Source organism: Eublepharis macularius, chromosome 1 (assembly GCF_028583425.1).
Source record: "Eublepharis macularius isolate TG4126 chromosome 1, MPM_Emac_v1.0, whole genome shotgun sequence".
Taxonomy (NCBI): Eukaryota; Metazoa; Chordata; class Lepidosauria; order Squamata; family Eublepharidae; genus Eublepharis; species Eublepharis macularius.
The window spans coordinates 226,533,593-226,639,664 of NC_072790.1; the positions used below are offsets into that span (position 1 = coordinate 226,533,593).

The 106,072-nt window shown below is 45.7% G+C and overlaps 5 protein-coding genes and 1 non-coding gene across 11 annotated transcripts; 5 read left to right on the top strand and 1 right to left on the bottom strand.

Annotated features, from left to right (window-relative positions):
• The first annotated feature begins 10,527 nt into the window (after window positions 1–10,527).
• Window positions 10,528–15,539, top strand: NPAS4 (neuronal PAS domain protein 4). The gene is made up of 8 exons (XM_055000165.1): window positions 10,528–10,702; window positions 11,089–11,240; window positions 11,550–11,652; window positions 12,176–12,425; window positions 12,604–12,713; window positions 12,840–12,978; window positions 13,909–15,224; window positions 15,511–15,539. Exons 1-8 carry the CDS (start codon window positions 10,528–10,530, stop codon window positions 15,537–15,539), a joined length of 2,274 nt encoding a protein of 757 aa, XP_054856140.1.
• A 14,600-nt stretch (window positions 15,540–30,139) lies between these two features.
• SLC29A2 (solute carrier family 29 member 2) lies at window positions 30,140–59,538 on the top strand. 2 transcript variants are annotated; one of them, XM_054990192.1, is made up of 13 exons: window positions 30,140–30,219; window positions 36,264–36,367; window positions 40,294–40,375; window positions 42,056–42,240; window positions 44,710–44,849; window positions 45,626–45,760; window positions 46,510–46,607; window positions 47,795–47,879; window positions 48,645–48,847; window positions 51,585–51,690; window positions 52,874–52,959; window positions 53,806–54,005; window positions 57,170–59,538. In XM_054990192.1, exons 2-13 carry the CDS (start codon window positions 36,339–36,341, stop codon window positions 57,279–57,281), a joined length of 1,461 nt encoding a protein of 486 aa, XP_054846167.1. In that variant the 5' UTR covers window positions 30,140–30,219; window positions 36,264–36,338; the 3' UTR covers window positions 57,282–59,538. The 2 variants fall into 2 exon arrangements, with proteins under 2 accessions (XP_054846167.1, XP_054846174.1); XM_054990199.1 differs by lacking the exon at window positions 30,140–30,219 and adding an exon at window positions 35,799–35,836.
• A 2,978-nt stretch (window positions 59,539–62,516) lies between these two features.
• TRNAS-GCU (transfer RNA serine (anticodon GCU)) lies at window positions 62,517–62,598 on the bottom strand. Its single transcript has one exon. It is a non-coding gene; the product is annotated as a tRNA-Ser (tRNA).
• A 413-nt stretch (window positions 62,599–63,011) lies between these two features.
• B4GAT1 (beta-1,4-glucuronyltransferase 1) lies at window positions 63,012–65,817 on the top strand. Its single transcript, XM_054986188.1, has 2 exons — window positions 63,012–64,274; window positions 64,502–65,817. Exons 1-2 carry the CDS (start codon window positions 63,216–63,218, stop codon window positions 64,691–64,693), a joined length of 1,251 nt encoding a protein of 416 aa, XP_054842163.1. The 5' UTR covers window positions 63,012–63,215; the 3' UTR covers window positions 64,694–65,817.
• Window positions 65,818–67,003: 1,186 nt separating this feature from the next.
• Window positions 67,004–86,254, top strand: BRMS1 (BRMS1 transcriptional repressor and anoikis regulator). Of its 2 annotated transcripts, none has more exons than XM_054998962.1 (11): window positions 67,004–67,074; window positions 70,320–70,505; window positions 71,876–71,966; window positions 73,392–73,519; window positions 73,817–73,896; window positions 76,764–76,860; window positions 78,090–78,182; window positions 78,392–78,456; window positions 79,955–79,994; window positions 82,705–82,843; window positions 84,102–86,254. In XM_054998962.1, the coding sequence occupies exons 2-11, from the start codon at window positions 70,379–70,381 to the stop codon at window positions 84,217–84,219; spliced, it is 978 nt and encodes a 325-aa protein (XP_054854937.1). In that variant the 5' UTR covers window positions 67,004–67,074; window positions 70,320–70,378; the 3' UTR covers window positions 84,220–86,254. The 2 variants fall into 2 exon arrangements, with proteins under 2 accessions (XP_054854937.1, XP_054854943.1); XM_054998968.1 differs by lacking the exon at window positions 67,004–67,074 and adding an exon at window positions 67,132–67,214.
• Window positions 86,255–88,617: 2,363 nt separating this feature from the next.
• Window positions 88,618–98,401, top strand: RIN1 (Ras and Rab interactor 1). Of its 4 annotated transcripts, none has more exons than XM_054989559.1 (8): window positions 88,618–88,654; window positions 88,821–88,938; window positions 89,433–89,567; window positions 90,528–90,708; window positions 92,406–92,520; window positions 96,310–96,382; window positions 96,900–96,991; window positions 97,217–98,401. In XM_054989559.1, exons 4-8 carry the CDS (start codon window positions 90,529–90,531, stop codon window positions 97,870–97,872), a joined length of 1,116 nt encoding a protein of 371 aa, XP_054845534.1. In that variant the 5' UTR covers window positions 88,618–88,654; window positions 88,821–88,938; window positions 89,433–89,567; window position 90,528; the 3' UTR covers window positions 97,873–98,401. The 4 variants fall into 4 exon arrangements, with proteins under 4 accessions (XP_054845534.1, XP_054845525.1, XP_054845515.1 ...); XM_054989550.1 differs by having other exon boundaries at window positions 88,626–88,654; window positions 88,770–88,938; XM_054989540.1 differs by lacking the exon at window positions 88,618–88,654 and having other exon boundaries at window positions 88,698–88,872.
• The last annotated feature ends 7,671 nt before the right edge of the window (window positions 98,402–106,072 follow it).

Sequence of the window (106,072 nt, forward strand, 5' to 3'; positions counted from 1 at the left end):
AAGTCCTGCTTCTTTATTCTAAGTGCACAAGAAGAGTCCGCAGTCAATAACTGGTGAAGGGAAGGCACTCTGTACGTGATAAGAGGCACTTTCTTGTACTGTATAAGGTTTCTTTCTTAAAACGTAGTGGTTAAAGGAGAGATGGTGTTCCAAGCACAGTAGAACCTGCAAGAGAATGTTTTGGCCCATTGCCCTTCTTCTGTGCAGTCCCACATGGGATCTGTGCATGCGCAGGCCAGCCACAGATGTTCCCAAGCTCTTAAAGGTGCAAGGCACTCACCTCGCCTTTTTGCACACTTTTCCTCCAGACAAAGCTATAAAAGGCAGGTGAGTAGCTCCCTCCCTCAGTTCTTCTTTCGCTGCCAAAGTAGAAGGATGTTTCCTTTCTCTGTTCCTTGGATCCATTGAGCTGTATGCGAGCCAGTGCCTTTGGATCCATGGCACTAAAGGTCCTCTTCAAGAAGTGTTCCTGTTGTGGGACAAAGATGGACCAATCAGATGGGCACGAAAGATGCTTCTTCTGTCTGGGCGAAGGCCATGACACCTTGCAGTGTGTGGTCTGCAACAATTTATGCCCAAAGTGTGCCATGAAAGGACGTTGCAGCTTAAAGCAGCTCTCTGGAAGTCAGCCCTGAAGGGCTCCATCAACTCTGATCATAATTCCACAGATAAAGAACCACAGTGGCCAGAATGGGCCTCCTCGATTCCACCACGCTGTTTGGTACTTGACACGGCTCAGAAGGACTAGTTGGTTCCAGCCAAGTACTCGTCAATTCCGCCTTGGTGCCAGTCAGAGCTGCCTGCTAAAAAGGCAAAGCTCAGGTTGCAGCATATTAATAAACCCTTGACATAGAAGGCACATAAGAGGAAGAACTTCTCTTCTACGGGTCAGAGTACCTCAGTTCCATCAAGTCCATCCAGAGTTCCGAGAACTCCATCACCAACTCCCAGATCTTGCTCTGCTTCAGTTCCATCTCTCTTAGAGGGTGAAATTCCTGGTCACTGAGAGCCAAGCTACAAGTGACGCCTTACACAGGTTGGACACTTGTCAGCTTCCCTCAAGTTTTGATGGGAAATGTAGGCGTCCTGGTCTTGCAGCTGTAATGGAGGGCCAAGCTGTAAAACCAGGACGCCTACATTTCCCATCAAAACTTGAGGGAAGCTGACAAGTGTCCAACCTGTGTAAGGCGTCACTTGTAGCTTGGCTCTGAGCTATCGACAGCTCTTTCCCCTCTGCCGCTGTCTCTGATATGGCCTGCTGAAAGGCATAGAGATTCCTCAGTTCCGTCTGACAATAACAGTCAACTAGAACTGGCTCATTATCAGTGATGCCATCAGTTCCATCACTCTCCATATGATTCCCCTTATCATTATTATGCATACGGATATGAAGGCTCACCGGGTATGTACCTGCCTCCTTGTTACTTCTTCCATGACAAAAACCAACAAATGTGCCAGTTCACTCAGAACCAAAGGCATAAAGCAAAATCTTCATCAGTTCCTATTATGGTTCCAGAAGGCAATACAGCTCTGGAACCAACGTTGAACCCTGCTGCATATTCTGATGACGACTCCAATGTCAATTCAGATTTTGCATCGGAGGACTCTGCCCTTTCTCCAAATGAGGATCTCCACTTGTACACTGAACAGTTAGTTCGAATGGTGAGATCTTTGGAAACTGAGCTGAACTGTTCTGCTCTGACCTCTTCGGATCCAGTCTTTAAGGTCCTTTCCTTGGAAGCAGTGGGGCCTGTAGCGTTTCCAATCATGCTGGGGCCGCTTGATGGGACCAAAGATGCATGGTCCAGACCAGCTTCAACTCCAGGGACGTCTAAAAAGCTGGATAATATGTATAAGACCAAACAAGAAGGGTCAGGCTTTCTTTTTACTCACCCCCGGGAAACTCCATTGTCATTGAGTCCCTCCAAGGGGAAGTCCTCCAAAAAAGTATGAGCCATTTGGTACCGATTGATAAGGAAGCTGGACATACTTGGTAGAAAGGTATATGCTCTGCAGCTTTGACCTTTAGAATCGGTAATTATGAGGCCATCATGGCCCACTACCAGCTTTTCTTATGGGAAAGGACAGGCCCATACCTGTAAATTCCTGATGACAAGCAAAGGCTTGTTAAGATCTTGCAAGGTGAAGCTTTAAGAATTAATATGGCTAGACATATTGGGGATTGCTCTTCCAGAGCTCTAGCCTCTGCTATAGTGATATGTAGATATGCATGGCTCAGAACCATGGCACTAGCCCCTCACCATAGCATGAAGGTGGAAGACCTTCCCTTTGAAGCCCTACAGATGAAGCCCTAAAAAAGATGATAAGGTGACAGCCAGATCCTTGGGTATCACATCCCTCTACCCAAATCCGTTCAGGCAGAGATACCCCCTTTGGCCATATCCACCTTATAATAGATACAATTGGTTCCATTCTCAGCCTATGCACCCTACGTCCAGAGGCTCTCAGCAGCCTTCCTTTTCCACCTCCATTCAACTGCATACTTCAGAACCAAGTCAAAAGATAGTTCCGTTCTCCAAAAGATCATCTGGTCAGAATAAGCAGAGCTTTTGACGCCAAACCCTATCTTGCCCTGCCAAATAGCTTGTCACTTCCTTTGCAGGCCTGGGAATCTATCACCCAGGAAGCTTGGGTGTTGTCCATTGTAAACCAAGGCTATCACCTGGAGTTCAAGACAGCTCCTCTGAATATCCCACCTCTGTCCAACCCTCCACCTCCACCCACCTTGCTCACAGAGGAAGTGTAGAGATAGCTGGAAAAGGGGATCATAGAACTGGATCCATCCATTTCCATAGATGGAGTGTTTCCCTGATATTTCATTGTGGACAAAAAGTCAGGGGGCTCCTGTCTTTTTAGACCTTTGTTCCCTAAACAGGTGCATAGTTTTCAAGAGGTTTCAAATGTTGTTAAAGGAAAGTTTAAATCAACAGCAAACTCCTGTTCGGTTTGCTGTTGATTTAAAAGATGCATATTTTCATGTTCCAATAAATGTCAGAACGTGCCTTCGCTTCCAGTGTGGCTTCAAAAAATACAAATACAAGGTTCTTCCTTTCGGTCTCTCCTCTGCCCCTTGTATCTTTATGAAAGTCATGACAATAGTGGTAAGCCACCTCAAAGAAAAAGGGTGTACCATCTTCCCCTATCTTAACAATTGGCTTCTAGTGGCCCAAACCAGAAAATCACTGCCCCAACATATATCACCGGTTCTAACTGTCCTGGACCAACTGGGCCTCAGGGTCAATCTAGAGAAGTCATCTCTGGTTCCCCAACAGAAGGTGGTTTTTGGGAGTGCAGTCCTAGACTCCTCCCAAGCCCTTGCCTTCCCTACTCCAACAAAACTTCTCCTCACCCTGTACAAAGTCCTTTCATGTAGGCATCAAAGTGCAAAACAAATTCAAAGACTGTTTGATTTTGTGGACTCCCTGACTCTGATAGTTCTATTTGCCGGACTGAGGCTCTGTCCCCTCCAAAACTGGTTTGTCAGAGTGTTCCACTCATACAGCGAGAACCCCTACAAGTGATTCTCCATTCAAAGACTCATTCACAGATCTCTGAAGTGGTGGAGTGACAAATGGAACCTGCCAGTGGGCACCCCATTTGGTTCCTTCCCAGTACAAATCTCGGTCAATACAAATGCCTCTCTGTCGGGTTGTGGGGCTTGTTCTGGAACTGACCAGGTAAAGGGATCATGGTCCCCTGTGGCACTGACAATACTGTGGTGAGCCTACATCTATGATCATTGTCACTGCAGCCTGGGTCCAAACTTTGTCAGTCCACTGATCTTATCTGCCCTGGCTGCTCATGAACCCCTGCTTACTGGCCTACAGCCTACCACAGTGACCAAAAGCTTTGTCCAAAGCTATCCAATAGACTCAAAGTAGACTCAATAATGCTGTTATCCGCCCTGAGCCTGCTTGCGGGGAGGGTGGAATATAAATATGATAAAATAAAATAAATAAATAATAATAAAGTTGCATACTGTGCACAATTGCATTGCAGAAGCTACTGAAGGCCCAAGCAGCTATCAGAATCACATCAGTTGTAAGGTCTTTCTCCCAAAATTATCTGAGTAACTAGGCCTGAAGGCTGGGAAAACAGGAGGAAGGCTTCCAAGGGCCTGAAGCTCAGAGTCCAAACAACATCAGCACCTGAGAAGGAGCAACAGCAACAGGCATGCAAATAGGGTGGGGCTTCAGTATTTGGTATAGTTTGTACCAGTTCAAGAGTTGTGAAGCTCTGTATCAGATTCTTATGGTGAAGAAAGCCAGTCTCTGTCACCTGTACACATCACGGACACCACTACTGGTACAACCAATTTGGTGTCATTATACTGCATTAAATAATTTCCAACATGATTCACAATATCTCCATCAGAGTAAATCGCTCAAGAGTTAAACAGAGGCCAAGGTTGCATCTTCTTCTGTTTGTAGAGAAGAAACTGAGCTTGTCTCTAAGTATGAGCTGAAAAACATTGGGCACATGTCTGGCTTTGCCACCAACAATAATATTTCAGCAATGAGCACAGTTATGCTTGCACTAGCACCTGAGCTGGTGAAATAGTAACAGGCATGCAGGCAAGGTGAGGCTTCAGTATTCTCCCCTAAACTAGCAGATTCAGTTCTTAATAATTTTGCATACATTTGCTTAGGTGGTCAGATTCAAAGAAAAAGAAAAAGATGTTAAACTGATAGTAGGAAAAAATGTAACAGGCAAAGCCAGATAGGTGCCATACAAATGCAATCAGTAATTCCCAATGCTTTTCAGTTCATACTTGGAGACAGACACAGCTTCTTCTCTACAAACAGTAGGAGATGTAACATTAGCACCTATTTAACTCTTGAGCAATTTACCCTGATGGAGATATTGTGAATCACGTTGTAAATTATTTAATATGGTACAATGACACCAAATTGGTTGTGCTGGTAGTGGTATCCATATGGCTCTCTTTGCTATAATACTCTGATCTCTGTTTCTCTCTCTCTCTCAAGCACAAAGTTTGTGTTCTGGGTATTACCAATGAGTTTTCCAGCTCTTGAACTGGTACAAACCATACAAAATATTGAAGCCTCACTCTGCCTGATTGCCTGTTGCTGCTTCATCTTCTCAGGTGCTGATGCTGTTTGGATTCTGTGGTCTATTTCGATTCTGTTCTGCTGGCTGAAGCTCCAAACACAGAGCTACCAATTGACATGTGAAGCCTGAAGTTCTCCATGAGGGGCCTGGAATTACAATGGATCTCCAGACTACAGAGATTAGTTCTCTTGTAGGAAAAGGCAACTTCAGAAGGTGCATCATGTCCCTGCTGAGTTCCCTCTCTCCCCCTAACTCTATCATCCCCAAGCACTACCCCAAATCTCCAGGAATTTCCCAAGCCACAGCTGGCAACCCTATTTTGAAGCTTTGCTCAATTCTCCCATATTAGAAAGGATGCTCAATTTCAGCCCTGTCTACAGCACCCAATATCCAGCGATTCAGGTCGATTCAGAAAGCTTTGGGGGCCCGGGGTAAAGTTTAAAGGGCCCTTTCGCAAGCAGCAGGGCCCTTTAAACTTCAGCTGGTAGGCGGGGGGAATTCCCCCGCCCCTCCCAGCTGAAGTTTCAAGGGCCCTGCTGCTTGCAAGCTGCAGGAAAGGGCCCTTTAAACTGTCCCATTCCCTACCTTACACCCCCACCCCCACTTACCTGGCACTGTGGATGAGACGGCCCCCCTGCCTCCCCACTGGTCTCTGGCGGTGGCCCTTTCTGCTGGCCAGCTAGCCTCGCCAGCCGTGGCTATGCGGTGGTGGTGGTGGGGAAGGCCTTCCGCCCACGTGGCCACTGGCTGCACCAGCAGGCCACAGCAGCGAGGAAGGCCTTATCCGCCGGCCAGCTGGCCAGCGCGGCAGCAGCACCTGCGTTCCACCCGGCAGGTAAGTGGGGTGGGGGATGGGGTTTAAGAGTGGGGTAGGCCTCCCCCTTCCCCTTCCTCATCACTTCAGAATGCTCCAAATATTTCCGGAGTATTCTGAAGCGACTCAGAAACCCAAATCCAGGGTTTTCCATATCTTTCCCCCACTTTCCCACCATAATACATCCCACATGCCAGTGTCATGGAGGGAGGGCAGGCAGGTCAGCAGAATGTAAAACAAGCGGAACAAAAGGCTGCAGCAGAGAGGCCAACTGGGCAGTTCACCCATGCCTCAACCAATATCGTAAGCCTGGCGGAAGATCTCCATCTTACAGGCCCGGCAGAACTGTAATGAGTCCCACAGGGACCTAGTCTCAATGGAGAGAGTTCCACCAGACTGGGGCAAAAGGCCCTGGTCCTGGTTGAGGCTAGGCAAATGTCCTTGGGGCCAAGGACAGGGTTGCCAGTTTCCCCTGTACTCCTAGCGGGAGGTGGGGGCCCCGGCACCTACCTTCTTGGTGGGTTGTTCGCGTGCATGTGCGTGCACCCTAGGCCTGCACAATGATGTCATTTTTGGAAAGTAATGTCATCACACAGGCTGTGGCAGCCTCCGGGAGCACTCACACGCTCTACAGGGGGCCCAATCCTGGCTGTTTTGGGCCCAAATTGGGCCGAAACAGGCCTGAAACAGCGAGGATTGAGCCTGAATTGTCCAGGATCAGGCCCAAATTGGCTTGGAATGGGCCGCTGCCCTGCGGGGGAACACTCCCTTGCCTGGCAGTGCCCCGATCCTGGCTATTTGCGGCCGAAATGGCAAGGATCAGGCCCAAATCAGCCTGGAATGAGCTGCTGTGACACTCAGGAGCACTCTCCCACCCTGCAACAGCCCGATCCTGGCCATTTGGGGCCTGAATTGGGCCAAAATGGGCCCAAAATGGCCAGGATCGGGCCCAGATTGGCCTGGAACGGGGTGTTGCTGCTGTGTGAGGGAACACTCCTCAACGCCGCAGCGCTCCAATCCAAAGTGATTTGGGCACGATCCTGGCTGTTTCAGGCCAGTTTCAGCCCGCGGGAGTGTGCTGCGCCACCTGGGAGCGTGCCAGTAAGGCCTGAGAGTACACCAGTGAGGCCCGTGTCTCCCCCGCCAGTCAGGTAAGTGGCGTGCCGGTCAGGTGGGAGTGGGGGATCCCCTGCCCTCAGTGGGGGACTGGCAACCCTAACCAGGGATCACCAGAAGGTGTTTGTCAGCAGAAGAAAGTGCCCTCTGGGGCACATATGGTGAGAGGAGGAGGGGTGAATTGTGTAGGCCGCCTGGTATTCTTTGGAGGAAGTGAGTGATAAAATAGATAGCTCCTTGGTGTTTTGAGAAGGGATGATTTGTGATGCTTATGCCAGTTCAAAGCTGCTCCCATCCTGTCTGTTTTTCTTTCAGAGCAGACCAGCCCCTCAGACACAAGGGCTCAGAAAGGATGGGAATGCAGAAGACACAAAACATTGATTTAAACGTATATTCTGTCCCCCCTGCCCCATAAATCAATCTTCACTCAATGACTGTGCCTTTTAAAATCTGTGCTCCTTGGGGTGTGTGGATGGAGACTCACTGCTTTTCACAAGAACAGATGGCCTCTCTTGACAAATGGCCAGAGTTTTCCCTTATCCAGCAGTCTATATTTCTACCCACTTGCTTTATCCACAGACAGTTTTTGCTACTCCTGGTCCTGCCCACTCAAGTTGCAGAGCTCAGGGCCATGTAGGGAGGGCACCTGGCAGTGATGATGAGGAGCAGAGTATGTTTCTTGAGGAAACAGGATAGGGCTTCCTACTGGCAGGAAAACCCCAAATCCCAAATAAGGGGTGGGGGAGTCCTGCTGCCTATTTATAGCATCACATTACTAAAAGAAAAACAATGAAACATGGTGGGTTCAGTTCCTTTCTTCCTCCTCTTTTCCCCATTAAAATGCAAGAGTTGCCTTCTGATCCAACATCCCACTTTTGACATCGGTCAGCCAGATGCCTCTAGAAGCTCACAAGCAGGAAATGAAGGCTCCCACCCCTCCAAAATAGTTCATCCTGGCACCTGATATTCTAGGGTTCAATCAACAGCAACACCCATACCTTTAAAAAGCATTCCACTTCTTAGTCGCAAGCACGTTATGGTCAAGCTAGGCAGGCATGCCAAAAACAGCCTGGAAATTCAGACTCTTGTCCCATTTTCAGCCAAGCTGGCTTCTTCAAGAGTTTACCCCAGAACTGCCATTGCAAGAGTTTTTGGGGAAATACCTGTGACGTATTTGTCTGCTTGCCTAAGACAGCTAAACATCTCGAGCCAGCGCAAAAGCCCATGTTTTCAGTTATCAATATTAGTAGCACTAACAAGTCTTTCCTCCACAGACAGTGCTTTCTCCTAATAAGAACAGAAATGACTGGTGCCCTCACATAAATGCAGGTCCTACTTTTTGGTCTTGAGGCCTAAGAGCTTTGGTGCAGGTCACAACAGTTAATGACATCTAGATTCCTACCAGAATTCAGTACTATTTACTTGAGCCAACAGCCATCCCCTCTTTCATGACAGTCAAGGAATATAGGGTCAGACTTGTGGGTTTCCCTGGGTTATTCACAGGTCACTCTGTCTAAGAAATTCTACCCTCCAGCTCTACAAACTAGAGGAGATATACTGCTAGTATGCTCTCTTAGATAAGAACGGAAGAGAGCTTTGCCCAAAATAACTGAATCTCCTTCCCCCATAAGTTCATCTTCTGACTAAACACACATTTTCATACATACACATACATCATCCCTTGAGCATATAAATAAAACCAGAGTTCGAAGGAACTTTTCAGGGGTTTGTTATCACAGTATAACTTGATTGCATAAACAGCAGCTTCTGCATTGCAGAAAGCTATCATTGCATAACAGTGTTGAAAATTCTCCACCTTGGAGCTAGGGCTCCCCGCCCCATTACTGGAGTTGTTTAGCTTTCCTTTTTTAAAAAAAGAAATACAATGCATTAAATAAAAAAAGATTGAAAGAAAAACAAATACAGTATCATCTTAGACATGGGCAAATTTGTTTTCTCTCTGCAGCCTAAAATCCTTCTCTGAAGAAGCACATTTTGCCAGATGCATCTCCCGGCAGAGCATCCCTAGGCAGGTACAGAAGCATCCAGACTACAAAGGGTTATTCTCCTCCCACCATCTCGACTTCCTTTCCTTATATGGAGTGAGAGATTATGCAAAAGCAAACTACCTAATTTAGGTTACCCCTGTGGAGGAAAAAAAAAAAAAAAGAACAGCCCAAAAACAGGAGACAGAGACCTGTCACTTTTCATTCAGTTGCTCTGCCAACAACGGAGCCAAAAAAGGCATATTTTTTTCTTTTCTTTTTTCCCCAATATCTATTTTTGGCTCCATATAGAAAAAGTGTTATTTAAGATCTTACTTATTTATTTATTTATTGAAGAAAAGGAGGGGGGACAAAAAAGGAACTCACTCACCGACTACAGATTGCTGTGTGTCAGAAGTCAGAATTCCTGGAGAGAAATCCTATATAAAGATGTGCTTAGCATAAGGTTTCTGTACCAAAAAGAAGGGGGGGGGGAACAGTAAGAATATGTAAGGCAAACATAAAAGGCGGGGGGGGGGGAGGCAAGGCAAAAGAAAACAGCTTTGGATGTTTTTCACAGATCAAAGATTTGTATTTTTAAGAAGCCATGTACGTACATTTTCTTAAGACGTTACAAAGAGACTATAGTTAGAGAAACAAACACCATATACGAAAAAGAAATAGGAGAGAGCCAGTCAAGATTACAAGATAAACACACCTTTTGAAACTGCAGTTCGTTCGGAGCTATTTTTAGGGGTACAGTTTTGGCATTTCTCCTCTCCTCCCCCCATCCCCATAACCCGGCCCTGGTTTTCTGTTTTGGAGAAGTGTTGAAGAGGCTTGAGAAATAAATATTTTTGTGAAAAAGAAGGGGAGAGCGGCAGGAGGAAGTGAAGGAAAGAAACAAAGAAAAACAGTTGTGTGAGGGAGAATTCAGTACAATAGGTAAACAGTTTTGTGCAAGGAAAACAAAAAAAGGAAAGAGAATGGAGATAAGGAAGGGAAGACTGAAAAGCTAGAATTGATGAATGCACATGAAGGAATTCAGAAAGCAAGCATTTGGAGGGGAGGAAGAAAGGAGAGAGAGACATCAATGAGCAAGAGTTGATGTCTTGGTCTGGAAGGAAATGGAAGAGAGAAAAAGAGGTAGGCTCGGAGCTGTGATTCCAACAGTCTCCTCTGTCTGGTTTATCTCCTAATTCGGTGCAGTGTTTCTTTGGCTGCCTCCTCCGCTCCCCCCACCATTCTCACCACGTCATTCAGGAGCCAGTGACGTTGGGTTCCCCCAAGCCCAAAGAAGGGAGGGGGAGCGGCTCTGCAGCCATGTCCCTCCATTGATCTGAACAAATCTTCCCGCCCCACTTTCCTTAACATGCCAGTGCCCACACTCCCGACAGCCTATAAAAGATGGGAGGCAGGCTGTGGTTCTCAACCAGATCCACAGGCAGACATCTGGGAGACAGAGAGACAGAGACTAAGGAAGACGGAGTGCTAGCCACCAGATCTTCGCGAGCCGAGATGTATCGGTCGACGAAGGGAGCCTCGAAGGCACGGCGAGACCAAATCAATGCGGAAATCAGGAATCTTAAGGACCTGTTGCCCATCGCTGAAGGGGATAAACTCCGGCTGTCGTACCTGCACATTATGTCTTTGGCATGTATCTACACTCGGAAATCCATCTTCTTCTCCAAAGGTAACTAACTGGCTGATAGATTTGAAAAGCGCTTAAGATTTCAGGGGAGAAGTGTTGCTGGAGGAGGGGGAACGACCAGCTAAAGCCTAAAGTTGGGAGGCAGAGTTGACGTCCAAAGGAACAAAGTGTCTTTGGGATGGAGCGAGCCAACAGGTCTCTCTCAGTGGTGCTGAGATGTCAATTGATGAAATCAGCAAGGGTGGAAGAATCTGCTGTCGCTGGTGCTGAAACGGACAGCTAGAGGAGCTCAGGCAGTTGCTGTCCCTGGTGCTGAACTGCAATTTGCTGCAGACTCTTGGCTATTGTATTCTATCGTGCCAGGCATGATACTAAGAGAGGTTTTTGTAAAAACTGCTGCTGATTTCTCTCCTTTTCCTCCTCAACAGGTGCAACTCCAGAAGGCTTGGAGGGATTGCTTTCTTCCCAGGACTTGGAAGATTTCATGCAGTCAGTTCCGGGCTTCCTTCTGGCATTCACTGGAGAGGGCAAACTCATCTATGTATCCGAAAATGTTGCTGAGCACCTGGGGCACTCTGTGGTAAGTATTTGACCAGCTTGTGGGTTTGTAAGAGACTCTGTTAAGTCTCTCCTATAAAGTGGAGAGTTGAAGTAACTGTTTGGATTTGCACCTTGTTACGCAACTACCTGAAAGTGCTTCAGGCATTGGTAGCTATTACATTAGACACATGAACTTTATAGCATGTGTACTTGATATAGAGCTTTTGATAACTTTTTGTTATCAAAAGGGTTGATCCTTTTTGTTACTAGTAACTCTGACACCGCAGTGCTTGTTGTGAGAGTGCTTATTTCTCAGCCTCACCTGATGTCCTTCTCCTTTAACCCACAGGTGGACTTGGTTGCCCAAGGGGACAGCATCTATGACATTATTGATCCAGTGGATCACTTTGTGATGAGGAACCAGCTAGCCCTGCCCTCTCCAATGGATACCAGTAAGTTCCTTTCGTAACTTGGGCTTGTACTATGAAATGTAAGGGAACAAGAAATTGTGGCTGAGGAAGGAATCCACACCAGAGGGAGGGTTGATGTAAAAGTTGACCAGCATGCACTAGAATAGAAACATACCCAGCTGAGCTTAATTCAAGCAATGATTTGCTGAGGCAGATACAGCACTTTTTTTTCAGCGCTTAGGCTCAGTCCTGGCACATGAGTAGTTATAGAACCAAGAGACTCTTTCCTTCCCCACTGAGCTGCGAAAGTCAGCTTCTACACAATAGTTTGGGAAGAACGGCCTTTTAGGTCAGAAGGTTAGAGCCTCAGCACTTCTCTTTTAAAATAATGAAAAACTTCGGAGCACAGAAATGATTTCCAATGGCTTGCCAAGAGTCAGATCCCAGCAGAATAGAACCCTCTCGTGCTTTCTGTTGGAAAAAGTGTTCACAGTGTGAATGTACTAGGCAGCTGTTATTTCTGTGGCTATCTTTCTTGACCTTTCCAAAATGTATTTTATTCCAGATCGACTCTTCCGTTGCCATTTTAACACTTCCAAGACTATCCGACGCCAAAGTGCTGGAAACAAGCTGGTTCTTATCCGGGGGAGGTTTCACCAACCACCAGCCGGTTCCTACTGGTCCACTAATCCTGTCTTCACTGCCTTTTGCACTCCTCTGGACCCCAAGCCCAGAATCAGTCAGAATTCTTTCTTCCTGTCCTCGTTTGAGAGTTGCCACACAAAAGATTTGGCCATTGTGGACATATCTGAAAGGTGAGACGTGCTCCATGAATGTGGACGGATGGGAACCTGGCAGGGGGAGTGCGGAAGTGGGTGAGCCCCAGGGTGCAGGTGTTTCTTCAGCAGCCTGGGAGCAGCAAGACTTGGCATATGGGGAACTGTTGAATGGCCAGCACTGACTGTTCTTTTTTTGATTTTGCTGGTTTCCTAGTGTGATTTTCCACTTGGGCTTCGAGAAAAGTGAGCTTTTATGCAAGTCATGGTACAGCCTGATTCACCCGGAAGATCTCACTCATGCTTCAGCCCAGCATTACCGGCTGTGTGAGTAACCTTGCTGTTCTATCCCCTTCCCCGTCCAATTTGCTATGTCTAAGAAACAGCAACTCGGCTGTAAACTTCCACTGAGCCTGATGGTCTAAATGTTTCCTGGTGTTCTTCTTTCTCCAGTGGGTGACACAAGTGAAACCCAAGTTGAAATGGTTCTCCGTCTCCAAACAAAAGATGGCATGAACTGGATATGGATCTACTCACTGCTCCGCTTGGAGAATACAGAAGTCCCCATCACTTGCCACAGCTATATCATAAGGTAGAGATCGAGAACCTCTCCCTGATTGGGGTGGGTGGGTATAAAGACAAATTATGGTTCTTAGTAAGCTTATCAGCTGGTAGAATTGTCAAGACTTTCCCTTCCTCCTCATGATTAGAGTCCTCCCTCCTTTTGGTCAGGCAACAGGTCAATGGCGGCTCTTGCTGGGGGAAGAGAAGCTTAGGAAAGTTAAGGGATCTGGCAGAAATTGCCAATTCAAGAACCATGAAGGTAACATGTCAGAAGATGCATTCAGCACTAGCCGACTGTGCTGTGCCCCATGACCAAAACTGTCCCTCTTTTGCTCTTCCCACACAATGGTCACCTCCACCTGCCTTTTATAGGGCCACTGCTGCATGGGAAGAACAAAATTTACAAGAAAGCTAACATGTCAGATACATGGCTGCTTATATGTCCGCTATGCAGTTGCTCTGGCAACATGGAGAAACAGGCATTTGCAGCCTCCAGACTTACCAATACGTCAGCCACACTCCCCAAAGACTGGGAAGTCTGGAAAAGCAGGAGACAGTAATGGGACCAAACAACTTCCTCTGGAATCTGAAAAGAGAGATTGTGGGTTGTCTCTTCATGCAGCCAAAGGAATACTTGAGTCCCCACTTTGTTTCATTTAAACCTGGAGGGGTTGCTCCTGAATTCATAATCAAAATTTTAAAAAAATTAAAAAGAACGCAGGCAGCAAAAGTGAACTAGAAAACAAGGCAAGAAGGAACAAATGGAAGGAACAAATGGAAGGAATCCCTGCCTGCAAGGTGTTAACAACCCAAACTCTGGCATTAGGGAAAGAATGGAGGAAGGGAAGGTTCAAGGATAACTAGGGACAGCTGTGAGCAAGCGCAATTGTCTGTGTTTTGCTGAAGCCACAGTGCCCTAGAATGCTGAGCTAACTTTCCCATTCTTTACTCTTTGCAGTGATTCCGAAGCCTGGTGCCTCAAGCAGCAGCTGACCACTGAAGAAACCCAAGTGGCTTATATCCTTGGAAGCACCCCGCCTTTCCTGGAAGGTCTTCTTTCTCCAGGGCAACTCTCCAGCCCTGACCAAGTCTTCACACCCATGGCCAGTACCCCAACCAGCAGCATTGCTGCACCGTCATTTGATTTTAGTGCTGTTGGTGGCACGGATTGCCCTTCAGGATTCACAGAGACAACCTCTGCTGGTCTGCCCCAGGAGATGATGGAGCCCAGAAATATCTCCTCCATGGAGGAGACCCCTGGCTCCACGCTCAGCCTTCTCAGCAAAGGCCCGACGTTCAGCTACGTGATCATTCCAACTGGCTATGAGCAGACTTTAAGGAGGGACAACCCTGTTGGCTCTTCCTCCAAAGACTTTGTCTGCACTCCTCCCTATACGCCCCACCAAGGCTCTGCCTTCCTGTTTACAACCCAGGAGCCTTACACCCCAAGCTCCGCCCCAGCGGCTTTGCCTCCGGCAACTGCTCCTGCTCCCACTGCTGCTGCCACTACTACCACCATTACCACCACCTCCTCTGAGCTGTTCTACACCCAGGAACAATGCAGTGCTCTCTATGAGAAGTTACCGCCTACCCCGGACAGCCCTGGTAATGGGGACTGTACCGTCATGACCTTGCCTGAGATCAGAGGTCCTCTCTATATCGACGTGCCCATGGTGCCTGAGGGGATCCTGACTCCAGAGGCCTCACCCATCAAACAGACTTTCTTCAGATATTCTGAAAAAGAGAAGAACGAGATCAAATTACTGGCCCAGCAGATCAGCAGCCTGGCCGAAGCCTTTAGCTCGGTTCCTTCCAGAGAGCTAGCCAAGAACAGCCAGGCTGCTGTCGACTTTTCTGAGCCAGCCACCACCCCTGAAGCATGCCTGGACTTCCAGCTTCCAAAGAATTGGAGGAGTGTTGACTTCTCCTTGTTGACTTGCCCTGAGGAAGATCTCCTGGAAGAGGATGCTCTTGAGACCCTTCTCCAAGACCTGTCCGCCTCTCTGTTCGAGAAAGGTGGTGCAGGTATGAGGTGCCCTCACCACCAGTTCTGCGGTGGGAATGTCAGTAGTCCAATGAGCTTGGACAATGAAGATAGTAGCCAAGGAGCCTTGGCTCCCTCGCCTAGCATGGACCTGCCTCCAGAAGAGCGATGCTTTTTGGAAGAACTGGCCTATGAAACAGCCTTTGAGACACGTGCCTCAAACTCTCCCTGTGATGGGTTAGATGAGTTGTATCAACTCCAGAGCCATATGCAAGAAGGCTTCCATGAAGGTAAGCATCAGAACTGGGCTTAGCAGGAGGGAAGGGTAGACAGTGCAGTTTTAAAATATTAGATGTGTTCGAGACAGTAAAGAGAGGATGGGGAGAAACAGTCAATGTTACATGTATTTTGGTCCTTCTGCAACCAACCAGATGACGATACAGAATTCCACACCATGAGAATTTCAGCTTAAACAACAGGAAAATAAATGTCTATCCTTTATAAGTATTAATGTGAATTTGAAAACATGTGGTCAGATTATTAACCAACTACTTCCTTGCTTTGTGTCTCCTACAGATGGAAGCAAAAGTGACCCTTCGTTTTGAAATAAGTCCGTGACTTACTTCTCCGAGTATGGCATATTGTCATAACCCAAGGATTTTCTTCTTCCTAACCCCCTGGAAAGCACTCGAACGGCGAACTGAGAGGATGTTTGCCCAGCGTCCTGGGACAGGGGGTTTTGCAGGAAGGACTTTTTTGTTGTTGTTTTTTTTTAAATAACAAAAACAAAAAAAATTATCTTGATTCTGAGACATCGAAGCTGATCAGAGCAGGAAAGGACCATTGTAAGGGGACTTACACATGTTATTGTATTCACTCGTAGTGAGTAACATTGTATGTAATTTACTAAGAAATCTGAGGCGGGGCCCTGCGCCTGGGCTGCTACCAAAGGGCATTCAACGCACAGTTGGAGCAAAGTACCTTTGTAGCCCTTTTGGGTATGACATGGGAATTAGTCATTCTCTTCCACCTGTCCCCCCGCTCAGACAACAGAATGTGTAGGTGGTACTAGAACCTACGACAGTAAGGGCCAATGGCTGGTGATGTGCTGCTGTTTTTTTTTTCCTTCACTGCATTTCTGTTCCCAAAGAAATCTGAAAAATTCAAGCTTTAACTCACCCAGTTCTGATGGGGTTGTTGTTATTATTATTATTTCTTTTGACGACCTTCCCCTTCTTGTTTCTCAGAATTGTTCTGGGAGACAAACCCATTTCTAGTTCCATGACCATCTGTGTTCACCCATTGTATCTATTTTTTTCTGGGCTGGGATGAGTGTCAGACCTGGCAGAGAGATGACCTGTGATGATTGCTTCAAAAGGAAAGAGTAGCATTTGCTAAGGATCAAGGGAGTAAGACACAGAATTGCAAATCAGCAAGATGAATTGGTATGTTCCTGAATTCCACTCTGTTGGGCAATCATAATAGATTCTAACCTGAGCCACAACATTGAGACCAATGGAATTTTGCTGCTGTACAGGCCAGACTAGATGATCCACAGGAATCCTTGTGGGTTGTGTATAGTGAATGGCACCACTTTAACTAGAAAATTTAGGCTTCAATCAGTGCAATGCTTAGTAGAGTTACTCCAATCTAAGCCCATTGATTTGAATATCTCTCTGCCATCTCCAACCTCCCCAGATATTTCTCACTGGCTTTCAGCAGGACATATATATATTGTTCATAACATGATTTCATCTGCTCTGGTCAAAACAAAGTATTTCCTGTTTCTACAGGATCACAGTAAGAGCTAGTTGGAATGATTTTTTAGAACCCCAAATGTCCCTACCCCCCAGCCATGCTGCAATGAACAGCAGCCAGGAGTAAGGGGAGATATACTGGTCCAGATGATGGTACGGAACAGAAATGTTTATATATAAATATAAAAATACTGACAGCTATCTATATACTTTTTTTTTAAAGAAATGGTTCTGTAAGAGAGCATGTGGAACTCTCCAGAATTCTGTCCCAGCCTTTGTTCTGAACACAGATTTATGGGTCAGATAAGGGAGATCTGCGCTTCTCTTTTTTTCATCCTTGTTCAAAAACCAAATGTTTGAAACCCGTGTGCCACTTCCCTGTGCCCGGAGTGGTGCTATCACTCTCTGTAGAATTATCTACGATCAAGTATCAGGATTGAATCCTCTGAATTTTTTATGAATTCTCACATTGTCAGAATGTGGGATATTGTAAAAAAAATTATGTACAATTGTAAAAAAAAAGAAAAGACTGTTTGCTTTTTTTTTTTTTTAAAGGAAAAGACAAATGTAAACACATTTGTAGTTGTACATTACTGGAGCTCTGTGTGCTATGTATGGGTCTTTGTGCTGCAAATTCTTGACCTATGTTGGGTCTGAATGTGAATACTTTGAAATAAAAGTGAAATTAAAAAAAAACAAGGGGGAAAAAGTAGATTTTTTAAAAAAGCAATGATGGAGGTACTGCAGAAGGCATGTTATCAATATCTCAATACGTTGGGGGACTTAAAAGAAAAACAAACTGATATTTCATACAGAATATTAACACGAGGCTCTGCACAACAGCGTTTCCTATGCTTAACAACAGCAACAGTAACAAACGAGCAAAAGTCAATGCATTTGTGGGTCCAGCAGAAATTTCTTCTCATTATATTTTTATTATATGGAGGTAATATGTACGGGAGGAAATTTCAGCTTATGGTCACCATCATGCATGCAAAATACACAACTGTACATTGTGCTGTGACTACAGCACAAAAATGGATTAAGATGTATAGCCGGATTGGCACATCAGCTATATTAGGAGAGCAAGGTGATGTAGTGATAAGTGTCAGATTGGGAGTGAGAATACTGGGGTTCAAAACCCCATGCTGTTCCAACCCTCATTTGTTGGTCCTGGGGCAGTCATTCTCTCTCAGCTTACACTACACTGCAGGATTGCTGTGAGACAGAAAGAGCAAGGAGACCAATTCCTTTTAAAAAGCCAATGACAAAAATGAAGTATGTATAAATTAAGGACAGATAATGTTTATGGCATCTGGTTCTCCTTTATAGTGTTCTAAACTGCTCCAAAGAGAGCCAGTTTGGTATAGTGGTTAAGAGCACGGGACTCTAATCTGGAGAGCCGGATTAGATTCCCCACTCCTCCACTTGAAGCCAGCTGGGTGACCTTGGGTGAGTCACAGCTTCTAGGAGCTCTCTCAGCCCCACTCACCCCACAGGGTGTTTTGTTGTGGGGATAATAATAATATACTTTGTAAACAGCTCTGAGTGGGTTTTAAGTCATCCTGAAGGGCGGTATATAAATCGAATGTTGTCGTCGTCGTCGTTGTTGTCGTTGTCGTCATCATCATCATCAAAGTGCAAACTTTACTTGAGGTAGGAGAGGTCGTCCACCGTATCAAGTTGACAAGCAACACGGACAGAAGAAATTGCTTTTCTGGATTCTTTCCTTGTCATTGATCCATGGGAGGCTTACATGGCAACATAGAAGTTCCTGCCCCATAGAGGTTACAATCCAAAAATCAGACTGGGGGAAACGAGCTTGTAGTAAATGATGAGAGAAACCATAGTGGGGGAAAAGGAATTATGGACAAAGGCAGATACATAGATGCTGATGATCTGATCAAACTAACCCAACCCAATCTTTATAAAAACCATGATGACTGTTATTATTCCCATGTTGCAGATGCCACCTCAGAGTACCATGGCTAACCTAAGGCCACCCAGGCCTGGCTGGGGTGAAATCTGAACCTGGGATTTCCAAGTCCAGCAATGTGTGCTGGAATGCAGGCGGGGAGTCTGCCACGATCCTCTCTAAACGTCCAGAGTTCAACCAAGCCGACCGGGGAGCAAGCAGGGAGCGTAGTCCAAAGAGCTGAATGCAAGAGTCAGAGCCAAAAGAGCAGTCAGAGCAGAACTGAGTAGCAATAGAGCCAGGCGGGTCTGTGCACGGGTGCTTCTGCGACGAGGGAAAGGGCGTCCTGGCTTAAGAGCTCTCACCTCCAGGGCAGTGCTGCATCCTGTTAAGACTCAAGGTCACTACGCCACTGTTTGAGTGCCTGAAGCCTTGCACTTCACCTCCTTTCCTGTGCATCAAGACACTGCCTCCCTCTGCGCTGCCTATCAGGCTCAGGGGAGCTGGGTGGAGATGCTGCCCTGGTCTCAGGAGCTGGTGCAGGTAAGGGAGCAGCCTCTGTCCCTGAGTCTGCCCTGGATTCCTCAGCCTGCTCCAGCAAGGGTTCCTGCTGCTCCATTCCCTGCTGGTATTCCAAGCGGCTGACTCTGGAGGGGCTTGGTATACTCCCACTCCTGTCGTCCTCCCTGAGGTCTTCATCCTCTGAGGACTCAGAGGCCACGACACAATGTAAGAACACATCAAAAGTTCAGCATTCATTCTCTGTGGGTTGGGTATTTTTGCCAGTCAGCAACTTGCCCCTGCCCCACTACACCACATGACAGGCTACTACTGAAACAGGGAAGTTTCAAAATAGCCCTGCGGTGTAGTGATAATAGCAAAGATTCTTTCTTTCTTTCTTTCTTTCTTTCTTTCTTTCTTTCTTTCTTTCTTTCTTTCTTTCTTTCTTTCTTTCTTTCTTTCTTTCTTTCTGTACTTTTTTAGTTTTTATTTGTTTTTTAAAATCTTTCCATAAAATTCATTTTAAAAGAGAGACTATGACACAGGTGGCATTTTCTCCCCTTCTACTCAGCACTGCTTCGATCACAGCACCCAGCTTGAGTTCTGATTCATTACTTAAAACACACACAGAGGAAGCAACTGGAAAGAAGCTGAAGAAGAAGAAGAGAAAAGTAATTCAACAGGTCTAGAGAGCATGACGTATGAAGAAAGCCCAAAGGATTTGGAGGTAGGGTAGGGAGCAAGGCGAGACAGGGAGCAAGGCCGTCTCCTTATCTACTGGGTGTAAGAAAAGAAATAATGGGCCAAACTGCCATGTTAAATATAAGGATCCAGATGACAACATTACATTTTGTAATCCACCCTGAGCCTCCTGGAAATGTGGCGAGGGCGGAATAAAAATAGAAAATAAATAAATAAATAAAATACATATCTAGTTCCACATGCACAATGAGAATCGGATTAATAAATGAAGCTGCCAGCGTGGTGTAGTGGTCAGGGGGTTGAACTAGGAACTGGGAGTCCAAAATCTGAAAGAAAAAAAAAATCCACGCTGGTATGGTGCACAGGGATTTTTCTGACCTTTTACCTATATGAGCTCTTATTGAAACTGCCCTCTTACACAGGAGGCAATTTCTGCCTCAATGGGCAAATTCCTTCTCTCAGATAAAGCTGTGGGTCGTGATGAACCTACACTAAAGAGGGAATGTCAACATTTCTTTTGTTTTCATTTTCTTTTTCGCCTTGGATAAGCAGTCTCTTAGGATCTATACCCATAACAAAAGTATGGCTCCAGATATTTAAATATATTTATACTACATGATCTGATATGTCCTGTCTCTTAGACTTGCTGGGTGCCATGTTTCCTGGAGGAATGTACTTCTGAAGAATTATTTGTATTAACCATTGATCTTTTATTCTGTAAACAAATAACAATTATTCTGTAAACAGTCAGTGCTGAGGGTATTTAAAACCATGCTATGTTACTGGTCTTTACACATTTTTACCAGTGTGCCATGGGTTTATCAATATAAAGAAATAAACCCATAAAAAGAGGGGTTTGTGGCTAACTTAGAATAAGTGGGACTCTAGAAATGATATATACTTGTGGCGGAGAAAATCGGAATTCAACTTGTAGCATAATTTAGGGGGGGGTTGTTTTCTTTTTTCTTTTCCTCTTAATTTTATAGATATATGTATTGTTAATGTGTCATGTTTAGAATTGTGTGTTTTTTCTTAGTCTCGATGTTTATTGTTTATTATGTTATGGTGTATAGTTTATAGTTTAAATAAAGAAAATTCAAACTGAATGTGATAGCCAAAATCTTAGACTGGGCCTGGTAACTGAAGGGCAGCCAATTGAGTGACTGCAGAACGGGAGTAATATTCCTGCTCTTCCTAACTCCTGATAATAGCCAAGCCACAGCGTTCTGCACCAACTGCAGTCCCTGTGCTGATTTTGAGGGGAGACCAACGTAAAGTGCATTGCAATAGTCTAGTTTTGATGTGACTGTGGTGTTGATCTAGGCAGCCCGACCAGGTGTATCAAGAAGATAGGGGGCCATCTTCCAGGCTAGACTGAGTTGGAAGAAAGTGGTTTTTGCAGCTGCACTAACTTGCTTCTCCAGCAGTAATGTTCCAGTATAACCTGAAGGCTTTTAACGGAGTCAGCAAAGATAATCTGAACTCCATAAAAAGTCAGGAACGCAATGTCCTTCCGGATTTCTGCTTTCCCCAATCAGCATTACCTCTGTCTTTTTCAGGGTCTAGTTTCCGTTTGTTCACTCTTAACCGATTAACCACAGCAGCCAGGCAGCAATTCAGGGTCTCTACTGCATAACCAGGAGATTTGGATGAGGATATATAGAGCTTGGAATCAGCAGCATATTGCTGACAACCAGCTCCAAAGCTATGAATGATTTGCGCTAAGGGCTTTACATAGAGAATTAAAAGAACGGGGGATAGGACTGCACCCTGTGGAACTCCACAGAATAGGTCCTATACTGAAGATAACTGGTCTCCGGCAGCAACCCTTTGAGTTTTATCCATGAGGAATGATTCGAACCAGTTTGACACACATCCCCTAACACCCTTACCTCCATGCACCACAACAAGATGGCATGGCCCACTGTATGAAAGGCTGCAGATAAATCCAATAGGAGTAACAAAGAGGCAGGGCCTTTGTCTACACTTAGATGGAGGTCATCTGCTAAAGCCACCACGGCCATCTCTGTCCCATAGCCTGGTCTGAAGCTGGATAGAAAAGGGTCCAAAGCCCCAGAGTTATCCAAGACAATCTGGAGTTGGCCTGCTACTGCTCTCTCAATCGCTTTGCCTGGAAAATGCAGGTTAGAGACGGAGCAATAATCGGCCATATCACGTTTCTGTAGGGATAGGGTTTTTAGTAGTGAATGGATGACTGCCTCTTTGAATGGCCAAGGGAAGGTGCTCTGAGTTAGTGACTGATTTATGATAGATATTAAGGGCTCATACATGTAGTTCTTACATGATTTTGGCAGCCAGGGCACAAGCTGTGATCTTCCCAGATCCCAGGATCTTAGCAATATCCGTCAAAGAAACTGGGTTTCAGTCCTTGGCAATTAGATCCCCAAGTCCCTCACAGCAAGCACTCAGGTGCATTGGTTGAAGTAACGTTATTAGAGATCCATATAGTTCAAGGTGTTCACACAAAGGTAGCAAATTGGCAGAAGTGACTATTCAAAATGGGTACTTCTAATTATAGGGAAACTTCCCGCCCTTTGGGTCCGTTGACATTCTGGAGCGAAAACCCCAAAGAGTTAAATGGGAACTGATTAGTTTAGACTAGACATGGTACAGAATGAAATCATCACAGTCTCTGAGAAACAATACACTTTGTGCTGCCCGCAGCATGCATTCAAGGACACTCAGTGAGAAATGAAAGTAAATACCTTCAGCAGATAACAGACATCCCCCACTGACAGAATACGGTTAGCAGTTTGTTAGCAGTTTACACACTCTCAGATGAACAATACAGAATACAACTTTAGCAAGCAGGCATGATCAACAAAACCCCAAAACACATTAATGACAGGTATGCAGGCATACGTGACACTGGGTCAAAATGGTCCATAAACAGATCAAGCAGCGTATTAAGCATTTCTTCTGGCAGAACTATGTTACAACCAACATCCAGATCAGAGCATCTTCTTGATATTTATCAGCAAAAAACTTTACAAACGCATTCCAGCTAATTGCTGGTTTCTGACACAATAAAGGCTCAGATTTAGGAGTCAACAGATTGGGATAGTTATGAACTAGCAGACACAATAGTAGCAGAAAAGTAATATTTCTTGGCTACGGTCACCATCATTTCATCGGCCTTCTGAGGGGCTTTATAGCATAATCAAGGCTAGTGCTATTACTATCTGCAGCTGCTCCCTAGACTTCAGGTAGAGCTCTTTTCCAGTCCTGACATCCTTTTAACTGGAGATGCCAGTCCATCCAAACACTGACCCAGCTTAGCTTCTGAAATCTGATGAGTTCGGGCCATACCATGCCACCTTCCCTCAAGTCCCTCAAGGCTACCATTAAAGAATACTATATAGGCATGTGACACATATCGATCACATTTTTTTCTGCCCTTCTTCCAAGAATCTTGAGATGACATACATGGTTTTCTCTCCCATGGTTCTTCCTGTATCCATTTCGATCCTCATAACAATATTGTGGGGTAGGTTAAGCTGACAGAGAATAGCTGACCCATAGTCATTCAGTGAATTTTATGGCTGAGTGGAAGATTTCAGTCTAAGTCTCCTCAGGCCTAATCTAACATTTTAACCATTATGTAGTACTGGAACCTGCAAGTGTTTGTATAGGTCACCTAATTTTCCCCTGTATCCCTTTCCCCCATACTATTTCCCCTTTCCCTCTTCCTGGCAACCCCGATAACCTCACTGTCCCCTGCTTCCTTCTCTCCTTTCCACCAACCCACCAACCTATCTTTTATTTATTTACTCCATTTATACTCTGCCTTTCTCCACAATGGGGATCCAAAGCAGACTACATATTTCTCATCTACATTTTATCTTCACAACCACCACGAGGTAGATTGGGCTTGCTGAGTGTGACTGGTCCAAAGACACCCGGTGAACTTCCACGGTAGGTGGGGATTTGAACCGGTCTTCTAGATCCTATTCTGAACCTCTAACCACTCTACTACACTGGCTCTTGTGGAGTAGCTAATGTTGAAGAGTAGCAAGCAGTCCTGCTTTGACGATTCATGCATGTCAGGATGTAACAAGTTGCCCAGTGGTTGCAGTTGATGAAAACCAATACAGCAGTAGAAGGGGCCCTGCTCCTTCCCCAAACCAAGGCATAAGAGCTGGCAACACTGTTGTGGATGCCTATCAAAAGCCAATGCGGGTATTCATTTCTTAAAGCTACAGGGGCTGCTTCTATCATTTTAGAGGTTTTAAAAAAACATGTATTTTTATTTTCAAATTCCCACTCTGCCATGGAAGCTCTCTGTGTGACCTTAGACCAGTTACTCTCTCGGATCATAAACTACCTCACAGGGTAGGTGCTGTGAGGATAAAATGGAGGAAGGGACAACAATGCTATAAACTGCTTAGGGTCTTCATTTGGGAGGAAGGGATATATATATATAAACGTAGATAATGGAGTTAATGTATTTATGCATGTAAAAAGCTGTGTTGTAAAATAGTGCATTAATATCTTACCTGACTTTCATGCTGCCTTCATTCACATTGGAGTACTACATCATTTCATAATTTTGTCTCTTCTCCACGTAACCTGTAATTCAGTCAGATTTTAAAAAAAACGCTTTTCTTAACCAAATAAAAAATCTAAAATAAATTAATTCCCTATTCAAGCCAGACTGCACAGACATCACAGTTCTGAGAGTGCAAAGGAAACTGAAGGGCTGTTTGTAAGGCCTAAAAAACTGGAAGAGGACTCCAATCTGTTTTTGCAAAAAAGCTCCGCTTCTAAAATGTTACTTAAAGCTTTTAGTGCCCTCTGCTGGTGCTGAGAGACATTTTTTTCCTCAGCCTTCTGACGTATCCGCTTGGCGGGAAAATAAAACGGAAACCTGATGAGCGACAGAAAAACTCCCCTTTCTCTATTGCAGATCAAAGCACGTAGAGGTCCATTAGCAACTTAGCAAGAAAAGCGGTGGAGGCGGGTGAGTGTTGCATGCTTCGCCCTGGCTAAAATGGTGGGGGAGGGGAGGAAGGGAGAGAGGAAGGAACTTTGTCACAATCTCTGCTAAATGCTATCAGTTAAAGCGTTTGTCAGATTTGTGGATGTATGAAACATTTCACTACCTTGATTTCTGAAGTGAGAGAAGCCTGTTTCATGAAGTGCTGTTTCTGAAATATATTAGTCAGTGATCCAACAGATCACCATGCCAAGGAAAACGTCACTTGCTGATTTCTGCAGCTTAAGCTGCATTTAAAGGCCAGGGTGTCCCCCCATCCGCTGGCAACCCTCCCCTCCCAGAGACCAGCTGCAAAGCAGGACAGCAAAACTCATATTCCTTGAAAAGTGTCAAAGGATAAGGAACGTGCAACTTCCTCCACTCCCATATGATAAACTACACCTCTTTTGCACACCAGTTCATGGCAGAAGAGCAGACGTCACGTGAACACATGAACCAGATCCCTGGTTCAGTAACGTCAATATAGCCTACTCAGACTGCCAGCGGCTTTTCAGGGTTTCAGGCAAAGGTCTTTCATATCACCTGTTGCCGGATCCTTTAATTGGAGGTGCTGGGGATTGAACTTGGGGCCTTCTGCATGCCAAGCAGATGCTCTACCATTGAGCCATGGCCCCTTTCCAAACTTTGCAGCTGGTCCCTGGTTCCCAACCTGGTAGGTAAAAAAAAAAGGTAGTCCCCCGTGCAAGCACCGAGTCATTACTGACCCATGGGGGGATGTCGCATCATGACATTTTCTTGGCAGACTTTTTACGGGGTGGTTTGCCATTGCCTTCCCCAGTCATCTACACTTTACCTCCAGGAAACTGGGTACTCATTTTACCAACCTTGGAAGGATGGAAGACTGAGTCCACCTTGAGCTGGCTAGTTGAACCTGGCTTCCGCCAGGATCGAACTCAGGTCGTGATCAGAGCTTGGGCTGCAGTACTGCAGCTTACCACTCTGCTCCATGGAGCCCATCCCGGTATTCCATCAATATTCCACTACAGAAGGAGTCAGAAGAAGGAACTGAAGCTTCACACCTCTGTTCCTCCAAGTCAAGTTTTAGACTGCCCCCAAATTACACCCCAAGACCAGGAGACTGTTCCCTCTGAGATACCAGAGCATCGGTTCTGGCTGAAGCTTTGGTTGCCCTTTCTTGGGTGGGGGCGGAACATACAGTGCCATCCTAAGCAGGTCAGGAGAACAAGATTCAAGCCCAGAAGCACCTTAAAGGCCAACAAGATTCCCAGGCTATAAGTTGTCACAAGTCAAAGCTCCCTTCATCAGATACAAGTTGGAATGGCGATCCCTGAGCCCTTATATCCCAGTCAGAAGGTGGGAGGGATGTTGCAAAGAAGGGAGTCAGGATGCAAAGGTATGATGCAAAATGTAATCAGCTTGATTAGAGCAAGGGAGTAAATGCAGAAAACTAGCATCAATAGTGAGATAAGAATTGGTTTAGAATCCTCCTCAGATTTCTTTCCGGTGTAGCTTACTCCCAGTAAAGTGTTCTTAGGATGGTTCTGCTACTATTTAGTTCGGCCCCTTGGCCCATATAACTGAGCCAGGCCCTATGGGCATAGCTCCAACCTCTGACCCGGCATCCTTTTTCTTAGGACTGGTTCACAAATGCAGCAGAATGAAATGGAAGAATCCTGGAGGGTGGGTAGATCAGACTGTACCACTTCAAGTTGAAGGATATGATTTTGAAATGTTCCACCATGTACTGACTTTCCTGCAAGGGAAAAAGGGGGGAAATGAACACAATAGTCCAGCTACTCCTTACTGTGCTAGTTTTCTTTTTGCAGGGCATTTTATGCATGGAAACACACAGACTGTGAGTTTCCACCCCCAGTCTAGAATAGCTATCATCTTGGGCAATCCAGCATTTCGTTCTGCTGCATGGGCAGACCAGACTACATCACATCAGAGAAGTGTGTCAGGCTGAAACCTCTTACTTACTTTTATTTATTCTTTATATCACACTGTCAACATTCATGGTTCCTTATAGGATAATACAAACAAGACACATCCCTGCCTGAGGGAGCTTACAGTCTGAAATTTGGCATTAGGAAAGCAGGATGGATGTTTCAGGAAGGAATGGGGGACGAAGAGATTGCCCTGGTAAAGGAGGGAGGGAGGGGAAGGCCTCAGAGTGCAAGCCTGGCATGACAAACTGGCAGAGCCAGCTTGGTGTAGTGGATAAGAGTGTGGTGGGACTCTAATCCAGAGAGCCGGGTTTGATTCCCCACTCCTCCACTTGAAGCCAGCTGGGTGACTTTGGGCTAGTCACAGTTCTCTGGAGCTCTCTCAGCCCCACCCACCTCACAGGGTGATTATTGTTATTGTTATTATTTATTACATTTCTAACTCGCCCTTCCTGCAAGCGGACTCAGTGCAAGGTACAACAGATTATAAAAATATAATACAAATATTAAAACCATAAAACAACAGTTCATCATAAAATCAACAGATAATAACTGTCCCAAGATGGGGTCAATTCCAGATTGTGGGGATAATGACATACTTTGTAAACCATTCTGGGTGGGTGTTGTCCTGAAAGGCGATATATAAATCAAATGGTGGTGGTGGTGGTGGTGGTCCAAGCCCGGCCTCCTGTCCCTGTGTATCCAGCATCTGAAAGCATGGTGCTGACCAAAAGAGAACATGAAATACTTTATGCAGTTAAAATAGTAGGATGGGCAAAAAAGGTCTTTGGCAGGACATTGGGCCAACCAGCCCTGCTGATACTGGTTAAGCCATGGGCCTGAGAAAAGCTTGTGCATACGCAAAAGGTTTGATCTCAGTTCAGGGCCATGCAAACTTGTTTGACTGAGAAAGCAGGAGAAGAGGAAGGCATGAAGCAGCCGGGAGCTCAAAGTTCAGCAAGCAGATTTCAAGCAATGTTTGTTCTTTTCCTCTGAAAATACCCCAGACTACGTTTACAGCCTGCACTCCACCCCCACCCCAGTTCTGGATTTGTCCAATGATGAACCTCCATGTAAAGAGACAGTATACCTTTGAATACCAAATGTTATAGACAAAGGGAGGCTATTGTCCTCTTTCTTTGCTTATGCATTCAACAGAGCCATCTGGCTGGCTGCTGCTGAAAAGTTGGGCCTTGGTCTTGTCCAGCAAAGCACCACAGATGTTCTGTTAAACAGCTTGTTTTGTTTCAGCTCTGTATTGGATTTCTGCTTGTTTTTTCAAATTTCTGCAGTCCACACACCCGACTGTATTTTTTATTGAGTGTCCCAGTGTTGATCATATTGGCTGTCTTACACCGTGTAATCTGCCTTGAGTCTTAGTGAGAAAGGAAGACTATAAATAACATAAATTAAAATAAATTTTAAAATATGGCCACCGGCTTAAAAAACTCTAGAACAGTTAAGATACATCCATGGAAGAGTGGTCTAGCAATAGCCCATGATGACTAACTAGGAACTCCATGTTTAGAGGCAGTCTACCTCTGAATGCACATATTGGGGAAGGTTTCATGATCCCCTTGTAATCTTCCAGAGGCATCACGGGTGGAAAAGGTGCAGAGCTCAACAGACCTTGGTGCAAATCTCCACTTTGCCATGAGGCTCACTCGACCAATCGCCACATCTCAACCTAACCTACCTTACAAGATTATTGTGAGAATAAATGGGGGAAAGCCTATGACACCCAGAGCTCTTCGGGGGGAATGTGATCAGGAAATGCATTGCTCTCCAAAGCAATTAAAACCTTTGCTTTTAAAAGGGAGTCAGATTTTGAACATGTCCATCTACATAATGCAATCTCGACCAATAGTCATCTCATCTCTTCCTATTTCTGCTGGGCGTATACTGGTTAGTCCAGTTTTTGCATAACCTCTGTTATTTTGCTGTCCCCTGGAAACATCTCAAAAGTACTCCTTCTAAGTGTTCTCATAAAATGACTGGCATGTACAGGGGAGGCCGTTCAGCTGTCAGTCATTTACATAAAGAGTTCTAGATGGAAACATTCTTAAAGACACAACAGAACATGAAAACCAGCCAAGGACAACATTTCAAGGGCAGCAGTACACACGGTCCATTTTAAGCTCCTTGAAACTGCCTTGTTTCTGATGATTTTATCCCACCTTAACAAAGAAAAAAAATAATGGTACTTTGGGAGGTTGCTGAGAATTTGGTAGTAAAGATCTTCAGCCACTTCCACAAAACTACAATTCTCCAAAATCCTCTCCCCCCTCCCCAATTATACATGATTTAACCAGTGCCAGGGCTTGGCCCTGGAACATTGGGAGATTGTGCAGTGTGTCCCCCCCACTCTGGGCTGCCGGGGCCTGCTCAGAAAGGCACACCTTTCCCCCCCAAGTAATTATTGACCCTCTTTCTTTTATTCTGGCAGGCCATATTCTGTACAACTGCGTACAGGTGTGTGGAAGGCAGCTGGCTGAGCAGTGGGGCCTTGTGTGACACTAGAAAGCATGTGATTTGGATATGCTAGCACATACACTTTCCATGCTTTCGAGACAAAGGAAGAATATTCAGACGAGGGAGGCACATGTGTGAGGACTGGGAAACATGCATCTTCTTGTATGACAGTTGTCCTACAAGACAGTTGTCCTACAGTTGTATGACAGTTGTCCTACAAGACACGTCGGAAGAAGATGTTTAGGCAACTTGTGCGTCCTCCAGCACAGCTTGAGAACTGGGTGGGAAGAAATTCTGCTGCTAGATGGTTTCAGGTGGGTTGCCTTGTTGGTCTGTAGCAGATGAGCAAATTCAGGTCCATTAGAACTTTAGAGCCCAGCTAGATTTCCAGGGTACACATTTTCTAGAATCAAAGCTCCCTTCATCAGATTCCACCCCATGTATCTGATGGAGCTTTGACTCTCTAAAGCTCATACCCTAGAAATCTAGTTGGTCTTTAAGGTGCTGCTGGACCTGAATCTTGCTCTCCTCCTGGGTGGAGTCGCGCATGTCTGCTCCCTCCTGGGATGGTCAGCACCAGCAGCACCTGGATGAATGCGCAGATAACATAGCATCATAGGTAGGCTTCACAGGGACCCAGTGAACACGGCCAGCGTCCTCTAGAAACTAAGTGCACGTATGAACCCGGCACTGGTGAGGGCGCGGGCCAGGTACTCCGCGTATACCTGCATTCCAAGCCGGTTCCAGGTCTGCGCTAGGAAAGGGAACGAGAGCGGCTTCTGCCCCACTGACAAGAGGAGAGAGGCCTGCCGGAGAACGCAGCCTCCTTCCCGTTCCCAGCAGTTCTCGGGCGCGCAGACTCCAAAGAGCGGCCCCTCCCCGGCCGCGGCGCTGCCTCGCCAAGGACGCGCGGACCGCATCGGGTCGGCGTTCGTGCTTCGCGAGCATCCAGCCTCATGGAGCTGGTGGGGCCGAGAAGGGGCCGCGGCCGGGAGAAGCGGCCTTCCCTGGGCGGTGAGTCTGCCCCTCGGGGCGAGATCCGAAAGCGTCTCCCGGCACGCAGGGTAGGAAGGGGCGCGGTAAGGAGGAAGGATGCGCTGGGCGCCGAGGGGGCGCTTGAGTGGTTTTCAAATGCGTTTTCCGCCTTAGGTTCCAAACAGTGTAACCCGAAGCAGAGTTGCTCCAGTCGAAGCCCGTTGAAATCAGAGGATATAGACTGGAGTAACTCTGCTTCGGATTGCACTGGGAGCTAATCCGGAGCAGGAGGGGCTGCAGTTTTCCTGGCCTCTCATCCGACTCTCGTCCCATTTAAGATTCTCGGGGAAAGGGAGAATAGAATGTTCAGGTCGCTTAGTTCTCGTCTATCTAAAATGCAGCCCTGCGAACGCAAAAGAGCTCGGGTGACAAAGTGTCTCGATAAGATAAGAGGGACAGGTGAGTTAGGCCACAGTGCAAATTGAGCAACAGGGCCAGCAGGCCATTCGCGTTCCTTTCTTGAAGTGTGCACAATTGGAGAGGAAAAACTTTCTGAGGAAAACACCCCTGCTTTCAATAGAAGTGCTGTAAAGGTGTAACCAGCGATGCAAGTCAGCAGCCAGGAGGAGGTGGAGACCAGGCCGTGCATTGCACAGGTCATATGTATTAAGTGTCAACCTGTAGGCAGCAGTGGTGGGTGTGTGCAAAGTGCAAGGAGCACCTGCCTCTCTCAGCACAAGGTTGTTCCCTTCAGGCGGAGGTTGCTAACCTGGAGAACCTGAGAGAGACGGACAGGTATGTGAATGAGGCTCCCAGGGATTTGCTAGAAGCAGCCAGCACCTGTGCTGACCGCTCCTCCACTGTCATGGGGAATGAGGGGCTTGGCGTAGAAGGGCATCCAGTTGAAGGGGAGGGAATCAATTCTCGCATGCGCAGTGTGTGATTAGGTTCAGGACCATGATACACAGCCTTCCTTCTCACACCATCTCCCCAGCCTGAAGCAGCCCCCTGCAGTGCTTTTTAGAGGAAGGTGTTCCCAGAGATTCTCATGGATTTCCTCAACAGGCCAAGTAGTGCCTCCTGGCACTGTTATGGCCAACAGAAATAGCACAAGGAGAAGGCTGAAGCCGCCTCTTCATGTGCACCATGGTCCCGATCCTAAAAGGAGGGGAATCCACAGTTCCTGCCTGATTGTGGAAATGCTGCCATAGGATGGGGACCTGGTCCTAACCTGGAGACACTGTAATGTACTCACTGACAATTTCCTTTGTGGGAGTTGTTGGCAGGGAAGCAGCTTGTTCGTAATTGGGGAGATAGATTACTAGTGGATGTTTGGACCTCATAGTGACTTATCTGTCTGGTGCAAAGGTTGTAGGCTTCCTATGTAGTAGTTTAGATGGGCAGGGCAGGGCAGGGGAGGAATTGGCAGTTTTGGTGCATGGTGGTACCAGAAGTATTAGGAAATGTCGTTGTGCAGTCCTGGAAGAGACGGCCCTGCTTAGCAATGAATGTTTAACATCCAAGGTAGCATTTTCAAAAATGCTCCGTGCTGGGCACGTAGGATCCTTTATGGACAAGCTGACCCTGTACATAGCAGATATGCTTCATTTGAGCTGAAATGGCACCCGGCTGCTGGCATTTAAGTCTCCAAAAGGTTGCAGAACCACTTTTTAACTAACTGCTGTGGAAAAACCAACAGCAGCTGGGAAGCCCTGGTTTGGAATGATTCATCCTTAAAAGATGATGAGGCAAATGTTCCAGGTCATCTAAATGGGGACAGGCTAGAATTTGACAATGAGTATTTGCCAGGAAATAGCAGCTGCTTAAAAAAACCTAAAGGGTTGTGGGAGGGAAAATATGCCTGCCAAGAAAGCTTGGCAAAGGTAACAAGGTACAGGTGTATCTATGCAAATGCTAGAAGCCTCTGAGCTAACATGGGGGAACTGGCATGCTTGTATTAAAGGAGAGCATAGATATAGTTTGCGTTTCAGAAACCTGGAGGAAATGTAGGAGAATCGGTGAGATATGGTCATCCTTGCATATAAACTCTATAGCAGGGTCTCTTTTTGAGCCTATGGGCACCTTTGGAATTTTGGTGCAGATTGGTGGGCACTTTGGTAGAACGGCTGCTGCAGGAGACAGAGCCAAACACAAAACGTCAAGGGGCAAAGGTTATGCCCAGCTGTCATAGTAACAACATTTGAGGCAGAAGTGCTGTTTAGCAGGATGCCTTTTAATCTGCACAGTGGCCAATAAGCCCTGCTGGATACAAGTCCCATCTGGCTCCATCCACATGGTAGGTGCCAGGAAAGATGTTGGCAGGTGCCATGGTGCCCACGGGCACTATGTTGAAGACCCTGCTTTACAGAAAGGCCTCAGAAGGATATATTGAGACCAATGTAACTCAGTATGCCAATAAACAAGAATACATATCATAAAAACAAGAAGAGCTTTCTTGAAAAAAGTGTTGCCCAAGCAAGGTAAATAAGAAGGAGCAGCAGCTCTGGAGAAATAAATGTGAGTTGATGGTAAGGTAAGTGAAAAGAAAATCTGAAGGAACATATTACTAAAATAATTAAGACAATACAAATTCCTTGAAATATATCAAAAGCAAGAAATCATCCAGAAAGGCTGTTAGACAACAGAAGATTGAAGAGTGCTAAAGGGAAATAGGGAGATTGCAATGAAGGTGTATGAATTGTTTGCATCTGTCTTCACCATGGAAGATGTAGAGTTGTGTGACCCACACTGGAGGAACTGCCCCCCCTTTTTTTGAAGGATATCTGAGTTATCACAGGTGATAAGAAGGTATTCTAAGTGCTAACTTAAAAGTTAAAAATTAGGTCCTAGTGGCATACACACCCAGGGGGTTCTTAACTCAAATGTTAAATTGTAGGTCTAGCAGTAATATGCAACTTTTCACTAAAATTGTCCTCTATACCTCTTATTGGAAAGTAGCAGATGTATTTAATGCTGATTTTTAAAAGGGATTGCAGAGAAGGGGCAGTATCTAGGAAGTTCAGGCTAGCTAGCTCAGAATCTAGATACTGCCATTAAAGATTAAGATTATTTAGCTAGTAGAAGAGCACACACTACTGAGGAAGAATCAGCATGCCATCTGCAAGGAAGTTCTCTACCTTATCAGCATTTTCAGTTCTTTGACTATTTAACAAGTGTGTGGACAAGAGTAAGGCAGTTGATGATGGATTACTTTTGACAAAGTCCATCACCAATGGCTCCTGAGTAAGCTTAACAATCCTGGGATCAAGAGGACAGGTTCTGACATGGATTAGTTGTAGGCCAGATGTCAGAAAACAGAGAGTAGGAATAAACAGACAAGTTCTTGCAACAGAGGGAAGTAAACAGTGGGGTCCCCCAGGGAGATGTATTAGGACCACCGCTATTTCGTTTATTCGTCAGTGATGTAGAATTGGGAGTAAGCCATGAAGCAGGCACATTTGCAGAAGGCACCAAATTATTCAGATCGGGAGAACCCAAAAGTGATTTTGAAGAGTTCCAAGATTGTTTATGGAAATGTCCTTAAAAATGACTGCACTGGTCTCACACTGGGTAATCTGCCTTGAGTCTCAGTGAGAAAGGGGGAATATAAATGACAGAAATAATGACTGCTGTTTTGTGTATCAATCTTTATAGTGTACTGTCATGCTGTTGGTTTGATTTTAAACTGTTTTTATGATGTAAGTTATTATAAAGATGTTTTTATCAGTTGTAATCTGGCCTGGGCCTGCTTTGTGGGGAGGGCAGAATAAAAGTCAAAAATAATAAATAAAATAATAATATAATAGTAATAATAAGAGGATCCCTCTATAGACAACAAAGTGGAAGATGAGATTCAGTGTGAAGAGGTACACACTGCAGACAAAAATCCTGTCAGACATACATACTGATTAAAGTGTGAACAAGCGATGACTGACCAGGGAAAAGATCGTGGAGTAATCGGGCTCAATAAAATATTAACCTTATTGCCACAGGCTGTAGTACCGGCAACCCACATCACTTCTGAAAGGGGCTAAACAAATTCCCCAAGAGCAGGTCCATCAACAGCTCTCCATCATGATGGTTAAGTGGAACCTCCACCAACAAGACCGCTAGTTGTTGGGGGTCAGACAAGCTTTACTTCAGGAACCCCCTGTCACGGAAATCCAATCAGCAGGGACCCAAATGAGGACTTGCTTGGTGGCTGCCCCTGCCCTCTGGAATTCCCTGTCCCCTCACTGCCGATGGCTGTTCCTCAGACTTCATTTATTCAAGAAGGCCTTTTTCAGTTAAGCTTTCTCTGTAATTTTCAATGTTTTAGCCGCTGCTGATTGTTTCTTTTGGGGTCGATTTTGTGTGGCTTTTAAAATGTGTTGTAGCCACCCTGAATATTTTGTCTTAAATAGAAAGATGGAATGGAGAAATTCTTAATAAATACGTTAATATAGCAAAAAAAAAGTACCTCAGTTGTTTACCCTCTCAGCTTCAACAGTGTTTTGAGGGGTGGGAGTAAGACAAGAAAAGGGGGCATAGTGGAAGCGTGACAGACAAAATATTATAGATCCAGAGGAGTTAGCTGTGTTAGTCTGTAGTGGCCAAATAGTAAAGAGTCCAGTAGCACCTTTAAGACTAACCTTTACTGTAGCATAAACTTTTGAGAACCACAGTTCTCTTCGTCAGATGCATCTGACGAAGAGAACTGTGATTCTTGAAAGCTTATGCTACAGTAAAGTTGGTTAGTCTTAAAGGTGCTACTGGACTCTACTATTTAGACAAAATATTGTGTGGCAAAATACTTAAGACCCCCAACCCTGGGTCCACTTGATTCAGAGTAAGCCCTGTTGAACTCTGTGGGACATACTTCCTCCACAGGATCAGCAGGTGAGCAAGAAGTTCCTTGTGTCAGCCACAAAAAAGGGTGTACTAGTGAGCTACCTTGCAGGGTTGTTATGAGGATTACTGAAATAATGTGCAGATTACAGTGGGAAAGGCACGAGCTGTGGCTGATGCCAGGTGGGCTACCATAAATACATATTTTGTCATCTGTGGAATATCTCCTGATGTCTTTCTTCAGTGGTAAAAGCAGATTGAGTACACTTTACCTGTGTGTGTGTGAGTGTGTGAGTGAGTGAGTGAGTGAGTGAGTGTACACATGGATATACTAAAGATTACTTTTGCCAGTGTAAACCATTGTCTAAAACATCTGGATTCCCCTCTTGTTCTATTTTAAGGGGCTGCCCATATTGTTCTTTACTCCTGTTCTTGTTATTACAAACCCACCATATTTTGCAAAGCATTTTTTGCAAGTCCTTTCTGCCAGGATTTGTGCTTGAGTATTTAGAAGCAGGCTAAAGTGTTATTATAGATCAATAATTCCAGAGGATTTAGCCATGTTCGTTTATTGTAGCAGAATTAAAGAGGAGTCTAGTGGCACCTTAAAGATTAACAAATTGTATTCCACCATGAGCTTCTGTGAGTCAGAGCGAATTTCATCAGATGCATTAGGAGTGATCAAATAGATGAACATTTCATGCATCTGGCGAAATGAGCTCTGACTCACAAAAAGAATGGGGTTTATAACTCTCTGAATTGACTGTAGGGAGCTTCTTTGTGATTTCTGGGCGAGGGTGTCTCTTGGCTTCCATTCGAACTATAGGAGGTGTGTGGGGAAAGGGTTTAATTGATCCAGCCCTGGGTTTGACTGTCTGAGCTCAGCTCTGGAATATATGAAGTAGTCACATAGAAGAAAGTTTCTGAGAATGTGCGAAGTGTATTTCTCTCATTTGTGAACAGTTACAGTTGAGATTAAGAAGCTGGGCTTTTGAAAAGATTTATGCCTTGGCACTGCTGGGTTAGGGCTTCTCTCTTCTGTAGGACGATGGGTTCTTTTGGTACTGTAGGGGTTCTTTTGGTTCTCTTTCTTGACCTTCCACTGTAGCAGGCTGGTTTTCCAGTTGTCCCAAGAATGAGCTAGAAGTCTGTCTTTGAAAGCTGGAGTTCTCAGATATTCAAAGGCGGTCGTGCACTGGATTTTTCCATGCCTTGGGGTTAGACTTGCTGTTTTTTCTTCCATTTTTGCCTTCTAGGTACAGCAGTGATTTGACAAGAAGTGAGACTCCCCCACTGTGAATTAACTCCCACACAGGGATAAACCTTTCCTGATGGCCTCTCAGGGAGCACCAAAGGACTCGTGAGTAGTAAAGTCACATTAGATCTAGCTTGGAAGTGATTTATTTTGGGAACAATTGGGACTTCTCTGGGTTAGCGTCCTGGCCCCGAAGGCCTAATGCTGAACCTTGGACTATGAGAAACAGAGTTCCGTTGAACATGTTCAGAGTGCCTCTTTTGGGCCCCTTTGCCTTCTGTACAGGAATGTTACAGTGTATGGAGGGGCTGCAGGGGTGACAGCTTTTATGGATCAAGGATCATGCTAGATGTGAGTTTTTGAGCTTCTGTGGGCAGGGGTTATCTGAAAGCCACTGAGAGTCTCCCTACATGAGATGCCTAGGCCCGTGTTTGTTAAGTGTCAGGAGATGCAATGCATAGTTTTGAAAGACAGAGTTGACGGAGATCGCTCCGGAGGGGACGGATTCTCTCACAGCCCTCCACCACCTCTGGCATGCCAGACTGTCGTCCCTTCTGGAGCTTTTACCCTGCTGCCCTCGCTGCTTAAAACTTTGAATTAACCAAGCCTCGGCAGGGCAAAGGTTCTGGAAGGGGAGATGCCAGAGGCAGCAGAGGGCTGTGAGAGAATCCATCCCCTCCAGAGCGATCTCCGCCAGATCTGTCTTTCAAAACTACTCTTCCCGGCTAACATTGAGTCTCCTAGCACATGAAGAACATGTGTCAGATGTCTTGTGTAGAGAGACTCTGAGGTATAGCAAGTAGAATGTTCAAAATATTCTAGGATCAAAATGCCACACAGCTATGAAGCTTACCTTGGGCCCAGTTGCTGTATTGCAGAATATAATGCGATATTGCATTAAGCTAAAATGGAAGGGTTTCCCCCCCCCCTCCAAAATTGAACACATGAAGCTACCTTCAACTGAGTTGGAACACTGGTCTATCAAAGTCAGTATTGTCTACTCTGATTGGGAGCTGCTTCCCAGGGTCTCAGGTAGAGATTTTTCTCATCACTTACCCTGATCCTTTTATAACTGGAGATGCTGGGGTTTGAACCTGTGACCTGCATGCAAAGCAGGTGGGCTGCCACCGAGCCACAATGCTTCCTTGCTTTCCCAACTCAACATTAATCAGACCAATTATGTAAGTGCCCTCAATGCCCTCAAAGGGTTGTTTTTGCAAAAGAGACAAAGCTGAAAGGTATGTCCTTTTTTTGTTTTTGTTTTTAGTGTTATCAGGTATGTGTTTGGGAGGAGGAGCGTGTTTCATGCTTGAATTGCTCAGATTTTGGGGATTAGAAGTATTTGGTGAGTTGCACTTCCCCCAAACCTGACTTTCCAGTCTAGGCATGAGTGAGACAGGCCAGCTGGGTGAGTGTGGTTTCTTTCCTTCCTTCTTAACTGAGACACAACATTAAGGGGGGGGGGAGGTAAGCAAGTCAAGGAAAAGCTGCCTCCCCTCCAAAATCTGTTTGTAACCCTCCCAGCTTGCTGCTCAGTTTTCCAGGCAAACAGAAAGGCTTAATGTTTGGGTCATTCTTTAAGCAAGCACATGGAAAATTTTAACATGTGTTAGGATTTTTTTGTTTTGCTTTGCTGTCCTTCCCGTTGCTCAAGCTGGGGAATAATCAAAGAGAATCTCTTGTCCCCAGCCCTGCCTGAGACAGAAAATGTAGATTCCTTCCCTTCTTCACTCTCTCACAGATGATGCACCTGGACACTCTCATGCACAGTAGCTGTGTAAGAGCACAGGAATTCACATGGGTGTGTGTGTGGAAATATCTGAGCACATGAGAAGTCAAGGTTGATCGCTGAGCTGTTCTTGCTTGAATCTCTGGAGTCTGTAATGTCCGCTTCCTCCCCAAATAAAGGAAGATCTGTAACAGAGTGGTAGAGAATGTGCTTTGCATTCAGAAGGTGTGCCAGGTTCAGTCCCTGGCAATCTCCACTCGAAAGAGTCCCTGTGTCTCTTGCTTCCTGGCTGCTTCCCTCTTACTTTTCCTTCATCCAGACTTAGAGGCCAGGCCCAATTCCAAGCACCGGGCTAATTCCATAAAGATGTTTTGCTCTGCCTTGGCTTCCTGTCAGTTTTCAAGAGTACCCATATGATGTTGTCTTATATTTGCCCTGCTTCTCTATCTCCCCTTCAACTTTTCGGTTTGCTGAGATATTCCCCAAAACTGGTTTGTTAACAGTCTTTTTGGAAAGATCATGGTCAATAACAATCTTTTTGGAAAGATCGTGGTCAAAGTGCCTTTGGATGCTGTGTAGACAGGAAGATGTGCATTTTTACAGATTTTGTCTATGCTGGCACCATTTTCCTTACATCAGTACACGCAGCTGTCATTATCCCTGTCACGGAGTGCTTTTTCAGGTTTTTTTTTTTTTTAAAAATTGCAAATAGATATGTAGCACAGTAACGTTATAACAATTTATTGTCACAGTCTACTATTTCCCAGCTTTCTTTCCCCTCCCCCCCAACAAAGTAAGTCTCTAGCCTTTTTGTTGCGGAGTTATAATGGGAAATATGTGGTTGTACATTTACCTTTATACCTCTGCAATGAAAAGGGCTGGAGACTCACTTCATTTTTTAAATAAAGGTAGGAACTAGTATATTGCAGCAATAGATAGTTATAACGCTTATAGCTATCTAGCAATTCCTAATTTTTAAAAAAAATTCTGAAAATTTCCTCCAGTGACAGGCTGTTGGTAGCTACAGAAGGCTGAGGCAAGGAAAGGGTACAGAAAACTCTAGATGCTCCATTGCCCCTGTAAATGCTTTTGCATTCAGAGCAGTAACAGCAGCAACATGGAGGATTATCTCCCTGAGGAAGTAACTCTGGTGTGGACCTTTGAAAGTTCAAGATACATGAACAGACATCTGCTGGATATTTTTTCTTGTGCTTTCCCTGTTCCGGCTGCCAGTTCCGGCCTAAGTAACCTGTTGAGTTGGCTCGTTTCTGACTTTAAGGAGGCAAAAGACTTTAGGGTTGGGGCTGTTGGAGAGCCTGAAATGCTTTTTTTTTTGTGGTTGTTTTATGTACTGGTATGTGTCCAACAAAACATTGACACAAGTTCCTCTTAAGTAAAACAGAGTTCCCTTGATGCATAGTTTGTTTTGGCTCTTACTGTGTTGTGCTTCAAAAACGCATTCGTTAATTGCGTTATTACATTGTAAATTAAAATGAATGCAAAAATATACAGTTAGACTAACATTTTGTTTCTAATGCTGTGTTTTGCACAAGTGGAAATAGACCGTTGAGTGCAATGAGGTTTTTTTTCTTTCACAACAGTTTTCTTGCAGCTTTTAAGAAGGGCTTCCACTGATGTTATGGCCTTTGCATTAGCAGAAGCAAACTGTAGAATACACTCCACTGTTTTAGCTTTAAGAATAGAACTGTAATTTTTGTATTACTGTTTTATTGTGATTCTGTGCTGTAAGGCATCCTACCATTTAAAAGGCGAGCAGTATTGGTGACAACTCACCTTTAATCCCCACGCACGCCTCTCCACGGGGATGAAAGGTGAGCCCTTGGCAACTCAGCTTGCCAAGGAGGCCCCAAGCAGGCTGCTGCCGGTGGCGGGAAGGCCCGTTGCGGTGAAGCAGCCAAGGCCTGTGCTGGGCCTCCGTGCTGCCTCTGAGAGGCCGTGGAGGTGCCAGGGAGGCCCGGTGTGGCAGTGCAGCTCTCCCAAGGCCCTGCAGCCACCACACATGCAGCGGAGAGACGCAGCACGGCCCTCCCAAGGCCCCGCAGCCACCACACAGGCAGCGGAGAGACGCAGCACGGCCCTCCCAAGGCCCCGCAGTGGGGGTCTGCCAAATCAGTTTTCTAGTTCTTTTTTTCCCCATAACGGGCTTTGTTGCTGGTGGTGTATAAATGTAATGCATGAATAAAGTCTGTGGTTGAGCATACATGTCTCCCTGGCTTTGGCCTGAAATCTTTCAAACTGCAGTGTACTTTCTCTTCTTCCAATTCCCACCTCCAACTTCCAGATTTCACTGTGTGGCAATCATTTTCTTCCTCCTCGGCCTGGGAACTCTCCTTCCCTGGAACTTCTTCATCACAGCTATTCCGGTGAGTATTTTACTCTGGAAATATTTCTGGGCAACTGGGATGCGGACTTGTCTTTCTGGGTTCTTCCTATACTCAAGTTCAATTCTTCAGTTTTATTCCTCTGTCTGCATCTACCTTATTTTTTGTTTTAAAATCCTGAAGCAAGCCAGGACTCTTTTTTGAACTGCCACAGACTACCATTTCATTTTGAATGAAACCTCTTAACAAGGGGGAGGCTCTAAGCATGGAGCTTAGCATTGGCTTATTGAGGTGGAAGATGCCTCAGCCTGGAGTTTCAAGGCAGTGGGTGATATAGGTCCTACTGATCTGCCTGGGCCAGGCCTGCAGCCTGCCAAGAGACTGATGCAGCCTCTGTCTGATGGGACTCCAGAAATGCTCAGTGGGTCTAGATTCGGTTTGGTCAGTTGCTACTGATGGGCTCTTGACTCACTCTTGATTTGTTCCAAACCCTGCCCTTTTAGGGACCTGTTTTGGAGTGTACAAACAGGCAACCAAACAGGAGACCCAGTTTGGTTTCATGGTTAAAAGCAGCAGGACTCTAATCTGGAGAGCTGGGTTTGATTCCCCACTCCTCCACTTGAAGCCAGCTGGGTGACCTTGGGTCAGTCACTGCTCTCTCAGAGCTCTCTCAGCCCCACCCACGTCACACGGTGATTGTTGTGAGGATAATACTAACACTTAACTTGTTAACCACTCTTAGTGTTGTCTTGAAGAGCAGTATATAAGCACTAAGTTGTCCTGAAGAGTGGTATATAAGCACAAGGTGGTGGTTCTTGTTGTTGTTAACCAGAAAAATGCCATGGAGGTACAGTAACAATATGAACGTCATGGTTATTTAACCTCTGCTTTTATGAGTTCTTTAAAAAAAATGTCTGATTGTTTTCATTACTTTGCTTCTCTCTTCGTTTGATAGAAGGTTGTCCTGAGATCCTGCCAAAATCCCTAATTTTTTTTTTAATATATATATTTTTATTTCAATTATTAACAAAACTGTTTACAATATGAAATACAACATGGGTAAATTGTTAAAAACTACATAACAGAGAAGGGTAAAACATGAAAAGACAAATTCAAGTTGAATGATCTGATATATTTTGGATTATAGATTCAGGATTGTTTGGTATATTTTATTGGGAGGATATAGATTTTCTTTAGAAATGTATTCAAAAAAAGGGAACCATTTTTCCATACCAAAATCCCTAATTGAGGCTGTGTTCCAATCTTCTGGTGGGGAGGAGGGGTGTGGCCATGGCTCAGTGGCAGAGCATCTTCTTAGTATGCAGAAGGTCCCAGGTTCGGTCCTGGGCATCTTCAGCTTAAAAAAAGGACTGGGCAGCAGGTGACGTGGAAGACTTCTGCCTGAAAGGCCTTGGAGAGGTGCTGCCAGTCAGACAATACTGACCCTTAATGGACTGATGCAGTATAAGCCAGTTTAGAGTGAGCACAGCTCTAGAGACAAAGGGATACAGCTAGGGCCTGTGTTTGGCTGAACATTCCCAGGACTCAAGCCTTGACCCTAAGGATGAGTCATGCCTCTGGGCACTGGCAGATTTCCTCCCTTTCTTTTGACCTCATTTATCCTGGGGTTCAAGACCCTGTTTCCCGGTCAACTCTGAGCCCCAGCTGTTCCCTCCTTTGGTGGAAATGTAACCACCCCACCAAATATGATCCTTTCAACAGTATTTCCAGTCTCGGCTTATTGTGGGGAACTGCTCTGCTGCTGAGGAGAATGAGAACGGGACGGTCCTTGGCCTTGAACCCGCATCCCACTGCACCGATGACTTCAACTTCAGCAACTGGCTGGCTTTGCTGTCCCAGCTGCCTTTGCTCCTCTTCACCCTCCTCAACTCCCTCCTCTACCAATGGTAAGAACAGCCATGGTCATGCTACTTAATCTCAGCCCATGTTCCCAGTTCTAGATGGATTCTCCATCCTTTTTTCTCCACCCATCCACTCTGCTTTCCTCCGGCAACACTATGGATGCCAAGGCCCCTTACCCTCCAGGCAGGAGCCTGCACACAGTCCTGGGGCTGTGTGATAACATCATTTCTGGGAAGTGACATCCTCGTGCAGGCCTCGTGCCACCCCTGGGAGTGCTCCCGTGTTCCGCAGCAGGCCGAATCAGGCCCATTTGGAGCCAAAATTGGCCTGCTGCAGAGCATGGGAGCGCTGCTGGGGCGGCATGACAGGCCCTGAAGTGCTTCTGTGCTCTGCAGCAGATCAATTTCAGCCCCAAATGGGCCAAAATCAGCCTGCTGCGGAGAGCAGGAGCACTGCCAGGAGGGCCCTGGCGAGCTCCTGTGCCTCTCAGCAGGCCAATCTAGACTCAGATTGGCCCACTGCTGTGTGGGGAGGCACATTCCCCCACCTTTTCCCCAGCCAGCCAGATAAACGGGAGGGGGAGGGAGGGAGGTGGAAGCAGGGTGTCCCCTGCCCTCAGTGAGGGACTGGAAACCCTAGACAACACACCTTCTGCTTTGTTCTCTATGCCACTGTGAGGTAGGCCATTTGAACAAACCACAGAATGAGCCCTTTGTCCAAAGCCATGAAATTGGCCCATGGCAGAATTATGGTTTGAATCTAGGCCTCGCAGCTCCTTTGCGAGGGGGATCACAGAAGCTCAGCTTAACTGGTAGAGCTGTAAAATTACAAAAAATGGCCTGAATGCTCAGAAATTTGAAGTGGGGCTTGAAGTCAAGACTCTGTCATCCTAGCCCGGTCTTTTAGCTGTGCTTTCAATCCCTTTGAGATTTGTGTTTTGAAGTTCATGGGATACCTTCGGAACAGGGAACAAGTGTGTGTGTGTGTGTGTGTGTGAGGGAGAAAGACAAACAGTAAAAAGTTTAGAAAAGAGACAACTAAAGGAGACCATTATAGAGGTTTATAAAATTATGCATGGGTTGGAGAGAAGAGACAGAATTTTTTCTCCCTCTCCCCAAATACTAGAACTTGAGGCCATTCAATGAAGTTGATGGGCAATAGATTCAAGATGAACAAAAGGAAATACCTCTTTACACAATGAGTGATCAAATATTGGATTCACTGCCAGAGCATGTAGTGGTGACCACAGGCACAGACAGCTTTAAAAGGGGATTAGACAGAGGTATGGAGGTACCAGCCACAATGACCAAAGGGAGCCTCCATGTTCAGAAGCAGTAACTCCCTGAACCAGTGCCAGGAGCCGATATAAGGGGAAGGCCTCAGCCTCTGTGCCCTGTTATTGGCTCTCCATAGTAACTGGTTGGCCACTGTGTGAGGCAGAATGTTGGACTAAATGGACCACTGGTCTGATCCAGCAGGGTTCTTAGGTAAAGGTCAGAATATTAGTAAAAAATAAGTCTCATAAAGCTCTCTACATATGACTGATATGCATGTTGAATCAGGGAAAGGCACAAGGGCGCTGGCCCCACCAATGTGTGATTGTTAGCTCATGAGCAAAGCATCTGTGCACATAGACAGTATTGTGTAGTGGTTAGCGTGTCAGACTAGATTCTGGGAGGCCCAGGTTTGAATCATCACTCTTCCATGGAAGCTTACTGGGTGACCTAACCTACCTCACAGGGTTGTTGTGAGGATAAAGTGGAGGAGAGTGACGCAAGTTGCTTTGGATCCCCATTAGGGTGAATGAAGTCAATAATAAAAGAAATGTAGCTGCCATCCTCTTGATCAGGGATGCTTGAGAAAGCAGCATTCCTGATCACGGAGATGGGGTGTATTTATTTATTTTATTTTTAGCCCTCCCTCCCCACAAGCGGGCTCAGGGCAAGGTATAACATTGGTTAAAATACAACTTAAAATCAATTAAAAAACAGATAAAATACTGTGCCCCTTTCGGGGCAGCCAGCATGAGTGGACTCTCCATACCCCTTATAGAGGGAGACGGGTGGAAGGCTCGGCAATGATGGACTAAAATTAGCCTCCACCATATGCCTGGCGGAACATGTCTGTCTTACAGGCCCGCCGAAATGATACAAGATCCTGGCGGGCCCGAGTGTCCTCAGATAGAGAGTTCCTCCAGGTTGGGGCCAGGACCGAAACGGCCCTGGCCCTGGTAGAGCCAGCCGAGCCTCCCTAGGGCCAGGGACCACCAGTAGATGTTTTCCAGTTGAACGAAGTGCTCTCTGGGGCACATACAGGGAGAGACGGCCCCTTAGGTATGCTGGTCCCAGGCCATTTAGGGCTTTATAGGTCAAAACCAACACCTTGAACCGGTGTACACTTCCTGCGAGTCATGCATAGGTGGGAGCAGGGCCAGCCACTCCTCTTTTCCCTTATTGTATTCATACAATCTAATTTTCAGGCGTTGAATTCCCTTCTTGTCTCCCCCCACCCAGCATTCCGGACAAAGTGCGTGTTCTAGGCAGCCTCTTCGGGATCCTGTTCCTCTTCTCATTGACGGCTGCCCTCGTCAGGCTGGAGATGCCGGCCCAGAGCTTTTTCTCCATCACCATGGCGAGTGTCTGGTTCATTAACTGTGAGTGCGTGCTCTGGGACCCTCTTCTCTGTCTCCTCCCACCCCTATCAAAGCAGTAGTGGAAGGCTTTTGTTGCAGTTGGTAACCTGGGAAGCCATCCAGCCTTAGAACGTTTGCTGATCATAACATTCCCTAGCACTTGGGAACTGCTTTGCAGCAGTCTTAGAAAGTAGAATCCCTCCCCCCATAATCATAGATGGGGGCTAAGTCACCTTACCCAGAAGCGCACGAAGTGTTCGTGGCAGAGGCAAGACTGGAGCTCACAAAGCTTCGGGGTCACCCTTTGGCTATGAGGACAGGCTGGACAGTGGGTAGAGTTGTTTCTTTGCACCAGATCCTGTGTAGTTGCTCACTGATGAAGTTGCTACCTTCCCTCCCTGTCTTTAACAGCTACATGCCAGGAAGAAATTCAACAGGCACAGCTTTCCTTGGCATAATAAATAATGTGCAGCACTTTCGCCAGTGCTGTTGGGGGGGCATGTTTGGCAATGCTTGGGCAGATCAGATCTTGGCTGGAGACTGAAACTCCAGGATTTGGCCCCGAAACCAGTATTCAGAGGGTTCAGTCTCAGGACATGTTATCTAACAAAAGATGCCTTTGAGTGTGTGCAGAGTACATTTCCTTTGCTGCCAAGTAAATAGATATCCAGTGCACCCACCTCCCCCCGCCACCATCTCAAGGCTTTCAGGAAGGCTTGACTCCTGCCCCCAATTTGGTTTTTTTTTAATCACTGCTGATGTTCTGATGGGTGGTATTTTTCTTTCCCTTGCACCAGCCTTCTGTGCCGTCCTGCAAGGCAGCCTCTTTGGGCAGTTGGGGTCCTTCCCGCAAAGCTTCAGCACTCTCTTCCTGAGCGGTCAGGGCATGGCAGGAACTTTTGCTGCCGTTGCTATGTTGCTGTCCATGGCCAGTGAGTACTTTTGGGGGTGGGGCCTTTCATGCTGTGCTCATCATGGCAGCCCTGGAACATCTGTCTCAGTTTGGTGTATCAAGGACAAGAGACCCACTGTGCAATCAATGATGACATAGCTTACTTCAAATTGATTGATACCCGTTTTCCTCGTCTCTTGGTCTCTCTCGACTATCCTTTCCTGCTAAGAGCAAATAGGCACCCTTGTCCCTAGGCCCTGTATGTGTTCACTTTTCCTTAGCTCCCCCTTCCTGCTTGGGTCATGCATTTCCTTTACCTCTTTTTTTCCACTCAGATCTTTACCTCGCCCACCCATTCATCCCTCCTCTCACTGTGCTAGCAGTTGTTTAGGCTCCCTGCCCACACAACACGCATTCCTTTGTTCCTCTTTTCTGCCCAGGCTCTCTCTGAATCTGTTCTACCATCCAAATAAATCTTTCACGTCCCGTACCAGAGCTGACCCAGTCATCAGCATACTGTTGGAGCCATCCCCTCTCTGAACAGTTAGAGTATTTTTGAACGTTCCATAGCGTCAGCTGATGGTTGGGAGAGGCACACAGGCAACAAATGATGGCCAATTCTTAGGTCTGTTTTTCTAATATATACACAATAGGAAAATAAGAACAAGTTCTAGCTTTGACCATGTACTCTGCTCCTTGTAAGCTTTTGCCACCTGGACCAGAGGGGGCATGGCGGGGGAGTGCTTCTGGTGGCTGTACACCCCCTACCCCTTTTCTCTGGCATTTCAGGTGGTGTCGATGCTCAGACTTCTGCTTTGAGCTATTTCATCATTCCCTGCTTTGGGACACTCATCTCGATTATCTGTTACTTCGTGCTGCCCCACAAGGTGAGGTGAAACCCTTCCCAACTATGAGGGGAGGCAGTTTACCTGGGAGGAAGGGATTTGTGGTCTCGGCCCTAGAAGGGGCATGAGCTATGTAGGCCTGGCCTGGCTGTTTGGGGTCCTTGAGGTGGAAAACCCCTTTCCCCAATTCCAGTAAAATATATATATATATTTCATGTCACTCCAAATTTGCCATTGGAAGGCTTACCTTTGCTGAACAGTAGAGCTAGCTCTGTAGTTTGGCAAGAGATCGTGGTCCAAATGTGAAAGGTTTGGTGCTCTTTTGCAGGTGTGTGCACACACCGGCACGAGTTCTAAAAGAGCCCCACTGCTGAAATCGGAAGCTCTGGCTACACTGTGCGAATCGATGCGTGCAAACTAGTTGTGTTGGCTTGCATTTGCCAAATCGACCTTCATATAGGTCACAGGACAGCCAGGGTGAGGGTGTCCTTCTGCCCCCAAATGTGAGGATTTGGGTTTCTCTATGACTGTAGAGACAGGGACTGGCACTGAAGTGAGACTGGAAAAGATCGTGTGGCTTTCTGCAACTGTGTAGGAGAGGCAATAGGTGTGTTTCTGAAAGGGCAGAACGACAAAGAAACACAACACTGTCTCCTGGTGGCTCAGGAGTCTCTCCATCTCAGCAGCCACCCCATGTCAGGAGATTCAACACATTCTGGAGACTCTCTTGCACTTGAGGCAGCTTTCGGTGGCTGTGCTGAAGCTGACAGGAAGCAATTTTAGTGTGTTTGGGCATTTTATAGCCAGTGAACCTTTTGATTCTCTTGGCTTTACTGCTGCTTACGTCTTTTCCCACTCCTGGACTCCCAGGTTTCCATCCTCTCCCTTTCTCTAAAGAGTGCAAATTAACCCATTTTATGCTCGCTAGAACCCTGCGAGGTGGGTCAGTTTTGTGGCTGAGGAGGAATTTCATTCCTGTTTTCCTGTTCAGAGGACATTGCTGCTGTTACCCTAGGTACCCCCCCCTAACTAGCTGTCAGTTTTAAGATGTGATCAAAAGAATGCACATGATTAAAATCCACTGCCTGCCTGTACCCCACCCACCCCCCACATATGCATGGTTCATGCTGTGTGTGAAATTGATCACCAGATTGTGGAGAGGTGAAGGGGTGAAAGAAAGCATGTGAGCTGGCTGCAGTTGCCTAATTCCTTTTTTTCCCTCCTTGCAGGACTTTGCCCGGCACTACCTGGAGAAGAGACACCAGGAAGTGCCAGATTATGAACTGGAGACTAAGGCTGGGCTTCTTACTCCAGGTAGGCACTCTTAAAGAAAATGGGATCGCCAGACTTTCTTTGAAATGTTCATGGGGGGGCCAGTGTGCACGTTACCTCCATGCAGAAGTCCCTTTCCATTTGTCTGGACTCCGAACAAATATCACAAGATCTCTCTTCCACCAGTAGCCACGGTTGACTTTCCTTTTGCCAATATGCTTTGCCGCTGCATACCGGTCAGTCCCCAGCTGCAGTCCCTAAATTTTTCATTTGTCATTTGTTTAGATTTTATTACAATTTTGGAAATAGAAACAGGCCCCAGAGTTGGCTTGCAGTGATTCCAAGTTGAAAATAGAGTGTCCGGAATATGCATCAAGGAAGACAGATTTAAACATGGACGATTCAGATCCCAGGAATGGATAAGCAGTAACTGCAAAACCAGCCTGGCAGCAATTATTAAATAAAACCAATCCAGCTGGCTAATTGCAAATACCCTTTGCAGTGACAGTGCTTCGTGCAGTGGTGTCAGCCATGCGGGGTTGTCGGTCAGCCTGCCAGTGCAGTGGAGGGGAAGGAATGGGTTTGGGCAGCGTGAATGTTGGAAGCAGGCAGGCTGAAGCCACACAAGAAAGGCACCCAGTTAATATTTCTTAAGTTATCTGGATTCTAGAGCAAGCGAGATGGACCTTAGTGGCTGGACTGAGCATCACGCAGCTCCTACAGGCACCTGAGGAGAGACAGGGGAGGGGGATGTGTCCTTAAAGCCAGCCCTGATCTTAGGAGCACTCTCTGCCCTTGTGTCTCCAGAGGAGGATGCTGTTATTGTGTCTCCAGAGGAGGACACCACTGCTCTGCCACCCAGCTGCCTAGAAGAACCATTACATGTGAGCAATGGAAAGATCTTGGCTCCGGAGCAGGTAGACATCGAGTATTCCCCCAAAGTGATGAACGGGAGCAATGGGACAGGCCTGGCCCCACCGAAAGCATCGGTGGTTGGTGTGCTCCAGAAGGTAGGAATTGAGGGGAACCATTTGGGACATGGTGGGGGACTTGATGCTTCATGGGAGAAGCAGCAGCCTTCTGGGAAGATCAGTTTCTCCTGCTGCAGCTTCTCATTCCTGCTATGACAAGACAATGAGGCGAGGTGACTCAGCAGCGCAGAGAGTTCTGCCATGGTTCCAACCCTTGGCTTGCTCCTCATTGTAGCACCACTGCCGGCTTCCGTTTCCTAGCTGTCTTGATCTGCTGCTTACCGTGCTTGACGTTGGTCTAACTCTGCCTCCCTTTCCTGCCGTATGACTCTGAAGACTTGTGCAGGCAGCTCAGTGGGTAGCAGATCTGGAAAGGCTGAATGCCACTAAGCGAATAGATCCTGCCTGTACTCCGGCTCCCTTGTAGTATGCATTTCCTGTTAGGCAGGAAGTAAGACTGCTGAGAAAAGACCATGGTATCCCCCAGCCACAACTTCCTGTTCATTTTTGAAAGCTGCTGTAACACAGATGGGGAAGTTGCACTACTTGTGTGTTTCTGTTAGTTGCCACCAAAATGGAATCTGTTCCTCAAACGGTATTGGGAGAGGGACCCCTTATTGCAAATATCACAGCTTCTGGTTACGGGGGGGGGGGGGTGGTTCCCTGGGCTTCACTGATTGGATGTAACTCAGCTGAAACTTAAAGTGGATTTTTTCCTGGATTGGTGAAAGTGTGTGTGTGGGGGGGGGGGGAGTCTAAGATGGAGCACGCAGAAACAGAGCAGCGAGAGAGCATTTTGCTTGGGCAGGACTCTTGGTATACTACAGGTGTCTCAGATTTGGTCAGCCTTTGCCTTGGCATACCATTTCACACAGGAGATCAGGGCTTATATCATTTTGAAGGCTCCTCCATAGAAAAACAATTTTCTATACACAAAAGTACCAGTAGCAGTTAGAGAATTGGAGTAGAGTCTGGAAGAGGTGACTTTGTATCCCCGCTCTGCCATGGAAGCTTGCTTGGGAAGCTTTGGGCCCATCACACACACTCACACACTTTCTTTCAGCCTAACACTACCTCACAGGGTGGTCAAGATAAGGAGCATGCAGGAGAGAAGAAGAATGTTGAATCTCTACTGAGAAGAAAAGTGGGGTATAAATAACCTTTTAAAATGTCTGGGTGAGAGCCTTTTTATGAATAATGTTTATATCTTTCCTGCCCAATAAAGACTCCAATGATAATTTTTAAAGAATTACAGTAGAAACAAACAAGAAAAGACTGGGAGAAAGCTTCTGAGAGCAAAGCATATCTTCTCCTTCAGATCTAGGCTACAACGTGCAGGGCCGTTTCCAGATGGCTTACCTTCTGCCGCTCCATGCCGCAACGTCGCGGCTCGTCCTGGGGCAAATGCGAAATATCGCGCGAGTTTTGTGCGACGTTGCGCAAAACTCGCGCGAGAAAACGCGGTATTTCGCGTTTTCCCCGGCACGAGCCGCAACGTTGCAGCATGGAGCGGCAGAAGGTAAGCCATCTGGAAACGGCCCAGGTTAAGAGTCAAAGGACAAGAGACATTTGGCTTAAGCCTCTGGTACATCCAGGCCTCAAGTACTGGTGAGCAGAGGAGAACAAACACAGCCAGATTTTATTCAGCTGCTGCAAGCTACTTTGTAGGGCCTTTCCCATCTCTGTCCCTGCCCTTCTCTTTATTTGCTGATTTTCTGTGTGAAGGACATCATATGGAGGAGCCTAAGATCATGGGAGCCCCTGGCCAAACTATACGAGATGGACATCCCCAGGTTCACCCCCAGGGATACACTGCTATGTTTAAAATGAACTCCTAGCTAGGAATTCTCTTAAATTGCAGTGTGGAGCCTGATTCCAGTTGGGACCACTGAAGTGCGAGGGGGAGGAGGAGATCTTACCTTTTCCCTGTACCATTTTTCCAACCCAAAATGGTGTCTGTGTGTGTGTGGGGGGGTACCCACAGTGCAGTTGCTCACTTTTTAAAATGGTGGCATATCTTTGAGGCAAACCTGGGGACTCTAGTCTCGGTGTAGCGGTTAAGAGTGGCAGGACTCTGGAGAATCGGGTTTGATTCCCCACTCCTCCGCTTGAAGCCTGCTGGGTGACTATGGGTCAGTCACAGCTCTCTCAGAGCTGTCTCAGCGGCACAGGGTGATTGCTGTGAGGATAATAACAACCCACTTTGTAAACTGCTCTAAGAGCCAAAACACACGAGAAGAAATACCTAGATTCTGCACATGTTCTCTTACCTCAAGGTTTGCCGGGATCTGTAGGCGTCCTGGAAGCTTAAAGTTTAGCATTTACAGAGCAGCAGGAAGGGAAATACAGGCGCCTGTATTTCCCTTCCCCTTCCTGCTGCTCTGTAAATGCTAAACTTTAAGCTGCCAAGACACCTACACTTCCCAACAAACCTTGAGGTAAGAGAACAAGTTTAGCATTTACAGAGCAGCAGGAAGCGGAAGGGAAATACAGGCGCCTGTATTTCCCTTCCTGCTGCTCTGTAAATGCTAAACTTTAAGCTTCCAGGACGCCTACAGATCCCGGCAAACCTTGAGGTAAGAGAACACGTGCTGAATCTGGGTATTTCTTCTCATGTGTTTTGGCTCTAAGTGTCGCATTAAGTTGTCCTGAAGGGCAGTATATAAATTGAATGTTGTCGTATAGTTTGGCCCTCTGTCTGCCAAACTGTGGTGCAGGCCAGCCTCTGGCGGACTGCCTCAGTGACATCTGGAACTAACTCTGCCTTCTGTTTTAGATCTGGCAGTTGGCCCTGTGTATTGTCTTGGTCTTCTCTGTCACCCTGTCTGTGTTTCCTGCCATGACCGCCAGTGTGGCCAGCGTATCTGAGAACAAAACCTGGAGTAAGTGACAGGGACCTTTTGAGAGGGGAGGGATGAAGAGGGCTGGTCCAAAGGTCTGCCACCTCAACTCTGCACAGGAAGGAGGTGGTACAGGGGGGCTGAAGAACCAAACATTCTAAGGTTTCCTTTCTCCTTCAATATGTGGCACTTTCCTCTTGCAAGGAAGGGTCTTGGAAACTTGCTCTTATTTTTTTTCCCTTTCCCTATTTCTATACTGCTTTTCCACTTTCATCAAGCTGTGCGGAGATAACTCACAAATACCATCATATGTAAAAAGAAAGTTACGATCGCAATAGCAAATGGCAGAACTGAAAACTGTAAGAAGCTCAGCAGAAACTTAAGAAACTCAGAGGATCTACTCATTTTAGTTATTCATGTTTTCCAAACCACAGTGATCTTAACTGAGGGCCAAACTTGCGATAAAATGGGTATGAGGAAGAGAAAAAGGAGCCCTTCTTCTTATCTTGCTATTCTTGCCACTTCAGGCCCTTTTCTGGGAGAAAATGACCTAAAGCGATAAAAATCGGTGAGGTAAAGAGGGAGGGAATAGGAACTGGGCCAAGGAGAAATGTTCCTGAGGCAACAGAAAGGAGGACAGGGATGTATGCAAATAAATATAAATATATATATATTGCATAAATATATCCAAGTTGCACAATCTAGCATGCCTAGGTATTAACACAGAGAAGACACTGGGCCAGTAGCCTCTGACAGACTTCTTCTCTGCGAGTTGGGCCAAGCTACATATTACATTTCCTAGCAAGTCTGGTCTGTGTGGGGGTGGGGGGAGTTATTTGCCCCACTTTGCAGTTGTACGTGCAATATCCCATGCATGTGCAGCTCCAAAATAAGGCAAATATTCCCCTCCCTGACCAGACTTAACACATAATTTGACCCTTTGCAATGTCCGTATTCATACCATTCCCACAGCAGTCGTGTTTGCTGGGAGAAGAATGACTCTTTTCTAGTGATTGCCTCTACCTCTATAATGCTAGTAGGGACCAGCAGTTTCCTGCACCAATAGGAGTAATTGTTTGGGCTGATCCCGACTCCTCCTGGGAGAGGGATATTCCCTCTCTGAGTGAGTCAGTTCTGCAATCGAGATTTGGATGGCAGTTTCATAAAGGGATTGTATTTCAATCTCCTATTTGAATTACAAACCTGTTTTTCTCCCCTCCCCCAGGCAAGTTCTTCACTCCGGTCTGCTGCTTCCTTCTGTTTAACGTCATGGACTGGCTAGGCCGTAGTGCCACCTCTTATTTCCTCTGGGTAAGTGATGAAGCAGTGGCAAATGAAGAGGGGAACAGGGCTATGGTTCTCCTAGCAGAGTTCCCTTCTGTGCTGGAATAAGCAGTAGAGCCAACAGCTTGCAAGAATTCCAGAGAGGAAGCTGATTAGTTTGTTGTAGCAGAAACCCCAAAGTATCTTGGGGTACCTTTCTAAAACGTATTGTGGAAGACGCTTATGTGGGCTGCGACCTATTTTGACACACATACTTAAACAGTCAGCAGAGGCTTATGTGGACTAGATCCCATTTTCCCCCACAAATGGGTACAGAGGGGGGAAATGTGATATGTAAATAAAAGGGCTCAAAAGGCCATGAAATAAAGGTCAGGGATATTGGGGCACCTGATCACAAATACAGCATTATAGGAATAACGTCTTCCCTGCTGGGGGGCAGGAGAGGAGGTAAGAAGCTGGAAAACTGGGCTTTAAATGTAAGCAAGGGTTTCAGGTGGGTAGCCGAGTTTAAGATTTGGGTCCAGTAGCACCTTAATGGCCAACTGGATTTCCAGGGTATGAGTTTTTGAGAGCCAGAATACCCTTCATCAAGGGTTTGTTAATTTAAATCTGATAGATTAACCCAAGTTTATTTCACAAACCGTGGTTTATCAGGATGTGATAAAGTCTGAAAATAGCTGCACCTGTTTGGCGTGGTTAAATGACGGCAATGAAGGGGGCGAGTGAAGGCACTGCTAGGAGAGTGTCTGCACTGGGGCAATTACTCTTTGGCAGGTTGTTTGGCTGCTTGTACTTTCGATTCAAAGGTGAATTGTGGCAGCAGGTGCTTGGTAGACAGGAGTAATCTACACAGAGTGTTTTTGCCCTCATTAGCCTGAGAAGAGCTTGCCCTTGCTCCCTGTTGCAGTGGGGCTCCGCCTGCTGCTCGTCCCACTCCTCCTGCTGTGCAACATCCCTCAACGCTCTTACCTGCCTGTGCTTTTCCACCAAGACGCCTGGTTCGTTCTCTTCATGGTGGTTTTCTCGCTTTCCAACGGCTACTTCGTCTCCCTTACCATGTGCCTGGCGCCAAAGTGAGTGAAAAATTGAAAAGAATTGAAATTGCAGATGGGTGCCACCTGCAGTGGTTAATTTTTTCCTTTTAAAAAAGTGCTATTTATTTATTTATTTATTTAATTTTATTAGATTTATACCCCACCCTCCCCACAGATGGGCTCAGGGCGGCTAGGTTGTGTGTACCTACTTGGGAGGGCTGGACAGATTGTAGTTACTTGGTAGGGAGGGAAAGGCACTCTGCCATATACTCAGAGGTACTGATTTGTCTGTCTGTATTAAATTTGTAGTCTACTCAGTCCCAAAGGTCCCCAGATGCATTGTTATAGCAACAGTATATTAACCTGCAGAACAGCTTCAGTCTATTGCAGTTCACAACAGGGTGGGTGGCAGAAACTAAATGAATAGCATTAGTTGACTTGCAGCTGGTATCTTGCAAAGCTTCATGCACAGAGTAACTGAGCTCTGGCAAAATGATCTGATCGATCAGCTCCAGGACACATTTTGAGGGGGAACACGCAGGAACACAGTTCTGGCAGTTCCCCAAAGAGATCACACGTCAGGTGGCCCTGCCCACCTGACTCTCAAACATTTTGGGCCCATTTCGGCCTGGATTGGGGCCGAAACAGCCCAGATCGGGCCTCTGAAACTCAGCAGCGGCACAATCCTGACAACTTTGGGGCCCTTTTTGGCCATTTTCAGTCCCTTTTTGCCATTTTGGGCCCAGTTTCGGCGCTGAATGACCAGGATTGGATCCAAAAAAGTCAGGGAAGGTGATGTAAGGGGGTGTGGCAGATGCAAATCAGTTATGCTAATGGCACACATCTGGTGATGGCAAGGGGTGTGGCATATGCTAATGAGGTATGCTAATGAGTTCCTCTAGCTCTTTTTCTACGAAATGACCCCAGTTCTAACAACATTCATCCCACACCGCAGAAATTGTAATAAGCACTTCTAAGACAGGCTTGTAAAGTGGTTAGAGTGTCAGACTAGGATATGGGAGACCCAGGTTCAAATTGCTGCTCTACCTTGAATGTTTGCTAAGAGACCTTAGGCATGTTACACACGCTCAGACTAACCTGGTTGTTCTGAAGATAAAATGCAATAGAGGAGAATGGTGTAAGGCGCTTTGAGTCCCCATTGGGGAGAAAAGTAGAATATAAATGAAGTAAATAAAATCTTTCTGTCCTCACTGCCCCTTTCAGTGATAGATAAGGTAAACACTGGGGGAGACTGATTTGTTTGAGACCAGTTCAGTGGCTGTGTGACTTTTATGTGAGGCCTTGGAATTAGGTCTATCCAGGGCTTTTTTTCAGCAGGAACGTGGTGGAACGGAGTTCCGGCACCTCTTGAAAATGGTCACATGGCCAGTGGCCCCGCCCCCTTAATCTCCAGACAGAGGGGCGTTCAGATTGCCCTCCGCACTGCAGCGCGGAGGGCAATCTAAACGCCCCTCTGTCTGGAGATCAGGGGGCGGGGCCACTGGCCTTGTGACCGTTTTCTCCAAGGGCGATTTAAACTTTTAAAAACTTCCCCCTTGTTCCAGCTGACACAAAGTGGCGTCATTGTGCGGTCCTGAGTTCCACCACCTCTTTTCCGCAAACAAAAGCCCTGGGTCTATCAATTAAACAACGCTAATACTTGAAAAAATCAGCAAATTGGATGTTGGTTCTGATATTAGTTCTGCCCCCTCCTCTCCTGTTTCAGACCAGTTGTCCACTTGATTAATTTAAGAAAGGACTAGTCTACTGTGCATTTGCGAAGTGTTATTTGTTAATGTTTGGTTATTAAGGTTTAGTTATTCCAGAGTGGTTTAGCAGTCAGCGTATCAGACTAGAGGATCTGGGGAGACCCAGGTTTGACTCATCGCCTGCCATAAAGCTTATGGGATGACTTTGGGCCAGTCACTACCTCAATCTAAACTACCTCATAGTTGTTGTGAGGATAAAATAGAGGAGGGGAGAGAACTATGTATGCAGCCTTTGGAGGAAGGGTGGGGAAAGAATGGACTAAGTAAAGTACTTAAGAGTGTACATGCTCAAAATGTCTTTTCATTTGGTACTGTCTGTTCAACCAGCAGTGCCCACCTCAGGTTCAAGCAGAGATCTTTCTTTCCCATTCATGCCACCTGATGTCTTTTTTTAACTGAGTGTGTCAGGGCAAAACCTTAAGCCTTCTGCAGGCAAGGCTTGTGCTCTGCCACTGAGCTATGGCCTCTCTCCCCAGACAAAAAATACAGCATAATAAAACTAAACCGTGATTTAAATGCTGAGCTGCGAAATAAAACATTTGCCGTCTAATGAATAAAGATGGTTCAACTTGGTGTTGAAAGCACTACAGAAGATGTAACTAGGTGGGCCTGGGAGTGGGGGGAGGTCTGTAAATATGGCATCACCATGAAAACAGTTAACACTCCTGCTTGGAGAACTAATTTTATTAGGCACAGGAAACTTAACTGCCTTATACTGAGCCATAGACCAATGGTTTATCAAGGTCAGTATAGTCTACTCTGGGCAGTGGTTCTCCAGGACACTGAACAGAAATTTTTCACGTCATGTAAAAGACTGAACCTGAGACCATCTGCATTCAAAGCTGCCACTGAACCACAGCCCATCTCCTAAGGAGAGTGCATAGTAGTTAAAGACACAAGCACTGATCAGTGGAGTCCTAAATCTTGGCTCCCCCTAGCCTCTGTGGTGGTTCCTATAGGCCTAGATTACAGGGTACTTGTAAGGGTTATTGAAATGAAGCACATGGCACACACTGAAAACAAGTGCTGTGTAACTGTTCAGTGATATTAATGACATTTTTTGGACTCCGAGTTCCTATTGGGAAGGTGTCCCAGTTTGTTTTGGCCACCTGTATCCCACTCCACTAAAGGCCCCAAAGGCTTCTATAACAACATATTTAGAAGCAATATAACATCAATAATAATGAAAGCCCGAAACTGGCTAGTGCATAAAAATATGCCACACAGTAGCATTAAAAATTACCTTAGAACACATGGCATTAAAGTGAAGCTTACATTAAACATATGTATAACACATTATAAAATAACATATACAGACACACACACGTTATTTTTAGTAACTTTCATTTGATTTCTGCTTCAGCACTGATTGCTTTTCCAGTGTTGGATGAGACCTGTGAGACTAATGACTTCTCTTTCTTTCTCTTTCCTCAGACAGGTGAAGCCACATGAGAGTGAGTTGGCAGGTGCCATTATGACTTTCTTCCTGGCCTTGGGGCTGTCGTGCGGAGCAGGGTTGTCGTTCATTCTGAGAGCCTTGCTTTGAGGGCTGCCATCCCGTCACAACATGGCATTTCTTCATCCTGAAGGCTCTGGGAGGGGCTGGTAGCTCTCTTCGTCTCCGCCAGTTATGCTCCAGGCTCCTGTTTACGGCAGCTAATGTTTTTCGAGACGGGCAACTCAACAGTCTTCCAAAAAAGGGAAATGTATGTTTAGTGGAGGGACTTTACCCAGTCACCTTGTTATCCCAGAGGCCTGAATGTATTTTCTGACAGAGCCCTGGATTTTTCAGACAGGTGAAGGGGGGGTGATTTTCTCAGGGAAGAAGGTGGCTGAGGCTACTCCTTTTTGTGTGAGACTGGGAGACTTTGTAAGAAATATCCCTATCTGGGACTTTTGCTTTCCAGCTTAGGAAGTATTGTTGTCTAATGCACAAACTGCTATGTGAAATGCAATGTTTAAGGATGACTCTGAGCAGGGAAGGAGTAACGATGTATATGATAAAGTCAGTATTAAAACAAGGGATAGAGATGACACTCCTTTCTTCCTAAAGACTGCCTTCTGTGGCATCCCAAAATCTCACCCTTCTTTTTTGTTTGTTTCTGGTTTTGTTTCTGAGCCTTTGTATAGTTATAAACTCTTTGATTATAACCACAGGTCTAGAAACTTAACCTGCTTGAATGAAAGCAAATTGTCTTCAAGACAAGGGAAATTATATGGCAGCTTTTTCCAGTTGCAGACAAATGAATGAGCAATGAAGTGCCCTTGGGCTCCTAATATAACTTTCCTCATTGAGGCTTGAACTGGTGGAAGTCATAAGCTGTAGGATATATTCAGGGTTTATTTAGATGGTGAGAGTGAAGTCTTGGCTCAAAAAGAGGTCTAGAATTGGCAAGAGATAGCATCTTGCTTTAAAGTATAAATATCAAGTTATGGTGTCCCATAAAAGGTTCATAACATAGAAACATGCTGTGCCTGTTTTGGTTTCTCCAGAGGGGTAGCCATGTCAGTCTGTTGTAGCAGAATAAGACTGGAGTCCCGTGACTAACAAATTTTATTCCAGAGTGAGCTTTTGAGTGTTGAAGTATCTGAAGTGAGCTCTGATGCATGAAAGCTCACCTGGAGTAAAAGTTAGCCTTCTAAGGTGTTTAGAAGTTAGCCTTCTGTTAGCCTTCTGTTTTGTTTTGATTTAGACAGGGGCTCGGTAACTAGTGGCCCAGACCATAATATTTTTCAGTACCTGCTTTTGATTTATTACTTCTTATAGCCATGTCTCTGCCCCCCACCCTTGTTCTCTGGGAAGAACTATGAAAGCTCTTTTGTTAACATGAAGCTACACAACAATGTGAATAGGTTTTAAATCAGTTCGTGCAGAGCACTGAATGAACAGGCTGGCTTTGGAAAGATGCAGGCATCGGAGTTCCCTTATATGGAATCAGAATGGCCCATCTGTCTCTTGCCCTTTTGACTTGGACTGGCAGCAGCTGATCAGAGTCCCAACTGTGCAGTCTGAAATTCTTTTAATTGGAGGCTGAACTTGAGGCTTTCTGTTTGCAAAGTAGGTCAAGTGGTCTGTAACTTGGCTCACAGACCTTTCCAAGTCTGCAGCTATAATAGAAGAGGCCAGATCCATGAAAGGACAAACCCCTGGTTTCATTGGGTTACTGAGGCCATGTCTGATATGGGTGGCAGCTCCAGGTTGGGAAATTCCAGGAGATTTTCAGGGTGGAGCCTGGGCAGTGGAGGGACCTCAGCAGGCTATAATACCATACAGTTCATCCTCCAAAGCAGCCATTTTCTCTAGGGGATCTGATCTCTGTGGCCTGGAGACCAGTAGTAATTCTGGGAGATCTCCAGCCACCACTGGAGGATGGCAACCCTAGGTAGCAGGCAATGCTTAGTCTGATACTGTATTCTGCCCTGACCTGGATGTCTGAGGCTATCATGATCTCATTAAGAGTTTGGCTGCTAAGCAGAGTCAGCCCTGATTAGTACTTCGATGGGAGACCACCAAGGAAAACCAGGGTTGCTACACAGAGGAAGGCAATAGCAAACCACCTCTGAATGTCTCTTAAAAAAGCCGTATTTGCCACTTTAAATGACCTGGCCCTTGAGCAGCTGGCTGCAGAAGTGTGTAGTCTCTCTGATATAAAATGATCCCTGTTTTAGACAAAAGCTGTAGGAGCTGCTTAAGATGCTGTCCTGAGCATCCTTTTGTGAGAGCAAATCCCACTGAAATAAGGGCCTGTCCACACATTGTGTGACAACAAACCCAGGTCTGCGACTGAATCTCAAGGACCTAACTGCACAGTGCATATGGTTTCCTGTTGAAATGTCAGATTCTCAGTCATGTTGGAACATGATTTAGATCAGGACTGCAGCACTTGAAAGGAAGGGCCTTTCCTCTTCCCCATACCATTTCCCTGACCTGAAATGCCCCTGGGGACCAAGGTTTTCCCGCTGGGGAAAAGTATGTAAATCAGTGGGTCACCCATGTCCTGTTGATAGGAATCCTCAATGGATGTCTTCTTGATGGGACCTGGAGCAGACCCATAAACAATGTAATATATAATTAGGCCCTTTGCAATTCTTGGGCTCCGATGGATGGGCCTGTATAATTCCTGCCTGTCTACTTCACCAGTTTGATCTGAAAAGTCGTAAAGAACCAGCCCTTAATGAGTTCTGCTTCTGAGTAGAGATGCTCAGGTTTGCCTTATGATTTAAATAACTTCATGGCCTCTTTCTGTGGAGTCCGCACAACTGCTCATGCCTTGATTTTTGCAAAACCAGGAACTTTTTTGCAAAAAGAGACAAGAGATATCTGCAGGATTTGCTTGTTGTGATTCTTCCCCTGGACCACAAAATAAAATACACTCCTACACAATTTTGTTTTCATAGGATTAGTTAAGCAATCAAGTCCTACAGAAAGTTTCTGACTTGCCCATATTTCATTGTAAACAGATTTGCCTTTAGATAACTCATTGGTTTTAATTCTACTTTTATGAATGATAGAAGAGCAATTGTGAAAATATTATTTTAAATTAAGGTATTTTACTGTTTGCAGCATTTGTACTTTGTGGAACAACTTCTTTTTCAATCTTTTTGTATCAGAACCTGACTGGGGGTGGGGGTGGGGAGCAATCCTAGAAGAGCCCTAAGGGTGGTAAAACAGGACATCTTCTAAACTACGTTTGTGTTCATCCTTTTTTTAAAAAATTGCTGCATGTATAATGTGAAACAACTGTAAGAGGTTTGTTAGCTTATTTTTGCCATTCAATAAAGTGTTTGTTGTTTTTTTTAGAAAAAATAAACTTTTTTCTTCCTGCTACATTAGCAACTTAAGACTTTGCTCAAGAAGAAAAGTATAGTTAACATTTATATGGCATGCTTCTATCAATAAGGCAGGCAAAGATCTCTAAAAATATAAATCACCTGAGAGAGAGAGAGAGACTAGCCAATACAAAGGAAAAGGTCATTTACAAAACTAAACAAAACTCCCTAATTACAAAGGTTGAGTGAAGAGGTAGGACAGTGTTTGGCCAGCACTTAACAAGTTAACAGACAAGATGCCAGGGAAACATTCCTTCTGTGTTGTGTAACTACAAAAATACCCACTCTCTGGAAATACCTGCTTTACTTGGGAGGAAGGTCTCCTATGAAGATCTCAGCTCTGGAGTGTGGGTTCTTTGAGAGAAGATTTCCAGACCCTATAGTTCAAAACTGGCTCTTTGAATTGTAGCCTGGCAGTATTTCATTTGGAAGCTATTTCTATCTTTGATGCTTACTGCATCAAGTCCTTAACAAAGTGCTGTCTGTATTCTGGACCTGCTGAAATGTTCAAACACTTTCCTAGGGCAATCCCTTTTATAACATATGTGCTATGGTGGGGGAGCTGAGCCTGGCTGTCAGTGAGCTGTGGGCAATTGTGGGACAACTGTCCTTTTCCCCGAAGGGACATAGGATGGCACACGAATGGATCCAAGCTTTTAGCTGAAGGCACCACTTGGGCATCCATAAACAATCTAGGACCTAACAAAATCTCCAAGCTCTTAGAAGTGTTTCCCTTCTCAGAATACTCCATCTCCAATTAGAGGGAATTTGGAAAGCTGAATGGGAGCGTCACCCAGTTCTCATGCAAGAATCTCCACTGGGAGGAAGCTGAGTCAGATGTGCAGTCAGTCTAGATTGGCATCCAGCTTCTAACTTCCATGTTCAATGTCTCCGAAAGCAAAGCATGGCATGATGACAATGTCTCTCCACACTTCTGTCCACAAGATCTGGTAGTGCAATTTATTCTGTCTTTATATGGAAGTTTCTTAGTTCTGACCCCGGCACCTTCTCCCCCCCTCCCCATGAATGTCTTTTTGGAGGAAAAAGCACTGGGAACCTCTCCTGTTTACCAATTGCTCTTGAGCAAGTTTCCCAGAAGTGCAGCAACAATGTACCCTTGAACGGCACCAAGACCTGGAGAGCAAGAGCTTATCCACACTATAAACGTAGATCTAGATTAGGCCAGTTAGTTCTCATAGCTTTTCCCTTGGAGGCGGATGGCATCACAAAACACAATGCTCCCCCTGCCTACAGAAAACTACAATTCCCAGGGTTCTTCGGGAGGAAATGAGTGGGACCGAGGAGGAAATCAAATTAGTGTTCACAAACTGATGGTGGCCTACTTTATGAGGCTGTCGTGTTTTGAGCACTCTCAAAGCACTATATAAGCGCAAAATCATTATAACTCATAATAAGAAAACCCAAGTACAGTAATTAAAACAAGAGGAAAATATTTGTATAACTCACGCTGAGACTCTTTTTTGTTGGAATGGGATTCAGTTTATTTCTCTTACAGTCTTAAACATTATAACGTCCGTCATGGATTTATAGGGATGTTCCGAGCAGGCGCTTGCACAGTTTTTATGCGCTGTATTTATTACCTTGCGCTCTGGGGCATAAAAAATGTGACTATTAAGGAGAGCGGTGCGACATCATTTGCAAAAAACAGTACCTGTGGGGCATATGTCTGTCCTTCCCTGCGGCCCTTAGAACCACCTGGAGACTTGCGGGGCCTCGATGAATTTCCTTGGGGCTCCACCGCGATCTCCCCTTTGTGGGAGACATCCCTCCAAGCTGTTTCAGCTGGGACTTCCTTCTCTGTTTCTCCATCTGTGCAAACATGTAGCGACTTCCTCTTACAATGCACGGAAGCGTAGAAGCGAAGTTAGGGGATTGCCTTCTTTCGGTCCTGTGAAAATATAATATGACTTCCCTTTGCTCAAAAGGAGTGCGACGAGGATGGGATTCGAACCCACGCGTGCAGAGCACAATGGATTAGCAGTCCATCGCCTTAACCACTCGGCCACCTCGTCCTACAAGAGCAAATCTTTTCTTTTACCTGGTCTATACTTACTCTCCTATTTGGTGGGAGGAAATTCTTGCACTTTCCCCCTTCCTCCAATGACCTCTAGTTTCCCCTAACGCACTGCTCCCCCCTCACGTTTTCTACAAACGCCGTCAATGGTCAAAAAGCAAAGCATCGAAATGAAAAGGAAAAAAAGCTGGGCGGGAACTTCAGCACCTGAAACATGTTTTGCTTTACGCGATTCCGTGGGGTCCGTATGTGCGGAGCAGCTGTGCAGAAGGGGGCGGGGGCAGTGAAAAGCTATGGGGGTCTCAGACTGGGTTGTCCTCCCCTTTGCAATGCATCCTCCTCCTGAGTAGAGGGCGCTGGAGAAAGACGCCCTCCCCAGCGGATCTTCTACCAAGGCTCGCAGATCTTCAGAAGGAAGAAAGGAGATGATGAGCAGCTGCTCGCCGATGCCTTGACCTGTTTTTGCACCTTCTTTCCGAGCTAGATTTTATGCAGCGTTGCATCCTCTGCAGGGTGCACTCCATGCAGCTTTGCAAAGGAAAGGAAGGTAAGGAGCCACAGCTGATGGGCCAGGTTTGAGACTCCTCCTCCGCACCCAAACACTCCCCTTTGCCCATGCAGTGCTCATGCTTCCAGGTGCTGGTGGTGGCGCTGGCACTTGTGGCTGGCTTGCAGTTGCTCTATTTGGCCTTGTTATCAGGACTGCATGGACAGGATCAACGGTCCCGCTATGCAGAGCTTTTCCAAGGGCGCCGGTCCCTGCCCAGCGATGGGCACAAGGAGAGGCTCAAGCAGGTGTTGGCCAGCGGTGGCAGCCTGGATGCCAGCAGGCAGTACCGCATCTACCAGGACATGTTACGTGGTACTTGGGATGGTGAGCACAGCCAAGATGTGGTGCTGGTCACCCACACCAGCCTCAGCAATTTGCATCACACTCAGCAACTAGTCGAACGCTGGAGAGGCCCGCTGTCAGTGGCCCTCTTTGCTCCAGGCTCCGCCGAAGTCCGCCTCGCCACAGTGATGGTTTATGCACTAGCAGCCCTATGTGCACCAATCCGCCAGCTCGTTCGCCTCCATCTAGTGTGCCACGCCGATCAAGTCGCTGCCTTCCCTGAGCTGGAGGATCATGATGAATTTGCCAGGCTCCAAGCCTGTGGAGATGTCTTCACCAAGCTGGCACGGGTCGGGGCTGGGCATCGTAATTATGCCATGGATGTTGTTAATGCTTCCTATCCCAATAACTTACTACGTAATGTGGCTCGGAGGGCAGTTGGTGGGCATTGGATGCTGGTGGTAGATGTGGACATGGTGCCCAGCGAGGGGTTACGGGAGGCCTTTCAGGCATTGCCCAGAGTTGCTGATGAGGGGACTCCAGGGGTTCTTGTTGTGCCGGCTTTTGAGATCCGTCATACTCGCCGCATCCCTGGCACCAAAATGGAACTACTGCAACTGTACCAAGTGGGAGAGATCCGGCCTTTCTATGAAGAGCTGTGCCCTCGATGCCAGGCACCCACCAACTATTCCCATTGGCTGAACCTTCCAGTGGGCGGCCCCCTACAAGTGGCTTATGAAGTAGACTGGAGGGACCCGTGGGAACCCTTTTATATCGGTGCTAGTTCTGTGCCCCCCTATGATGAACGTTTCAAGCAGTATGGCTTCAACCGCATCAGCCAGGTATCTACCCCAGTAGTCATCTTGGTGAAATGGCTAAATGTAGTTTTGGGGTTGGGATGTGGGGAAGCTTAATTTGAGCCAGGTCTGGAGGGAAGGGGGATCCTTATATGAACAGTGCAGAGGTATGCTTCTTAAGCTTTTTAGAGCATGTGTGGGTTATTCATGCAGGTTCTAGATTATGGGAGATCCTGTATCTTCTGCTGCTGTTACATGTTCTTTTCCTCCAGGCTTGTGAGCTCCATGTGGCTGGGTACCGTTTCTTAGTGCTCAGCAATGCATTTCTGGTGCACAAGGGCTTCAAGGTTGCCAGTGAATTCCATGCACAAAAGGATGCCGAGAACCAGCGCAACAAGGTGCTCTTTCGACAATTCAAGCAGGAACTCAAGATCAGATACCCCACCTCACCAAGGCGGTGCTGACTTTGTGGGGAGGGGGAGGTTATGCTGAGTCTGTTTTGGACCCTGATGCTAATTGCACACTGCCTCGACAGAAATGTCCAACTCAGGATGCTGATGCTACCTATCAGTGTTTATCTGGAGAACCACTTCTGTGCCAGTTGGAGGGAGGGGGCATAGCTGCCCGCCTGTCCACTTTCTCCAATGATGTTTGTTGCTGCTAAAATATTATCAGTGCTTTATTTTGGAGAGTCTGTGCCTGCACACATACACATACCCTGACCTTTCCACCCATAAAGATCTTGGTTTGTCTGGCAGGAGAATATCTTGGCTGACTTTTTGCAGGGTCTGTTCACCCTGACTTTGCAGTGCAAGAGTAAATCAGAACTGAAACCTGACAGTCCAGATTATATCCATCTATGCAGCTATGCCGGTCTAAACCTATTGAAATCAGTCACCTTAAACTGACATTACTTTTTCATAGGGTTGTACTGCGAGTTAACTCCAGACAAGACTAACAATTCTTATAGTGCAACCCTAAGCAGAGTTACTCCATTGATTTCAAGGGGCTTTGATGGGAATAACTCCATTTATGATTACACTGTAAGTTCACCTTTCAGTGAGTTCATTCTGGAATGAACAACTGCAGGATTGTTTCAGGTGTGTGGTCGCTGTTTTACACAGAGAAACACGTTGATTTGTGAAATAGCCAACACTGGCTAATTCACTCTGGGATTCCTAATTCCTTGGAACAAGAAACATAAGCTAATAGCCTCTGGAACTTGATTGTGTGAACAAACTCCAGGCCCCACATTTTCCACTTGCTGTTTTTAACAAACATTTGATCCTTCCTTTCTGTCAGTTTATTTTCCCCTGGTTGGCATCCTCTATAAATGTTTTATGATGCTTAAGGGGTGTGGGGGCAGGTCACAGAGCTTTGGGTCTTAGTGCTGGAGAGTGACTTGGAGTAGAAAGCTGAAACACAATCCCAGATTCTTGATTTTTGTCCCTGACATTGCTTTTCAAGTTGGTAGCTTCTTTTTCTGTGTAATGTAGTGCTATACTTCCTGGGGCTGGAAGTGGGGAAGGGATAATTTATTTCCACTGCAATTTGCAAACAAATTAAACTGAAGAATTTGGAGTTAAAATGCTTTATTTCTGTTAAATTTATGCCAAGTGTTAGAGCATAAGTAGTCTGGGGATAGCTGTCAGTGGTGGGGATATACTATTTAATGAAAGAGATACTATTTAATGTCCACACTTGCTCTTTTGAAAAAATCTAATCCATTTTCTAAAGGATGGGGAAATGCACATTAAGGATGTTTGCACACTTCTGGTGGCAAACACCACCCACAAAACAACTCTGAAGCAGCTTATCACTGTACCAAATTTCAGTGGGTATTCACTCTCTCATGCAATGAAGAAGAGATCCAATCTGTGTTCATCCAACCAGCACTGAAGAGTAAGAAACCCGTGGCTCAAAACCTGCAGTGATGAACTTGCAACTCTCAACCAGATTGGCATCATGTTCAGAGTGTGATTGTGTCACCTCCCTTTTCTGGTGGGCTTTGGGTGAGTTAGTAATTTTACAATAGGCTGCAGTGTTGCTTTGGTGAAGTGCTGCCATAAGCAGTAATAGTTTCAGATGCTGTGGGGGTGGACAGTAGGAGAACACAAGTCTCCATGGCAACAGCAGCTCTGGGTGCCATGGCAACTAAAGCCTTTGGGGGGGGGGAGATTCAGGCCTCTTGGTTGTTTTCTAATTAGGGCTATTTCAGCTAAGCCTTTGAAACTCACATGGTTTGTCTAACTTTGCTTCTCAGTAGAAAAGAGCAAGAGTCCAGTAGCACCTATAAGACTAACAACATTTGTGGTAGGGTATGAATTTTCCTGAGTCAGAAGAAGTGAGCTGTGACTCATGAAAACTCATACCCTACTGCAAATTTTGTTAGTCCAATCGGTGCTACTGGACTCTTGACTTTTTCTACAGCTACAGACAAACACAACTACCCATCTTGATCTTTACTTAGCTCTTTCCTGTATAATAGGAAATATGCACAAAATGAAATAAATGAACACACGCCTGTGAACAGCAGTCTGGAAGAGGAGTGAGAGTTGTCCTTTTTATGTACAATAGCGATAACGTTCTACAACACGTTATTTAACGTTAATTTTTAGTACTGTTGGATTCTCGTCGCCATGGAAATTCTTTCCTGACCCTTACTTCCGGTTTCCCACAATGCCGCTCGCGAAGACCATAGAATTCGAGCCAAGCGACCCCTCCGTCAGCTTCTATTTCTCTCGCTGTGATTGGTTGGTGTTGATGGGCGGGGCTAAGGAGAACTACTTCCGACTGCCAAAGAGAACTAGAGCGGGGTTTGCGCCTTCCTCAGCCCCTCCCCCAGGTATGAAGGGTCTAGACTCTTTTCCTATCGGCCCCCCTTTTGTGGATAAGGATGGTCCCGCCCATTCCTGTCTTATACGTTTTCCTATTTGGAGGAATAGCTGTGGGTCAGACCATTGCATTGTAAAGGGAAGGAAAGGTGTATGTATGATTGGTTCTTCCCTGTGAAGCCTACAGCTGTATGAACACTGTAGAGGGAGAAAGAGCTCATTTCGCTCTTCTTTCTTCTCCGCGAGTCCAGTAGCGAGTTTTCCCGAGGAAGTCCCCGGGGAGAGGTCGTTGAGTTCTTTGCATACTGAGGGAGGGACTCGCAATAAGTTCATGTCCGTGTTCCTTCTTATGTTGCATGGCTCTTTCCAAGCAAGGGGTGGGGGTGATTTTATGTATCTGGTTAATCATATTTTTTTTGCTGCAAAAGAGGAAGGATAGAGTCTGGAAACAGTCAAAATGGAGTCATCCTCTGCATACCAGTGCTGAGAGCAACAACAGAGGCAGGCTTTGGCCCCTGCGCCCTGCCTTTAGGCTTTCTGGGTAGAACTATTTGGCCTGGCTACTGTGAAGAAGAGGCTGCGGACCCGAGGTCTAATCCAGCAAATCTGGTTCTCAGGTTCCTGTGGTGAGAGCCACCCAGCCCAGTTTTTTTGCAGTCCTAAAGAAAGTTACTCTGGTCTAAATCCATTGAAATCAATGGGCTTAGACCAGAGTAACGCTTCTTAGGTTTGCACTGCATATGTAAGATAGGAAGAGCGGTGAGGGGCTCAGACCTTTTACGCTTCCCAAGGCCCCTGTGCTTTGAACAGCTGCCTGACTGTCAAGAACGCAACAGTTGCAGCTTCCTTCCCCCCCCCCCCCCAAAAAAAAGATCACATATCTTCATTCCTGGGCAAGACAACCCTGTTGAATTAATTCCTGTAGCCATGAAGAGGTCTGAGTTAGTTCTTTGACTGGCAAGGTAGTCCGTGCTTTCTGCCAGAAAGTCCTCCAAGCGGTGGGAAAAAGCAGGAGGGTTCCCAGAGTAGTAAGCCAACAGGCAGGCTCATTTTCCCCTTGTTTCAGTGGCTCTGCTGGAAGGAGGGATAGCCAGAGTATGTCCAGAGTAGCCATGTATAAACCAAGCTCTGTTTAGAATACAGAAGGCTTCCTCAGACCAAGAAAGCTGAAGGTCTCTTAGGCAAGCACAGGGATTTCCTAGTGTTTAACTTTAGCAGTGTCTATGTGGGGGGGGGGGGAGGGCAGGGGAGAAGCAGTCAATTTCTATCTAGGAACTGGTATGTAGTAAGAAGGCTGCTATGGCCCCTCATGTTTCACTTGTCACCACAAGTGAATTAAATTAAATTACAATTAGGAAATCTGATCACGAATCTCCCACAAAACTGGAGATTGGCCTTTGGTCATTGTTTTTTCTGCTTAGCAGCTAATTTCCCTACTCCTTCCTGGCCGGCTCTTACATGTTTTTAAAGAACTGGTTATAGGTTCCCAACGCCACACAGTAGCTGCATGGAATGGCTTTATAAAAATAAAGGGAAGCCCAAAACAGAGTCAGAACACTTCTGCTGGGGGAGGCGCTTCTCCCCCCACCCCAATGCTGCTTTCCTGTGCCAAAGTGCTTGGAGGAGTTTTTGCTGCTCTGCATGTACAGCATACTCCATGTGGAGCAGCAGAAACAGGGGAAATAACTCCCAGCACTGTTTCAGCATGGGAAAATGGCTTGATGGGAAGGCAGGAGACCTTTCTCCCCCATGGTGGCATTCTGAGCCCATTTGGGCTCTCCTTTGTTTTCTAAAAGCCATTCCCTGCAGCTGCTGTGTGGCTGTGGGAAACTGAGTTGGGGCCATGTGCAGAGAGAAATGGTGGAGGGAGAAAGGCAGCTTCTACTTCTTTTTGTAATTCCAAATTGGTAGCCATCTTAGTTTGGGGTAGCAAAATAAAACAGCACTCCAGTGGCACCTTAAAGGCTTATAGTCTATTGCAATGTAAACTTTTGAGAATCAGAGGTCATTCCAATTGCTATACTGAAGTGCATCTGAAGTAATTTATCTGGAATAAATTATTTCTCAAGTGCCACTGGACTTGTATTTTATTTTGCTTCTTTTTGTGTTTGCTTTTCAGTTTTCTTCGACACTGGAGAAACAGGCCCAATTTAAACACCATATTGAGAAGCAAGAATGATGTATTTGTGATGTTTCACAGACACAGCATCTTGCTGCAAGTGGCCATTGGCTACTGTGCATTAGCCCACCTAAGATCAATAAGCTGGGTGGGCATTGAAGTGGCTTGATAACCTTGCGCACCTAGCTGCTGTGTGTAGCAGTGCACTTTAAATAGAATGCTGGCATGGGAAAAGTTCTTGCCTGCCAGAGTAATATTTAAATCAGGCCTCGATAGGCAGAGCTGTGCTTTCAAGTGATCTACCATTTGTGTTGTGAGTGTAATGCTTAGCCAGTCTCTAAGCACCAGTATGCATGAGAGAGATGGATGTCTTTTGGCTCAATTTTGCTCTGTACTCATTTGCCCTGCAGACACAGTCTAGATTTATGCAGATAGCTTATCTTAAACTGGAATTTAGATTTTCACTAAAATTCCAGCTTAAGATAAGCTATCTGCATAAACTATCTAAATTAAGAATGCTTGCCAATATGTTTATGCTGGATAATCCTGCTAGATGGGGGTGAAGTGAGTAGACAGAGACCTTTGCTGGATGCTGAAGGTCTATTTTGACAACTAAGAATGTTGTTCTGATGTTGCTCCTGAGGATAACTTACCGGGTATTGATGACAACACCCTAGGGAACCTTAAGGACTAGAGACCTTTAAAAGAACAAGCTAAATGCTGGTTTTCTCAAAGTGCTGAATAGAATCATAAAGCTGGAAGGAGCCTCAAAGATAATCTATTCCAAACCTCTGTACAGTGCAGGAAATTTACAGCTACTCCCCCTCCACCACCAGTGAACCCCTGCTCAATGCCCAGAGAAAGGCAAAAAAAACCCCTCTTGGATCCCTAACTAGTCTGGCCTGGAGGAAATTCCTTCCTAACCAAAAAGTGGTAATTGGCATTACCCTGGGCACATAAGAAAGGGCCACAAGAGCCAAACGCTGTTGGGGAGCTGAACACTATGGGAGACTCAAAGTTTTGTAATTCCCAGGGCCAATTCCTATGCTTTGTCCTGTCCACTTGTAGAGCAGGTACAGCATAATTTGTTGATGTAGTAATGGTCTAATGCTTTTCAACCCCTGTCCTCCATCACAGGTTGGCTGTTTTCTCTCCTCCTCTTCTTCCGCTTGGGCACCCTGCCTCCGTGGCGCATCATGCCTGTCCAGCCCCTGCCCAAGGAGATGGAGGCAGAGGGAGACTCGGCAGCTGACATGAATGGTGAAGAAGAAAGTGAGGATGAGCACAGCGGCAGCCAGTCCGAATCTGAAGAGGAGAGTTCAGGTATCTGGCAGGAGAAGAGCAGCCTCATACTAAGTTTCTTGGGAGCTAAAGGAAAATGTTGTATCTCAACGGGAGAGGGAGTGCTTTACATAAAGAAGATCCCAGGATACAGGTGGAAGCTGCAAAATGCAGCCTTGCTGAAGATAGGCTTGTCTGGCATGGCATGAATGAGAAACATCCTAGGACTATCACCCCCGACCCCCATGCATTGCCCCAAGGACCACATGGAAGAAATGCAGATGAAAAAATATAATGAATCATTCAGAACCAAGCAATGTCACACATGCTGTTCTTCCACTGTTCTCATAGCAAAACCTCCCTTTTCATTCGTACAGCCTAAGAGCTGGCTTTTGATAGTGTTGGCTGTTCTGGTGAGCTCTTTCCCACCCATCCCATACCAGGCAGCCTCACCTTTCCCAGCCTTTGCCTGTGGACAGTTCGTTTTAAACTTTGGAGCAGTTGTAATGTTTGTAAATGTTCCATAATGCTTTGGCAGGAGAATCCAAGATTAGCAAGGATTCATTTCAGTCAACAGAAGTCAGGGTTCTTAATACTGCTACCCGCTGAGGTTTCTGGACTGCAGCTTACATTTGCTCAGGTTTTTCACTTTTGTTGAGCTTCTCATTTGGGACTAAGCAAAGCTGCTGGTTTTCTGCAAAACTAATGTTTTGTGCTTTGGTTTGATATATTAGTGGTCTTTCTACAACACTAGGAGGGGTCCTAAAAGCCCATCCAAACCTCCTTTGGTTTTTCAAATCCGAATGTAGACCTGAGCCTGCAAAAGTCATGAATGGGAAGACAAAGAGAGAGAAATTTGTTTTCCCTCATGTCCAACTTCTCTACCAACTAGATTTGAGGACAGCAGCTGCTGCAGCCCCTCCACTCCAGCTGGGAGCTCACCACTTACCTCTGTAACCCTGAAAACAAATGGAAGTGCTAGGTTGGCTTCCTTTATAAAAACTGCAAATTGTGCCACGTCTAGTGCATATTTGCCTTGTCTGAGAGCACCTTAGAAAGATCTCTTGCTGAGTTCTCTTAAGAATGTTCCATTAATGAACTGTAATGTTCATTACATTAGCAAGACAGAGTAAGGTCTCCATTTGTAATTGTTTTCATTTCAGCCAAACAATAACTATCAAATTGGACCAACTGTATTGGCGGCCACAAGTCAGTACGCATCCAGATAACGCTGAAGTCATCTTTATAAATGGGTTCTGTGTAGCTCAAAAGCTTGTTGCCTCTTCCTTGCCTTTGCTGTTCTCCTTGCTTAAAGTCCTCTGTAGCAAGTGTGGCTGAATTCTCTTGCCTTGTAAGCTTAGGGGCAGGGGGAGAATAGAAGGGGTGGAACATGTCATTTGTTCTCTTTGCAGAAATGGATGAAGAGGATTGTGAGCGACGTCGCTCGGAGTGCGTGGACGAGATGATGCACTTGGAGAAGGAATTCTCTGAACTCAAAGAAAAGTGAGTGACTGCCCCTCCAAGCCTTCATGATTCAGCTGCCATGGTTCCTAGTAGTGACAACTTTGAGTCTCCCCGCCACCCCTTCCACATGAGAGTCAAACGACTCACAATCGTGGGTTTTTTAATTGGAACTCTTAATGTTTCTTTTGGGCCTACAAAGAGCCCCATTTAGATCAGGTCCACAGCAGTAAGGAGAGAGTTTCCCCCATATTTATTTATTAAAATATTTATGCCACGCTATTTTCCCTTGTCGCTTACAATTCCAAATGAAAAAGCATACCAAGTATAATAAAACTTCTATTACCCATGCTTTTAAAAAATTTGGCCATGTGCAAGCAAGATGCCATCTCCAAGGATTCCTCGGGGTGCAAAATGAATCGGTATACAAAGCTCAGAGCATTCAAGAAAACAAGCATGCCTACATAAAGGAGATGGTTGTTTTTAAAGTTACTGAGGACACAAGTCTTGGCAGTAATTGGCTCCCAACTCATGCCTGTACTGGCTCTTCTTCCCTGTAAATCTTCACTCCAGCCTGAGAGCAGCTGGGAGAGGAAATCAATTTAAAATGGATGAAGAGGAGTTCCTTTAAAGGAGAGAATTAGTAGGCATGAAAAAGGTTAGGTACCTTCTCTTGGCCACTAGTTCTCCCCTACAAGATCCCCACACACATTTGCATTATGATGAAAACCTGAGGCTGGGATCCTTCATTTTCTTTATCATTGCTAGTTCCATCTTCAGTGCATGGCAAATTGCAGACAACCGGATTTAATTTGCTATCCACTATTCATGATGTTCTTCTGCAAGCTTAGATACGATGTATTACTATCTTGAATTCAAATGACTGCTTATCTGCTGATGTCACCAAGAGGCTACCCAAGCAAGGTCTCAACAGTTCTACCATCAATGTTCAGCCTCTGATTTAGGTGAATTTTAGGAGGGATTAGACATATTCACAGAGGGTGGATCTATCAGGAAAGGGTAGCCAGCAGACAGGCAGGAGAATACACCATCATGCATCTGTTCCCGGCTTCGTTCAGAGTTGCCCCATCTGTTGCTGTTCTCCCTTGTGTTCAGAAGAACTAGTTGTTCTCCTTATGTGGGCGGGTTTTTCCCTGCTCTTTTTGTTGTGAATCCTTTAAAGGACATGGGCCGATAAATACAATGTAATATTGGCTGTCCTGGCTAAAGCGGGGTTTAAATCTATAGAATCATCCTAACATGAAGATGGATACAGAGTAAAGAGTTCTTTTATGTGCTGCTTGTGACTTTCTCAGGGGCTGACTGGCAAAGCATGCAAAGTGTTTTTCTTCAGGTGTGGGAATGAAACACACACCCCTTCCTCCCACCCACACACCACACACGCACACAAACTTTGGAATCTTTTCCATTGGATGTTCAGATGAACATGTCTCTGCTCTTCTGCAGGCTTTTCAAGGAGCGCCTGAGTCAAGTGAAGATGAAACTGGAGGATGTGATGCTTGGGAAAGCAGCGGAGTATCTGGACCCCCTGGGAGTCCTACAGAACCACATGCAGATCCGGATCGAAGTGGCTGGTTAGCAGGATCCTGGCTACTCCCAGGGCAGGCAGTGGGAATGGAGAGAGCACCTCTGAGAATGGGGGCAGTGATTGATTTCTGAAAAGAGAGGAGCTGAGGCTCAAGCCTGCCTGGCGATCTCTGCCACATGTGGTCACTTAACTGCAATGGAAATACATATGTTCTGCCCATGCTCAGGGGAACTCATTCTTTTCCATGGCTGGGACGTGACATTGGGAAAAGGTTTCAGGGATGGGCCCCAACTCAGATTAAGGTGAAGACCCATTCTGTCTTTGGCCCTTTATGTTTTCATAGGGATTTACAGAGGCTTCTGCCTGGAGGTGATCCACCACAAACATCGGTGTGAACTTCAGGGAGCACAGCAGCATCTGGAGGTTGGGCCCTCATCTTTTGTCCCTTCTCAGATCCCATGAAGCACATGCAGGGGTGGTGGTGGTGGTGGTGGTGGTGGTGTTTTGTTATCATTTATTCCCCAGGGAGTAGGATGGAAAGTCTGAATCACAGATGGGAGGAAATGCTCCTTTCCTGATTGGGGAGAGCCATAGCTGAAAATAAATTCAAATATCATCATCATCATTATTCCACCTTTCTCACTGAGATCCAAGGCGGATTACACAGTGCAAGTGAAAATACAATATAATGAACAGCTAGAACATTCACTGACCAAGGTACAATAATGAACAGCAGTTAGGACATTCAGTGAAAGAGATACAATAAGGTATGGAAACAGAAAAAAAACCCTGGAAAACAAGCATAAAGCCAAGCACAGAAATGAAATCTTTCTGAAACCAAGCATCGCATAGCATATTTAGCAACATGGAAACTCCCCTAGTAGGTGCATGGCTGCCAGTACTCAGTAACGTAATATAAAGTCCCTGTTCTGCCAGTGCATTTTTTTGGGAACAGTATCCTGGTACTTTCATTAGGACCAATCAAAAACCACCAAACAATGACTGAGCTTTCATGTTTCACTGAACTTGAACCTGAAGCTCCAGAAAAAGGTTTCTCTGTGCTGAGAAACCGGTTGGTTGCGGGGGGCTTGACCTCTGTGCCCCTTGCTTGTGGTTTTTCCAGGGTATCTCTTTGGTCACTGTGGGAAGCCAGGATGCTGGACTAGACAGCCTATTGTTGTGTTTCAGCCTGGCTCTTTTCCCCATATGAAGAGAACAAGATGTTTCCTGCAGAAGCCCTACCTGCAGCATGTTCTTGAGGTAGTGACTCGGTGCTGTTTGCAGAATAACTGGGTTAGTTTAGTCAGAAAGGAGTAGCTCCTTCCCCCAGCCTGTGGTCAAAGGCCATGAAGTTCCATTCTTATGGAGCGCGCAGCTAGGCATGCATCTGACACATGCATCTGATGAAGAGAACTGTGATTCTCAAAAGCTTATGCTACAGTAAAGTTGGTTAGTCTTAAAGGTGCTGCTGGACTATTTTCGATTTTGCAGCAGAGGATTATTCAGATAAAGCTTAGCTGGCTTTCTTTAAAGCAAAACATTGCAGAGGAAGATGACACATATTTTTCCATATTTCTGTCGAGGAAAATGCACGGAGGGTTTTAAGTTGCATATTTACATACATGGGGTGAAGAAGTACATCCTCACCTGGCAGATGCCTCCACAGCACAGGAGTTGGGGATGGAGGCAGCAGTTGCCATGGTGATGCTGAGCATTGCAGTTTGGCTAAGTGAATCAAGCTGAGCTATGGCGGGGGGGGAGCAGCCTGCTGGAGGGACTCAGTTGCTTGGCAGGATTTTCGTGTGGATCAAGGGTGGGGGCATGCCCAGCCAGCAGTGGCCCATTCAAAGCCAGCTAGGCCAAGGTGATGCTGAGATTTGTCCTGGGAGTGAGGAGAAGGCGGCAAACCAATGATGCAGGAGCTACTAGGCTGGTATGTCCACATGCGAGCCTGCAGGATGCCATCAGTCAACTTGGCAAACAATCTTTTGCATATAACATGTAAAAGACTTATCTACCCTTAGGTAGAAAGCCTGAGCAATGCTTTTTGCTGACTAGCATTTTTGAATATTAACTCAGGGATGCAATGGCAAAGTCTTCAGCTCTTTGGCAGTCTGAACGCCCTATGTTTGGAGGCAAGGGAGAATAGTCCAATTTCAGGTTTTCTCCTGAAATATACCTTAGATCAGTATGACTTAAGAAAAGCTTGTTGGTTGCCTTGCCACAAAGAGGTTCTGCATAAGGAATTGCAATAAACTTTCACAAATAGGATCTCCAGCTAAAGTAAAGTGCAATTACACAGAAGTTGGGGTCATGCGAGCTTGGCAGAAATCCCAGCATCAGCATTCTGTAAGCCTTTTCTGATAGGGACCCAGATAGACTTAGAGACTAAGTCTATCTGGGTGAAATGGTTAGAATCTTGTGAAATGGTTAGAACGGCTAGAATGTTGTGTTAGAATGTTGGTTAGAATCTTGTGGAATGGTTAGAATGTTGGTTAGAATATCTTACGAAATAGAAAGTTGTGAAATGGTTAGAATGTTGGTTAGAATATCTTGTGAAATAGAATGTTGTGAAATGGTTAGAATGGTTAGAATGTTGGTTAGAATATCTTGTGAAATGGTTAGAATGTTGGACTGGGGGAGATCCTGGGTTCAGATCCAAATGAGCTCTGATGCTACCTCATAGGGTTGTTAGTTCAAAATGAGAGGAGAAAAAAGTGGGATAAAAATGCGGTAGATAGGCTTGTGCTAGAGGACATCTGAATAAGGAGCTTTCAGGCCTCCTGTCCTATCGAATATAATAGGAACATGTGGCAAAAGGATAAAAATGCAAGTCTGTGCTTTAGAACAAAAGATCTCTGGTTGCATCCAAGACAAAGAAGCAACAGCCACTTTCTCATGGAGAAGACAGGGTAACATGGTTGCCAGCAGGCCTTGGGGGAAATGTTCTGCCCCTTTAATAGTGGCTTAAAGGGGTGTTCTTTTACCAGGTGACATTATTTTCCTCCATGCTGTGAAAAGCTTCGGGTGCCCGTTTCTGCACATTAAGTCTCCATTAAATGGGCAAGCTGTTTTTCTGCAGTCCTGTTGGTAATTATAGTGCCAGTTATCTGAATCTGATTCTAGCACTGATTGGAACTTGCACATCCCCTGAAAGGAAGAGAGCTCAGTAAAGGAATCCGTGGATAGCCTGTGATCAGTTTTGGATGTTGCGTTGGGCATTGAACAAGCAGAAATCCCAATCAGTAGTAGAAAAAGAAAACGCCCGCTATGCCTTGTTCCCTGCCCAGAGCGAAAAGCTGCTGTTGTACGACACCCTTCAGGAGCGCCTGTTGGAAAGGATCCAGCGTTTGGAAGATGACCGGCACAGTGTGGGCCTCACCTCAGGTCAGTTAGCACCCTCTTTGGTCACACTTACAGACTTGGTCCTTTTTGTCTTCTGTTGACCTGTTTCCAGAAAGCCTGTGGTTGTTGTTGCCATCGTGAATCCTGACCTTCCCTCCCACCCCTCATTCAGATTTGCACACCCATTTGAACTATTTCCTGCGTCTCAGGAAAGACAGATAGGAAATCAGGTCGTCTTCATCAGTGGGTAGGTAGCATCTTTCCAAAGAGGTGAAAATGCTTTGGACATATCTACACATCTGCCATAACATCCCTCAAAGAACCTTGGGAAATGTGGGGATGGGCAATCGGACCTATTGAATTTGCTTTCCGTCAGTGTCATGTGATGTATTGGTTAGACTGGAACTGGGGAGGCTTTGGTTCAAATCCCATATCAACTATGGAGGAGAAGAGAGCCATATAGGCAAACCTGAGCTCCTTGGAGGAAAAGTGGGAGAAAATGTAATAATGCACTTACTATATGTAACTGATAGGAAGAGTAACCATGAAATTCATTTAGGTACAGTTTAATGATACACTTCAGCACTCAAGATTGATTCGATTTTTAAGTGCTGGGAAGTTTACAGCCAAATGGGCACAGAATGTGATCATGCATTTATGTGCAATAGGAGGCGGGACGGGGAGGGGGGGGATAATTGTTTAGAAAAACAAAGACGTTACTTAGCCGTGCAATTCATTGTGCCCTCAGATGATGATTCTCCATGGAGGCTGAAGGGAAATTCCATTTCTCTTTTTTAGAAATGTAATCAGATATCTTTGTAGCTGCAACCAAGTTCTGCGCTGTCCTGTGCAGCAAGTCGTCAGGTGTGCGATGTTGACTTTTTGATGGTGGACAAAATGATGGTGGACAAAAATAATTGTTTTTCCATTGAAACTTGGCTCTGTTTTATATCATGTAAAAATACTAACAAATCTATAAACTAGATAAGACAAAGGTATTTATGGTGAATTAGCTCATTAAAAATGTTCACAGCTCTCTTAACACTTTTCTCTTGTTCTGAAGCTTTATGTCCAATAAAAGGATAACACAAGTGCCCTGGGAATTGTAGTTTCATATGGGTGGCAAGAATTCACTTCTGGAGATCTATATCCTTTACAAAACTGTAGTTACCAGGATTCCCAGGGAGTTACTGTTCAGATTCTTAGCGCTTGGGGCCCTTTCCGGGTATCCCCTCCCCATTAACCCTTTCTTCTCTAATTCCTTTTCCTAGAATGGTGGGATGACAAACTTCGACCAAAGCACAGTGCGAAGGATTGGGACCCTCTCCGACCTGGCAAAAGGAAGAAGCCTCCATTGGTGTCTGATATCCTTTGGTGGTCTCTGTTCCTTACCATGTGTGGCAGGAGGGATAGGGCAACTTCCACAGTTGTTTGGAAGAGGAAATTTCAGCATGGCCAGAGCTGCACTGGCCAGAAAACAGACCACATTTCAGACTGGGGATGGAGATGGGGATGCAGCAGTTGTTTTCATGGCAACAAGCACAGTGGCACACCCTTAACCTACCTTTCCCACGCCCATATATAGTCTATATGTTGCGTGACATTGACATTATGGAGGACTGGACGGCCATCAAAAAGGTACGCTGGAAAATGGGACGCTTGTGGGAGGGGGCAGAGCTTTAACCTCTCAGTGCGTGTGAGGGGAGGAGGGAGGCCCAGTGATCAGAATTCTTCCATTTCTTCAAAGTAGTGGCTACTCTGCTGTGAAATTCAGCATGGGGTGGGGCCATCGTTCATTGGTAGAACATCTAACTTTGCATGCAGAAGAACCCCAAGTTCAATCCCTGCATTTTCCAGTTTAAAAGGATCAGGTGGTAGGTTATACGAAATACCCCCTCCGGAGAGCTGCTTCCAGTTAGAATAGACAGTACTGACTTTGGTAGGCCAGTGGTCTGATTCATGTAGAAGGCAAATTCATGTGTTCTTGTGTGCAACTGGGTAATTGCCTGGAAAATCCAACCCAGTTGTATTTAATTCCATAAGCAAAGGCTTCCTGAACCAGTGAGGATTTAGTAAAAGCAAGCTTAGAAGTGCACTTAGAGAAGCAAATCCCTTTGTGGAGCTTGGAAGCTCTCTTAATGGTTAGAATAATATATAATATAACAGTGAGAATTCCAGTATCTATCAAGATACCTAATTTTCAATGTGGCTAAATCTTTGGATACCTAAATCTGGAGACTGGAACCATGAGACTGATCTTTCTATAAACCTGAAAAATGCTTCAGGTTTGCAGAAAAAATCTGAAATCTAAACAAAAATGTCATTGGGGTAACCCCTCCCCCAAAATAATAGAGGCAGCTCCTGTTGCTTTAAGAAACAAATGCCCTCTCAGTGGCCATTGTGAGGAAGGGGGTTGCTAGGTAACTACAACAGTTTTGCCAGTCTTCAAGCCTTGGCTTCTGTCAGTAAATTAACAACAACAACATTAAATTGCCCTTCAGGATAATTTAACACCCACTCAGAGCGGTTTGCAAAGTATGCTGTTATTATCCCCACAACAATAATCACCCTGTGAGGTGGGTGGGGCTGAGAGAGATCTCCTAGAAGCTGTGACTGACCCAAGGTCACCCAACTGGCTTCAAGCAGAAGAATGGGGGTATCAAACCCAGTTCTCCAGATTATAGTCCCGCGCGCTTATCCACTTGGGTGAAAGATGGGGTGGCCCTTTCCAGAGCTGTTTTGGCTTTTGCAGGCGGGCTCAGTAGGGCCAGGCCCACTAGCAGCCACCATCGACCTGCTACCATGCAGCTTGCATGACTCACCCAACACTGGCTGCGTGCATAGAGTTGTTATCCCTATATTGCAGATCAGGTTTCCTGTGGAGAGAGATCCAAGGCTCGCTAGTGAATTTGTGTCCAAGATGAGATTCAGATTAAGGGCTTCCCAGTTGCTCAGTTACATGTTGATGTTCTGATTTTAATGTATTCCTTTCCCAGTGCTAGCAGAGGGGAGCAGAAGTTTTACCCCCCCCCCCCTTTATCTGACTCTGTATGGATCTCTGCCTTGGAGTGGAGAACAGTTGCATCTGCATAGCAGCCAAAGGTCTCCCTCTCACTGCCTCGTTCTTCCTTCCCAGGCTAAAGCTGCAGTGTCCCCTCCGAAGAGAAAGATAGAAGGCAAGTGTTTTGTTCTTTCCCCAGACCCTGGTTGCCAGGGGAATTGATACAAGGGAGAAGCATGTGGTTCTTTTCCTGCTCTTTAGGCATGTCTGGAAGAATATGTAGCTCTGGTTGACCGAAGCAGTGATCCAGTTCGCTTGGACGTGCGTGTGTTCTGGATGATTGGTCTTTGCAGGGAATGCAGCATTCCTCACAATCTTGGATTTCGTTTTTTAAAAAACAAGCTTCTAGTCTTGATGATTATGAAGTTGGACTTGGGAAATACATGGGCAGTGCCTGCTGAAATCTGAGAAGACTGTGGGGGGATGGGAGGTTGCTTTCGGGCCTTGCGCAGCTTGTCACAGTCCATGTGCCCTTGATCTTTCCACCCTTTGCTCCTGCTGGCTCCTTTCTTCCCCTTCACCCAAAATGCCCAGTTATTTGGAAAATAACAGTTCTTAGAAGCAAAGTAAATTATGCACAAGAGAGCAGGGCAAGCTTATTTAATTTATGGTGGTATGCAGACGGTGGGGAGGAATTACCACATGCAAAGCACAATGACACCTAAAAGCCATCCTTTCATCTCTTCCCCTGCCCTACCCTTAGGTCTGAATTGAGAATGATTTCTGGAATCCATTATCTGAAAGCCTGTTCTCCTAAAGTGGATGGATTCCTAGAGTAATGAATTCCAAAGAACTAAGCACGTTTCTCTTGGCAAACACAAAAAGGGGTCTTGAGGCATGTAAAAGATTTTTGGATTTACTGTGGCAAACATTTTCATGGAATAGATGCAGGAAGCGCTGTCACCAGATACAAGAAGTGTTATCCTCAGGTGACAAATGCACATACATAGGAAGAGAAAGAAAATATTGTAAACAGTTGGCGAAGAGTCCAGCCTCTGTCATTTCTATGCAATGCTCAATTGTATACAAGGTAAAATTCATAACAGAAGTTATCACACACCATCTTTCTTGCTGTGGTAGGTTAATTTCAAACATGTAATAGACAGGAACAATTTCAGCAAACAGGATCATGTTTACCAATAAGTTCTGGTTCAGCAATTTCAATCAACTAAAATGTACCAGCAAGTTTGATTGTTCAGGACTTGGTGCTGTAATCCTGGATCACTCTGCAGATGGGGGTTTAGATCTCTTCTGTAGCATTTAATGCATTTAACCAGCTGTGGCCCTTCATTAATGTTGGGCACAGATAACACATGCGTTAATTACATCTGGGTTGGGCTATTACCATGTACTTTACATGGGGCAGCTTTTGAAGACAATCCAGACATTTTATCTGGTTCGAAGCACAGCAGTGAGAGTTGAATGCAGGTTATAAAATCTTTACTGGCTGCTGATTTACTTCTTAAAGTTTAATCTTTTAAAAATCCTATACTGTCTCAAACAAGAAGTACTATCTTGCTCCCATCTTCTGCAGAGGCCATCATCTGTGTGTCTCCACTGTGTGAGACCAGAGAAAAGGTCTTTTCTGTTGTGACACCCAGATTTCAGAACTCCTTTCCCATAGACATTTGCCTAGTGGCAAATTGCTATTCTTTTTTGCACCAGGCAGAAACGTTTCTGTTTTCCTAGCTTTTTAAAAATAGGCATCTTGTTACATAATTGTTAATGGACTCCTAGCTCCTGTAATCCCTGAGTGTTTTAAAAGACACGAGGCTGCTTTAATATTTTTCACAGTGCTGGATGCTTCCTTTACAGTGTTTTAGTGTCTTGCTTCATTTGAGGATTGCTGGTTTTAAACATATTCCTCTGTCTTGTCAGTGCTGGTCTTTTTATATGTTGTTTTAACTGAATATCTTTGTATGCTGCCTTCTGCATGTTTCATGAAAACATTTATTTTCAATAAATTCTGTAATCAGCCCATGTAGGGAAACTTTCTGTGTTTCTGAATGAAGTGTGTTCTAGTCCATGGAAGTTTTTACCATCATGAATCTGTTACTTGTTAATTCCAGAAGGGTAGCCATGCTAGTCCATTCCAGCAAAATTAAACAGGCATCCAGTGTCACCTGCAGTAGAAAAGAGCAAAAGTCCAGTAGCACCTATAAGACTAACAAAATTTGTGGTAGATTATGAGCTTTCGTGAGTCACAGCTCACTTCTTCAGATACCCAAAGAAGTATCTGAAGAAGTCATCTGTGACTTGCGAAAGCTAATACCCTGTCACAAACTTTGTTAGTCCTATTGGTGCTACTGGACTTTTGTTCTTTTCTACTGCTACAGACAGACTAACATAGTTACCGGTCTTGATCTAGTAATCACCTGAACAACTAACAAAACTGATTCCAACATGATCTCTCATTTCATCAGATGCAATAAAAACTTACGCTGGGCTAAAATTTATTCGTCTTCAAGGTGCTACTAGACTCTTATTAAAGTTTGCTAAGATGCCACAAGTCCCCTTTTTGTGTCCCCACTCACAACTGGCACATGGGTATTTTTCTCACTAAAGGAAGTCTCCATGTATCATCCAATCACGTCACATCTCTAGTGGAGTGAGAGTTTCAACTGACCTGTAAAAGAACAGAATCCAGCTTACCAATAAGTTACTTCTATTCGTGTAGCAAACAGCCAGTCCCTGCTCCTTCTGGCCTCCTCCCCTGTTCTTCCCGCTGCACCCAGTTTTCTCTTGCCTTAGGAACTACTGCTACCTTCTCGACTCATCATCTTAGCTGCCTCCATTCTGCTTTTCCTCTCCTTCCCTTTCTCCAGGCTCAGTGAAGACTGAAAAGCTACCATCTCCAGCCCTGTTCTCAGCTCACTGTGAAGATGGCCATCTCCACTACGAAGGCGAGGTCTACGTCAAAGGGCAAAACATCTCCTTGCAAGTTGGGGAGGAGGCGCCCGTCCAGTGAGTGCCATGAAGGGGAGCTGCCAGTGTGGTGGGGAAGGCTGGGCTAAATCAGCCAGGAAGCCTGTTTGGGTCTGGGATTGCATCCCCAGGAGAAGAGCATTCCAGAGAGATGTAGAGGAGGGGGGAGGTAGTTATGAATTTCCCGCACTGTGCAGGGGGTTGGCCTAGATGACCTTGGAGGCCCCTTCCAACCTTATGATTTTATAGCCACATTAATCTCCTTTGTCCAGTGGCCCTCAAGACTAACAAAAACTTATTCCAGCATAAAGTTTCAGAACTCACTAATCAGATGCCCTGGAATGTACAGCCATACCAGCTACGTTCATAATAAAAGCTACAAGCAACAAAAATAGAGAGGGGGCAGGAGGAATGTACAAAGAGAAGCCAGTAATAAATCAGTCAATCAAAGAATAATCAGTACGTTCATGCCCAGCTGTTGGCCGATGTGCAGAGTAGGATTAGCATGAACTCTAGTTATGGAAAGCAGATGGTGAGGCAGGGTAAGCAGATTCAATAGGGCAGTACAGAGACCAGAGAAAAATACTGTGGGGGATAGAATCTGGCATGGGATGCCTTTGGGAGGGCTCCTGTGCAGCTCCCATCGATTTCAAAGTAAGACTGGCACAGGCTCTGGCTAGGTGCATCAGCGTTTTAAAAGGTACAGGCTTGTACTGTCCCCTCCTCCCTGGAATGAGCCATGAACTCCTGTCCTTTTGCACCAGCAGCCCAGTGGTTTAGCCCACCAAGACAGGCAGTTGCCCCCCACCCCCCACCCTCTTCTTGCAAGGGAATGGACTTAATATCCCAGAATGGAAGTGAGGCACTGGTCTGACTGAGATGAGGAAGAGCCTTGGCACTTCAAAATCTGTACATCTTGAGGTCACCAGTTCCACATCACTAAAAGGAAGAGACAAGTGGGAAAGCGCATGAGGTGGGCAATTCCCTCCCCTAGAGGGCTGCCAGTTCTGAGCAGCTGTTAACTGGCCATCCATGTGTGTGGCACTTCGTAGCGTGAGCTAGAAAGATGGAGACTGGTCTCGGCCCCAAGTCACAGACAGTGTAAAAATTGCCCAGTGGGGGTAACAAGACAGATGCGAGCTACAAAAGCCCTAATACTGGCAGAAAGTGTAAGGGTGTACAGAAGCAATGGAAGAGTTTGAAGGAAGAGGCACCTCCTAGCTAGCAGGCAGAGGTTTGGGCTGGCCCAAGACCCTCTACTGGCTCACCTCTCCTGCCCTTCGTCCCTCTCCCTCAGGGCCGTGATTACTGCCATTAGCACAGGAGAAGTCTGGCTCCGCAGAGAAGATGGCAGCAAAACCAAGATCTATGTGTCGCAGCTCCAGAAGGGTAAATACTCGGTGCACAAAGCCTAGTGCTCTGTCCGGCTGTGGACTTGGGCTTTTCCCTTCTTTCTCCTGGAACCAGCGAGGCGTCTCTGAGAAACCAAAGGATCCTGAAGCAGCAATATGCTCCTCTGTGTGCCCGATGGAGCAACTTGAGCCGTAGCGCCTTGCGGTTTCCCTGCGGTTATGCCGGTGTCGCAGATGGATCAAGCCCCTGGTGTGGAATTCTCCCCCCCCTGCTGTTTCTGCTGCAGTTTTTGTTGTGCTTGCCAAGTGTGCTCTTCCTCTGCTTGGGAAGGTTGTGCGTGCGTGCGTGCGTGCGTGCACGTGGCAGCAGCTTCTCTTTCTGAAGAGACTTCCAATAAAACACCAAAGTGAGATATTTTTTCCCCTCCCCACCCCTTTGCTTTTAATTCAGATTGTGCTGTTTCTGTGTGTTACGGGATGCTACACTGTGGGTGCGGGCGAAGGCTGGTGGAGAGGAGACAGCCAAGGGCGCAGATCCCAGTCCTTTACTTCAGGAGTCCCCCCAGTGTGCTGCCTGTGGGTACAATGATACCCACTGGCACCTTTCTTTGTGCCCACCAAATGTTTTTAGGAAGTGGATAGGGCCAGGTGGGGCTTTCGCTCAGCCGTGCTTCTGATTGGCCATTGGAGATTGATTGGCTGTGTAGATATAAAAAAAAAATTGCTTCGGCACCACGACACAAGGATCTTCACTGTGTGATAGAAGGAAAGCAGTGGCAGCCATTTTGTGACTGGCTCCACTTCCTGTGGCAGCCATTTTTTTTGGCTGTGACCACCACACTATGTCAGAATTCCAGAGGTGCCCGCAGGCTCATAAAGGGGACCCCTGCTTTTACCCAATCCACTTCCTACTAAATTCCATAGAATAAAACCTGCAGATGTTTTCCACTGTAGTATACTTTATATACTACAGCGGCAAACATCTGTAACTCAAAAACGACTCCAGCGGCTATGCTAGTGGTGTTTCTCATTTAGCTTTGGTTATATTGAACCAGAGATAGTGTGCTTTTGAGCATGTGCAGAGGGTCTTTTTTCATGAACGGATGCCATCTTTGCAGAGCCTCTTTTGTGAACGACACAAAGGCCTTTGTCTCCTCTCTAGAGGGACCATCTGCAAGGAAACCCCAAGTATGCTTAGGGGCCGCTGGGGGAAAGCAAGGGAAGACCTACCCCCGTGAGTTCCTTGCATGGTATAGGATCCAACCGTCTAAACAATCCATGAACCCAATGGGGCCCAAAAACTTTATTTAGATATTCATATTCCACTTTCCTCCTCAATGGGGAGAAAGTAGCGAAAGCAGCTTATGACATCGTTCTTTCCTCACAACAACAGTCTTGTGAGGGTAGTCTTGCTTGTGAGAGACGGACGGGCCAAGGTTGCCCAGCAGTCTTCCATGGCAGAGCAGGGATGCAAACCTGACACCCCCCCCCCCGAATAGTCTAACACTCTTAACCCGTACAGCAAGCAGTTGCTGTCTTCTAAAGACCAACAAGATTCCCAGAGGATAAGCTTTCAAGAGTCGAGGTCCTTTCATCAGATATCTTCACTGTAACTCAGATTAACTCCTGCGAGTCCTCTGTCTGGCTACCCTGTCTTCATCTTGGGGCAAGATGGTTCTTTGATAGCCCTGTGGCAGCCGTTGGGGAAGGAAAGAAGCTCTGGCATGTTGGATTCTCTTAGCAGCCTTTTCCAAGCTGTTCTAGTTTCCCCCCTTGGGATAAGAGCCTTAAAGAACGACAAGAGGAAAATAAATATCTTTTTGAGATCAAGCATTATAAATACAGTGCAACGCTTTGTTGTGGTTGTGGGGGCTGAGCTTGGTAAGTCATTACAGGTGTCAGGATCCAGTCCTGGTGGCTAAAGTTGCTGTCTATTAAAAGGATTGTTCATTATGGCCTACCCCCCACCCCACACACCCTGCAATCTCACATGCTTCTACTTTTACAGTCATTTACTACCTAACTGCTACCATTTTGCTCAGTTCTTAAATAATAAAACGATCGACTCTCTCTGAAAATAAACTCTTCTACCCAGTAACTAACAGCTTTTGTTTCTTGGTAGTGCTACAGAATGTCACATTTTCTTTTTTCTTTTTTTAAAGCCAAGTTATATAATAGTAAAGAGTCCAGTAGCACCTTTAAGACTAACCAATTTTATTGTAGCATAAGCTTTCAAGAACCACAGCTCTCTTTGTCAGATGCAGCTGCAGGTGCTACTGGACTCTTAACTATTTTACAGCTACAGACTAACACGGCTAACTTCTCTGAAATTATATAATGTTACACCTGAAAATGCTTTTATTTTGTTTCAGAACAACTAGTTCCACAGTACAGATGAACCAGTTAGTACACATTGCTGTTTAGGAAACAGGAAGGGTTTCAGGACGGAGTGCTGGTGCAAGCCTAGGACAGAAGTCATCCCTCCCAGTTGTGCTTTTTTTTTTTTGCCAGAATGTATAGCAATGTGGCTTGAGGACTTTGTCCTTTTCGGACACTTTCACGTAGTGTTTACTAATGTCCCCAGAGTACAGTCACTTCCTATTTTCTCTCTGTAAGCAGAAAAGCATCAGGGATATAAAGCAACTCAAAAATATCCAATTTTGCCCTTTTGCCCCAGCCAATGATAACATATTGGCATGGAAAAGGGTCCCATTTGCTTTTGCAAAAGAAAACACATCCAGGGAAGCAATGGAGTGTGTTAGTATTTTCTGCAGGTTGGTGCAAACACTGGGCTTGGTTGCAGAACGCGTGCTACATTACAGACAGATACATGCCAAGGTTCATCTGTTCACAAGGTGGTACTCAACAACCAAAGAGCCTGGATTCCAGACTGCATAGTTCTAGTAAACTGAAATGGAAGAGAGCAGCAACCATTAAGCCAAGCAATGAGGACACTAAAAAGCTGCCCTCAAGCCTATGGGTGATCCTAATGTCACTTTTAGAAGGGCTTCGCTTCGGATAAGCCACAGGAGAAAGAGGCTGCCACATGGATAGGGCAGCTGTTGAGTATTGAAAGGGCAGTGCCCTCTAGTGGCTGCTGCTGAAAGTGCTGCGATATTTAGATTCCTTTTTCTGCCCTTTCATCTCTAGTGATCTTTCTGGGGTGGAGTGAATTTTTTTTAAAGGTTGTGGGGGCTAAATATGCATAGAATCACTCTTTTTAACATAATAACCCTTAACCCTGAATCTCTGGTGTGCTTCCTCAGTGATGGAAGCAGGAGGCACTCTACACATGCTCATAGGTATTCTCTTACATGCATCTGAGTCCTGGTATTCAAAACAGCCCCTGGGCTTAGTAGAGCAGTGATGGTTAGCAGCAAGTCCTTGCTTGTCTTCATGTTCTTCCACACATCCCATCCAGCTTCTTAAGTTTTAGAGAATTCTATAAATCAGACGTAAGATTCCCCCCCCCCCATTCGAGCTGGTATGAAGTGAGCTGCTGCTTGTATTGAATTTCCAAAACAGGAAGTGCTTAGAGTGCACAAGACTTCTTGAATCACCTTTCCCTGGTTCCAGGTGGGTGTAAGCTGTTTTTCTGACAATAAGAGGAAACACTCTACACATGTTCAGAAACTTCAGTGTTACTTCGGAGCCTGAAGATATGGTTTATAACTAGCCATTTCTACTTTTGTGGCAAGCTCTCAGTTCTCCACTTGTGGGAATCCGCTCCAAGGTGAGTTAAGAATGTTTATGAATCTTGAAGGTTTTTGTAGATGAAATGCCAAAAACTGCCTGCTCAGACTGACTACTACAGCTTGAAGCTACTGTGGGAAAATGTGCAAGTCCAATCCTAGCGTTGTGTGTTCCATTTGCTCACCATCAATGGGTGACCAAACAATGGCGGAGTGGGGGGTTAGCAGGGCTGCCGCACAGAGTCATTGAGTGGCTGCAATGACATTGCTGTGCCAGGCCTGCTGCCCTCACCAAGCCTCTGGGCAAACAGATACCCTTGGTTTCCCAGCTACTATATAAAATTTTCATGCTGAAATACATTTTTGCACCCCTGGCCAATTTGTTGTTCTGGTCAGTGTTCCTAAACGCTTTCATATTGGTCAAATTGGGCTGTTGAAAAACAAGGGTCTGGGGCTGAATCCAGGTTTTTTAGGAACCGGGAATGTTTGCTCCAGTAGGGAATGAAATCATTCATTCCCAAGAACAGGGTGCAGTACTGCTGATCAATAAAAATATCCAACCTGCTCTCTAAGCATTTGCGAAGGCGTTTTCTGCACGTGCTCAGAGGCTCCCTCTCCTGCTGTCTACCCTGTGGCTGACTCAAATCGAAGCCCTGGAATTAAGAGCTGCCAGGTGCCCATCCTTCCTGGCGTTCAATCCGGCCTCGCCCTCCAGTTGGATCGCAGCCTAGAAGAGGGCAAAAAAAAGAAATCACATGGGAAGGAGGAGAAGCAACACGCTGTCGTCGAGATGCCGGAGAGGGGAAGTGAGCGGCTACGGAAGAAAGGAAAAGGGGGGCTGGCTGGAAGTCTCCTGGGGGGGTGGCTGGAAAGGAGGAGCTCCTGCGCTGATCTTAATACCTACCAAAATTCCTCCCTTAGAGGTGGCACCATTTTACTTTTTGGAGTAACTGATATCCTCGTTTGCGGCAGGTCTGCTCTGTGCCGCGCATCCTGGCTCCCGGGAGGGCAGTACTACCTAAAGGTTAGAGCCGAAGAAGTACAGGGTTGTGGAGTCCGGGGGTCTAAACGCCACCGCGAGATGACAAGAGTGAGTGTCGGGTTGGGAAGGGGGGGTTAGCTATAGATGGAGTGCTGGAGGTATTAGGAAGCTTGACTGCCTTACTCTTGCTGAAACGGCGACACTGTTTACATTTTGTTTATGCTTTCCCTTCCCCCGCTTCTTTCAACACGTGTTCATGGAGAACAGGGTTGTGTAATCCCCACGCTGCAGTGATGATCAAAGTGAAATTAGAGGGAAGTTGTGGGCAAGGTTGCTGGCACGCAAGAGGGTCTGGTGTAAGTTTCTCTAAATGGGAGAGGGACAGAGATGGGAGAGGTTTGGTGCACGGAATCCTAAGTTCTGGATGTAGTGATGGGGTCTAGTGGCTACATTTTGGAGGACCAAAGGGTAGGACTCCTGGGTTCTCAGGAAGGAAATGTGATTTGGTCATTATGGGGTATTTGTCTTCCTTCCCCATCATGGTGATGGGAGGAAATTCGTCTTTCTTCCTGTTTCTTTTTTTTATGCGCTTCTCCATAAAGCACCTTTGGGCTAGGTCTGATGCGACTCTCGCCTCGCCCTGTAGGAGGGGGTGCCAGCAGGTCATGCCAGTGTGGCTGAGTCAAGAATTCCTGGCTGAAGAATTCAATTCCTCCTGGAGCGGTCACCTTCTTTGAGTAGGTACTGATGCACGTGGTGCAGGAGGCAGGTGGACCTAAATATTATTAGCCACATGATCACCCATAGATACAACACTTGAGGGGGTTATGTAAGCAGAAACAACAGCTCTGTGCCCCAAGGAGCTTACCAATCTAAATAGTTTCAGGTAGCAACTATGTTGGTCTGCAGTTGAAGAGCAAGATACAGGTCCAATATCACCTGAAAGGCCAACTAGATTTCCAAGGCTTTCAAAGAGTCAGAGCTCCCTTCAGCAGATCTGATGGAGTGAGCTTTGACTCGAAAGCTCATACCAGTCTAATCGTGTACTAAGGGGAGGCAAGGGGAACAAGATACGTAGTTTCACGTACATAGGCTTTGTTCTGGGGAGGTGAGGGCTTGAGGGGTTTAGCCTGGCTCGCTTTTGCTGGGGAGCTCATTTTCTGGAGGGCGGCACTCTCTGTCTCCCTATCTGGGGCAAAAATGGGCATGGCTGTGATGTGCTAAATTTGGGCTTCTTTTCCCAGCTTGCTGTCACCCATGGCATTCTGCCATGGAACTGATTCATGCCCTGGTTTTTTTTCCCCTCTCGCCCCCACAGTGTTTTATAACAGTTGGGGCTGGCTGGCTCTTCGATTTCATGTTCTTTCCAGCTGTGCCCCTCCATGCTTAGGGTGGCAGCCACCCCACCCCTGCCAGCAAGGCTCTTTTAACAGCCCCAATGGTATTGCAGGTGCTTTGTCTCCTCCACACTCCCCTGCATGATGTTTCCATGCTGGAGAAATCTATACCTGCTGGATTTCTGCCTGCCATGCTTAGAATCCCCGCCTTGAGTGTAGGGGGTGGGGGAAGAGAAATCCAGTTTTTGCTTTGTGTTTGACAGTGAGCGAACGTAAACAACCATTTGCTAAGTGCTAATTTACCCTTTCTATGGCTCCTCCCTGCGCTTAGAATTTTTTTCCTTTCCTCTCCCAATTCAGGATGACTCGGAATCCCATCTATGATTATCCTGAGCCCTATGCCAATCCCCGGCACGAGGCCCAGGCGTCTCCACGGAACATCAGCCTGGTAGGCCGGCTACGGCTCACCCAACCTGTGTGGCTCCAAATGGGCATCAACTCAGCAACAGCCCTTCACATTTTGCAACGTGAACCTCCTGGGGTGAGGAGGAGCAGGGCTTGTTTTTTCCTACGTAGACTGTAGTGCATTTTCCCCCTTCCCCCAAGGAGCTCAGGACGATATACATTTTGTCCTTAACAACAACCTGGTGAGGCTGAAGGGGAAAATAGACTGGCCCAAGGTTGCCCAGCAAGCTTCATGGCTGAATTGGGATATGAACCCAGGTCTCCCAGCTCCTAGTCCAGTACTCCAACCACTACCTTGTAGTACCTCTCAATTTATGCCAAAGCTGTGGCTAAAAAGTGTGGGTGAGGGCTGGGGCAGATAGTAATAATGAAGCTGAACCTGGGCAAACTGCTGATCTTGGCCCCACTTTGATCCTGGCGAAAGAGAGATTCTCCACCAGGGACAAGAGCGGTGAGGGGATTCTCTCTCTCTTGCAAAAAGCTGTCCTGGATTTCCTGCCTCCTGTTACATCCACCCCCCATCCCAGCTCCTAGAGGAAAACCCAAGCCGTGACTTTTTGCAAGAGATACAGAATTCCTCTTATTGCTCTTCCACTGGTAGAGAATTACATTGAGTGGCTGTTCTTTGTAAGACTACACTACCCAGGGAACCTTGGGGGACCCAGCATGTGAAGAACACGTTTGGTGTCTCGTGTAGTTTGGCTCTGAGTAGGGTTGCCCCTTCTTCTTTCATCAGGCCTCTTTTGCATATAGTAGCCTGGGACTGGCAAAACCTCTCCATGGTATTTGGTGTGCTCCCCAAGCCAGCTTTTCCGGCTGAATTTTGCATTCCTGTATGGCTATGAAAAACACAAAGGGGATAATTACATGGTAGGAACTTCATTCCTGAGTTTCCCCAATCAGCTTTATGCACAACTTAGATTAGGTTGCTGCTTTGTTTTCCCAATGGGGCTCCTGTGCCTTTAAATATCACATGACCAACAAAATTCCCACCCACCCCCAAAACAAAGACAGCTGAATTTTTATTGACAAACATGAGCCCGGTTCATTCGGTTCGTGAAAACATCACTTCTGGGGCTGCAGAAAGCCCATCCACCCCTCGTTGCCTAGAAAACTGATTGATCGGCATCAGGCTGTATGCAATGGCGAACCAAAAAATGAACCAGCCTAAAGTTCGTGGCGGTTCATCAGAAATGGGCTCCGACGAACCACCAGTTCGCAAACCACGAACCTGCCCAGATCATGACGAATTTTGGTTCATATTTCAGTTCGTGCCCTCTAGTGCCTATCCTTTGCTCAAGCAAACCCTTGGAAGGCCTTGCACAGTGGATTTTGAACATAGTTTCCCCCATTTATAACTGCATACTCAATGTAAGGGGCAGGGATCACATTTTTTAAAACTCCCTGCAGGTTTTTTCCTCAGTGAGAAAGTTTCTTTGCATGCTGTGCTAGTTTTCTGCTTGCAAAGAATGATGGATAAAGGGGAACTTTAAAAGATGCAACTGTACATTCTGAAGTGGTGCAGTCCATTATGCCACCTGAGTGGTCCTTCATTGTGCTGCAGAGCCAGCCTAACCTGGGGAGGTGGTTTGTGTGTGGAGCATTATGAAGTTGTTGTTTTTGTCTCAGTAGACTCCATCTTCTACACTAGTGGGAGCCTTACAACATACACTTGTTCTTGATGTGCTCTCCTGACTCAGCTTCTCACTCATATTACCCTTTTCACACCCTCCCCCCTTTCTGTTTCTCTTCCTTCCTCCCCGACAAAAAAAGACTTTTCTGGTGCGCAGATCAAACACACGGCAATGCCAAGTTCTCTGCCTACGTCTCCCAGATAATTCATCTCCAGTTTTTGTGACCACCTATTGTCTCCACCAGGAACCTACAGGTAAGGCCACCGTGGACAATTTCTTCCTTGTGTGGTTTTTAAGGAGTCAGAAAGAGAGGAAAGTGCCTGCAGAAGCTACAAGAGTGGCCTCCTTTGAATCCAACAGGGCTACTGGTATGTCATGCAGAAAATATCTATGCAGATTCTGCCAAGCCTTTGCCCCTGACTGAATAGTTTTTTACAAGCAGGTGTTTTTTTCTTAAATGGCAAAGTATTCCATCTTGATTCCACTTCCACCATCTGGTGTTTGAAATGGTACAATCCATTTAATGTGAAAGATACTTTGCACATGCTCAGGAAGCATGTACAATTCCTGCACAGTTGGGTCAACTTGCCTGTGGCCACAGTAATTCTTCACCTGTGCAACTCGGTGATGAGAGACTGGGGAAAAGGCGCAGATGAAGACTTGCCTCTGCATTTAGAATTACAATCCAAGAAGCTTTCAAGTTACTGTTATATGGTTGGTAATTGAATGCATCTGGGGTTGTCTGAAACCCAATAAGGCCCCAAGAATCGAGTCTACCTGCAATATTTGAACTGGAAAACCTTATTTCTAATCTCAGTTATGTAACTCTGCATAGACTCGGAGATACTCTCCTCATCGCTATTTCGTACATTCGGGGATGAGTTCTGACAACGAAAACCGTTTCTGGGTAGAGACTGTAATTTTACTCCAGCATTTGAAATCTGAAAACAGTGCAACCCTAGACAGAGTTGCTCCAATCTAAGCCCACTGATTTCAGTAGGCTTAGACTGGAGTAACCCTGCCAAGGATTGCATTATTTTGACTTGTGAACCATCAAACGATAAACAGTAATGCCAAATATTCAGTGCTATTGCATTGCTGGTTTAAATGTTGTCAGAGCATTAAACAAAATTATTTTACATACGTATTGACAGTCATGCTCTCTGCTACCAAAGTGGCAGCCAAATCCATATACACCCAGGGCTTTTTTTCAGCAGGAACGCGGTGGAACGGAGTTCCGGAACCTCTTGAAAATGGTGACATGGCTGGTGGCCCTGCCCCCTGATCTCCAGACAGAGAGGAGTTTAGATTGCCCTCCACGGAGGGCAATCTAAACTCCCCTCTGTCTGGAGATCAGGGGGTGGGGCCACCAGCCATGTGACCATTTTCTTCAAGGGCAACCCACAGAGTTCCCCCACTTCTTTTCCCAGAAAAAAAGCCCTGTATACACCCATGTGTCATCTTTTGGGTGCATGGGGTTTGGGCTCAATAGTAGAACACACAGCATGCAGGCAGGAGGTTTCAGGCTCAGTCCCTGGGATTTTCAGCAGGTAAAGGGAAAGAACCCCTTCCTGCAAAGTGCTCTCCAGTCAGAGTAGAGAATACTACGCTCGATGGGCAGTGGTGGACAGAGATTTTTTTCTCCCTCTCCCCAAATACTAGAACTCGGGATCACCTCTTTTGACGGACGGTAGATTTAGAATGGACAAAAGGAATTACTTCTTTACTCAATGACTCATTAAATGTGATAGATCCAGAGAAGTTAACCTATAGTCGCAAAATAGTAGAGTCCAGTAGCACCTTTAAGACTAACCAACTTTATTGTAGCATAAGCTTTCGAGAACCACAGCTCTCTTTGTCAGATGCATCTGACGATGCATCTGATGAAGAGAACTGTGGCTCTTGAAAGCTTATGCTACAATAAAGTTGGTTAGTCTTAAAGGTGCTACTGGACTCTTTATTATTTTATCATTAAATGTGGAATTCACTGCCAGATGGTTATTGATTTCTCTCTCTTTATTTAAAACATTTATATGCCACCTTTCCACCCAAACAGGGTCCTTTCTACATCACTGGATGTGGTGATGGTCACAAGTACGGATGGCCTTAAAAGGGGATGAGACAGAATCATGGTGGAGGGGTCCGTCAGTGGCTATTAGCTATGGTGACTAAAAGGGAACTTCCACATTCAGAGACAGAAAATTTCTGAATACCAGGCAGCATTTGAGGAAGGCCTTGACCTCAGCTGTTTCCACATGCTTACCTGAACCTGGAATGCTGTGTAACATGCCGAAAAAAATGCGGAAGATCGCATTTTCTCGCGTGAGTTTTGCACGACGTTGCACAAAACTCGTGTGAGAAAATGTGCATGAGAAAACACAATCTTCCGCGTTTTTTTTGGCATGTTGTGCAGCGTTCCAGGTTCAGGTAAGCTGTGTGGAAACGGACCTCCACGGGTTGGCCACTGTGTGAGAGAGGATGCTGGTCTAGATGGACCCCTGGTCTAATACAGCAGGGATTCTCTTAAGTTTGAGTCCAACTTAGTACAAAGCAGCTTCATATAGTCATATAAATTCTGTTACGTGCTGTCAGATATTACACTCAACAGTATCAGTTGGGACAGTGTTTGGTGTGGTGAAGTGGTTAGAGTGTTAGGTTAGGATTTGGGAGACCTGGGTTTAAATAATAATAATAACAACAACATTCGATTTATATACCGTCCTTCAGGATGACTTAACACCCACTCAGAGCGGTTTACAAAGTATGCTATCATTATCCCCACCACAAAACACCCTGTGAGGTCGGTGGGGCTGAGAGAGCTAGAAGCTGTGACTAGCCTGAGGTCACCCAGCTGGCTTCAAGTGGAGGAGTGGGGAATCAAACCTGGTTCTCCAGATTAGAGTCCCACGCTCTTAACCACTACACCAAACTGGCTCTCATTCAGCTGCAAAGCCACTGATTTATTTCCTTTGATAATTTATATCCACTGGGGACCAAAAGTGGTTTTACTATGTTGTTTCCCCCTCCTCCTTTTCATCCTTACAACAACCTAGTGATGTAGGTTAACTGAGAGAGGGTATCTGGCCAAACGTCACCCAGAGAGTTTCCACGGCACAGCAGGGATTTTAACCTGGATTTAGTCCAACAATTTAGCCACTGTACCATGCTGACTGTCTGACCTTCTCTCTCAGCCAAACCTACCTTCGAGTGTTGTTTTGAGGATAAACTGGAAAGGGGGGAGAACCGTGTGCGTTAGGAGGAGGAGGGCTGGGTAAATGTATGATATAGAACAGAAATATCTAGAAATTTTTTTGTGGTGGTACTCACTTGTACTCAGGGCTTTTTTTCTGGGAAAAGAGGTGGTGGAACTCAGTGGGTTACCCTCAGAGAAAATGGTCACATGGCTGGTGGCCCCGCCCCCTGATCTCCAGACAGAGGGGAGTTTAGATTGCCCTCTGCGCCGCTCAGCGCAGAGGAGGAGGAGGGCTGGGTAAATGTATGATGTAGAACAGAAATATCTAGAATTTTTTTTTGTGGTGGTACTCACTTGTACTCAGGGCTTTTTTTCTGGGAAAAGAGGTGGTGGAACTCAGTGGGTTACCCTCAGAGAAAATGGTCACATGGCGCAGCGGCGCAGAGGGCAATCTAAACTCCCCTCTGTCTGGAGATCAGGGGGCGGGGCCACCAGCCATGTGACCATTTTCAAGAGGTTCCAGAACTCCGTTCCCCCGTGTTCCCCCTGAAAAAAAGCCCTGCTTGTACTGAATACTGGCACCTTTGGGGGGGCTTCCCAAGTCCTGAGAGGGGAATTGGTGGAAATCAGCGGAACCTTATATTGGCACCACTTTTTTAATATATACAAAAAAGCCTTGGAAATCATAGGACATATATCAAATAGTTGGTGACTGGGCAAATATTAAAGTTTTCAAAAAATATTTAATATTTTTCTCAAAAGAGAATTACGGGCAGCATATACGTTCCAGTGCTAGTTTGAGGTCTGAGTGCCAGTAAATCCAGTTCACCTTTCCTCTTCTTTTGTCCAGTCATCTCGCTAGAGGGCTCCGACATGAAGTTTCCCAGCCTCTTGCATCTCATTGCATCTTATTGCTCCACACCGTAAGTAACAGTCAAGCAGCTCCAGTCCTGACATCAGCCACGGCCATCTCTTCCTGCCCCTCCCAAGGCTTGTCTATATCTGAAACGGGGCATGCGGGGGCAGGGAATTCTCAAGTAAAATTTCCACTGCTGCTGCGAACGCATTTTGCTTGCAGAAACTGTGAAAGCATCTTGTCTCAACATAACTTTTTTTTTACACCAGTGTGCTATTTTTAATACTGTTGGATGAAGGGGTTTTGAAGAAAACCCACCCGCATATTAAAAAATCTATTGAACTGGCCAAGTTAAGAATTTATATGCTTTCCATATATGTTGACCAACAAGTCTCAAGGTTCATTTTGGGGGGAAAAACCCCTTTCCAACACAATGAAGCTTTAGGACTCCCCCCCCCCCCCAATTCTGATTTTAATTTGAAAATTAAACTTTGGATTTTGAACACATTTTACATGTGTGCAGACTTTAGTTTGTGTCTGTGTATTTGTCAAGGTTATCTCCCTCTCTTTCCTGCTCTCCATAGGGACGTCCTTCCCCTCCCACTGCATCTCCCCCAGCCCATCCAGAAGGCCCCATCCTGCCAGCAGCTGGAGGCCATTGCACACTTGGGACTAGGTAAGTGTCTCTGTGCATTCTTTCTCGCACACTCATGGTCTAACTTTTGAACAATGTAAACCCTTAAGGGGGGGATCCATATCTCAGTGGCAGAGCACCAACTTTGAATGCAGAAGGCCCCAGGCTCGTTAAACATACACACAAAGCTGCCTTATATGAGTCAGACAGACCATCAGTCTATCAAGGGCAGTCTTGTCTACTCTGAGTTTTTTCTTCACCTTCCAGAATTTTGGAGCTCGTCCTTCAACACCAGGGAGCCTGCCCAGCCAACCCCACTGGGGTCTCCTTTGAGTGTGGGCAGGGACCTTCTGCAGTTATCTCTACTTAACCGTCAAGGACAGAACTGCAAGGAGGGAGATCCCACCAGAGACCCGTCACTTACTGGAGTGCCACATGGGAACGTGGGTGCCCGGCGTCAACACTTCAAGAGCAGCATCAAGGTGCAAGTGTCCACAGAGGCCGCCAGCCCCCTGTCCCCACCAGCTGCCCCACCACCACCCATTCCAGTGTGGAAGAAGAAGAATCCACCCAATCCACCCCGATTTCCTGTCTCTTGTGGGGGAAGTTGGTCCTCCAGCTGTCACGCATCACATCAAGTTTCCTCACAAACCACGGTGAGGTCAGAGGCCTACCACGTGCCCTGCAGCAATGGTGGGACTAAGGAGAGGGAGGCCATGCAACAGTTTGGGGCCTCCTTCAGTATATCCCCTGTCTCCTCCTCGGGTCGGCTGCTGCGTGTTACAGAAGAGGAACAGCTAGAGTCACATAATAAGGGTTATGACCTTGGTCAGCACCCTCCTCGGGACATCCCAACCCAAGAAAGGGACACGATGGGCACTGGAGTACCAGGCTCCACTTTTTCATCCTCTGAGCCTTCATGAGCAGTTCCAAAAGCTCGGCTTCTGTGGAACTTTGCTGAGGTGGGCCAGGGCCAGGGCTTCCCTGAGGAGGATGGGAGTCTAGGGGTCAAAGAAGAGAGCAGAGAGGTTCTAGGGAATAAAGTCTGGGACCTGGGAGTTTGGGGGTCAGGGCTTTTCAGTTATCTGACTTTTCTGGAAATCAGAAAAGGCTTTGTGTAACTCTGGCTTTGTGTAAGTCTTTGGTTCATGTGGATCTTTGGATACCTTGAACACTCATAAGCCACCCTAGATAACATCTCCACACAGAAAATAAGTAGTATCTCCTTCTTCTTTCCTTGCTGTCCCTTCTCTTATTTCCCCTCTGTTCCTCCCCCCCCCGCCCCACCCCGCCCTCCCACACACACCTCCATTCTCTGAGGTTCATATTGCACAGCAGTATTGTGTGGACACTGGAACTGCGTGATGGGTATTTTAGTCATTTTGTTATGATATAACATATTTGAATATTACTTTGACTACATGCTTGTATTCTCATTTTCCTTCAATAAACTTTCTCTGATTATTCTGCTAATTCCTGCCTCCTTCCATGCCTGCCTTAACCCCCACTCCCACGTACATCTTTTTTTCAAAAAGATCCCTTAGAAGTGTGTATCATTCCATTTGGATAGAGTTTAAAATGTAAACCTGTGGCTCCTTTAGAACAGGAATGAAAAATAGCGGAAGACTCATTTCTTTCTTACACTTGGCTTTTCCAGAGAGAATTTGGACCCAAGTAAGAAGTAGGCCTCATTCGCAGAGCTGTAGTGTACACATTTCTTCCTCAGCACTTGTGGTAACAGCTGAGAAGGTGTGACAAGGTCACTCAGAGAGCTTTATGGGAGAGTAGGATTTGAATCTGGGTCTTGCATCCTTACCTACTACTCCAACCATTTCACCACAACGTCTCTCTTTACCTTTTGTTCCTTTGCTCTACAGCCTAATTAAATACATTCTGTGTTCTCACTGAGATAGTTTCATTTAATTTCTGGTTCATTGTTGGGGAAACGTAAATATTGCTTCTCTTTTTACAATCAGAGATTGGTCTTTTTAAAATTATCAGTATAGCATGATTGTGGAATTATAGCCATAAAAACTAAACCAAAAATAACAAGCAGTGCCTTTGGCTGCAAAATGGAATGCAGCATTTGGCTGCCACCCTGTCACCTCCAATTAGAAATGCTAATTGACAACTGATTCAGTGATAGAACAGGAAATAATAATAAGGGAAAGAGCAGTTTAAAGGAACAGCCTTGAGAAACTTCAATAGCACTCTGCATATGTAAACTGGATAACCTGCTGCTACAATTATGATTGCCAACAGGCCTGGAGAAAAATGTTTAATAGAGGTTTAATGTGTGAAAATGGGCAGTTGAATCTTTTCGTGGCACAGAATTAAATAACACTTCCTGGAAAATCTGTTGTGACTCCCTCCTTGTAAATTGGCCGACCTGAGGAGGACTAGAAGTCTCTGACAGTTCTGTGATTCCCCAACCTGTATAAAACAGATTTGTTCAGGAGGGCAATTCCACTTTTCCGTTTTTCCACTTAGGGAAATTGAGCTTCTCCACACTGCTTACCTTCCCTCGGAACAACCAGGAACATCGCACAAAAAACGTGGAAGATCACAGTTTCTTGTGTGAGATTTGCGCAATGTTGCGCAAATCTCACATAAGAAAACTCAATCTTCCATGTTTTTTGCGCGATGTTTCAGGTCATTCCGAGGGAAGGTAAGCAGTGTGGAAATGGCCACTGTCTCCTGTGCCTGACCTCCCACTGCTTTCCTGGTATAGCAGCAGGAGAAAAATAATGGGGAAACTGACATCACAGCAATGTGGCATCATCACATCCAGCCTAAGCCTAGAAGTAATGTCAACATGTCAACATGACACTCTAGAATTTCACCAAAACTCTATGGCAAAATCATCCAGTTTTGGTGGAATCCTAGAGCATTGCATCAACTGGTTGTCAGTGCTGGCAACCCTAATGTGAGAGATGTGGAATTTGGGGCACTGGGGGTTCCATGACTTTTTCACTAACAATTGTCGAAACTTGAACAGGGCATGTAAAAACAAGTTTTTTAAAAAAAATTTTTTATCATGCCGCAAGGTACACAGCCTGTTCACTTTAGCTACCTGTCAAAGTCAACAGGACAGAAAATTTTGTAGTACCAGTACAAGTATAATTTTGTTTTTCCTGCATTTTTTTTACACTTGTAATTTCATACCATGTCCATGTTTTTGCATTTTTCTAATGATTTTAATCTGAGTCCTATTGCATTGTTTATTGGATGTTTCATACTGTTTGATTGCATTGTTTTGCACTGTGTAAAATGCGCTGAGTCTCAGCAGCAAAGATGGGCTACAAATATAGTAAAAAAATAAAAAGCCTCTATTAAATGGGCAGAGCATTTTTTTCTCCAGATAGTTGAAAACCTTAGATACAATTACAGTTTAAGTTTTTAAAAAATCACCACAAATCAGGCTTTTTAAAAAATTGAAAGGAAAACCAAGAAAACACCAGGCTGTGATGGGAATGGACAGGGCTTTTTTTCAGTTGGAACGCAGTGGAACAGAGTTCCAGAACTTCTTGAAAATGGTCACATGGCTGGTGGCCCCGCCCCCTGATCTCCAGACAGAGGGGAGTTTAGATTTCCCTCCGCGCAATCTAAACTCCCCTCTGTCTGAGGATCAGGGGGCGGGGCCACCAGCCATGTGACCGTTTTCTCCAAGGGCAACTCACTGAGTTCCACCATTTTTTTTCCCAGAAAAAAAGCCCTGGGAATGGATATAATCTGCATCCAACATTAAAAGTAACTGATGGCAATTCTAGATTAAACAATTAATTGGGAAGCTATTTATTCTGTGCCTCCACTCTGCTGGCTTGAGGTAAACACATTACCTTGGTTAACCACTGGATATCTTCAGAACTGAAACTTCACTTGTTGAAAAAGGTTCAAAGTCAGTTTGCAACCCAGAGATGTGCTTTCTCTCCGGCAGTATAACCTTACTACTTCTCAGCTACATTATGCTACAGGAGCTTTCTTTATATTTGTCTTTGGTCCAGTGCTTTCTGCCAAAAGGTAATGTCTGAATGGCTGGCCAATTTTTGGCCAACTGGTGATACCCTCCAACTAAGGAGGACTGGGTGGATGGAGGGGTTGCAGAGAAACCATTTTGATCCAGTTGGAATAGAAGAGGAGCTGGGAGCTGGCTGGAGGCAAAGTACTTTGGGATGCAGAAGTTCTCTCTGGGGAATGATTTGTTTAAAATATTTACGTCCCACATTCCCTCCTTGAACTCAGCCCTGATGCAGGGTTGGCATGTTTGCTGCCTGCTGTAGAAGTGCTGATTTCTTCTCATTATAATCATGTGTATATTTGTAAATAAGGTTGCTATTCCAAAGGCAACATAAGGTTCCAGGGTGCTCTCATTCAAAGAAAACAAAACTTCATAGACCTCGACCCTTGATTCAGGTACTGCTAAATTATACAGTGAGTTTGAATTAAAAACAGGCTTTTCAGAAGGGCAAGCTGCAATTAATTTTTTAAAAGATTGTCTAGAAGATAGATACTTGGACAGGATTAACATGTACCATTTTGGGTCCCTGATGTGCAAGATCCAAATGGCACCCCGTCCCCCATGAATAACACACTCATTGTGATTATCCTATACAGGGCTCATTTCGAGGGGGAACACACAGGAGTGCAGTTCCGGCAGTTCCCCAAGGAGGTCACGTCAGGTGGCCCTGCCCACCTGACTCTCAGCCATTTTGGGCCCATTTCAGCCTGGATTGGGGCCTAAACGGCCTGGATTAGGCCTCTGATGGGTGGTGGATCACTCTCCCACTCAGCAGCAGCCCGATCCTGACCATTTTGGGCCCCTTTTCAGTCATTTTCAGCCCCTTTTTGCCATTTTGGGCCCAATTTCGGCCCTGAGTGGCCAGGATTGGGTCCAGCCAGGATAGGTGATGTCAGGGGATGTGGCATATGCAACTCACTTATGCTAATGACACACTTCCGGTAATGGCAAGGGGCATGGCATATGCTAATGAGTTATGCTAATGAGTTCCTCCAGCTCTTTTTCTACAAAATGACCCCTGATCCTATATATGGTTTGTGTTCCTTGGCGGCATGCTGCCGTGTCAGAGATATTCTTTAATTGTTGTGAGCTAGTGACGTGTAGCAGCTGGTTCAATCCCTGTGTCACAGAAATGGCCAGGAATATAAATGTATTTTAAAAAATTTATCCTGCGTTTCCTCATGGTTCAAGGCAGCTTTCAGGGGAACAAGCAGGATTTGAGTCCAGTAGTACATAGAGACCAGCAAGGTTTTCATGGTGTAAGCTTTTGAGCATCAAAGTACCCTTCCTCAGGTCTTTTAGGGGAACAGTTGCTGTACTTGACCAAAAAGATCATGGCGGATATTTCTGCACACCACAAACAAAGCTGGCCTAGCTTTTCAGCTAAACAGATCCAGTATAGAATAGCCTTGGAGAAGGGGCAAGAAACAAATAAAGACAATAATATGGCCTTTTGTAGATTATTAACCATCTAACCCATATCATCTTGAGTCCCAGGTGTAGAAATGTCTGAAAATGGCAAGATTGTCCAGCTTCACAGAAGTGAAGGTATAATTCAAAGATAGGGTATATGAGAACCAACAAATGTTCATATTTATGAGAAACCTATAATCACTCTTTTAAAATAGTCGTCATTATAATGAAAAGTAGCAGGAATAAACTACACGTTTTATATGTTTTAAGGATATTTAAGTATAGGTAACTTTTTATGGTGTTCAAAGTTAGAAGATAGCTAGCCAACAATGTGTGCCCTTATCAAGTGGGACAACTGCCTATTGTTAGGAGATTTTTTAAAAAACCTATAAATATATGGGAGTCTGAATTGATTAAGAGCTTCTTCTTAGCTTGTGACTGGCTTATCTTTGAGTAAGATATTTTATGGACTCATGTAAATGCTCTCCTTTAATTATCTATGTAGCAGTAACAGATGGTATCATTTTCTGTTGAGTTAGTCTATGTTAAAAATTGAAAATAATTCTGTTGTAATAGAAAGATGAAATAGAAGCCGAGTTTCCCTAATAGCATTACTTGTGTTGCATCCCCATAATGAACCAGAGACTTGGGCCCTTTTCACACTACTTACTTGCTCCCGGAACGTTGTGAATATTGCGCAAAAAACGCGGAAGGTAGTGTCTTCTCTTGTTGAGGTGTACCTCTTGCCAGGAATGAAGTGAGGTTGTGAGGTAACGTATGTAAAATACTTTGCTTTCACTTATGTAAATACTAAATGTTTTTATTACTGTTGTGACTTCACACATTCCCTTACTTTATAAACAGGTTCTGGATTTTTCTCAACTTGTACAGTGAATGTTGGAAAACGGTGGGTTTTGTTGTGGTTTTTAAAACTCTTCTTGCCAAATACCTATCACCACCTTTGTCTCCATTCCACTTATTTGGGATTCTCTTTCCCCCTTGAGTTTTACATTCCTCGCACATTTCTTCCGCTTCTAAATTTTAAGGCAATTATATCAAGTATTAGGTTGCCAGAATCTATTCTTTTGACACCCACCTGCCAACCTGGTGATAACCAGAAATGGGGCTAAAAAAAAGCATAATTGTATTAAGATTCTGACCATTTGAATTGGTGCAAGCAAATTAGAGGGAGGAGGACCTCCTAGAGACCCCGCCCCCCCCCGCTCCTCATTGCCTCTTAAATGCAAGTCAATAATGGCAGTTATGCTAGGTTAAGAAATCTAGAACAAAAACATACATTTTCCATCCATTTAGATGGAAGGCAGGTCACATGCATTAACGGTAAACAGGAGTCTGGAGATACCTTAATGACTAGCCAGATGTTATTCCAGCATAAATTTTTGTGGACAAGAGCCCACTTTGTCATCCACAAACATTTGTACTGGACTAAAGTCTGCTTAGTCTTCAAGGTGCCATAAAACTTTTTTTTTTTTTTGCTGCAGCAGAATAATTGGCTATCCCTCTGGAATTTTTTTAAACCATGGATTAAGGGGTAACTATCCATTGTCAGCCCTCCCAATCGCCAGGATAATCTCAATCAATGATTAATAGTAGGGTTAGGGAGCATTTGAAAGGAGCAAGCTGACCCCAAAATGTAATGGGGGCTGCCAGGTTTGAGCAGATGTAGAAAGTGCAAATAAGAAAAGTGAGAGCAGAGCCACTGCTGTGAACGGTTCTGAACCCAGGAACCTGAAGGGCCCCAAGGCTATCTGCTAAAATGATTTTTGTTCCAGGAGCAGGGTGGAAGGAACAGGCTGGGGGGGCATTTGTGCTGGTTTCCTCCTTCCCCTAAGGAAGCAACTATTTAGCAACAGAGTATATTGTTGTCCTCAATCTGACACAACAAATGAGGGTCATGTGAATATGCAATGATTGCTATTGAAAGAAGGCTGCCTCTTTAAGCTATACAGATGGTGAGATGTGGGAAGTTCAGATGTTGGAAAGGGTCTGAACTTCCCACATCTGGGAAGTTTCCTTCTCAGGATCTCTAGATGTTACATCTTTCAAGGTGTAATTAGAGGAGATGCTGATAGATCTCTTCCCAGCAGTTTGGATTTTACCCTCCTATCCTACAGTTTCACCAGTTTCTTCCAGGAGTGGGGGTTGTATTTAGCCCTGGCTATGAAAAGCCAGGGGCATACAATGAGGGTAATTTTTTTCTTCAAAGACAAATAATAATGCAAAGGATTAGTGGTGTCGATGGGTAAAACTGTGCAAGAATGGTAAGGTTAGACCTTTTTCTCTGCCCTCCCCAATGGCCTGAATCTGAGCTGGGATCTTGCACTAAACATCTGAGTGGGTGGATGGATGCATTTGTTTCTGGTGCATATCCCTATCTATCTCCATATATATATTTCATACACACACACCCCTTGCATATGCTGAAGCAGATTTCCAGATCTTGCAAATGATACCAGAAAGCAGCATAGCAATTACCAAAATCGAGCAGAAGCTGATCTCGTCAGATCTCAGAAGCTAAGCAGGGTCAGTACTTGGATGAGCAACCACCAAGGAAGACTCTGCAGAGGAAGGCAATGGCAAACCACCTCTGCTTCTCTCTTGCCTTGAAAACTCGTTGCTGGGGGTCACCAGAATTCAGTTGTGACTTGATGGCTCTTTACACACACAATTACCAAAATCACCATCTTGGCTTTTCAATCAGTGGCAGACAGGCTATTGCACAGTAGGGTTGCCAACCTCCTGGTAGGGCTGGGAGTTCTAGAATTATAAACAATTTCGGGGCTACAGACAAAGCTACAGAGTTCCTCCAGCAGCTTTGCAGGCTGGACTCTATCGTATCGCATCATGGCTGAACAGCCTTTGCTCCCTAAACTCTGCCTTCCTCAAGTGCCATCCCCAAATCTGCAGCAATTTTCCAACTCAAATTTGACAACCGCACTACTAACCTGCTTCCGTAACATTGCGAAATGTCACGCAAAAAACGCAGAAGATAGCATCTTCTCACAAGAGTTTTGCACAACATCACGAGTTTTGCGCAACATCGCACAAACTCGCGAGAAGACACTATCTTCCGTGTTTTTTGCATGACGTTTCACAATGTTACGGAAGCAGGTTAGTAGTGTGAAAACGGCCCATGATGCACAAGTAAACCAGTACAGAAGGCCACGGAAAGGGAAGAGCCTTTGTCAGTCACAGAGGAAGGAAGGTTTGGGTGGTCAGCCTTGGTGCGAGAATCAGGCCATTTACAAGCATTTTTCCAATTTTCATCTGTGAAATGTCAGATGATATGAAGGGGGGGAGGACACAGAAAAGGGTCAGAGGCGCTGTCGCTTTTAGTAAACCTTGCCATGTGATCAGAGCAGTTCCACAATGAAATGACTTCTTTAGGAAGCTGCGTGGTCCTGACTGCTAAGGGATGGGTTACTTAAGGACAGAACAGTTTTCAGGCAGCCAAGTCTCTGTATAGCTTTCTTGCCTCCATGGGTGTGGGGAGGGGTATAGTGCTATAGAGTCCACCCTCCAAAGCTGCCATTTTCTCCAGGGGAGCTGATCTCTGTTGTCTGGAAATCAGTTGCAATTCTGGGAGATCTCCAGCAACCACCTGGAGATTGGCAACCCTGAGAGCTCCTGGAATTACAGCTAATCTACACCCCCAAATCTCCAGGAATTTC

Excerpts from the sequence above, each read along its gene's own strand:
- NPAS4 (XM_055000165.1), top strand. The coding sequence starts at position 10,528 with ATGTATCGGTCGACGAAGGGAGCCTCGAAGGCACGGCGAGACCAAATC. Across the intron at positions 10,703-11,088 it reads ATCCATCTTCTTCTCCAAAG|GTGCAACTCCAGAAGGCTTG; the intron begins GTAACTAACTGG and ends CCTCCTCAACAG. Across the intron at positions 11,241-11,549 it reads AGCACCTGGGGCACTCTGTG|GTGGACTTGGTTGCCCAAGG; the intron begins GTAAGTATTTGA and ends TTTAACCCACAG.
- B4GAT1 (XM_054986188.1), top strand. The coding sequence starts at position 63,216 with ATGCAGTGCTCATGCTTCCAGGTGCTGGTGGTGGCGCTGGCACTTGTG. Across the intron at positions 64,275-64,501 it reads GCTTCAACCGCATCAGCCAG|GCTTGTGAGCTCCATGTGGC; the intron begins GTATCTACCCCA and ends CTTTTCCTCCAG.
- BRMS1 (XM_054998962.1), top strand. The coding sequence starts at position 70,379 with ATGCCTGTCCAGCCCCTGCCCAAGGAGATGGAGGCAGAGGGAGACTCG. Across the intron at positions 71,967-73,391 it reads TTCTCTGAACTCAAAGAAAA|GCTTTTCAAGGAGCGCCTGA; the intron begins GTGAGTGACTGC and ends GCTCTTCTGCAG. Across the intron at positions 73,897-76,763 it reads GAGCACAGCAGCATCTGGAG|AGCGAAAAGCTGCTGTTGTA; the intron begins GTTGGGCCCTCA and ends TTCCCTGCCCAG.
- SLC29A2 (XM_054990192.1), top strand. The coding sequence starts at position 36,339 with ATGGCCTCTCAGGGAGCACCAAAGGACTC. Across the intron at positions 40,376-42,055 it reads TCTTCATCACAGCTATTCCG|TATTTCCAGTCTCGGCTTAT; the intron begins GTGAGTATTTTA and ends TCCTTTCAACAG. Across the intron at positions 52,960-53,805 it reads CCACCTCTTATTTCCTCTGG|CCTGAGAAGAGCTTGCCCTT; the intron begins GTAAGTGATGAA and ends TGCCCTCATTAG.
- RIN1 (XM_054989559.1), top strand. The coding sequence starts at position 90,529 with ATGACTCGGAATCCCATCTATGATTATCCTGAGCCCTATGCCAATCCC. Across the intron at positions 92,521-96,309 it reads TCTCCACCAGGAACCTACAG|TCATCTCGCTAGAGGGCTCC; the intron begins GTAAGGCCACCG and ends TCTTTTGTCCAG. Across the intron at positions 96,992-97,216 it reads CATTGCACACTTGGGACTAG|AATTTTGGAGCTCGTCCTTC; the intron begins GTAAGTGTCTCT and ends TTCACCTTCCAG.